A 144,179-nucleotide genomic window follows, 5' to 3' on the forward strand; every position below is an offset into this window, starting at 1 on the left:
GTCATTTTAGCAGCAAAGGAAAAATACTAGCATGACATGTGATGACAAATGATAGAACCATAAATTGAAATTGGAAGGGACCTTGGAGATTATTTACTCCAACTCCCTCATGTTACAGATGAGGAACCAGAACCTCCAGAAGTTGACACTTGTCCAGGTTTCCTGAGGAAGTCAGTGCAGGTTCTTTCCCTTCTTTTTATCCTTTAAATCTGAGTATAAAGATTCTAGTGATTATAGGTGTCTAAGGATAAGAAACTGTAAAATGCATCTTTGGGACCCTAAGTCATGTAAAATCCTCAAAATCAAAAGTTTACAGAATTATAGATTGAGGGTTCACAAGGATTTTAGAGATTATCTACTTCAAATCCTTCATTTTTACACATGAGGAAACCAAGGTCAAGAAAAGTAAAGCAGGTTGTCCAAGGCAAACTTTTTTATTACACCATTTTGATATTAGAAATATGGCCAGTTCCAGAGAATCAAACTGGTTTTATTTTCTTTTATTTTTTTACATTTAATTTATGGGATAAAACAAACATTTCTGTAACATATTTTGATAAAAAATGATTTCGCATGAAACTGAAAATCTATCATGTACAGCTTACTATTTCATTTACAGCTATAATAAATTTATATTTAATAATTTAAAAAAGGCTTTTTTCTCTTTTTCTCTTCTCCCCTCACTCCAGAAGGGCTACCATTTAGATACTAATAGGAGTGTGTATTTGTGTGTATATATATGTATGTAGATGTCTGTATATGTGTATATATGAAAAATTATTCTATACTTCTTTCTCTGGATACAGATATTGTCTTTCTTCATAAGTCCTTTGTAATTAATTGTAATATAAATGTCATATTATTATATATATAAATATATATTTGACTCCTATAGACAAATAGAAGTCAAAATGACTTTTTCACTCAAAATTTTTCCTAAAACAATATTGTTGTTACTATATACAAAGTTCTCTTGGATCTTCTCATTTCTCACTTCGTTATTTCATGCAAATCTTTCCATGTTTGTCTAAACTCATTAAGCTCTTCATTTCTTATAGCATAGTGGTATTCCATCACAATCATTTACCACTACTTGTTCAGCCATGATCTTTTTGTTTGTTTTAGTCTACTGTTGTGATTTATTTAGCAAAGAGAAGTCCAGGTGTGGAAACTCCTTCCAAAGATTGTGTGTGTGTGTGTGTGTGTGTGTGTGTGTGTGTGTGTGTGTGTGTGTGTGATTCGTCCAATTTTTTTAATCTTAAGAGAATTGCCTCATCCTTGACAGGTTATGTGACCAAACAAATATTTGTCAGAAGCAAGTCTTAATTTGTTGATTTTCCTGATTCTTAGACTAACTCTATGACACCATATTGACTTGGAACATGGTCTTAAGTATTCAGTATCTTGAGTGTTCCTATAAATAGTCATTGATAAAGAGAGAAACAGACCGAGTGTTGATACAGTGAATAATTAATATCTTATCGCTTAGTTTAGCTGTATCTTCAGACAGCTGTTTGTGGACATTTACAAATGAGTGAAACTTTTCTGTTAGGAGTAACCTAACTGTATTGTTTAATGATTAAACCAGCCTGTACCCCATTCTGCAGCTGCAACCCCAGCAGTTTAATAATTAGGTCAAAAGAAAAAAGTCATAGTTAAAAACTGACCAATTAGCTCCTCAATACCGGTAATTAAGGAATAGAGAAGCGAACTGACTCCTGTTGGAGACAAAGCCAATTTTACCTGCCAGGCAAAAATCCTTAGCAATACTCAACAGGAAGAAATAAGGTGCATGAAATGTAAATGAATTTTTATTCTTTCTTTGAATAAAGTAACTCAGCAAACTGAGAAAGTCAGACTCATTCCACTGTAAGGACCAAGCTAAAGGTTAGTAGGTAAGCATAGTTCAGACAGAGAGCATTTGGTCATTAGGACTTTCTGCACCCTCCCCACTAGCATTTGTGTTCTGAGAACTCTCATCCACAAGAACTGTCATTTTTAAGAGGCAGCAAGTAGATGGAGAGCTGACCTTGCAACCAGGAAGACCTGGTTCAAATCCAGTCTCTCAAACATACTTGGGCAACTCATTGGTATTTTAGGTTTAAAGATGCTGACCTACATTGAAAGAAGTTACCTTTCTTGTGAGCTCTATCAATGAAATCATAGGTCTAGTGTTTATTTTCTAACCCTTCTCAAAGAGGAGTGAAACTTGGTTTATTAGCAAGAGACATTTACTCATAACTGTGTGAACATGGGTTAGTGGCAAACAGAAAGTTATCTAAATGAATTAAAATAATTGAAATGGGGGAGGACTAAGAAACCCCCTTTGAAATAGCCAAGTAATTGGTGGAAAATATTGTTATAATAGTATATTATTTGGATATTTTTTTCAGATACAAATGGATAGTCTCTTTTTAAAATGGAAACAAATTCAAGTGCTAAGAGACCTATCCTAGGTTAGAAGGAAGCTTTAAGACAAAGGACACTACGACTCGGCCCTACCCTCATGGACCTTATAGTCTGGAAGTTGGGGAGAAAAGACAATAACTGTTGTACGTGTTACAAAGAGGAATTTGGAAAGGTGGTAAAGAATGGATAGGAAAGTCATGATGGAGGGATCTCTGGCAGCATGGATGATAGGGTCTTTGGGTTGGGCAGAGGGACATTCCAGACATAGAGGACAAGAAGAGCAAGGACATTGAGTCGGGAAAGAGCGTTGGCGTGTTTAGAAGAGGAGAGGAGTGGAGGGTAGCGTCATATGCAGGAGAAGGCTGGAGAAGGCATCAGCAGGAAAGCTTGAGGGCTAAGTAAAGAAGGTTTGAGTTTACTCCATAAACAATGGGGAACCACAGAAGATTTCTGAACAAAGGATTAACAAAAAGAAGATAAATCTAAGCAGCGGAATGAAGAAAGCTTGGAGAAGGGAAGGGAGGGAGCAAGACCTGAAGGAGGCAGAAGCCGGGTGAATGGGACCCCTATTGGGGTGAGGGCAATGAGAATAGAAAGGAAAGACGCACCAAGGTGCGTGTGATGACTGATGGGATATATAAAAAAAAAAAGGAGAGAAGAATTAGATAATATCTTTACCAAGCCTCTTGGGACACGGGATTTATTAGCCTTGAGAAATCACCTGGTCTTCCCGGTGCTCCATCCTTCCTCTAAAGACGGAGTGAGGACTTTCTCGGGGAGGGCTACAGGTTTGGGAGCTTTTGGCTCTCGGAGGGTTTTCTTTTCTTTTCTTTCATTTTTTGTAAGTGACTCAGCTCTCACAAATGTAAATGGCTGAGCCCCGTGGCGGGTCTTCCCTTCTCCCCCCCCCACCCCAATCCTAGGACCCAGCTCCTAGACCAGACCCCCTTGGGCATCCCCAGGGGCGCTCAAGCTGGATCCGAAGCCGGGTGCTCCCGGTGGGGGGGGGGGGCAGTGGTTGCTAAGCGTTGTGCCCCCTCCCTCCGGAGCGGGAGCCCCAGCCCCACCAAAGGGGGGACAGACAGGCTGCTACCACCCCTCCCGCCTCTCCAGAGCCCTCAGCTGGCCGCCAGCCCGCCCCCCAGCCCCCAGCTCCCCCGTGTGCGCATGAGCAGAGGCGCCTCCCTCCCTTCCTCCCTGGGCTAAACTTTCTAATTCCCGTCTTTGGGCTCCGGGGCTGGAGGGAGCTGGGGCTGGGGCTGGGGCTGGGGCTGGGGCTGGGGCTGGGGCTGCGGCGGCCCGAGAGCCGGCAGGAAAGTTTCCGCGCCCCCCTCTCTCTTCCCCCCATCCCTGGGGCCGGGAGGCAGGGGAGCCCCCGCTCGAATCTCTGCATCTGCCCCGCGCCCCGCACGCAGAGCCCCGCGGCTGGTGCCCTTCTGCGGCCGGAGGGAGGCGGCGGCGATGGGCTGGCCCCGGGCGCACCTCTTCGGGTTCTTAGGTAATGGGGGGCTGCGGGCGGGGGAGGGGGCGAAGCGCGGCTTCTGAAATGCCCGCGGGGCCGGGGCGCGCGTGCCCCAGCTGCGGCCCGGCCCCGGCTCCCCGGGAGCTGCCCTCCGAGGGCACAGCCCGGCCCGGGGCGCTGGAGCCCGCGGCTGAGGTGCCCGAGGCAGCCCGAGCGCCCCGACCCGCCCGGGAGTTGCGGGTCACCTCCCGGGGCTGCGGGGAGGGAGGGTGCCAGGGGGCCCCCCCGAGTCCCTGGGAAACACGCGCGCGCACACACACACAGACACAATCATTCACACATTCACACACGGACTCACAATCATTCACACATTCACACATTCACACACGGACTCACAATCATTCACACATTCACACACAGACTCACAATCATTCACACATTCACACACGGACTCACAATCATTCACACACGGACTCACAATCATTCACACATGGACTCACAATCATTCACACACGGACTCACAATCATTCACACAGACTCACAATCATTCACACATTCACACACAGACTCACAATCATTCACACATTCACACACAGACTCACGATCATTCACACACAGACTCACAATCATTCGCACATTCACACACGGACTCACAATCATTCACACAGACTCACAATCATTCACACAGACTCACAGTCATTCACACATTCACACACGGACTCACAATCATTCACACATTCACACACGGACTCACAATCATTCACACATTCACACACGGACTCACAATCATTCACACATTCACACACGGACTCACAATCATTCACACATTCACACAACCTCACACACGCATAGACTCGTTCACATACATTTACACACCCTCACAGTCATTCACACATTCACACACAGACTCGGTCATTCACACATTTAACGCCACACACACACAGACTCACGGCCATTCCCACACCCCCTCACACACAGCTGAGCAGATGCGCAGCCTCCCGGGCCCCGCAAGTCTCAGTAAGGACTCTGCAGTCCACTCCCTCAGCCCCCGGGACCGGGTTTCCCCGTGGGAGTCCGCGGGTGCGTGGATGGCAGCTGCCTCTCTCCCCCTCACCCGCGGGTCCCTCTCTCCCGCCTCCCGCGCGGCGCCCCCTCGCCTCACCCGGGCGCCCCTCTGCCCTCTCCCCAGTGCTGTGGGGGGCCGGCGTGCGTGCCCAGGAGCCCGAGTACAGCTACGGCTGCGCCGAGGGCAGCTGCTACCCGGCCACGGGAGACCTGCTGATCGGCCGAGCGCAGAAGCTCCGGGTGAGCTCCACCTGCGGACTGCACAGACCCGAGCCCTACTGCATCGTCAGCCACCTCCAGGTGAGGCCGGGCCGGCCCGGGGGTCCCATCGCCCTGTGTTGGCACAGGGGCGCCCGCTCCACGTGTCCTGGCCCGCTGGAAACTCTGAGAAACTTGACTCGGGAAAATGCGGATTGGGGCGCGGATACAGCACGGGCCCTGGAGCCAGGAGGATCTGAGTTCAAATCCGACACTTAATAATGACCTAGCTGTGTGGCCCTGGGCAAGCCACTTAACCCCATCACCTTGCCAAAACCTAAAAAAAATGTGTATTCAAGCGGTCTCTTCCTCGCTCCTTACATCTGACTTGGGAGGGAAGCCCCGGTAGCTTCATTGGCGCCACATCTAGAAACTTTGTTTAACCCACACTAGGGTTCAGCTTCTAGTGGGAGGCCGACAAGGTGGTGCTGACGGGGGCATTTGATGCTTCCTTTTTTTCTTCACATTCCCTCTATCCAAGTGAAAGATTTCATCTGGGCACCCCCCATGCCTTTTGCTTCTCCAAAAAAAATATCCCAGATAGTATAGGGGACAGAAGACAAAAAAGACTAACAAGGAGAACAAAAATGCAGCTTCCAAGCTGGAATCTGCTTCTGAAGGAACTCTCAAACTTTTATTAATTTATAAAATTCATTTCAAATTTTTGAATTAAAATATTTTCTCTCTCTCTGTTCTTCCAGCCCCATTGGAAAAGAAAATAAGTTCTTGTAACAAATAGCCATAATCAAGCAAAATAAATTCCTTCTTCAGTGGTGTCCAAAAAATACATCTCTTTTCTTTACCATGAGTCCATCTTTTTGATGAATTTTCTATGAAGGAGATGAGGAAAATGCTTCTTCATCAGTAGAGGTCACATTTTTAGGTAGAGATTTTTAAAAGTTTAAAACTTTCAAAGAATAAAATATGTTATTTTCATCATTTTTAAGGAAAGAGTAAAAGATAGCAGTAAATGATGCTTGTTCAAATGTAAATTAAATCTGATCCTGAACCATCACTATTAATTTTAGAAATCCACTTCTTTATTACCTGCATATTATATCAGCTGTTCAGCAGGACAAACAGATGTAACAGCTTTGGACTAAAGTCCACTCTTTAAAAGGAAGAAAAACCCATTCCAAAGACCTGAAAGAATGTGGTAAACTGGACTCCATTCATTGGCTTCCAGGTTTATACAGAGATGTCTAGACCACTTCCTGATTAGAAGTGAAGCTATAATTAACCCCTCCTTTTTTTAAAGTTCTGGTAATTGTTCTCTATTACTAATTTCCTTGACTACATAGTAATGACTGTAACTGATGTTGAATTTTTTTGTTATTCGTATTCAAATTTGAGGTAAAATGTTTCCATGGGAGGTATCTCTTTTTACTCTGGTAAATAAATTAGTCTCTCTTAGGCTTGGGTGGCCTCTATGAACAAATCTTCTTCCCATTCTAAAACAAAAAAGTGACCTTCTCCCTAAAGTTCTGGCACAGTCATTAGAGTTTGTATTAAATGAATCAGACTCTACTTTTGACACAGTAAACCTTGAACTTGTGAAGATTTAAAAAAATATTCAAAAACCATTTCCACCAATATGATTGCCAAAAGGCAGTTACTCTCAAGGATATTGCATTTGCTCAAGGAAGAAATACAAAACATTTTCCCAGCCCTCACTTCTTCATTCATTCCCTTGATAGTCTTGCATCAGTTGCCATGTTGACTAAAGATCAAAGGGACCAATGGCACCCCACTCTAGAAGATGGAGCTAATTTCCCTTCCAGGTCCATGTCTGAACCTTCCATTAATGAATCCATTGGTAATAGTAAACAGTTGATGGCAGACCCTTTCCAAGGCTACCATTTCAGATATCTTTTGAGTTTTAATTTGTCCCCCCCCATTCTCATAACTCTTTGAACAGAGCAGAATCTCATTTCTGTGTTTCAGAAGTTCCCAGGCCTTATCAAAGTAGAACAATCTAGAGTTCAAAATATCTCAGAAGTCTTATGTTCCAATCCCCCTTATTTTTTACTTCTGAGGAAACCCTGAAAAATGAACTGATTTGGAGTTAGGTCACTAAACATTTACTAGCTATGTGACCTTGGGTAAGTCACTCAACCCTAATTGCCTCTTATCCAGGGTGATTTCCAGTACTGATTTACAGATTCATATCCGGTCACTGGAACAAAATGGCTCTGGAGGAGAAAGTGAGACTGGTGTCTTAATACAGCACCCCCTCATTCAAATCCCCTTCCCGTGGCATCACCCCCCCCACACACGTGTCATGGTCTTCTTTGAGAACAGACAAAAATAATCATCTCTGCTTCCGAATGGACTTTAGCTCAAGGAACACAATAAGTTACTCCTGTTATAGTTTGTCTAAAAAAAAAGTCTAGTTATTTTAGTATTTTTGTCTACATTGTTATTGTTCAGTTGTATCCCATTCTCTGTGGCCCCACTTGGAGTGTTTTCTTGGCGGAGATACTAGAATGATTTGCCCTTTTCTTCTACAGCCTTGAGGCAAACAGGGTCCCCAGGGTCACACAGCTGGTAAGTATCTGAGGCCAGATTTGAACTCAGGAAGATGAGTCATTGTTACTTCAAGGCCAGTACTCTATTTACTCAGCCACCTAGCTACCCCCTTTATTTGCATACATATATATATGTATATAGACACATTTTTTTAATTTAATTGTTTATTAGTATTATAACATCACCATTACTAACAAATATCCAATATGTATATAAAATCTATTTGTGAATTATACCACTGAACAAGCCTCAGGCTATTTATTAGAATTAAAATTTAAGCCAAGAAATTTATTTCTAATTAAAATAATAATTTGTGAAAATCATGTCCTATTCTACTTTTTGAACTTTTATTTGCAAAGGAGAGGAGGCATTTTCAGCTGATATTTAGATTTTAAAATGCACCAGCTATAAAGATATGACTTTAGGTGCAAAAATAATCATTTTTGTCACTAATGTTTTTGCTTTTTTTTTTTTTGAAGACTATTGAATTCTAATCAACTGCTGTTCCCACTGAACTGTTTTTCAGGAGGACAAGAAATGTTTCATATGCAATTCACAGGATCCTTACCATGATACACTCAACCCTGATAGTCATCTCATTGAAAATGTGGTTACAACGTTTGCTCCAAACCGCCTTAAGATTTGGTGGCAATCTGAGAATGGTATGTGGTTGGTGTGAGAATAAGTTCCCCAGAGAGAAATTGGTAACCTTTGGTTGGATTTAAGGGCTCCTGTGTATTCGTAATTATTTGTTGGTTTGTCTGTCCTATAATTATGGCCTTTGGCAGATTTATTGCTTTGAGTGCTAACATGTCTTAGTCAAATCAGATTCCTCCGCCCTGGAGCCTACATTTTCTTCAAGAAAGCCTTCTTTCATGATAGAGCAAATGAGTTCTTCAGAGGCTGAGGGGGAAACAAGTTCCATACTATCTACTGTGCTTAGTCTCACACAGAGCATTGCAATCTAAAATGAATAGAGTGACTGGGGGTGGAGTGGGGGGGAGGGGATAGGAAATAGGACACGAGGGAGATTTACTAGGACAACTTTTTTTTTGTCTTTTCATTTGGAATTATTCATAATGAGAAAATACTAGATAATTTTAAGGATCTGTCTTTGGTGATAAGAAAACTTACTTCAGGCACCTTTGGGGCATTTTAATTTTTTATTTAAAAGCTAAATTTATTTTTGTTTTTGCTTTTTGCCAGGCAACGGGATTAAGTGACTTGCCCAAGGTCACACAGCTAGGTAATTATTAAGTGTTTGAGGTCGGATTTGAACTCAGGTCCTCCTGACTCGAGAGTCAGTGTTATATCCACTTCGCCACCTAGCTTCCCCACTAAATTTATTTTTTAGTCATCATAATAATAACAATAAAAATAATTTTCATTTAAATTAACAAAGAGTTTTTACCTAGTACTTTATACACATCTCATTAGAGAAGATCTTAACTCTTTTGTGTGTCCTAGATAAAATGAATGAACTTCTCAGAGAAGTGTTTTTAAATGTATGAAATGAAATTTTTAGGATTCCAAGAAAACAATTATATTGAAAGTATTACATTAAAAAAAAAAACAAGTTCACAGATTTCAGGTTAGAAACCCTTACTCTGTGAGGTTAGATGTTCCCCATTTTACAGACAAGGAAAGTGACAAGGACAAAGAGCTAGCAAGCCTCTGAAGGATTAGAACACAGCTCTTTTTGTGGTGCTCTAAATACTATATTTTCTTCACCACACTGAAGAATTGTTATTATTAAAGAGAAGTGCACATTAAGAAAATGTACTTTAATTAAAAACATGATGAAAAGGGTTATAGCAGTAAATGAGAGGATTGGGATCCTTTTTGGTTTCAGAAAGGAATTTATTTCTTGAATTAAATCACATTAAATTATAATAAAGTATATAAGAAAGCTGTTTCAAAGGTAGGACTTCCTGTGATCCAAAATACTTCTGGACTCTGCCTTGTTTAACTGAGTCCCTGCATTACAGCCCCCATACCTCAGAAACTTTGAGATCTAAATAGCCATTTATCATTATGTGAGAGAAAATACTCCCTAGGAAAAGAGCTCGTAATTGAGTGTTATGTGACCCCTGTTTGCCAGAAGTCCAAGTTCCCAGGGCAAGAAGCAGTGGAGTATGGTTGAAACTTTATGGGTTCCACTCCATCAATAATGTAGCAGTTATGTATGACTTTAGTCACCTGTATCCCCTTAGGACCCCAGTTTCCTCCCCTTGAAAAATGCAAGGAACTGGAGGATCCCTTCTACTTCTTAAATTTTTCTTTCTGTGAGTGTAATTCTATCTGGAAAAGGAGATCTATTTCATCATCTATTGTCTTGAACTGAATTTGGTCAATAGAGTTAATCTGCATTCCAGAGGTTAATTGCTTGTCATGTTGTTTTCATTTACTTCATTGTCATCCTGCCTATTGTTCTCTGATTCTCCTTATCCGGATTCTCTCTGTATCAGTTCATTATTGCCAGCATCCCGTGTTTCTTTGAATTCCTCCTATTCCTTTGCTGTCTTATACTCAATTATTTTCCTTATTCTGGGTCTGGGTCTGTGATAAGAGAAAGGTCCTGTCTTTTTAGGAGCTCACTATCTAATGGAAAAGACAACTAGATAGAGATAGGATATGTTGAAGATAAGAAGGACTACCCCAAATATTTTGGAGTATATGGAATTTTTTCTGTTTTTGACTTACACAGGATATATTCCCAGTCTTATGGTCCCCTTGATATTTGTTCATGAAATAAGCAGTGAACTAGTTTGCCATTCTCTGTAGTCCTCTCCCAGAGAAAGTCTTGTATGTTTTCAGCTCCTTGGAGAGATAGTCAATGCATGGTGGTTTTTGCAAGTTATTAGGGCAAAGGGAAGCCCTTATATTAGGAGTAAAGGAGTATAGAATTGGTAGGGTTGGGTCACTATCACAAGAGATTAGATAAGAATAACAAACAGCATTTGTTACTCCTACAGAAATGTTTAATTTTTTTTTTTTACTAGTACCTAATTTTCTCTCCTGTAAATTGAGAGTTCACATTTAAGGATCTTATTCATTAGCTTGATTTTTATTTCTTTTCTGTTGCCTTGAGCAAGCATTTTTCTAGTGCATGTTAAACTTAAGCCTTGTTGGGGCCAGATTCTAAAAGTAGCTTAGGTACACAAGGAGATTTGGAGTTATCCTGTGGAGTGGGCTATTTGCAGTTCTGAAGGATGTTTTGAGAGCTGTCTTTGTTTCTTGGATGTTTCTCTGACTCCCCCCCCCCCGCCCCCCCAAAAAGTTCTTTAGACTTTTCTCATGGGAGGTGAAGGGGGGAGGGGAGAATGGGAAGAAGAATATCACAGCATATATATACCTTACTGGTGGTGTTTTGATATTTCATGACTTTGAACTAATGATGATTTGGGGAAGCTAGCTGCTCCTCAGATATTTGATGTCTTAATGTTTTAACTCATACCTTGACCAAAAAAGTGAGTGTTGGGAGTGAGTTTATATTAAGACACTTTTGAATAAGTTAGATAAGGCTAGTTAGAGACAATTATAATGTTTTTCTTTGGCATTCCAACCAACTCATATCCGTTTCAATGACCCCTTTTTTCCCTTCTTCTTCTTCTTTCAGTAGACTTGGCAATTCCCCAATGCAGAAAGTTTATTCTAAAAAGCTCCCAGTGATTTCCTGAAAACCAGCCATGCTGTGACTTGATTGATTCTGACATGTTGAGATCTTCCTGGCTTTTGAGACTCCTCAGAAGTATTGAGGAGCCCTCCAGGAGCACCAGTCAGTTACAGGGTTTGAGTACTAGGCTTTGGGCAGACGTAATTCTAGGGAGATTCTCTATCTCTGGAATTTAATGACCTTTCTAATGTGTTAAAGCTGGAACTTGTTGACCTTCAGAGCATAGGACAAAGGTCAATTTGTTTGTTCAGGCTGGGACCTGAATAGAGATATATTAATATTTATGGGTTTATTTATTTGGGTCTGTTTGATCCTTTGTCTAATTTGAGTTTGGTTTTTAATTGTGGAAATGCACCCGTAGCTTTTTCCAGTTTTGTAAACTGGAAGATAACTAACATATGTGTTAGATTTTATTTATTTTCCTTGCTCTTGTCTACTAAAAGAAGGAACTATCTGTGCTTCTTTCTTGTTGAAGGAGAATGATATTGTCTTGGTGCTTCAGCATGCAAGCTGACCACCTACAGTGGGCAGGAAAGAATTTTTCCCCTCTGTGAATATCTTGGCACAGATATTTGGGAAGATGTTTCACTTTTCCTGCTAAGCAAACCATAGTGGTCCTGGCAATAGCTAGAGCCTGGATGCCAGACTTCCGTCAAACAGTGATCTGATTCAGTAAAACTAACTATAGAGACAAAATCAGAATGATAAACCAGAAGAAACAAAAGATTTGGGTTTTCCCACTTTGCAATACTGGGTGATTGCTAGGTTTATTCTTCTGTTATTCTTGCCAAGAGCAAGAAAACAGAAAATAAATTGCTCTCAGACCTTCCTGCTTACCTTAAGAATTTCCTTTCTTATTTTCTTTTATAGGTGTGGAGAATGTTACTATCCAACTGGATTTGGAAGCCGAATTCCATTTCACTCATCTCATCATGACTTTCAAGGTAAGGAATCCATGAATTTCTCCCAGGTAAGGAGAGGTTATGATGTAATCCCCCTTTCCCAATTGATGGCTACTCTGTGAATTATATATTATTAACCCTACCTTGAAATGCCATTTTAGCTTTTAAAACAAAGGATGTTAATAAGGAGATTTAAACAAATAATTTTGTAGTAAGCAGAGTGAGCTACATTTTGAAGGTAATTCGGTTGAAAACTTATAATTAACTATCTCTTTTTGCACATGGATAGAATCATCTTTGACTCTGTCCCAAACCACAATAAAACATCTGGAGATTAAATCCCTGTTCCTGCTCTGTTTATATTTTATTGTGGGGTTTTCTAACAGAAAATAATTTGTTGCTTTCTTTAATTCTTAAGATTCTGAAAGGTTTTGAAAAAATTTAAAAAATTTTAAGCAGATATTTGTGTGTGTGTGGGTTTAAAAATATAAATTTTCTCTTTACTTTCAGTTTGGAAATGTAGAATGACTACAAATAGAGAATGTCTGTATACAAAGTACCTTTGTTTCTCCTTGACTTTGGTAATGAAAGATTTCAGCATACATTTTCATGTACATGAAATCTATAATTTAATTATATCATAGATTGAAATCACTTTTGAGTTGTTTTCCACTGGAATTGGGAGCCTTCTCCGTACCTTCTCAGGTGTATTGATTTTCTTCATGGTCCAGCAACTGTCAGCATCAGATCAATCCCCATGACCTCTGTCATTGCCTGGTGGCTGAGGGACTAAGGACTAGTAAGGAAAGCAGTGCCAGCCAGCTTAGAAGACTGTGGAAATTTTTTTTTAATCATCAGCTGTTATCATAGGTAGCCCCTCCTCTGACCCTTCCCCTTCCCTTACTCCCACCCTGATAAACTTCTGCTGTTACTGACAAATCAGGAATGGGTTGGATCATGGCAAAGCTCACCAGTGTTTGTGACAGACTAAAGGGGTTTCACAGGACAGACTCTCAATGAAACACCTTCACCTCCATCCCACCCCCATGTCTGCTACCCTTCTCCCAGAAGCACCTGGCTGTTCTCCCCAGCCCCCAACCTGCAAACACATGGCTGCACTGGATGACTAGAAGTTAAATTTAAACTTATGCCCCTGAATATTGATCTTTATGGCAAGTGAAGCATAGAAGGTGCTTTCATTTGTTCTGTTCTACAAAGACTAGAAATGTTTTTACTACCATGGTGACCTTTTGATTTGTCTTTTGGGGAGGGAACAGGAAAAAAAAAGGTTCCTGATTATACATGTTTCTCAGTCTGAATTCATTTTTATTTAAAAGTCATCTGGATGGATACTCATTCAGTTGTTCAAATGTTATACTTAGGTATGGATATACTTAAGAATAGTTGTTTTGGGAATGTCATGATCCATCAAGGAGAATGGTATTGGGCCAGGCTAACAGCAGTAATAGCTGATAGACCTTAAAGTTCACAAAGCTCCCTCTATGGCTATTAACCTCGTTTAACAGAGGAAGAAAAGTTTATAGGATCCTAGATTTAAGATCTGGAAAGGACTCTAGAGGTCACTGAAACTGAGACCTAGGAAAAAAACTATAGGACCCTAGACTTAAGATTTGAAAAGGGCTCTTGAGGTCACTGAAACTGAGACCTAGGAAAAAAACTATAGGACCCTAGACTTAAGATTTGAAAAGGGCTCTTGAGGTCACTGAAACTGAGACCTAGGAAAAAACTAGGATCCTAGATTTAAGATCTGGAAAGGACTCATTGAAGCCAATGTCTTCATCTTATAGGTGAGATTAAGTAATTTACCCATGGTTATATAGCTATTAAATTTTACAGGAAGGATTCAAACATAAGTCCCTTCCTTATTGAAAGTCCAGGACCCTAGCCTCAGTAATATGAGACAACAATCCTCTGTGGGAAATGACCTATGTCTGGTTGGTTCCCTGACCTTGGAATCTGAGAATTGTTTTTTTTTTTCAAATAGGATGCATATATAGAACTAGGCAACAAGTCATATATGTATATAAAACTTCACAATTGAAAGTAACACAAGATGTCATATTTTAAAAGAAACCATTTAAGACAAAAAACAACAAAAGAAATTAGGGAAAGAAGTGGTCTGTATTTTTTTTCCCTTTAAAAAATGACACCCAACAACTTAATTCAGTAAAACTCATTTTTGAGGTAGCAGTAGCTTCTCTAGTCCTTTGGAAAATTTCTAAGTTCCTAAACATTGCTTGTGATTTTGAAGTCAAGGCAAATTGAATAATATTAATGGCACCTACTACTTATTCACAAAAGTTTCTTAATATTTTCCTTTGTTTTACACTTTAGAGAAATTAGTGATTTATTTGTTCACATATAATTCTCAATAAAAAGGATAAGGGAGAAAAAGATAAGGGAGGGTTGTTTTGCTTTTTTTCTGATAGATTTGAGATTTTAATACATTCAAAAATTGGTTCCCAATCAATCATTCTATTCTAGATTAAATTAAGATCTTATGTTTTGCTTCTTATGAGAAACTGGGTTAATTTTTGAAAGGATTTAACCGTTCGATTTAAAGAAACACAAGAAATGGGTTGTTGAAATGCTTTTTTGCTCTACTGTTCTTGGAACATCCTCATAGCACATCTGGTCATGATTATGTAATATTTGTTGTCAGAAAGTTGAGTAAAAAGGGGAAATCTTATGAAAACCAAGCCATTTTCCAGAAAAAAATTACCCAGGGATTTGGTTAGTTCTGGGTTATTCAAAGCTTTTGTTTCTTTCCTTTTTTTCTCCTCACTGCTTATGTTTCAGTTTATTTCAGTGAGGAGGTCAAAACTAGTGAGTAAAATGAGATTTTCATTTTATTGTATTGTACCCAGGCCTTAATTAGCATGGGAAAATCAAAAATGAAATGTCTGTCTATTACTATTACTATATAATTACTATTTATCATTTACAATAGGTTCTTTTGGTTTATTTTCTGTTTGCAGTACTGGAAATGGGAATATATAGGGTTTGCTACTTAGATATGTGTGTTTATATACACACACATATTATGCACACAGGGAAGGGGAATATGGTTAGAAGGATTCACACCCCATAGGATTTCAGACAATGGTAGAGGGAGCAATGATTGATATCCTACCAGAGTTGGTATTTCATTAGTTTAACATTTAATAAGACTAAAATTAATTATACAAGCCAGCACTTAGATGGTGCTTTTAGATTTGTGAGATGTTTTACGTTTATTATTTCATTTGAGCCTCAAAAACTTCTTACAATGTACAGGATTATTATCTTACTCAATGTTATATAGATGAAGAAACTGAATCTCAGAAAGGTTTCTTACCTGGCAAACCCAAATCTTTCTTGACATTCAGGCCAGCTCCTTGACAACAGTATACAACAAAAGCACTGGGCCTGGAGGCACAGAAAGTGGATTCAGATCCTACCTGTGTGATTATGGACAAGTCTCTTCACTTGATTAGGTCTCAGTTTCTTCATTTGTCCAGCAAAGGGATTAGATTCAAGTCTCTGAGGTTTGGATCTAAAATTTTCTGAACTAGATAGATCAAACCACTTCTTAGAGAATCCAGGGTCACCTTTGAGACAGGATGAGGATTGAGATTTAATGAAACTTTCAAATCTTACTGCCCAATTATTCAGGATAAATGTTTTAAGATGGGGGGGGTCCCTGTTTACATATACTTAATCATCTTAAAGAAGGTATTTGTCATTTTTCGTCACAGTTAATTCTTGACCCAGTTTGAGGTTTTCTTTGGAGATACTTTAGTGGTTTGCTCTTTCCTTCTCTATATGATTTTATGAGAAACCTGAGGGTTAAGTGACTTGTCCAGGGTCACACAGCTAGGAACTGAGACTGGATTATTATTGCACCTATCTGCCTTAATGACTTTACAGAAATTTTTTTGTGGTAGACACATGGAGATGGTTTGATCTTCCAGCACTATATTAGTTAGGCAAGATAACTGTCAACAAAAACTAGAAAAGTTATAATTATTTGCAAAATTCTTCATTCCCTTCTCTCCAGTGATAGAAGTCTCTCTGATTCCTTCCCCAAGAGATATAATGGAGAATCTTTGCTTACTAAGCAAATCAGATCCTCCTTTTCAGTTTTGTTTCTTGTTTTAATTACCTGGCTACTTCTCTTGCCAAAACAATCTAATATTTAACTTGATAAAAAAAAAGCTATGGTCAAGTAACCATATCATACCTGAAATACTCAACAGGTGAGTTTAAAAAAAAAAAGATGCTGCTTTTAACATGTCTGAGAAACCTGAGCCTAAAGTTTGTTTTTTTAAGTATGTAAAAATAGTAGATAAAAATGGAATAATGTGTAAGAAACAAAATAAGTCAGGGAGATAGGATAATATTCTCTTATTAAAGAAAAGATTAAAATTGAAAGAACATATAAGGAAAGCAAAGAAATAATTACATGAGTCCCCTTAGTTCTTATATCTTGTTAACTTTCTGCCAAATTTGTTTTAATTAAGAAGTGAATTTAATTGAGAAGTGAATTACTCAAATTTTATTTACTGTATTTTCCTGTGCCTTTGTGTAAAATTGGAATTAGGGACTAGATTTAGGATTTTATTAGTATAAGGTCCTCTGGATGAGGAACCTCCCCCGACCAATACAGGTCAACCCCTTCTCCAAAATTGGATCCTAGAATACCAGAGGTCAGTGATGTAGGTGTCAGAGATGAGACTTCAATCCTGGTTCAAGTCAACACTTTGGTGCCTCAGTTTAACCCATCTATATACTATACTCTCTATATGCCTTGGCAATTATTCTTTAATGTAAAAGACTGGCTGTAATTGTAGCTTCTTTAAAGAGTTCTAGTCACTAAAGAGAAGCAGGTGGTTTATCTGATAGGGCTTGAAACTATTTCCTTTCCCTCCTTTGAAGAGGAGATGATTGTTTAAATTCTAGCCAGACAGTCTAGATAAGTCATAACCATATTCAGTATATGGAGGCAGGGAGGATGGAGAAGGGACTGTTGTGAAGCAACTGAATTTGGGATCATTTCAATTCAATATTTGACAGAGTGACATTTTCAATTTTTAATAGGACTTTTTTTAAAAATTTTTTTAGACATTTCGTCCAGCTGCAATGTTGATTGAAAGATCATCTGACTTTGGAAAAACCTGGGGCGTTTATAGATACTTTGCATATGACTGTGAGAGTTCTTTCCCAGGTGTTTCAACTGGACCAATGAAAAAAGTAGATGATATAATCTGTGACTCCCGCTATTCTGACATCGAACCTTCAACGGAAGGAGAGGTTGGCTCATTGATTTTGATTCCACTTTGGAACGGGAAATTTGGGGAGTGGGGTGGTTGTCTAATTGAAAAGTGACCTTCAGAAATTTATTATACTAAACTTATGGACAAGTCTTATATTTCACTCCCCTTCTTTGCTTTTTCTAGGTGATATTCCGTGCTTTAGATCCTGCTTTCAAAATAGAAGATCCTTATAGTCCAAGGATCCAGAGTAAGTTTATCTCAAAACAAAATGGTTAGTTAGATTGGGAACACTGGGGGTGTAGAGAAAGAAATGAACCATCAAGGCATTTGCTTCTTAGTCTAACCAAATCACTTCCTTTCCTCCTCCTTGAGCCACCATGACCAAGCCTTCCATTATCATTAATGGAATGAGACGTTCCATTCTCATAAATGAAATGAGAAGGTCCACTCTCATTAGTGGAATGAGAAGGTCCACTCTCTTTAGTGGAATGAAGTCTACTCTCATTAATGGAATGGAATAAAAAGTTCAACTCTTATTAATGGAATGAGAAGGTTGAGTTTTCCTGTAGAGCTGGAGTGACTTGGTCCAGTATTAGGAAAGACTTCAGGCCATTGTGTTATTACAGGAAGTGAAAGAAGCTGGACTTGGGTAACTGGAAATCTTGACTCCTCACCAGCTGCAATGTGGGTCTTAAAACATCTGTGTTTATCCACAGAGCTGAGTTTACTCCAAAAACAAAGAGCAATGATGGCAGAAGAGGGTGGAGCAGATATGCTCATTTATACATAGATCTTTTCTAAACCATAAGTCTTCCTATGACAATTTGGAGTATAGAAGGGGAAAGATGGACTGCAATTCCAAAGATAATGTGAGAAGTGCAATTTGGCCATTTCTAACATATATCCATAAAAGTGTCTCTGACTTCCCTTCATTCACTCATTTATTTTTTTGGATGAGTGTTTACTGAATGTCTTCTGTGTATCTGGCACTGCAATATAAGCTACCCTAACAATTTGAAGCTTATATAATCTACTCCTTTTAATTCCCTCCCCTCAAAAAAACAAAACAAAAAAACATGCTGTTCTACCTGTTGAACCGAGTCAACCCTGGTCTTTGGAATGGCTATACATAAGACAACCTTATGTTCATGACTGCTCTAGAGTTTTATTATTATTTGTTGATCTGTCTAAAAAAGATTGTTCTGTGTTAATCACAATTTTGAATGAAAGAACTATTGACTTACTTGATAATCAGTGGCCTGCAGCTTAACATTTTATCTCTCATTCTCATTGTGCTCCTTCTAATCAGTTTTAGAAGCTCTTTGTTACAAGAGTCCACTCTGAGTGGTCCAGGAAAGTCTGTGTTTGAATCCTAGCTATTTGACTCTGGACAAGTCTCTTAACCTCCCTTAGCATCAGTTTTCTCGTCTGTAAAACGAGGATGATGATAATAATAGCACCTATCTCACAGGGTTGTTGTTTGAGTCAAATGAGATAAATTTACATCACTCCCTCTACAGATCTTAAAGAGCTATATAAAATACTAGCTATTATTAAGTATCTACCATATGTGTCAAATATCTGGCCAGGGATTGGACATACAAAGATAGAAATGAAAGTCACTGCCATCCTAGAGCTTGCATTCTGTGGGCAGGAGGTGATTAGCTGGGGGGGGGAAGTGAGGACCCCAAAAGTCTGAGTACATAAAGAAAAGTACTGTTTAATAAGGCTGGAAAGCTAGTTTAGGGTGGATCCAAGTGGTGAAGGGCTTTCCATGTAGAAGACAAGTTAGTTCTTCTGCCTCTCCAATTTTTGAGGGCTTGGTCAGATTTTCCTTGTCTTTTAGACATATCCTTTTGGTAGCTGTGTTGTGGGGGGGATAGACTGGTTGGGGGAGAGCCTCGGGGCAAGGCAACCAATTAGGTTATTGCAATAGTTAGGGTGAGGGGTGATGAGAACTTGAATTGGGTGGTCGCTTTGTGAATGGATTGAGGGGGGACCATTCTTTGTTGTGAACATAGAATTCTCTGGACCACACAATTTTTTCAAGCTTAAAAAAAGCCACGTTTCCATTAATATTAAAGTCAAATGCAAAAACCTAATTGTTCAAAACTTTGTTAAATGCAGAGTGGGGAAGGGGGCAGGGGAGGAACTTTTGGTCTCCTTAAATGTTTCCATAAGAGTTAACTCTAGGGCCTCTTGAATACTTAACTACCCTTCAGGTTTTTAATCCCATTGTCTGACATTTCCTCAATTGAAACTTGTGTTTGCTGAGTTTTGTTCAGGGCTGTTTCTCAAGGTTGGTTTTCAGAAATTCCATTCAATTACTCCACTGTACCAATGTTTCTTTGTTTAGTTTCTGGATTTGCCTTGCCCTGTTCATACAAAGAGCTTTATTTTATTGTATGGACTTTCTCCCTGAACCAGCAGCCAACTCCTACAATCCATGTGGCAAACCACACATGACTGTGTGTTTGGAAAACACCTTTTGTACTCACCCAAGAGCAAAAGTGACTCTTGTGTTCATAACTATTACCGGAGGACTCTAGCAATATCCAAATTGAAGCGTGGAACCAATTAGGCCACAAAGCTTAGGGATAATGACAGGGAAGGTGGGCTAATCAGTCCTTTGGAATCCAGCTGGAGGACCAGAGAATTATTAATTTCAGAAAACGTTGATAGGGATGACTGAGCAGTAGTGTAGTGGTCATTGCTTTTAAAAGTTATTCTAAAAAAGTAGTTAGTACCATTGTTCATTTAAGCCATAGAACTGGGTTTGTGTATTGGGTCAATGTGTGGAAAATTAAGATAAAAGAAATAGGAGTAAAAGCAAGTAAAATTTAATAAAAATCAAAAATTGGCCTCCTCATTCTAATTTAGCATACTAATATGATGACTCTTAAGCAATATGCTACATTAAACTCCTTGTGAATAAGAAATATACATAGAGGATAAGGGCAGTGGACTTCTAGGTCGTATTTCAGACACTAGCTGCATTATATTGGGCAAGTCATCTAACCTCTTGGGCCTCAGTTTCCTCATTTATAAAATGAAGAGATTAGACTTGGTGACCTGAAAAGTTACTTCCAGTTCTCAATCAGTGATCTTATGATTCTTTTTTTTATTCTTTACCCACAGTGTCAATGTTTAATAAATACCCTTTGGTTGACTGATTGTATTGATAAATGTGGTAAAAGCTAATAAAACTGTTAAAAATCCAGTACAGAATATTTTAGGCTGAATACATTTTAAAAATCTTAATATGCCAGCCTGGAATAATTTCTAAATTGTTTGTCCTACTATTTTGTGAATCCATTTTAAAATGTCCAAGTACTTCCAAAGAGCTAGGATTTTACTGATATAAGCACTCTCTCTACCCATTGTAACCTTCCACTATTCCAGTGCATGCTGTAATGAGGGTCTATGGTCAAAAATTTATCATCCAGTAATCAACTTCTGGTAACTGGCTGCCCCAAACTTGGGCTAGTTCTAGATGATCAAGTTCATTGTCAGACCTGTGCTCAAAGACATCAGCTTTATGAATGACCTTGCCCCACTGGGTTGAAGGAGTAAAATTTGTGGAGAATTTTCATGACCCCTTGAATTTGAAAAATTCTAGAAAATTTGCAAATTCTAGATATAGGACTTTCTTTTACAAAAGTAGCCTTAGGATTGTTTATTTTTATAAAGCTCTGATAGCAGACCTGAATATGGTTATCTCACTACATACACCAGAATGAAGTTTTCTCTGAGAATGGACTTTATTTGCTTTGGGATGCCCATACATAGTTAAATCTTTTGTGTGCTATTCAGTGATGTGCATGTTAAGGTATTTGGGGCCTCATGTTACATTCCTATGTATTTTGACCTCCACCACCTTTTTCTTTACACATCTTTTTTCGTATATTTATATGTCCTTGGAGAGACATTTGGAATTAGTTGATAAAATGAGAATCCCTCTTTTTGCCAGCAAATGAGAATTTGTACTCTGCTTTTCTCACAGTAGCCATATGAATTATTACTTAGTCTTTTAAAAAAACATAAAACAAGTTTTAAAAAATGAAAATAGTATGCTATGGTCTGCATTCATACTCTATAGACTTTTCCTCTGGATGCAGATAGCATTTTCTGTTATAAGTCTTTTAGAATCACAGCTGGACATTACACAGAACAGCCTTAACAATAGTTTTACCTTGCTTGTCTTTCTTTGTAGGGACAGGAAACTAGTAACCAAAAATGTAGCTCCCTGAGGGACTTTCTGTGTTCTCTCTCTCTCTCTCTCTCTCTCTCTCTCTCTCTCTCTCTCTCTCTCTCTCTCTCTCCCTCCCTCCCTCCCTCCCTCCCTCTCTCCCCTCTTCTTAACTAAATGAGAGAATGTGTAAGATAACTTTGTAAACCATAACATAAATATAATCACCATCAACCAAGTCTTCTATGTTCTTGTTTATGTCACAGATCTCTTAAAAATCACCAACTTAAGGATCAAGTTTGTCAAATTGCACACTCTGGGAGACAACCTGTTGGATTCCAGAATGGAAATCAGAGAAAAGTACTATTATGCTGTTTATGACATGGTAGTACGTGGAAATTGCTTCTGTTATGGACATGCCAGTGAATGTGCCCCTGTGGATGGTCACAATGAAGATGTTGAAGGAATGGTAAGTACGTGTCTGCTGTTTTAAGGGAAAAAAAATTAGTTTTAAATAGAAAATGACAACGCTCTGGTATTTAAACTTTTCTACAGATGGGTTTTATATGCATCCTTTAACTAGCTTAAACTTTTTTACAGTATTTTTTTTCTTTGCAGGTTTTAAGTTTTATTATTGGTCCCCTACTGCCAGGTTTTTGTTTGTTTATTTTTTTTACCAGGTAGGGCTGGTGGAAGATACTGTCTTATTTCTTAGTATTAGATTTTTATTAGTGGATAAAAGCAAATTAACTTTTAAGATTTGTTGCTTCAGGCTTATAGAAAAAGTAGACATTTTTAGTCAATAAAGATCAGAAAGATATTGAAGTTACAATAGTGTCTGCATTTATGTTAGAGAAGATTAAAAACCACAAGCATTCTGGTCTTAATGCTAGAGGTTATTAACTGATTATCCTTCAAAAGAGAAAGAACATTTAAATGATGTGATATTTGGGATATCTTTCCCTCATCTTTCTTTTATCTTCTCATTTTACTTTTTTTTCCTCCTTCCATGATGTTTTAACATTATTTTCTGAATTGGCAATTACTGATGTTTTCCAAATGGTGGGTACAAAGTGTGATAAGGAGATTTTACAAATTTGATGATGTATACATAGGATTGTATTGCTGTATGGTGATGTTAGGGTTTTTGCCACTTTTTTTAAAGAGAACCAAATGAAGTGTCAAATATTAACTTTTTTTACATGCCTTTATTTCTATCATAGCTATTTTTTTTCAGAAATAAAGGTGTAAAATATTTTTTTAGAAATTCTGAATTTATCACAAAAAAACCAGGAGAATAGAATGATAATCCCAATAGAACACAAAATGAAGATTTATATGAACTGGAATCCCTATTCTATACCTCTTGAATTTTTTAAAAGCATATAGTAAATTCAACCTGTTTCTTTCAAAAATACGTTATATGTCTATGCTTTCTTGTACATATAAAAAATTGTTTCAGTGGTCCTCCTTTTTTCTTATCTTTTTTTCTTGGCATTATCTTTGCTACCTTCCTTCCCTCACCCCAATAAAAAACAGAAAAAGAAAAAAACTTGTAACAAATAAGCACAGTCAAGAAAAGTACATCTCAACAGAGTCCATTTCCAAGAGTTCTTGTCTTATACATTGGGTCCATCACCACTTCTTGGTCGGCTTCATCATAGGTCCTCTAGAATTGTGGTTGGTCATTTCTTTGATCAGAATTCTCATATTTTACAAGGTCATTGTTTAAAGTTCTGATTCTGCTTACTTTAATCTTTGTTGATTACTACTTCCCTGAATTTTCAGAAATCATCCCAATTTCCTTTGAAAGAATAATATTCCATTACATATTTACCCCAGTTTGTTAGCTATTTCCCAATTGATCTGCTGCCTGTTCCCCACCCCAATTCCTTTGGCATCAGGAAGTTTATAGACATTCCCTTCCTAATATTATTTTCTTTTTTTAACCTGTTCCCCTTCCCTTAACCTGTTCCCAGCTATTGACCTGTTGAGTTTGATGTATTTCTACCCCAGACCCTGTATGTTCTACCCATTTTTGTTTCATGTAAGAGAGAACTTAATCTGATGCTCACCCTCCCCTACCCCTTTCTCCATCTTTGTATGCATTTCTTTTCACATACTCTAGTTATATCTCATACTCTACCCTTTTCTACTTCCTTTCTCTACTACTGTATTCCTATTATTCTCTCTTTAATTTATCATCTTAAAATCCTCAAAACAGAATCAGTCCATCCATAGATGCTCTCTTTTTCTTATTTAACACCTTAAGTACCATTTGAAAACATTAAAGTTCTAAATAGACACTTGTTTTTCTCTCTTATTCATATTTTACCTTTCTAAGTTTTTCTGCATCCTTATATTTCAAAGTTCCTACGCAGTGCTGGTCCTTTTGTTAGGAATGCTAGAAGATCCTCTATTCCATTAAAGGTCCATTTTTCTTCCCTGAAGAAGGAATACTCAGTTTTACAGGATAAGTTATTCTTGGTTATAAGATTTTTTAAAATATATTCCTAGATCTCTTTTTCATAGTTGAAACTGCCAGAGTTTGTCTGTGATCTTGACTATGATTTCTTGGTACTTGAACTCTTTTTGCTTGCTGCTTGAAGTCTTTTTTTTTTTTCAAATTTGATGTGAAGGATTTGGATTTTGGTTATGACATGCCTGGAAATTTTACTTTTGGCATTTCTTTTAAGAAGTGATTTGTTAATTCTTTTGCTCTGTTTCTAAATAGGTCTGGGAAATGTACATTTATGAGTTCTTTAAAAAGAGTATCTAGGTTTTTTAATTATTATTTTCAGAAAGTCTGATGATTATCTCTCTTTGACTTTTTTTCCAGGTTATGTTTGTTAAAAGAAGTCTTCTCTTTTTCCTTTTTTTAAATTTTTTTTTTGTTCTAATATGTCTTGTTATCTCATGGAGTCATTATGTCTGATCTGTTCTTGTTCTCATGTAGTTTGTTGCTGGGGTAAGATTTACCACTTACTATTCTAAACTATTCTCCTTCCAGTTCTCTTTTAGTGCTTTTAAAAAAATTATTGCTTCAATTCTTCTAAGTATTCATGTAGTCCTTGCAGAAAATCCACTTTTTCCCTTTGAATTTATGAATAAAGTTAAGTTACTTTCTTTTAAGTTAGATTTTAGAGTCCTTCTGTATAGGTTTTTTAAAACAGTAAGCCATATCTTGTTGTGTTTACTTAACAATTTCTGCATTGGGATGCTCTGTTCCAGTGTCACCTAGACTTTGCCCCCAGCTGTTTTGAACGGGGTGATTGGTTCTGTTTTTTCTCAATCTTTATCATTTTTATACTTTCCAAATGACTTATATTTAGAGATTTTTGGAGTCTCCTCACTATACTTAAGTTAAATTTTTTTTCAACACATAAACATGAAAATGACAAGTGTATCATTTTAATTACACGAGTTTAAGAGAGTTATTTGCTTTTTTCTAAAGTAGTCTACCTAATTCATCAAAATTTCCATACTACTATGTGAGACATAATGAGCCTAGAAGAACAAGAGCTAGACAAAGAGTTAGGGGTGTTTCTCCTCCAGTATTTATATGTTTGATACCTTTGGATTTTCTTATTTTCTGTTGATTTCTTCATAAAAGCCCAATTATTTTGTAAATGGAAGAGGATAACAATTTAAAAAAAAACAAACCTAATTCATTTTTGCCTACATTTACTTGTGTTAGAATGAAGAATAATTTGAGAAAGTTTCTACTACTATTGTGAGTCTCCATAGAAACTATTCTATGGGGGAAATTTCATTGTAATGTTTTGTATTTTTTCTCTCATTTTATTCAAGGTACATGGACACTGCATGTGTAGGCATAATACCAAAGGTTTGAACTGTGAATTGTGCATGGACTTCTACCATGATTTACCATGGAGGCCAGCTGAAGGTCGTAACAGTAATGCATGCAAAAGTAAGTTCTGAAAAGAGGAAGGAAGAAAGAACAGGATTCAGTTTTTTGTTTTGCTTTTTAAGTGAATTTTTTTATTATAAACTTTAAATTAACATAAAAAAGTCAAAAGATCCACATGGAAACTTTGAGATAATAATATAATCAGGACAATGCCAATATAATTAGAATTTAATAAAAAAAACTTTCATCTAACTTAACATCCTCTTTATGTTTCCTCTTGACCTTTGTCTTTTTAAGCTTATACATATTTTGCTTTATATAATAATTATAACAATAGCTAACATTTATACAGTACCTATTATGTGTTAAGCACTATACTAAGTGCTTTATAATTATTATCTCTCTCAACAGTAGGAAGTAGGTGTTGTTATTATCACCATTCTACAGAAACTGAAATGGAAAGAGATTATGTGACTTGCCAGGGTCAGACAGCTAGAGAACAGATTTGAATTTGTGACTTTCTGATACCAAGGCCATCACTCTATCTACTATGCCACACAGTTGATGGTTCTTTCATTTAAATCTTTTCCAGTTCATATATATCATTTTTATAATATATTCTGTGGTATTAATATACTAATAGAAAGGCAAGTAACTAGAGAACTGATTTAATAGAAAGGCAAGGTGTATAGTGACTAGAGAATTGATTTGGAATTAGCCTTAGATTCCAGCTCTACCTTTGAATAATGGATGTGACTTCATTTAACCTCCCCTGTACTGTAGACCAAAGGGATCAAATGAGAACAATTCCTGCTGAACCAGATTATGTTGTGATTGAGAAATTTTCAAAAATAAATGACACTACAATACAATATAGATGTTACTCTGTGGTTTTCTAAGCTAAAATATAGCCCAGTCAGTTTAGTAGCATCATTTCTATTTGAGTTTGACCTCATTGCTTTAAGCAACTGTCTTAAGGCTATAAGTTGCTCCTTTGGGAACATTAAAATCAGAGATTCAGTTTTTATCCCTCATTGAGAATACAAAGTACTGTGTTAGATGCTAAAGGAGAAATGTAATTACAGATTATCACTCCAAAGCCATGCCTCCCAATGGAGTGGACACCCTGAAATCCACATGATTCTCTTTGTGTAATTCTGCAATGTATCTTTCTGATGGTTCTCAGCCTTCTCTCCCACCCAGGAAAGAAAATGGAACTTCTTGAGTACTTTGGGTGAGAGCCAGTCTGATATTGTAGATGGAGCCCTGGTCTCAAAGTAAGGAAGACCTGGGTTCAAGATACTTCTCTAATCATACTGGATCACTCAGCCTGTTGATGTCCCAAAGACTGTAAGCTGCAGAACTTCCAAGCCTTTCTTGGTCATCCACCAATGGTTGAGAAAGTTTCCTTTCTAGAGAACTTCCAACACCAATCAAACCACAGGTCCTGAACAAAGCAAAGATTTTTAGTGTGTTTGAAAGAGAGAAACATAGCTTTTAGAAGCTAAGTTTAACCATTAGAATTTTAATAAACACTTAAGTGGGTGCTTTTTTTTTCTTTTGCATCTGTCTAATCGCATATTTCAAAAACAGCCCCTCTTGGTTCACAGGTAGGGAATTTGATTTCAAGCATGTTTCTTTGGAAGTGAAATCTTATCTTGTTATTGGTCTTGTTCTTTAGAGTGTAATTGCAATGAACACTCTGGCTCGTGTCATTTTGACATGGCTGTTTACTTGGCAACTGGAAACATCAGTGGAGGAGTGTGTGATGATTGCCAACATAACACAATGGGAAGGAACTGCGAACAATGCAAGCCTTTTTACTATCAGCATCCAGAGAGAGATATTCGGGATCCTAACATCTGTGAAGGTAAGCAGGGGAGTGTGAGTTCTGTGTTTATCTTTCAGGTATTCTTTCCTTCATCAGTAGCTTTAGCCTGAGGGATAAGTGTCTTTCTCTAAGAGCCCTAAGCCATTTCCAAATACTGCTTTACTCCCTCTTTTTAATCATTTTGAACCTTAGGGGTGAAATTCACCCTTCAGACAAGCCCTATTTTTAGTCCTTTCATTTAGAAAATTTGAAAAGGCAAAGAGAAGTTGATGCACACTGATCATGGTGTTTCTTACAATTAATATCACAGTACCAATATTTTGGGTTTTGTTTTTTTTTTTTTTAGCATGTACCTGTGATCCTGCTGGTTCACAGAATGGTGGAATTTGTGACCGCTACACTGACTTCTCTGCTGGTCTCATCGCCGGTCAGTGCCGGTGTAAATTGTACACGGAAGGAGAGATGTGTGATATTTGCAAAGAAGGATTCTATGGATTAAGTGCTGATGATCCCTATGGTTGTCAGTGTAAGTACAACATGAAAAGGAAGCAGAAGTTTGGGATTCATAGTAACATTTTCTTTAAATATCCTTTTTCTCGGGTTACTATAGTTGTTTAATTCTAATTCATTTAGTTTATTGGTTTTATTTCTGTTTTATAAAGCCTGTGCTTGCAATCCCTTGGGAACCATCCCTGGAGGGAATCCTTGTGACTCCGAGACAGGACATTGCTACTGTAAACGTCTTGTGACAGGACAGCATTGTGACCAGTGTCTGGTAGGTTTCTTTAAATGTAGCAATTTGTGCAATTTATGGATTTTAACTTGGAACATTTTCCCCCTGAAGAATCCACTGGGGGCAGCTAGGTGGTGCAGTGGATAGAGCACCAGTCAGGAGTACCTGAGTTCAAATCTGGCCTCAGACACTTAATAATTACCTAGCTGTGTGGCCTTGGGCAAGCCACTTAACCCCATTGCCTTGCAAAAAAAAAAAAAATCCACTGGCATCAAATGGTATATACATATGATCATAAGATTTAGAGCCAAACGGGACTTTAGAAATCATGTCTATTCACTTCATCTTACAGAAGAGGAAACTGAGGCACAGGTTTACTTGGCCGTGGTGGTGGTGGTGGTGGTGGTGGTAGTAGTAGTAATAATAATAGCTAGTGTTTATATAGCACTTTTTAGGTTTGAAAAGTACTTTACAAATATCTCATTTTATTCTCACAAAAACCATACTAGGATATGAATGCTATTATTATTGTCCCCATTTTATGATGAAGGGATAGAGGCAGTTGGTAAGTAAGTGACAGGGTCATATAGCTAGCAAGTTTTTGAGGCCAGATTTAAACCCAGATCTTCCAAACTCCAAATCCTATTCTCTTTCCACTGCATCTCCTATATGTTATAGTTGATGGAATTATTTCATCAGAAAGGTAGCAAAGTAGGTAAAGAGAGAAGAGCATTAGAACAGATATCAGAAAACTTGGTTTCTCTGTCCCTCATCATGGGACCTAAAAAAGGAACTTGGCTTCTCTTATTCTCAATTATTAACTCTTCTGCTCATTAAAGGAGGTGAACTAGATGACCTCAAAAGTCCCTTTCATCTCTATAATTCAGCATTAACCATATACCAAATGTGGTCTAGATGTCTAGAATTTGACTAAGCCTTTCTTTAGAATCTGAAAGAAACTGAGAAACTATTCATGAACTCATTTGTCCTATTCACTAGAAAGGGAATTATTTTTTCCACCCTAAACTCAACGCTACCCCTTTTCATTCTGGCTTTTGTTGAGTGATGCCCTGTCTCTAAGAGGTGATGAACAAAATGCTTTGTTTTAAAGCATGCCTCTTAAAAGACTAAAAAGAAATTTTAACTCTGGGCCTTTGAAACAATGACTTTGTACTTGGGATGAAACTCAAGGTCATGAACAGTCCTCCCCTGAACTTGAAATTAGGAGAACAAAGCAACTACCTGCTGTGGTTTAGGAAGAATTCTCTTCTAGCCTGAATTTATGCTCCAAGTGAACCAATAGAACGATTCTTACTGGTCCTCATTTACCACATGTCAGCCTACCATCTGATATGCAAGTCAGTTGAGATTAATGAACATTTAAAAATTTAATTAGTTTATCAAATTCTTACCAACTTTTCCTTCTCCCTAAAAGGAAAACAGAAGTATAAATAAATGGAATTCACATCTTTATTGCTTCTTCAGATTAATTATTAGCTCATATCAGTCAAATAAATTACTTGATATAATCAAACAATTATGCATAATTTAGAATTCATTGGTTGTTTTTCCCTTTAATTTTAGCAAGTCATTGAGTTCAAATCTGGCCTCAGACACTTGATGATTACCTAGCTGTGTGATCTTGGGCAAATCACTTAACCCTATTGCCTTGCAAATACTAAAAAAAAAAAATTAACAAGTCATTATTTTTGTTGGCTTGCTACTTTCACAATGAAAATGAACTGGGAGGATGATCAGAGCATATCATAACCTGTCTCTTACTGAGTCATGTGATTACAGAAATCTACCTTTAAATCATATGATCCTTTTGTTCCACAGCAAGAACACTGGGGTTTAAGCAATGACATGGATGGATGTCGACCTTGTGACTGTGATGTAGGGGGAGCATTAAACAACAAGTAAGTAAAATTTCATCTCTATTCATGTCATCTCCTGTAGAGAATTATTGTATAATAATTTGGAACTTGGTCATACCAGGGGACCCATTTATGATTGGAAAATATTTTACAATTTTGAATCTATTAATCAACTATTAGCTCCCATAGACTACCAAATAGTTCTTTGAAATCTTAAATAATGAGTTTTCTATAATTCCACTATTTCTAAGAATTATTTAGGACTAGAACCATAGCTTGTACAAAGTGAACAGGACTCATCTGAGGATATTGATATGGGGTAGAGGACATCCACATGGAGAAGAAACATATCCTCTCCATGAAGGTATGCTTCTGTGCTTCATGCCCACGCCTATGGCCTTCACAGTATCACAGAATTTTAACATGGAAGTGACCTCATTAGTCTTACCCTTACCTGAAAAAGAACCCCCAGTCTACCATCCCTGATAAGTGTTCATTTAGCCTTTGCTTAAGAACACAGTGAGAAAAGTCTCTATTAGCCTACTTCCCAAGGCAACTCATTCTATTTTGTACAGTTGTAGTTTTTAAGAAGTGTTTTTTCCTATATATCAAACCTAAATTTGCCTCCTTTTTTGTAAAGTCGGTGTCCTGAGGTCAAACAGGAAAAAAATCTAAACTCTTCCATTTAACAGCCTTTGAAATACTTGAAAACAGTTCTCACCCCCTCCACTAGATCTTACTGCCTCTGTACTATGCTGTCTTCTCTAAGATAAACACCCCCAAATCTTTTACCCACATCTTCATATAATTTGGACCTTTGCCATCCTGTGCCTCTAAAAGTCTAAGAAATAATGGGCAGCTATCCTCACAGTGAAACTGCCCTTTTTATGACTACTGAACTTCACCCCACCTCTGTACACACTCAGTCACTTCCTCAACTTAATTTAAACTTAACCTTAAATATTTTTCTCCTAATTCACCTTTGATAGCCATAATTCCAGTGGTGAAAATTGTATCTGGAATGAATTGGTATTCTTTAAATTTACAACAGCCCGAATATTGATAGGTCGAATGTGAAAATTTATTTTAAATGATTCCAGGACAACATTTGGTAAATTTGTTAGCTTTGTAGAAGTGGTATTAATTATTTCTGGGTCAATCATCAACAGAAATTTTAGGAAGCAGTTCCTAAATTTGCCTCCCTTTTGCAAAATTTTGTCAGGATATAAAGATAAAAAGTGAAATAGCCCTTCTTCTTAAGGAACTTAAATATTTACTAGAAGAAAATATGTACAGATCTAAGTATATATAGAGATTGTGTATAAGATTAAGTACAAGGAAAGTTTAAAAGAGAGATTTTTATCTTGGAAAGATCTGGAAAGGTGTCATGGGGAAGTGGTGTCTGAACTGAGTTTTTATTTTATTTTATTTCATTTTTAAAGATTTTATTTAAGTTTTACAATTTTTCCCCCTAATCTTACTTCCTTCCCTCAACCCCCCACAGAAGGCAATTTGTCAGTCTTTACATTGTTTCCATGGTATCCGCTGATCCAAATTGAATGTGATGAGAGAGAAATCATAACCTTAAGGAGGAAACATAAAGTATAAGAGATAGCAAGATCAGACAGTAAGATATCTGTTTTTTTTCTAAATTAAAGGTAATAGTCCTTGGTCTTTGTTCAAACTCCACAGTTCTTTATCTGGATACAAATGGTATTCTCCATTGCAGACAGCCCCAAATTGTCCCTGATTGTTGCACTGATGGAATGAGCAAGTCCATCAAGGTCTATCATCGCCCCCATGTTGCTGTTAGAGTGTACAGTGTTTTTCTGGTTCTGCTCATCTCAGCATCACTGAACTGAGTTTTGAAAAAAAAAAGGGGGGGGGAGGTTTTAAGAGTAAAAGGGAGTTTCTGTCTAGTCTCTGTCTTGCTGGAAAACCCAGTAGAAGCATCTGGTAAAGATAGTGTAAGTGATTGATGAGAGAATAAACAGATGTGAATTCCCTCTTGCTCTGGAATCATCTCCCAAGACAATTCTCTATTCAGATTGAGCAGGCTTGATTTAGCCACACAATCTGACTTTCCTTTGCAAGTTTATTTTTCGGCCTCAGGGTAGTCTAGTGGAAAAGGATGAGCTTGTTCTATTTGGCTTCTTAATTAGGACTGTTCTTTTATAGATTGTGGAATATTCTTGGGTACGGCATGTGTAGCCTCTGAAAGTCCAGTATGAACTTCTGTTCCTAGAAAACCACAGAGGGAGAGAAAGAACGGAATAATCTTGTCCAAACAAAGGGAGACCACAGACTTCTTAGTTCATTCAAAGGAATGTAGAAGCATAGATTATAGAACTGAAAGGGATCTTAGAGGTCATCTAGTTGAGTTTCCTTTTTTTTTACAAATTTGGAAACTGAGATCCAGAAGGGCAAGTTCCTTGTCCAAGGTCATTTAAGGTAGCAAATTATCAAACTGAGATTTAAACTTAGATAGCCTCTGACTCCAAAGCCAGTACTCTGCCCACTACTCTCCTCCACATTGGAAGCTTTCTCTGACTCTTTCCTTTGAGACTCCCAGAACACATGTTCATTAATTTAGCAATTGATTGCCCAATATGAAATGGCTGTCTCTTATAAAGATCTTCCTACTTAAATTAAAGCTATATATATATATATATATATATATATATATATATATATATATATACATATACACACACATATACAGATCTTTCAGAGTCTTCCATAATAATTTCTGGTATCATTTTATTCTACAAAGTTATTTTTTCTTTTTTTCTTTACTGTCTTTCCTCTCCTCTACCTTCTTGCCTCTTTCTCTCCAACCCCTCTCCTCTGTACTTTTCATACCCCAATTCTGTATCCATCCCCTAATCTATTCTCTCCAATGAAGAGGAGGAGCACTTGGATAACACTGAAATTTGTTGACCAAGAAAAATTTTCCAGAAAATCTTCCTGTAAAGATTCTGTAAAGGAAGGAAGATTTTTTAACACTTGAATATGATTAAAATGAAACTCTACCTTTTAAGTTAGATAGAAGACAGTTGTTGAATCCTTTCAGATTTTTTCCAGCTCTGTGATTATGAAGTTTATCTTTATTGGTGTTATTTGTTCCAGAATGCCACTGACTCTTTTGGAATGAGGATTCTTTATTTGGTTTAGGAGCCAGTTGCATCAATCTAAAAAAGATTCTTCCCAGACAGTTGACATTTGAATCTATAGAGTATCCTGATAATATCAAGCTTTTTACCTAGACTCTTTGAGAGGAAAATGGTATTGAGGAAGAGAAATGGTTAGAAGGATACTTTGTACACCTCATATATAAAATGAAAACTCTAAATAGAATCCCTGCTTTGGATTTGGGAGGGAAAAGTTTTTAAATATATCTCAATATATTGATCCCATTGTGATTTTTCTAATAGACTGCAGGGAAAGCTTACTGGTTATGGAGTTGTAAGTCTCAATTATGGAACATTTCTATAGGAGTGCAAAATAATTGGATCTATATTGTACCTAAACTAGACGCACAAAATTTTTTCTGATTCAACTTTTGTGAATAAGCAAGAATTATTGGAAATTAGGCTATTGATAGTTAGCATAATAATATTTCTTAAAATACTTGACAGTTATTTAAACAGTATAGATACCTTCCTTCTAAATTAGATTTAACGAGGTATTTCCTGGACTTTGTAACTTTAGCAAGCACTAACAGTATAATCAATTACTGTTTATTGAATGCTTACTATATATGTCTTTTGATAATACCACACTGTGGAGTAAAGAAAGGTGTATTAAGACCTGGTCTTTTCCTCCAAGGAATTTTCCTCCCAAAGGTCATAGATGGATCAAAATTCAAAGTTACAAAACAATAGAAACTGTGTGGCACTGACTCCAAGTCCAAAGAGGGAGAGATTTATGTTAGAGAAATTGTAAGATGCTTTTTGGGATGAAGTGGACATTGATTTAGGCTTTGAAAAACAAGCAACCTTTGGATAAAGAGAAGAAATGTGGATTTATATATATATTTAATAAAATGAGTATGATGAGCAGCGGGACCTAAAATAGGACCAGGTCATCTAAGACCTTCACTCTAGCCAGTAAGCTTAGACTGGATGCATAGAAAAGAAGAAAACGATGAAGATTCTTAGGCAAGATCCTAACTTAATGAAAGTGATGTTTTAGGATAAGTATTCTGGCAGTCATCTATAGGAAGGATTTGCAAATAATGATAAGCTGGGTTGGAAAGTAACTGGATGTGTGATTTCATTGGACATAGGGAACTATCAATGAGGAAACTCAGCAAGACAGAGGAGCATCTTTCTAATTGATAGTCTTAGAAATTTTTCCCAATACACTGAAAGGTTAAGTGACTTGTTCAGGGACACACAACCAACATGTGTCAGAGACAGAACTTGAACCCAGGTCTTCCTGATTACAAGGTTGGCTTTCTCTGCATTCTATCAGGCTGCCTCTCTAAAAATAATAACTCATGTTTGTATATTACTTTATAGTTGACAGAGAACTTTTCCTCAAAATAGCCCTGTTTAATACATAGTATAATTGTTATTATCCTTATTTTGCTGGTAATGAAGACGAGGTTTCCAGAGATGACAATACAGTCATTGTCAGAGTCAAGACTCAAACTCAGATAGTCTACCTTTTAAATTTAGTACTTTTTTCCCACTTAGGAAGGACTAGAATAATCTAGGCATAAAATGAAAACAGTTATAGGAGTGACAATGGAAAGGAAAGGATAAATCCAAGAGAAAGTTTGAAGGGACAAATGATAGAACTTGGGGTTAAAAAGGTAGAGGCAGTTATAGAACTTGGGGTTAAAAAGGTAGAGGCAGTTAGGTGATACATTATATGCAGTGCTGGCATTGGAATCAGAAAAATTTGAAGTCCAATCTTGTCGATGAGACCCTGGACTGGTCTTGTAGTCTCTCTGAGACTCAGTTTCCTCATCTGTGAAATGAGAGGAGTTGTCTCAGTGGCCCTTCCACCTTCAAATCTACAGTCTTATGACCATACTGATGTTATTCTTGCCAGAAAATGGTGCTGTTGAGAAAGAAGTCCATTTGGGATCGGTAGAAATAAATTCAGAACTAATTGAGCTTGAGGTGATGGTAGGAAATCCAAGTGAGGATACTGAAATAAGAGAACTAGCATTTACTTGAAAAATCATCCAGGAGTCGTCCACGTGGAGCTTTAGCTTGAGTCTGTATTTATTGACTGGAAAGTATGCCCCAATGGACAATTATTTAAGACTATTGATCCTTAAGAAATGGGTGACCACTAAGAAGCATTCAGTTGATTTATTCAGGGAAAATTCCTTAGTTCTATAATTGACCAGCCATCCTTGTCCATATAATCAAGTTCTCTTGGCTTAGGCCAGCAGTGAATTGTTAGGGGAAAAAAAAACAACCTGAAATTTAGTGGTGGTAGAGTGGATAGAATATAATCAGGATCATCTGAGTTCAAATCCTGCCTAGGCAAGTCACTTAACCTCTTTAGCCTCGATTTCCTTATCTATAAAATGGGAGTAATAACAGGACCTCCCTCCCAGGGTTGTTGCAAAAATAAAATTAGATAATATTTGTAAAGTATTTTTCTGGCTAATTGTTACATAATGCTAGCTAATTATTACTGTCAGACCTTTATTTGAATCATTTCTTTTCCTTTTGCTAGTTGCTTATAGAGAATTTAATTGCTCTTTTTTTTCCTCTTTAATCCTTTCTTTTTCATTTGCTCCATAAGTACACATCTGTTGGGAAGGGAAATAGGATTCTATCTTGTACTTATGATGTAATGTCTATTGCCTGAACAGCTCACAATGTCTTTTGTTGGGATATTGTGCCAAAAGAGGCCTAGGTTCTAATTGGAACAAGTCTCCCTTTCCTGGGAATTGGTTAAGGGATGTTAAGAACTTGTATTCCTTTAGGAAAACAGCCACCTACATGGAGCCCAGCAGGAATGTGGCAATTATATTTTGGATGATCTTGTGGAACCACAGTTATAAGCCACCGCATGAGAAGGAACTTGTTCTAACTACTTAGTCTGAAACCTATCTTAAGAAAGGATCTTGAGATTTTGTACCTAGAGGTTGACCTAAACTTTTAGATGATATTTCCAAATTATAGCTTTAATGGTAGTTTGAGAGAGAGAGAGAGAGAGAGAGAGAGAGAGAGAGAGAGAGAGAGAGGTTGGTCACTATGTAAATCCATATATTGACCAACTTCTTGATGTGATATAGGTCCCTGGAGATCAAACACGATCTGTTACCAAAGACTGGAGTCAAAGCTTGTTGAAACGTGCCAGATCTTGCCCTCCATTGGCATAGACTTCAAAAAAATCAGGGTCTTCTCAGCTCTGTGGCAAGACATCAGAGTAGAACTTGGGGGTGGGAGGGTGGGGAGGAATGAACAAGTTTTACACAAAGGGAAGGGGAGGAGATACAGGGCAAATTAATTTTACTTTGTTCCTGGGATAATAGGAATAAAACAAATAATTGAACACAGGCATAGGCAAAAACTGGTAGAGGACCACTCACTCAAAAGCCTTACAAAATAAATCCTTTAAAAAAAAAGGAAAATCAGCAAAAAAAACCCCAATATTTTCAAATGTGCCTTTTCTAAGCCATTTTAGGTTGGGGTATCTAGATGGGGACTAGAACAGTAGACCTAATTAAACCTAATTGGAATCACAGAAACCTTTGTTTGAATCCTATCCCAGATGCTTAATATCTCTGTGACTCTGAGCAAGCCATTCAGTTGCTTCTTGCCTCAGTTTTCTCATCTCTGAAATGGGAACAATAATCCTCTCTACCTCCCAGGGAAGATGAGAAGATCAAATGAGAGAATGACTATAAAATTATTTAGCATAATGCCTGTCCTATATAATAGTAAATATTATTAACCTCTTTCTGCTTCCATGTCATCACCTGTAAAACAAAAATAATAGCACCTGCTTCATGGGATATTGTGGCCCAAATACATGCAAAATATTTTGCAGACTTTAAAGCACTGCTGTTATCATTATCAACATCATCATCATTGGCATTATTATCATTAATAAAAAATTAAATATCATTTATAAGAAATAAAAAAGAACTTTTAATGAATACATTTCAGTGTCTGAAGATCTGTAGGAAGTAGAACCTTTGTTTTCTTCTTTCAGCTGCTCAGCAGAATCAGGTCAGTGTCTATGCAGGCCCCATATGATTGGTCGACAGTGCAGCGAAGTTGAATCTGGTTATTACTTCACAACCTTGGATCATTACATTTATGAGGCAGAGGAAGCCCACTTTGGTCCTGTAAGTAAGAATGTGTCCGCACTTGGGGGAGAAGTCCATGGAACCTCAGACCTCAGGGACAATCTACTGTAACCCATAGGGAATAGATATGTGATTTCTTTGTTGTAAAAAACTCCCTGTATCAATGAAGGTCCTCTTAGTGACTCAGAGAACTCCTTGATGTTGAGACTTGCTCCTAAAGTCTGAAGGCACATTGAGTCCCTGAGTCCCCCAGCGAAGCTATAAGTGTCAGAGGTGAGACTTACCTTAGGTTTGTTTTGTCTTACTCTAGATTAGTCTTCTTAGACGTGAGACTGGCTCTACCCACTGCCCTCTCTACTTGTGTCGCAGAGCCCTTGGGAGCAGCCCCCCAGATTCTGGCTCAGGGGAGTTATAGGCATGTACAGTTGTGCAAACTGAGAATCACATTCATGTCCATGGATTATCCATAAGTGTTGCAAGTCACTCTCGTTGACCAACGACCAAACTTCTGGAACGGAGCTTAAGAACTTAAATTGTTGGGGCAGCTAGGTGGCTCAATGGGTAGACATCAGCCCTAGGGTCAGGAGGACCTGAGTTCAAATCCTGCCTCAGACACCTGATACTTACTGGGCAAATCACTTAAATTTGCAATGTTCTAAGCTGGTGGTAGCAAACTTAAATAAAAATGGGGCCACTGGATTATATGTGTAAGATTTCTTGTGAGTCACATATCAACTTAAAAAACCACTCACTTCCTTTTTTCCTTTTTTTTCCTTTCCTTTCTTTTTCTCCCTCTCTTTCTTTCTTTTTTCTCTCTTTCTTTCTCTTGGACAAGTCACTAACCCCATTACTCCACCAAAAATATAAAAGAACTTAAATTGTCAATGGGTTGAATAGCTGTGCAGAGCCCTGTTCCCATGCTGTCCTTGGAAAATTAAAGATGCCAGTCAAGGAAGATATAGACTGATTCAGCATCAGACAAATGTCTCATGGAGTAGCTTATAGGGTAGGAATAAAGATATTTTAATTAAAAAAAAACTCTTAGAGACTTAATAAAGTTGCCTAAAGCAGAGATGCTAAATATAAGGCCACATGTATGGCCCATGGCACTTTTAAGTTCAACCTCAATCAAATTAAAATGTAGTTCCTACCTAATTTTAAGATGTTGATATATTAATAGGTGGGGGGGGGGAGGTGCAGGTGATTTTCTAAGTCAATATGTGGCCCTCAGAGAAACTTACATACAGTCTAGTGGCTCCCATTTTTACTTGAGTTTGATGCCACTACTCTAGGACAATGAGAATTTAAGTGATTTGTCCAGGATCACATAGCCAATAGGTGTCAGAAGCTTGCATTTTTCCCAAGTAGTTATTAGAGGAGGCATATTGACCTCCTGAGTCTTCCTGGCAGCTGAGTTCTCCTGTCCTTCCTTTAATTATCCTATCCTATTTTGGGGAGATGTTCCCAACCTTCCCCAAGTCCCCTAAGATCATTGTAACTACAGTTTTAAGGACAGAATTTTTTTTCATTACGTGGGCTGTCCCAAAAGTCTTTGTGTTGATGCTTAAATTGCACAAAAACTTTTGGGACAGCCTGCATATACAAAGGGTTGTTCCCATCAGCAGAAATAATAGAAGACAGTGCCCAATTGTGAAGGGACATTTATAGAGAAACCTGTTTTAGCGACCTTGAATTTCTCTATCTTCCTTGAATGTGTTAAATGATACCGTTTCTAATAGAATAATTCTAATATTCCACCCTCTCCTAATTTTTAGGGAGTCAGTATAGTGGAAAGGCAGTATATTCAGGACCGCATACCCTCCTGGACTGGAGCCGGGTTCGTCAGAGTACCCGAGGGAGCTTATTTGGAATTTTTCATCGACAACATTCCATATTCCATGGAGTATGACATCCTTATCCGCTATGAACCACAGGTAAAAGATAATTCTAAGACTGTAAATGAAAGGGAGGAATATTGTTAGTTCTATGAATTGTCCTTCTTGGGGACCTTCTGTTCACGAAATCATGTTGTTCCATTGGAATAAATGAAGCTTACCTACACCCCCCCCCATAAGTGTCTAAAAGTGTTTACCTCTCTTGATTAGGCAAATGATTTGTTCAGAATATCCTATAAATAGCAGCGGGCTAAAAATGAGTGTTAAAAATTATTCTAGTTGCCAGATCACTGGGAAAAAGCTGTCATCACTGTACAGCGTCCTGGAAGGATTCCCACAAGTAGCCGATGTGGTAACACTGTTCCTGATGATGACAACCAGGTTGTCTCCTTGTCGCCAGGATCCAGGTCAGTTTGACACCGGTACCATTCTCCCCCCCACACACACACAGAATTGTAATATGCTCGTTCATTTTCTCGTCCTCATTCTTTTGTGGTGGAGTTGTTTGATTATTATTTTCACTACTAGTTAGCAATCTTAGAGGTTAACCATTGTTTAAAACTCTTAAAAGCTAATGTTCATTTTATTCTTATATAGATATGTCGTCCTTCCACGACCTGTGTGCTTTGAGAAAGGGGTGAACTACACGGTGCGATTGGAGTTACCTCAGTATACCTCCTCTGACAGCGGAGTAGAGAGCCCATATACTCTCATTGATTCAGTAAGTGAAAGTTATGATTGTTTTTGTTGTTTAATCATTTAATTATGTCCAACTCTTAGTGGACATAATTTGGAATTTTCCTGGCAAAAATACTGGAATGGTTTGCCATTTTCCTTCTTCAGTTTCTTTTACAGATGAGAAAACTGAGGCCAGTGGGGTTAAGTGACTTTCCTGGAGTTACGCAGCTAGGAAGTATCTAAGGCCAGATTTGAACTCAAGTTCCCCAACTTCAGGACTGGTTCTCTATCCCCTGCATCATCTGACTTACCTAACTGAAAGATATTTAGGCTACCTGTGTTGTTTACTTCAATTACAGTCAAGTCATTAAACTGAGAATATTCTATGGAATGGTTATTTTATTTTTCCCTTTGTTTGCTTATTCATTCTAAAAATTTTTCTATCTTATGGAAAGAAGTAGAATTTCCTTTTTGGCCCACTCACTGTACTTTTTAACTTTCTGGACCAAAATATTGGCTCTGGACCCCCCCCCCCCTTCCCTTAATTGTGTTGCTTCCCTCTTAGAATTTAAGCTCCTTGAGGACAGGGAGACTCTATTTGTATTCCTGGAACTTCCTTCTGATGGTATTCCCAGGTCTTAAAGCAGTATGTGGCTTATCATAAATCAGGGGTGGGGGAACCTTTTTTTTTTCCAAGGGCCATTTGGATACTTATAACATTATTTGAGGATATATTTAGTTAACCATTTAATTAATTCACCCTTTAAAAAACTCCTAGATTTATTGAATTTTAATCTCACTTGCTATTGCTGTGGCTATGCCTGACTATATGGCCTGTGGGCCAGAGGCTCCCTGCCCTGTCATAAATGCTTACCTAATAAATAATAATACTAAGTAACATAGAACACATTTTATGTGCTAGACATTGTATGAAGTACTTTACAATTATTATCTTATTTGATTATCACAATGACCCTGGGAGAGAAGTGCTATTATCATTTTACAAATGAGGAAATTGAGGCAGAGATTCAGTGACTTGCCCAAGGTCACATGGCTAGCAAGTGTCTGAGGATGGATTTGAACTCAAATCTTTCTGATTCCAGGTGTAGCATTCTAACCATTGTACAGCGCTAGCTTTCAGTCATTCTGATGCCCTAAAGTATATTATAGCTAATTTCTGTAAAAAGCTGGGGCCCATGAAGAAGGAAAGAGAAAGGAAAGAAGGAAGAATGGTGGGGAGGGGGGAGAAGTAAAGAGAAAGAATTTAAGAAAGAATTAGAGAAAAAATTTAAAAAGAAAGAATGAGAGAGAGAGAGAGAGAGAGAGAGAGAAGGCAGAAGGAAGTGGCTGAGTTCCAATAAGTGACCCACAGAGATTCTTATAGACAATCTAGTGGTACCCGCTTTTACTTGAGTTTGATATCACTGGCCTAGGACATTGAGAATTTAAATGATTTCTCAGGGTCACATAGCCAGGAGATGTCAGAAATGAGGAATTTACATTTTTCATAATTACCTGTTTTGTCGAGTCAACTAGGATTTCAGTAATACAACATAGAAAACTTTACTTTGCAATGGTCTTTTTATTGCCTTTATATAATATTACATACTGCAGTTCTGGAGGGCAGGAGTAAATCTCTTATCGAATGTACCATCTCTCCTAGTATCTAGCATAGTCCTTTGCATACAATAGGAGCATAATAAATGTGGCATTGCCTTGGTAAAAGATTTAAAATGAAATGGGATGATTTTGTTAAAGCAACTTTTCTGGTTTTTTTTTTTTTCTGCTGGAAAAGCAAATTCTTAGAAACCAGTCATAGTATAGTGAGATAAGAAAGGTTCTCAAGCATTATTTCCCCCCCATAGCTGGTTCTCATGCCCTACTGTAAATCCTTGGATATATTCACTGTTGGAGGCTCAGGAGATGGCGTGATCACTAACAGTGCTTGGGAGACCTTTCAAAGATATCGGTGCTTGGAGAATAGCAGAAGTGTTGTGAAAACTCCCATGACGGACGTCTGCAGGAACATCATCTTTAGCATTTCTGCCCTGCTGCACCAGACGGGACTGGGTAGGTACAAGTTGTTTCATCTGCTGAGCTAGCAGACGCATTACCTTTGGCTGAAAGAAGTAGCTACCGACTATGCAGCTCTCAACATGGCAGGTGTAATGCTGCGACCCTCACTTGTTTATGCAGGAGCCGGACATAGAGCTGGTGGATTCTAAGGATGCCTGGGTGTTTCTTTTAATACATTTTTTCCCTTCTTTTTCTCCTTCCTTTATTCTTCATGTCTTTCAGTGGTTTACTATTTTTGAAGGTCTTTTCAGAAGTGAATTTTAATGATGAATTCTTAAAGATTTAACTTAGGATAACTAGAAAATCAGAGAAAAGATAGTGAGTGCTTGGTTAGGGTCAGAAGAATGCCAAAGAGACTTGTTTTTTTATATATACATAAATATATATGTATGATTCACACAGGATTTTATATATATATATATATATATATATATGCATATATGAACACCCTCAGGATTAGATGTATATGTATATGTGAACATACAGGATTAGATAGATACACACATGTCTAGACATACAAGATTAGATGTATATGTATATGTGAACATACAGGATTAGATAGATACACACATGTCTAGACACACAAGATTAGATGTATATGTATATGTGAATGTACATACAGCGTTAGATAGATACACACATGTCTACAGACACATAAGATTAGATGTATATGTATATGTGAACGTACATACAGGATTAGATAAATGCACGCATGTCTATATAGACATACACGATTAGATGTATTTATGAACATATATACATGATTAGATAGATACACATGTCTATATAAACATATGATTAGATGTATGTGTATATTGAACGTACATGCAGGATTAGATGCACACATGTCTATATAGATGCATAAGATTAGATGTATATGTAAGCATACATACAGGATTAGATAGGTACACATGTCTATATGCACACAAAGAGGATTATATATGTATATACACACAAACATATGCATACACACATACACACATACATTCATTCACACACAGACAGGATTAGAGTTAAGCCCAGTTAAACTTTGCCCTATGATCTAGCCGATGATATGTGAGTTTTAAGTGGGATAATATGGAAGAAGCAGCCAAGGACCTGGGAATGCCACCGGACTCCTATTTCTCCATCCTCTTCATCGGGTCATCAAGTGAAATATTCTAATAATATTAAAAAGGCAAAAGAAAATTGGGGCAACCTGAGGAAGGGGGATGGAGTAGTAAGAAGGAATTTGCAACAGAATGAGCTTTCTTTTAGTGGTGATTCATGTGTTTCAGAGATTTCTTCCCTCCCTCTGCTCCTCAGCTTGTGAGTGCGATCCTCAAGGTTCCTTGAGTTCTGTCTGTGACCCTAATGGAGGCCAGTGCCAGTGTCGCCCCAACGTTGTTGGAAGAACCTGTGACAAATGTGCCCCGGGAACTTTTGGATTTGGCCCGGGTGGATGCAAACGTAGGTTACAGTTTATTTATTTATTTTTCCAACCCACGTGTAAAGATTTTTTTAGTAAGGTTTTGAATTCTATGTTTTTCTCCCTCCTTCCCTTCCCCCTTCTTTCCCCCCTCCCTAGACAGAAAGTAATCTAATACAGATTATATAACTCTGTTAAACATTTCTATATTAAAAACTAAATTTTTAAAAATTCAATAAGACTGACTTATGCCAGATACTTTTATTGATAGAGTTCTAATATTTTCACTCCCAAACCAGCCACTTGTTTCCATGTCCATTCAAAGCCATATTCAGTTATATCCCCCAGCTTCTGGTAGAATCATTGGGAAGGCCTCAGAGGTTACCCCCTGCCCCAATCATGAATCTTCTCCACAGCATACTCAGGAGTGATCATTCATTGATATACTTCCAGGGCCAATAATTTCCTAACCCACTAGATGGCTTGTTCCAATTTTGAACAGCTCTAATTGTTAAAAACTTTTTTACCTTATATAAAGTGCAAATCTCCCCAATTGTAATTTCTAGTCATGGGGTGTAGTTTTATGTCCACATTTAGTTGAACAGGTCTTACAACTACTATATGATGACCTTTAAAATATTTGAAAATTGCTCTTAAATTCAGTACTCTCTCCAACTCCCCCCAAGTTTTCTGTTGTCCTCAGTAAAAATACTCCCCTCCCAATTACTTTGAGGCAGCTTGCAGATGGCGAGCTGGGCCTGGAATCAGAAAGACCTGAGTTCAAATCCAGCCCCCCCCCCCACACACACACATTAGTCTTCTCCGTGTGTACCCTAGCACTTAGTGCAGAGGTTATTGTGAGGATCGCAAGAGGTAGCATTGGTAAAAATAATTTGTAGGGCCTTATTCTTTCCCTTCCTTTAATGCATCCTAATATATGTCTTGTCAAGGACAATGGTGAGTGGTTGCTTTTCTGTCTACTGGATTCTTTCTGAATGGACTCCTCTCTTTTCTTAGCTTGCGACTGCCACGGGCAAGGCTCCGTCAACTCCTTCTGTGACCCAAATACTGGCCAGTGTCACTGTTTCCCTGGGGTCTACACCCGGCAGTGTGACCAATGCCTGCCTGGTTACTGGGGCTTTCCGAGCTGCCAGCCTTGCCAGTGTAATGGGCACGCGGATGACTGTGATCCCGTTTCGGGAGAATGCTTTGGCTGTCAGGACTACACTTTGGGTCATAACTGTGAAAGGTAAGGGGCAGATGGCTTCAGAAGCAATGAAACATTCCAGATTAGATCCAACCTTCTGCAAATGGTCCCTCCCTACAGATCGCAGAATCCCCATTCGCTGTTTTCTGTGTTTCATGAATTTCTGTTCTTTGTACTCTAACAAACTTTGGGAGAAATAGTCCATTTGATTTGGGTTTTTTTTTTTTGTTGTTGTTGTTGCAAGACAGTGGGGTTAAGTGATTTGCTAAGTTAGTATTAAGTGTCTGAGACTGAATTTGAACTCAGGTCCTCCTGATTCCAGGACCAGTGCTCTATCCACTGTGCCTCCTACCTGCCCCAGAAATAGTCCTTTTGAAAAAAAAATTATTTCCAAGAGTTGGGCCCCAGAAAGAAAGAATAGTAGGGATAGCTGTGGCTAGCAGTTAATACAGCCCTTTAATGATTGCAAAATGATTTACAAATAATCTTAGTTTTAATTCTACAACAGCCTTTGGAGATAGATGATATTAGTATACTCATTTTACAAACAAGGAAACTAAGGCACACAGAGCTTAAGCCACTTGTGCAGGGTCACATATCTAGGAGGTAACTGAAACAGTTCTTCCTAAGTCCAGTTGGAAGCAACCTGGAGCTAGGGACGACCACTTTCTGGACCAGCTGTTTGACAAGCTAGGTGAAAGAAGATGGAAGACTTGGTATAACTCATTATCACAGTGAACTAGGAGTAGGAAAGCCTTTTTTTTTGGTCTGTGCTGTCAGCTTTATATAGAAAAAAAGCATCACAGATATTTGGCAGGACTCCTTGCTTAGGAAAGATTATAGTAAAAACAAAGGTGATTCTAGTAAAAAATAGTAAATAGAACAATAGAACATCAGTCCTAGAATCAGGAGGACTTGAATTCAGGTGCAGCCTCAGACACTAGAATTGGAGGATTCTGGCTATGTGACCCTGGGTGAGTCACTTAACTCTCTCGCCCAAAAATAATGATAATGATGATGATGATGACGATGATGATGATAGAAAATAAAGACCAGAGACTTAGACTCATATAAACTAGAATAGCACTTCACTTCTGCTTGCCTCAGTTTCCTCATATGAAAAATGTGATAATGATAACACCTCCCTTCCAGTGTTAATTGTGAGGATAAAATGAGATACCGTAAAATGCTTTGCAACTTTAAATTACTATATAAATTATCATCATTATTGTTCCCTCAAAAACACATACAATGGCACATGGACACCTAGAGCTAATTATTTCTCCATGTCCATAGAGGACCAAATGAGGAAGACTGCTGTTTTTTGATCATTTCCTACATGTGTTTCTTCCATTGTTCCTATTTTATTGAGAAATGGATGAGAGTGCAGATGGGAGAGGGGGAAACAGCAATGACTTTTCCAATTCCAGTTCAGGGCCAGTCACATTGTGAGCAGCATATGAAAGGATATCCTGTGTGAATATTTGTGATACTGCTATTCAGGCTTGCCATTTTGTGTTTAAATAATGAAGGGTTTTCTTTTGCCTTGGGGAGAATGGGAGTGGGTGTGTGAGAAGAGAGAAGAGCTTAATCTGGGCTTGGATAAAATATAATTTTAATAAATGTTTGGAATTCTGAGATCTAGTTTAAGCCAATTTCTCTCATCCCCATAGTTAATCAGAGTTCAAATCCTGTCAAGTTGACAGGACAGCTCTGATCTCAGATTTCCCTCTGGGGAGTCAGGAAATCTATGTTCTGTTTCTCCCAAACTCTATTTGAATGGATTTCACTTAGGAAATCTCAGGAAACCCTTAAAAAATAATTGCAGCATCTGTACAGTTTTTCTTACCTTATAAATCTGAATACCAAGGAAAATACTTTTACAACGGCACAGTTTGTGATCTTTTGAACAACACTTAATTTTAGAGAATTTTTATTCTTTGAACCAGCCTCCCATTCTTTTCTCCTTCTTGGGTAGTTTGGGTACAAAATGCCTCTCTTTCAGAAAATAAAATGAGTGAAAACTGTTCTGAGTTTTGGCTAGTCCTTAACTAGTTGTGTTGTCTATGATGATGTTTCTGTTTGTGTTTGGTCTAGATGTTTACCTGGCTATTATGGAGATCCTATCATTGGGTCAGGAGATCACTGCCGACCCTGCCCTTGCCCAGATGGTCCAGAAAGTGGACGACAATTTGCCAATACCTGTTATCAAGATCCTATTACTTTGCAGCTTGTGTGTGTCTGTAGTCCTGGATACATAGGTAATTGGTGGATGTGTTACTTTGGTAGTTTCAGGGAAGGCAAAGAGTGAACAAAATATTTGAATGGTGAATTTTCTGTGAAATACTCCTAAAAAAGCCATTTTTCTGGATGTCCAGAGAGTTTCATTTTTATAGTCAGTAATTAAAAGTTAAGAGCATCTGAAGTTGTTAACAGTATTCTCCTATATTTACATGTGGAAATACATCTAATTCTTGATTGTACATAGTAGTAATGGATAACAGAAAACGTGAGTGGCATGGAGATTATGGATAGTTCCCAAATCCATCAGATATTTTGCCATGATTCCTAAACAGTAGGAAGAATGGATTTTATATTCCTTTTTTTTAATTTCTATCCAACTTCTGATAGAGGGTAACAAGCAATGAAATGGCCAAAGGTATATAAAAGAAGACAAGAAAAGGGAAAGCAAGAGATTGGGACCATCCACACTCATTCAGTCACAGAAGGTCATACATATTGCCTTTTCTCATTGGACCTTTATTTAAGGTTGTTTGATGAAAAGAATCCAACTGGAGTTCAACATTTGTATTCAAATCTCACTTGGGATAATGACTGCCTGTATGACCTTTGACAGATCATTTAACATCCCTGGGCCTAGATTTCATCTCTAAAATAAGAGAATTGAGCTCTGTGGTGTCAGAGGTCCTTTCCTGTTCCATATTGATGATCCTTTGATTCCTACCCAATTCATCTACCTTTCTTAGAATAAAACCTCTGTTTAGCCCACTCACTCTGAAAATGAATTCTCCATTCTCCCCTTTCCTCTATTTTTAATTCTTACAGCTATTTTCACCCAATACTTTTGTGCCCACGTAGCTCTTGGCAAATATTTATACTTAAAACTTTGAGATACCTATGGGAAAACACAGCATCAATGTTACTTTTTCTTGTTAAAAATCCTGAAGTTTTTAACAGAAATAGGTTTTCCCAGATACTTGGCAAGTCCTCGAATTAGAAGATTGTAACATCTGATCCTACATCTTCTAATCTTTACCTAGGTGTCCCCCCCCCATACCATATTTGTTGAAATAAACACAATATTCCAGTGTTAGGCAAAGCTTCCCATAGAACTGAACAGTAAGGTGAGACCATTTTCCCCCCTTCACAATAAGAATATGATTTGATTCAATTTGAAGGTCTTTTAGGATATAGTATCAAATTTAAAATATTAATCGAATAAATGATTCAACTCAGCAGTCATTTGTTAGGAGGTTATAGAAACAAAGATGATACCAGTCTTGCCTCAAAAATGTTAATTGAATAAATGATCCAGTTCAGCAGTCATTTATTATGAGTTTATAAAAACAAAGATGACACTTAATCCTGCCCTCAAAGAGCTTATACTCTTTCCAAGTTACAAGGTCCTTTTTGATCCAACTTCAGTCCTCACAACAGCCCTATTATAAGTAACAATGTATTAAAAATCAAAATTTTAAAAAATAAAAATTAAGTTGTTTTATGTGTAATTAAGGGGAAAAATAAAATATTATTTAAAATGACAAGTATTAGGCAGTTAGATGGTACAGTAGATAAAGTATTGGACCTGGAATTGGAATGTAGCATGTGTAAGACTGAGCAAATTCTTTAATCTCTCTCTGCCACAGTTTCCCAATTTATAAATGGGGATACTGGTCACATTCACCTCTTAGGGTGACTATGGTGAGGATAAAACAAAATAATATTTATTTTATTTATTTATTGCAGTTGAGAAAACTGAGGTTCTAAGAAATAACCCAGTATTAACCTAGTTCTTCTGACCCTACATTTTTCCATTAGACCACACTCCTGCCATTTCTTTACTCCATTGCCTCACTGTGGTATGTGGAATGATTGAATTCTCAAAGACCAAAGGAGTAGAATGTATAGTATGGCAGTCTGAGTGTGGTTCCCACACCAGACCTGTTGGTCCAAGGACCAGCTTTGCCCATCTGTCCAGGTGGGTCTTAAACCAACAATGTTTTCAAACATAATAGGTCTCACAAATCATCTAATTTGTAGAGAAGTTGACCAAAATGAGGCTATAATAATAGATTTAGAGCTGGCTTTGTGAAGTGAATGGGTCCACATCCCCTTCACTCACTGTAGAGATCCAACCCCCAAGTTGTTAATTGATTTTCCCAAGGTCACATAGATATTATGTAGTAGGAACTAGGATTCAAATTCAGGACTTCAGACTTCTTATTAAAAACAATGCTCTTAAACTGCCTCTTGCCTCAGTGGAAGGAAATAATCATAGTGAAAAACATGGAAGTGGAAATATGCCCCTCCACCTTTGTTCACATTTTATCATTACACAATCCTTGATTTTTTTGCCCTCAGGAGCCAGATGTGATGAATGTGCCTCGGGCTACTTTGGGAACCCTGGAGATGTTGGTGGGACATGTCAGCAGTGCCAGTGTCACAACAACATTGACACAACTGACCCCGAAGCCTGTGATAAAGGAACGGGAAGGTGCCTCAAGTGTCTGTATCACACCGAGGGGGAAAACTGCCAACTTTGCAAATTTGGATATTATGGAGATGCTCTTCGGCAGGATTGTAGAAGTAAGACACCAGAGTTCTGTTTTAATATCTGCTTTTATTAAAACAGTCACCAATTTGACCTTGGGTATCAAGGATGTTTAGTACTGATTTCATTTAAGGAATGTTTGCTCACATGTGGATGTATTCCCCTAGGAGTACCTCTTTTAAATGTGAAGAATCATAGGGTTCATACTGCCCCTCTCTTTTTTTAATCCTAATATTTTAGCTTTTCTCAAAAACTCTAGAATCAATCAACCCATTGGTTGAGCTAGACAGCTCAAAGGAAGGCATCACTTATTTATTTAATGTGATGATAACCATATTCCTCCAGGGCTTTAATTATGTTATCTTTGAGGTAATAGCTACTGATAGATGTTTTCTGGATTATAGATATAGGAATAGTCATGGACTGTCCATGAGACAAAAATGAGAGTTATTGATGGATAACTTGAGTGATCTATTTGATGATATGAGCAGAAGGCTTAGAGGCCACCCATCCTATTGAGTGGCTTCTCTTTATGTTAAATGTGCATGGCTGTAAATTATTACAGAATTCTGATCCTTTAGGGAACCAGTTGAAATAACTAGTTATTTTCACCCACCGATGAAAATGTATTAAGTACTTAACTATGTATGAGTTAAGTGTCAAGCTTATAAAGACATAGGTAAAGATTGCAAAGAATAGGCAGGAAGGAATTGAAAAGGAATAGTCATATCAGTGAGAACCCAGATCACCTTGACAGACAGAACCATTGTTGATTGTCAGTCAGTGCCTCCCATATGGTTAGGAGTAGGACCAATTAAACATCCAAGTCGCAAAACTTTTAAGTTTTCTTAAATCTCATAATTTGGAATCTTCCAATTGAAGAGGCAAAATCAGACTGACATCCATGAAGAGGATCAGGCTTTGTGCCTGTTCCATTTCTTGTAAAACATTGTTTTCCTCTTATCTAGAGATTATCCATGGTCATTTCCTGTTGCTATCAAACTCAAGCCCCCGAGGCCCTAGCTTTTAGACAAACATCTCTGGTATGTTAAGGAACAGCAGGACTAAATTTCTTGAAAATGTAGAACAAAAGTACACTTAAAAATAAAGGAACTTGAGAGGATTCTACCTACCTCAATAAACATTTGAATATCTGTTCTTCCCTTTGGTACTTCTAGCCAAGAATTCATAATTATTTCATGTTTGAATAGCCATTTGCTTGTCTTTGATGGGTATCCCCCATTCTTTCTCTCCTCCACCGCAATGCCTAAAACAATAAATGTTTATTGACTTTCTGATGATGGTGAAAAAAACCACCTTTTCAAAATTGCTATTTTATGCATAAAAAGTGAATGAGTAAATGCAAAAGCATTTATTGTTTTCTGTTTGCCAGGCATTCTAATGGCTATAAATCTTTCATGACAATATCTTCAGGCATGGGATATCCTTAGGCACAGTTTTTTAATACCCTAGTCCTTATTTTATTTCTAGGCATCTTTTATTTATTCCTTCTTGTCTTTTGAAGGTTTTGTTACAAGAAGTTAGGGAGAGAAAGACTTGTCTCTTCAGACTTTTGAAGCTCAGCCCACTTCCCCATTGAATTTCTGCTATCTTATTTTGCAGAATGTGTCTGTAATTATCTCGGCACAGTCCAGGAGCACTGTGATGGCTCGGATTGTCAGTGTGACAAGATAACTGGGCAATGCCTGTGCCTCCCCAATGTGATAGGGCAGAACTGTGATCACTGTGCTCCCAACACCTGGAACCTGGCCAATGGTACGGGGTGTGAACCCTGCAGCTGCGATGCTGCCCATTCTTTCGGCCCATCCTGCAATGAGGTAAGAGAGGTGTTGACCCTTGGAGCCATCCCCGGGGTCTGAACCACAATACTATTGCTAGCTGATGTGTATTAAACAGCCTCTGCAGAAGCTTCTCATCATTTTGAATGGAATTGAGTTGCTTTTTGATTCTGGGCAGGTGAATTGAATTTCCAGAACAGCTGGAAGGGGAACCAAACATCTGTATCCTTGTTATGCCAAATGGCATCATGTTTCCTGGAGACACACTGAAAATAAACTCTCCCAATCAAATATAGGCAAGTGGTGACCTTGAGTTCCAACTTTGATTTATGAGGACAGAAGCATGACAGAGAAAAGATGTTAACACAAGTGATAGGCTGGCTTGGCCATTGAGATCCCATTTGGATTCCTCAATATTTTTTAGGAAAATAACCTTTCTTTCTAATAAGAGCAGAGCTCTTCTCAGAAGAAGAAAAGCATTCGTGCCTTTGTACTTAGTAAATTAATAAATATTTATTAAGCAACTAGTACGCATCTAATGGACAAGGAAATGGCAAACCACTCCAGTATCTTTACCAAGAAAACCCTAAATGGGGTCATGAAGATTTGGACACAACTAAAAAAACTAAGTAACAAAAATTGCATTTAATACTCTGCTAGTCATTGGGTATACAAAGACAAACAAAGGAAAATAATCTCTACTTAGGGAACTTAACTTGGGAGATAAAATATACATATATATAAATATATTAGAGTAAGTATAGTAAATATAAAATGACAAATAGAATGAAAAGTATAAATAAAAATACAAGATAGAATGGGAGCAGAGTATGAGTAGGTGGAAAGTTGAAGAAATGCTTCATTAGAAGATCATGGTGCTTGAACTGTATCTTGAAGGAAATGAGGGATTCTGTGAGACAGAGGTGAGGAGGAGACCCTTGGATTTGATGAAAGGGCCCCTGAGCAAATCCAGAGATAGAAATGAAGTGCTGCATGTAATGGACAGAGAAAATGGCAGTTTGACCCGACAGTGAGTATAGGAACAAGAGAAATACATAAGGGACTTAAAAGACAGGTTGTGGACAGGGGTATTTACATGGTATCCTAGAATCGATAAAGAGCCAATGAGTAGAGATAGAGAAGTGATGTAATCACTTTTGTTGTTTATCAGTCATGTCCAACCCTTTGTGGCCCTGTTTGGGATTTTCTTGTAAAAAAAAAATACTGGAGTAATTTGCCATTCTCTGGCCCATTTTACAGATGAGAAAACTGAGGCAAACGATGACTTCTAGGGTTATGCAGCTAGTGAGACTGGATTTGAATTCACGACTTTTAAAAAATATTGTTTTTGCAACTGTATGGAGCAATGGGTAGAAGCTGTGAAGAGCCAAATCTAGAATATAGAACACAAAAACTAACAATTAAACCATCCAAGAGACTGGATGACCTCTTATTGGGGAGGCTAGAGTGGAGTATCCTGTGTAATGGGGTTGTACTAGATAACTAGAGAAATACTGTCAAATGCTCAAATTCTTTGATTATAAGGAAGACAGATTGTAGTGGAAAGATACTTAAGGAAAGCCAATTAGATTGTTCAGTGCTATAGTTTAGGCAAGTGGTGATGAGGACTTCTAGGAATGGGTGGCTATGTGAGGCTGGTAGAAGAGATGTGGAAGTAGGAATGGCAAGATTTGGTAACTGGCAGGGTTTAATAGAGTGAGAGTGAAGAGTCAAAAGATAAAAATAGAATTACATACCTAGGAGTCTGGAAGTTGGTGATGTCTTTGATAAAAAAAAAAAAAGAAAGTTTGTTGGATGGGTGGGTTTGGGGAAATAGGAGCTCTCCTTTGTCTTTGATAAGTTTTAGATGTCTTTGGGATTTCTAGTTTGAGATGTCCAGTAGTAGGGTATGTGGGACTGAAACTCTGAAAAGAGACTAGACTCACCATTTATTCACCAAGAAATTAACATGCTTTATTAAGCATTGCTATGCATTTGTGAGTCATCTGGATAAAGATAAATTCAGGGGAATTGATAAGGTCACCAAGAGAACATGGAGAAATGTCAAAGAAGAGGGTCCAGAACTGGGCACTGAGTACTACACCCATAGTTAGTGAGCAAAATGTGATTGAATTGGCAAAAAAAAAAAAAAATGAGAAGGAGCAGATAGGAAGAAAACCAGGAGAAGGGATAGCAAGGGAAAATGGGGGGGGCAGAAAAGAGAAAAATAGTCAGAAAAGGAAGTTAGTCAGCAGAGTCAAAAGTAGGGAGGGAAATTAAGAAGGATGAAAATTGAAAATAAATTTTCAGATTTAACGTTGAAGAGATTATTGATCATTTTAAAGAGAGCAGCTTCAGTTGAATGATGAGTCAGAAGACACTTTGTACTATATTAATTAAATGAGAGGAAAGGAGGTAAAGACAACCAGCTTTGTGAACAGCTTTTCCTAAGACTTTGGTTGAGAAAGATAGGACAGTTAGGTAGAGGACAATTAAAAATTTGTGGGGGTAGACTTGGGAAAATTTAAAGGCAGTAGGGAAGAGATCAGGAAATAAAACGAGGTGGGATGATTGAGGAAACCCTCTTAAGGAGAAAAGGGATTGACCTTGACAAGGAGGGTGACCTCATTGAACTAAGATTGAAGGAAAGATGGAAAGAATGGAGGAAGGGGAGATTTCAAGGGGGTTTAAGATGAGAAATGGGAGATGGGGCAGCTTACAATGAAGGGCTTCAATTTTCATAGTAAAGTCAGAGGAAATGTGCTCAGGTGAGAAAATAGGGGCAGGTTAAGATTTGAAGAGATTTGAAAGTGATATATGCAGTCAAGGGAAAAGGCATCTAGGTGGTGAAGTGAATGTATCCTGGGCTTGGAGATAGGAAAACTCATCTTCCTGAGATCAAATCTGTCCCTACTTATTAACTTGGTGACCCTAGACAAATCACTTATAACCCTGTTTGCCTCAGTTTCCTCCTATAAAACAAACTGAAGAAGAAAATGGCAAACCATTTCAATATTGTTGCCAAGAAAATCCCAAATGGAGTCACACAGAATTAAAAATAAGACTGAAACAGCTGAAGAAGAAAAAAATGAGAGACAAGTTGAAGTTAGATTCATAGTGAATCCAGTTGGCACTGTTTTGTATGTCTGTGTGTGTGTGAATCTGTGTGTGGATAGATTAGTCCCTTTTCTCTCTTCACATACCTAACTCACAAAACTCAAAGTTTAAAATATCCTTTTATGATAAAGTCTAAATAAATCTTGTGTTTGTTTGTTTGTGATAACAGTTCACTGGGCAGTGTCAATGCATGCCTGGGTTTGGAGGTCGAACTTGTAATGAATGCCAAGAGCTTTTCTGGGGAGATCCAAATGTGGAATGCCAAGGTAAGTCCTTTCTTCTCTTCTTTGTGTTCCTTAGGTTCACTGCTCAGTATTTGCAGTATTTTGCTTTCAGTGTTTGTTGATTGATATAAGATACCATATTTTATGGCTTTCATATTATGTCTGCTCATCAAGACATAAGAGTTAGGATAGGGCATTCTCATCTGCAAAATGGTGGTCATAATAGTAGGATTGTGTAGGATCATCCCAGGATGATTGTGAGGATCAAATGAAATAATAATTGTCCTAGGTCATATGCCTTTTAACACATAAGGGCTATATAAATATTAGCTGTTGTTATTAATCCAGATTTCATCACTTTCTTGTATTATGTGTAGCTTGCATTATTACCTGTTTCACTTTGCTATTGTTATTTTGACTTTTCCTAATTATAAATGTCACATTTCCCTACCAATTCATGGAAGAAAGGATCACCTCTCATATTTCTTTGGGTCCTCCATAGTGCCAGACACTTTTAGTCACTCAGTGAATTTAGATATTTGTTGAATGAATTAGTTAATGAACTTCTCATCACTGGCATTCAGTGCTTGGGTTGGAAAGAGAAGGATTGATGAAAATGAGTTAGGTACCATCCTAGATTTCTTGTTTGAAGGCAAGAATTGTTTGGCTTAAAGTGTAATGAGGAATAACATTTAATTTATCTCTCTCCTTTATTCTTTTAGCCTCCTCAATGCTTTCCTTGTCACTGAAATAAAGACTTGGTTTATTGTTTAGGGCAGCTACTGAGGGCAAAAAAGGAAATTAGTTAAGATAGGGAAAAACCAGGAAGAGAGGAAAGGCTCAAACCAAGTTTTATTTGTTTTTTGTTTTTTTTACCCCTTGGTAACTTGTATTTCTCATACAAGAAGAATTTTTCTCAATGTCTTATGAGAGAGTGAATTTTCCTGGAATTGTATTGCAACCATGCAGTTTCTCCTCAGTTAGTTAATAGGGTTTTCAGAGAGTGGAGATCCACCTACGTGTATCTCTGCAGAGCCAGATTACAGTATATATAAAAAAAAATCTGTTATTTTTTACTGCACTTTCCTGAATGGAAATTAGGAGTACTAGGGGCTAGTCTTAACTTCTCCCTCAGCTAGCTCTATGATCTTGGTCCTCAGTTCCTTCTTTAATCCAACTTTCTCAGTTCATAAGATAATCATCAATTGTGACATGCTTTCATTCTTTGGTTCAAATATTGCATGCTTTGAAATAAAAGGCCTTTTTGTTTTAGCTTGTGACTTTTGACAACTGGAGTGTAGAGTAGATTGTAAATTCCAATCTTCTGATCTGAAGTGGTTATCTCACCCTCCCTAATTCCACCAATCTTTGCCTACTATATAAGAACTGTATGATTGGGAATTTTATGCACCAAAAAGAAATATATGATAGAAACCCTAAATCTGTCAAATGGAGATAAATTCCAGGATATTCTTTTGAAATTTCACTTCTGGTTCTGTAAAGCCGGGTGGGGTGTGGGGAGAATGTGTGTGTGTGTGTGTGTGTGTGTGTGTGTGTGTGTGTGTGTGTGAGAGAGAGAGAGAGAGAGAGAGAGAGAGGAAGAGAAGAGAAGGGCAGAAAGATGAAAAAAAAGAGAGAACAATCTATTCCATAACCAGAATGGCATTTTCTCAGAGGGTAAAACTTTATTAAAGCCAAATGAATCACAATGGTTGCAACAGCATTAAGGATTAAGCAATTTTTTGTTACTATATTAATTTTCTGGGAAAATAGCTTTAAGAAGAAAACTTTATCAGTAGAATTAAATAAAGTATTTGTTGAATTTATTCTTAAATAAAAAGTGTAAATCAAAACTAGATAGAGATTTTTTTTTTTAGTTTCTCATACCTAACATGTTGCATTTTCTTCTGCTTATCTTTATTGGGAAAATGAGCTTTTTTTTTTTTTGTTATAAGTGAAGAAAGAAATAACACAGACTCAGACTAGCAAGACATTGTACACCCTTACATAATGCCAAACTGTGATTAAGATGTGGTGTTTAAAAGTTTGGATACTCTGTGTTCCTTTGTTTTAAACCAAACTCCTCATTAACAGCAGGAACTCTTCAAATAGTGAACAAGACCAGAATTTAACATCTGATATGTTTTAAAAATTGAGGCTTAGCCAAGAGTGTTTGTAGCAAAATCTTAGATTAGATTGAGGCTCCTTTTTTTTAAAGAAGGAAATGTGTTTTCTATAACTTTAAACAAACAAATCCCTTTTCATAAACCTCTCTCTCCTGTGGAAATGTTAGTGTGTTACTAGATAGAATCTCTCAAGTTCTCTTCCAGTTATTACTTTTAGTGGAAGGTTGGTTCCAAATGGTACTGCTTCTCCAATAGGAGAGAAAATCCTGCTGGCAATCTAGTTTTAAATTTTTGAAACTTGCAGGGCCCCCAGGGGTGTAATTTTCCTTCTGGCCCTGTCTCCATCACAACTTATTTCTAGATTCTATCAGCATGTGTCATTGGCAAAATTGGGTTCGCTGCCAGAGTTTTCTGACCTTTTTTGCTTCAGGTCGACTTTTGTTGGAAAGCATGAAAACCCTGTTACCCCAAGTCAGATTCAATCAAAGAATTGTTCATTTATTTCTCAGAATTCTTTTCCTCTTTTATCTCTGCTTTAAACTTTCTGCTCTAAATTCATCAGAAGGGTGACATTGTAAAGGAACACTGCCAACTTGTTTAGGTCAAAAATTATAGACTTTCTTTTAGGAACTTTGACTTAGGGGCAGATCTTTCTTTTACTTCTCTTAGTCATTCATTCTTTCCATTTGGGAGAAAGGTCATTCCATTATGTAGAAACTGAAAATAAGGCTAAAAAATCTGGAATCGTAGGAGATTAAAACCAAAAGGGAATTTTGAGATCATGAAGTTCAACTTCTTCATGTTGCAGATGCAGAAACATCAAACTGACAGTTGATAAAGGAGCTGGGACTAGAATACAGGTCTCCTGAAGGCCCCAGTGGTGGGATCTTTTTATTATAGTGAGTTGTTTCTTGATTAATAAAGCAATTAAGACAATAAACCAAAGAGAGAGAGGAAAAACAAATCCCTTCCAGTTGATTTCCAGTCTTTTAAGCTGAATTTTGTGCATAGCAATCACTTGGGGTGGTTCGTGGTGTTGAAAGTCCAGTCTGAATGCATTGCAAGGCCATAAAGTGGGGGGTGGCATGGGGTGGGCAGCATTCCCAGGAAGGAAGTTTACCAACCTGATAATAAAGACCTGAGATTGTTGTGTATAAAACCAATTAGTAAGCAAGAAGTAAGTACCTGCCATATGTCTTGCACTCTGGTTAGTGTTGGACCAACAAATACAAAAAGCCAAATGATCTCGACCCCCAAGGAATTTATATTCTATTGGGGGAGATGATTAAACATGTTGAAAGATGGAGAAGTCTATGGAATGTAAAATTAAATTAATCACTGGGGGGTTAGATGGATGACTAACAGCGTAGGAATTCAAGAAAGACTTCTGGAATGAGGTGGTCTTTGGGTGGGCAGGAAATGGCAGTTCAGAGGTGGGAACAGTGTTTAAAGGTACTGACTGGAGATGGAAAGACTTACGTAAGGAACAGGTTCAGCTGGAATGTGGAAGAGTAATGTGTAATCAATCACCTGACTAGAGTTGGGTTTTAAGGGCTTTAATGGCCCAAACAGGAGTTTGGGAATTGTGCTTTAGGAGTATCATTTTTGGCAACTAAGTGGAAAATAGATTTGAGAAAGGCAAACCCATGACTAAAGCAAGGAGACTGGTTAAAAAGTAAGCTTAGTCAGAAGATGATGCAGGTCTGAATTAAGTTGGTGGTAGTATGAGAGGAAAGAAGAAGATGCATCTAAAGAAGAGATGGAGTAGACAAGACTTGGTAACTGCTTCGATATCAAGGGGAAGGGAGAGTAAAGAATAGAAGGCAACTCAGATTTGGAATCTGGGTGACTCAAAGAATGATGCCACTCTCAACAGAAATAGAGATGTCTATGGGGAAAAGATAAGTTCTGTTTGGATATATTGAGTTTAAAATGTCTATGGGACATCCATGTGTCAGTGATCCATAGAGAGTTGGAGGTCTGTATTGACTATAGATTTGGGAGTCATATACCTAGAGGGGATAGATGTGTTTGTGAGAGTTAATGAACTCACTAAGAAAAATGATATATAGAGAGGAGAGGGCCCAGGATACATCCACTAAGGATAGAGACATCTTAATAGATAAGAGGAGAGTGATGATCCAGTAAGGGACACTAAGGAATAATCAAATAGAAGAACCAAGAAAGCAGTCACAAAAACCCAAGATGGAAAGGGTTTCTAGAAGATGGTTGTAGCCAACATTATCAAAGACTGGGGAGAGATCAAGAAATGTGATACTTGAAATATGAGGTCATGGGGTATATCAATAAAGAAATCATTGGTGATCTTAGTGAAAGCAAGGTCATTTAAGTTTTAGGGATAGAAACAAGATTGCAAGAGGTTGAGGAGTGAAATGGGGTAGTAAGAAAATGGAGGCAAAGAATGTAAGTAACTTTTAACGGGAGATAAGATACAGGATGATAACTTGAACTATGCTATGGTAGTGTTAAATAAAGGGAGCTCTGAGTCTGTCTGAAGGCAACAGGGATGGAGTCAGTGCTTAAGGAAAGGTTGAAGATGAGGAAAAAAGAAGAGATGATTTCTGGATCTTGGGCAAGTTTCTGGGGAAGATCAGTGCTTTTTTGGGCGAGTATAAAAATAGGATAGGATGGGAGATAATTTTGAAGTAATGTGACATGTGGAATCACAGAGGAAAGGGAAATCCTGAAAGATGGCTTCAAATTTTTCTGTGAAATATAACTGGAGATGGGGGCAGCTACGTTGCACAGTGGATGGAGCACTAGCCCTGGAGTCAGGAGTACCTGAGTTCAAATCCGGCCTCAGACACTTAATAATTACCTAGCTGTGTGGACTTGGGCAAGCCACTTAACCCCATTGCCTTGCAAAAAAACTAAAAAAAATATAACTGGAGATGGTGATGTAGGTGGCTTCAGGAAGAAAAAAATTGTAACAGCTACTTGAGGAAGTATAGTCAATCAGGGAAGGGTAAAAGAATTTTTTTTGCAAGGCAATGGGGTTAAGTGACTTCCCCAAGGTCACACGGCTAGATGATTATTAAGTGTCTGAGGTCACATTTGAACTCAGGTCCTCCTGACTTCAGGACCGGGTTCTCTATTCACTGTACCACTTAGCAGCCCCTGAGAGGCCAAATCCAGTGGTGACTTTCCCAATGGTGAGACAATTCATAGACCCTAACTAACGCAGAATTTTATTTTTTCCCCAAGATATACCTGAAGATGAACAGAAGTGAATACTCGTATGTTCTGATTTAGCTTAATGATTGAATAATTAGTTTTTTTCTAAAAAGAGAGACAGAAGAGATATTTTAAGTCCTTTCACAGTTAGGAACCCAAAACCTAATTTTTGAAATTGTGAGACTTGCTAGTGAATGGTATCTATCATATGAAGCAAATGAGAAACAATTGTTGGCTGTTCTATTCTCAAAATAGAATTGGAAATTAATAGAGCTTTTTTTTTCCCTACTAGACTACAGTGAGATTTGTCTCAAGATGCTGTACATTGTTGAAAGGGGATTTAGTGAAGCTTTACACCAAATTAACAGGTTTTGCTACTTAGATTATATTTTGTATGCTTTTTGGATGTCTAAAACAAATGTAGATGACAACAATCTACCCAGGTTGATTTAATTACCAACACAGGCCTGATGATCCAAGAAAAATCTATATATTTCTTTTTCTTGGCCCATGCGTATATGAATTGATGTGTCAGAGGGAACCCAGGGAAGTCTTAAGATTTCCCATTCCAAGAAGATGACATTAAAAATTTGGCCTTGACCCCCCTCTTAGCCCAGTACTCTTGATCCTCATAATCCTCATTGCACTCCTGGTTCCAAGACCAGTGAGGCACTATGGACCTCTTCAATATTTGTTTAGGCTACAGAATATTTAGAGGCACTATGGACCTCTTCATTATTAGCTTAGGCTACAGAATATTTAGAGTTTGTCTTCTACTCTAAGAATGCTGCCAGAGAGTGTCAGATTCTCAATGGGTTATGAATTCAGAAGTCAGAAAAACCATTTCCCTTGTGTAAAGCATGAGAGGGAAGGATGTACATACCTAGACCATTTAGGAGGTGCTGTGCTATAATCGTAATAGTAGTACTAATTAGTGCTTATAAATATCTTTGCATCTTATTCTCAAAACATCACAGAGGAATTATTCTTCCCATTTCACCTATGAGAAAACTGGAGCAGACAGAGGAACCTCCACTACCGTGGGCCATATTGGTCTGGCGTTATCATAGCAATCTCTGGCAGGACTCAAAACTCAATAAACTGAGATGGTTTTTAGGGGTGAATTAATTAAATGTTAAATAAAATATCCAAATGGCCCTTGGCAGGAAAAAAGATTCCAAGCCCCTGGGTTAAGGAATTTGCCCAGGGTTACACAACTAATAAGTGTGTGAGGCAACATTTGAGCTCAAGTCTTCATGACTCCAGGTCCAACTTTGATTGTTCCGCTGAAATGATTCCGCCACTCTTTCTAACACCCACTCCACCATTTGGTGTCTGAATTTAAACAATATGGTAACCTACCAATCACTCAGGCAAGAAAGTCAGCCATGAGTCAACCATTAATGGCAACTATAAATACACTTTTTCCTTGTAGTTAGATGCCCAAAGGAGAAAGATGAGTCCTAACTGGCAGAGGAAAAATGCAGAAGGTCTGAGCGTTTGGGGCTTACAAGTCTCTGCTGGTACTTGGAATATGGCAATAGGAGAAAAGGAAAGATAAGAACCCTTTAGGGAATAGGGAAGAAAGAGAAGGGATTGGAAAAAAATGTTAAAGGTCACAGATTGTCTGCCTAAGGAATGATAGAGACTAACTTACCTGTCATAGATAAATTAGATAACAGTTTGAGGCAAGAGAGTACAAGGGATGAAAACCTAGGAACAACACTTGTTCTTGAATTGTTGAATTCTGTGATTAATTATAAAATTAAGTGCAACAGGCATTTTATTAATGGCTACCAGTATCAAGGCATTCTCATACGCAATCCTCTGTTCTTAAATCTCATCCCCTAATCTTTATTTCACTTTAAGTATTTAATGTTCAAACCTAAAATTTCTGATGCCAGAGTTAACTTTATGTTTGTAGAAGAATTTAAATCAATAGTTGATTATTCTCTTTTGGAGATGGGGAAGAGAGCATAGTTATTCAAAAGGCAAATATGTTAGACCTCAAATATTAAAATTGTTGAATGGGTATTATTGTATAAATGGTTTAGGATTTTCAGAAAATCATGCCAAATCTGAACAAAACCTATCTTGTACTTCAGAAGAGAGAAAGTTTTACCCACCCACCACTGAATATGCTAAAGAAAGACTTTAGCTTAAGGCCTTTTACTTATTCTGCCTTCTTAGGAGTCAAGTGATTAGAGAAAAATAATCCTTCCATGTGGATTAAAAGGGGGGGGGAAGGAGTTTAAAGCTCACCACCTAAAGTTCCTTTTCACCCATTCGTTTGGGGTGGTACAGAATGACTCTCTCCATGTGAATAAGTTGATATCATTTCATTATCTCCTCACTTCTCCTACTGTTGAAGGCACCATTATGCTTGTCATTCCCCCAGCTTCACATGTTTGGTGCCATAATTTTCTCACCCTTACATATTCAATCAGTTATTGAAACTTGTCCTTTCTGCCTCCACATTTCTCTTATCCATCCTCCTCTCTGTTCATACACTCATCACCCTAAGGCAGACCTTCATTGGTTTGTAACCAGAGTTTTGCTTAGTCATCTGTTTCTCTGTCCCAGTCTTCTCCCCTTTCCAAGCCATCTCCCACACAACTGTACAAATGACTTTGCTAAATTGCAATTCTGTCCTTTACTCGGTAAACTTATGGTGACTTCCTATTTCTATTTGTGTTAAAATTTTAGAATGAACATAGTTGCTATGGCCAGGATGGGGTGGCTAGGTGGCGCAATGAGAGTACTAGCCCTGGAATCAGGAGTACCTGAGTTCAAATGTGACAAGGAAAGACAATGATTAATGTAGGAAAAATGCATTAACATTGACCAAAAAAAGAAATTTGAACTTGTTGGATTTTTTTTGTCCCCTTGACCAGTAGGAGGTTTTCAAAATGGCAAACATGGCTTGATCTGGATGTGATAGTAGGGGAAGAGTGGCAAATACAATTTATAATATATTAATTATTGATTAAGTGCCTAAAAGTAAGCTTTTTGACATCTTTTAGCATTCCTACCACCACATCTCTTGGGCCTTGAATTCGTTATGTATTTCTTTTTTTTAAAGGCACACAGGAATAACTTTATTGTAATTATATTCGAATACTAAGAATTAACTAATAAAAACTTTTGAGAAATTTGAAAATATGTGATGTCTAAAGTATACAAATGAAATTAATGTTGTGTATCATGTATTATAAATTTATATCGTCTGAATAATTTATGTTTATTGCTACTATGATTATGTTGTAGGAATACATAAACCAGACTACATCCGACCTCAAATACCCTGACTGAATTTCAAAATGTTAGATTCTTAGACTAATATTTCCATGTCCTTTAAATATGATGATACACTGACTCCCCATGGTTTAGTATTTCTGCCCAGCTATCTTGGCCTGTGTGATGCAGGGCAAGCTGGGTAACCTCTATCTGCCTCAGTTTCCTCAACTGTAAAATGGGAATCATAATAACACCCACCTCCCAGGGTTGTTGTGGGAATCAAATGAAAGGCATTTATCACAGTGGTTGGTATATAATAGATTTTTTTTTTGAGGGGAGGTGGGGTTTGCAAGGCAATGGCGTTAAGTGACTTGCCCAAGGTCTTCCAGCTAGTAAGTCACATATTATATTCTTTAAAAATTTTTCCCTTCTTCTTCCTCCATCTTTCCCTCCCTTCTTCTCTCTCTATTTTCTTCCCTCCATCCTTTCCTTCTTTTCTCCCTGCATCCCTTTCTTCTTTCCTCCCTCCATCCCTTTCTTCTTTCCTTCCTCCATCCTCCTTTTCATTTTTTCTTCCTTCTCAGAAATACTTTAAAGAAATTCACCTTAGTTTTTTCTTGTCCAATCATTTTATCACTATACCTATCATATCTCTTTTCTTTCCCTTTATAATACTTTTGTAGCATGAATTTTTTTAGGTTTTTTTTTGCAAGGCAATGGGGTTAAGTGACTTGCCCAAGGCCACACAGCTAGGTAATTATTAAATGTCTGAGGCTGGATTTGAACAGAAGTACTCCTGACTCCAGGGCCAGTGCTCTATCCACTGTTCCACCTAGCCGTCCTTGTAGCATGAATTTAATGATAATAAGCAAACCCAGAACCCCTCAGTCCAAAAAGAACAAAAAGGAGGTTTGTATATGAAACTCCTCCCCATTAGCTTCCACTTAAACCCCTGTCCATTCCATTTTATAGTAACCCTTAATGAGGCAACCTAGGAGCTCTGCTCATAGTATCCCCACATTTCCTTTTTTTCAAAGTGAACAGATTTAATCCTGTCCCACTCTTTTAAAACAAGCCCCTGCTGTGTATTAACTTACATTAATCCCATCTTTACCCTTTTTGCAAACTCGAGAAACAGAAGAAAATCACTTATATCAATTATTCTACTTAACGCAGCTCATTTACACCATGGCAGGAAGATTTTCTGTATAATTTTAGCATCTGTGGGGTATTTGAGAACCAGCTGTAAACCCAACGTTGTACTTTAGCCGCATGAATATGTGATTTCCATTGAAAAGATCTTTGGAGTTCATTACTCTTACAAAAACGACTCACTCTCCCAAGTGACCTGATTGGAAAGACATTTGTAGAAATGGGGTAAGTGAAGAAACAGCTGTTCATAGTTTGAGTGACTCTCCCGTCCTTCATGATGTTAAAAAGGATGATACTTTTTAGGATGGTCATTGGGTCACCTTTCAAAATAAGCCCGAGACTGGCTGTTCACGAGAGCTGAACTCTGACCCAGCCATCTGCAAGTTTTGACTCTTGCTTTCCAAGTAGGAGGTCCCGGGGAATTCAGCCGCCTTGAGAGGGCTGGAGCTCCAGCTTCCCTTTGGGTACTTGCCTCAACCCGTTTTCTCTAGCACAGATGCTGCAATAGATCCTGGGTGCTGGCGCAGGAGCATATTTCTCAATAACAGTTCATGGGAGAAACTGTTCTTGGCCAGGAACCCTCCTCATCTTTAAGTCCCATAACGTTGAACTGATATTCTTCCACCAAAGATAGAATTACAGCTTCTAGAGAAGTTGTCAGCATGGAAACATGAAGCGGCATAGCAAAAAAGAGTTTTTCCATGGGAAAATTCAAAAATAAAATCCACCCAATCCTATAACTCAGAGACAAGGACTGGATCTGTGATTTCACTGGTGTAGGGAACAAAAGTTCCTCTACCCTTCCTGATGAGGGAGTTTTCATCACCAAGGCATGTGGGTACCATGTCTGCCACTTGGAATCAGAGGGATGCCCATGTATGTCCCTGAGCATGGTCACAGAGCTGGCATTCAGAACCCCAGGCTCCCTCACTTAGCATCTATAATCTGTTCTGTCATAAACTCATTGAAGTCATAGAATTGTAGATTTATACCTCTGGCCCGAAAGATCCAAATGGATGTACCTGAGGTTCACACAGCTCTTAATTATTTGAAGTGGGATTCAAATACAGGCCTGACTCTCCAGATTCAGGCTCCATCTGTTGTACTGCTCTGCCTTCTATCAGACAAATCACGTGAATTTGGAATTTGTGACAGTGATCAAGGAATGAGCAGAAACTTAACTTTGCATTATCTATGGAAAGAAATGGGGGGAGTGAGAAAGAAAGAGAATGGACAGAAAAAGATGACAGTGAGAGAGAGGCGAAAGAAGGTAGAGAAGGAAAAAGAAAAGGTAGAGAAAGAGAGAAGGGAAGAGAAAGAAAGAAGGTAGAGAGGGAGGAAGACAGAAGATAAAGAGAGATAGAAATAGAGCACCAATCCTGGAGTCAGGAGGACCTGAGTTCAAATCCAGTCTCAGACACTTAAAATTACCTAGCTGTGTGATCTTGGACAAGTCACTTAAGCCCATTGCCCTGCCAAAAAAAAAAGATAGAAAGAAGATGATAAAGAGAGAAGGTAGAGAAAGAGAGAAAGAAGATAAAGAGAAAAGGTAGAGAAAGAGACAGAAGATAGAAAAAAGAGAGAAACAGAAAGATAGAGAAAGGGGGACAAAGGAGAAAGAAGACAAGACAGAAAGAAGATAAAGGGACAAAAAGAATGTAAAAATGCAAAAGAAAAAGAAAAGGTAGAAAATGTGAACTAGAGAAAGAAAGAATGTAGGAAGCTTTTGGGTAAATTAATGGTATAAATTTATAAATGGAATAAATAGTTTAAATTACTTGAAATCAGATTTCATAAGCACTTTAAGAATCTTGATTCTGTTGCTATTTAGATATATGATGTTTGGAAAACCCTTTAACTTGATCTGTAGAATTAGAGTTTGGATTCAGTAATCAATAAAATCCCTTCCAGCTCTAATATTCTATGAGATGCCCATCTATTTTTATATATGTCTTTTAAATTATAATTAATGTATAAATTTTCATATATCCATAAAGCTGATACCCTAAACATTTCTACGAAACCAGACTTTGTTAGTCTAATTTTTGGTTTCTATATATGTCTTGAAAGTAATGAAACTTGTTCAGTGACTAGAATGTTGGATCTGGAGTCAGGAAGACCTTAGCTCAAATTCAGCCTCCAAAACTTTCTAGCTGTGTGACTGCTGGGCAAGTCATTTTGCCTCATTTTGCTTTAATTCACTTTATAAGAAAAGGGCAAACCATGCCAGTATCTTTACCAAGGAAACTTATTGGACAGTTTTGATGTGCTCTGGTCTTTGGAATCACACAGAGAGTCAGACGTGACTGAACAACAGAAAAAAACTATTTAATATCATATTCCAGAGATTTTTTTATTGGTCAATAATGCTATTCCTTGAAGCTGAGTTCAACTTCAGGCTTGGATACTTAACAAAGCAGTACAATTTTAGACAAATCACTCAGCTTTACTTTTGTCACCTGTAAATTGATACTAGCAGTTATTACACAAAATAAGATATTAAGCATTTGTAAATCTTGAAGTATCACAAATGCTAGCTGTCATTGTTATATTCTCAGTGAGACTTTATTATGGCAGAAATTAGAAAAGCAACACAGTTCAGGGGATAATGTTGTAATTGGAGTTAGATCCCATCAAATAAATTATTTGTAAAGTACTTGTCAGCTTATAGTAGATGTTTAATACATCTTGTTGCATTCTTCCCTCTCATCTCTGTCACTAATTTTCTATTTAGCTTTTATTCTTTCTGAACCTCAGTTTCCTCATCTTTAAAATGAGGAATAACAGTATCTATGGTAGTTATCTTACAGGGTTATTGTAGAAAGCTCAAAGGAGATACTGACCACAAACTATAAAGGCTAGATCTAGAAGGGATCTTTGAGATCATCTAGTCCAGTCCATTCCTACCCATTGTCCAGATCAGGAAATTGAGACCCAGGGAGGTCAAGGGACCTGCTTAAGTAAATACAATTCATGTCAGAAATAGGATTTGAAGCCTAGTTCTTTGCCTGGACTGGTTATTTTCAGATAATACTCTCCACTGTGCCATGAAGTCTGCTAATAATGTTTGTAAAACAGTTTGCAAATTTTAAAGTACTATGTAAAAATGAGTGGTTGTTTCATTTTAGTATGATGATTATAAGAGATTATTTTATTCTTTAAACATTACCATAAAAATAAAGAAATGTGTCTTTTGCCTCTCCAGTCCTCCAGGTACCAGTATGTCATTTTCATTATTCAGGTGTTTTTAATCAATCGCCAAGCCCTTTGCACATTTCATTGCCTTTTCAATTTTCATATTTTAAAAAATTCCATTTAAGTATTGTCACACTTGAGAGGATGATTTCTTTCAGACTGCCACGGTGATGTATTGGGTCATTCTTTCAGAGATGGGTTTCCTTTGGCAAGGGTGCTCCAGCACCTCAATTCCTGCTTAATCACCAAAAGACTATCTGTCCCATGACTGAATTCTGTGAACCATGACCAGGCTTTTCCCCATCTTCTCAACTGATTAACATGATCTTCCACTCATTTTTTTCAACTTGTCCAGAAGAACAAGGGCATTTTTAGGGGTTTTTTTTCCTTCAACCAAATTGAGTAATCTTTGTATTTGTTACATTATCTGCTGTAGTTAGGTTTGACCATCTGTTCTTTAATCCACATTGGAAATAACCCTGCCAAAAGTGCACGCAAACACACACACACACACACACACAAACATATAGACATTGCTTTATTTTTTTGGAGAGGGAAATAAGCAATCTGAGAAAGCAAATGGGGAAAGTTAATCCTAGAGAAACCAGAAAAGTGGGAGGAGAAGAGAGTTTTAGTTAAAATCCTGTCAGTTTAGAAGTGATTTTTCAAACCTCAAGGCTGAGTGATGATATCCACCAAGATGGAAGTCTCATCTTGTGTTTTGTTCTTCAACAGAAGACTGGCTTTGCAAGGTTGGACATTTGTTTGCAATCATGGGTGCTTGCTGGAAACATAGAAGATAACATAGGAAACATAGTGACCTTGTTTCCTATATATTAAGGCAAAACAAACCAAAAGAAACCTTTTCACTTGTGTTGAAACTGACTTTTGACGTGATACTGGTCTTGATAGGCAAGCATGTTTAAATGGAAAGATGTATGAATGCAAAGATTTTTGTCTCCTGAAACCTGGCTACTTGCTATAGAAAAAGTTCTGTAGTTCAGTGACTGGTAATATCATCCCTGATGTGTGTAGAAAGACCTTTGACTCACCCTGAATAATTTGATTCTTTGCAAGACAGCCACAATATTTGTCAGATGATCATATTAGATTAAATGGTCCCTAATGTCTCTTCTACCTCTTAAGGCTATAGTTGTTCAGTACTAAGGTTGGTTGCAAATTTAGAGACAAGTTAGACAGTGAACCTTATCATGAACCAGTAAATCTAAAATCCTACTTCATTTGTCTCCTCTGTTCCTATTAAATCAATCAGTAATTGCTTGTCTAGGGTCATAGGAAAGTAGACAGAGCTAGGGGTGGAACTTAGAGGTTATATAGTCCTGTTGCTTCATTTTACAGATACGGAAACTGAGACACAGAGAAGTCTTGCCCAGGATCACATTGGTATTACTAATTTTCACAGGACTGCAATGCATACTGTAGCCCTCCTATCATCAACCCTATTTCTATTCCATAATTTAGAGCAGCACATATAGAAATAAACTGAGAGATTTGTTTTTTGGGTTTTTAGGGGTTTTTTTTTAACCTAAAAAGGATAGTAATTGATGATTTTGTGAAGTATGGTTCAATTGCTCTGGGACCTTTTTATGAATAGAATTTTATTTTTCCAATTGCGTAAAAATAGTTTTCCTTGTTTTGTTTTGGATTTTTTGGGAGTCAGTAGGTTAAGTGACTTGCCCAAGGTCTGACTGCCAATTAATATCAAGTGTCTGAGGCCAGATTTGAACTCTGTCCACTGTGCTATCTAGCTCTGGGACTCTGATCCAAATTCTCTGTCTCTTCTGACAAGGAATCTTTTACATGATGTCCTTGACTATTGACCAGGATTTTAATGGTGCCTACTCATTTTCTCTGGAGGAAAAGATGGGTTAAAGTTAGTTGTCCTGCTCCTTACTTTTTGTTAAGCTTAACATTTTTTTTAGATTTTTTTTTTTTTGCAAGGAAAATAGGGTTAAGTGGCTTGCCCAAGGCCACACAGCTAGGTAATTATTAAGTGTCTGAGGCTGGATATGAACCCAGGTACTCCTGACTCCAAGGCCAGTGCTTTATCCACTATGCCACCTAGCCACCCCAAGCTTAACATTTCTTAACAGCAAAGTATCTGGAAGAAATCCATCTAGATTATTGGACTGACTTTCTAGTTGGTTTTTAATGCAGCAGATAACCTACCCATCAAGTAGTCCATAATCTTTTAAAGTAACATATCTGTTCCTAATTATTTGCTGTTAAAATCTCCCTTCTGAATCAGTAACTAAAAACAAAGAGCTTACATTTATATAGAGCTTATTATATGACAGACACTGTGCTAAGCCTTTCTAATTATTATCTCATTTGAAGCTCAGCTCTGAGAGGATACTTATCCCCATTTTACAGGAAAGGAAATTGAGACAAAGGGAAGTTAAGGGACTTGCCCAGGGTCACATAGCTTGTAAGAAGAATCTGAAGTGTCTGATTTGAACCCAGGTCTTCCTGCTGCCAGGTCAGATGTTCCATCCCTTGGGCCCAGCTGTCCTTGAATTTTATGTTCTTTCCAACCTTAATTCCACTGTTTAAAGAAATATCCAAAAAAACACTTTGCAAATGAGTACAGCAATTTGAAGACTACTTAAATTGGCAGTACAGGTGTTCAGCTCTGTTTTACTAATTAAAGAATGAGAAAGGTGAGAAGTTATATTGAGCCTTGAACAAGTTATGGCTTCAAAAAAATTTTTTAAAAGGGGGCAGCTTAATAATTACCTAGTTGTGTGACCTTGGTTAAGTCATTTAACCTCATTGACTTGCCAAAAAAAAGATACAGTTTCAGACTTACCTGATTTTATTTTTGTTTGAGGAGATCAAAGGGAAGAGAGGTATTTTTTTGACATGTCTGTCTAGGCAGGATTCATTTTCCCAAACCAATTTAAACTCATTTTTTCCTGTATTTCCTGGTCCAATTCTCAAAAGAAAAGCAAAAGTAAAATCAGACTTATTTACACAAGAGGATTCAGAGGCTTTTGAGGTAAAATTTGTGAATGGTTTACCTAAGGAAAACTTATGAATAATTGTTGACAGATTTGATAAACAGAAAATTTTCACTGGCAGCAAAGCCATCTTGTTAAATAATCTTTAAAGGTTACAGGTGTTCTGTCTTATGCTTGCTAGGTTAGGTCACCTGCCTTTTATTCTTTTTTTATTTTATTTTTTTTATTAAAGATTTTATTTGAGTTTTATAATTCCCCCCCATCTTACTTCCCCCCCCCCACGGAAAGCAATCTGTCAGTCTTTACTTTGTTTCCATGTTGTGTACATTGATCCAAATTGAGTGTGATGAGAGAGAAATCATATCCTTATGGAGGAAACAAAAAGTCTTAGAGATAACAAGATCAGATAATAAGATCTGGTTTTTTTTTCTAAATTAAAGGGAATAGTCAGGCCTTTTATTCTTAATGAACATCCTCTTAAGTAAATGATTTCCCTTTAGACATTTTGTCTTTGCCTTCCATCTTTTCTTCTTAAAGAATGACCTGTATAGAGGAATAGAAGTATCATTCTTGTGAGAATTATTTTTTTTCTTTTGAATAAGAGAGAGCAATTGCAAAATAAGAGAAAAGATGTATTGAAAAAAACCAGAAATAAATAAAGAAGGGGAGGAGTGCATTTTCCTCTTCTGCAAAAAGTTATCTGAGGGGTGGCTAGGTGGCGCAGTGGATAGAGCACGGGCCTTGGAGTCAGGAGTACCTGGGTTCAAGTCTGACCTCAGACACATAATAATTACCTAGCTGTGTAGCCTTGGGCAAGCCACTTAATCCCATTGCCTTGAAAAAAAATATAAAAAACAAAAAGTTATTTGATAGTCTTTTACTAACCAAAAGACTACTTAGGAGAATCTGGAAAAAACTTCCCTGGACTCCACCAGAGATCAGAGTAATACTCTTAGAATATTATTAATGAATTGTTTTTCAATTGTGTCCAACTTGTTGTGACCCCATTTGGGGTTTTCTTGGCTCCTATTTCCCTCTCTAGTTCATTTTACAGATGAAGAAACTGAGGCAAACAGGGATAAGTGATTTTGTCAAGGGGTCATACAAATAGTAAGTTGAATGACTGAGGATGGATTTGCACTCAGGTCTTCCCGACTCCAGGCCCAGAGCTCTATACATGGAGCCATCTAACTGCCTCTTCATATGCTAACATATATTCATATGAAGCAACTTATTTGACTCAATTTCCTCATCTGTTGAAGGAAATGGCAAACCACTGTAGTATCTTTACCAAGAAAGCCTCAGGTGGAGTTACAAAGAGTGGAACATGCCTGGAAAATGACAACTAATAATCATAATATTAATGTAATAGCCTCTTTAATACTATAAGATTTTGCAAAGCACTTTACAAATATTATCATCCTTTTTTTATCTTCACAACAACCCTAGAAGGTAGGTGTTGGTATTATTCCTGTTTTCTAGATGAGGATAATGAAGGCAAAAGGGAAGAGGCAGGAAGGAAGATGCTTCACCCAGGTGTGATGAGAACTGAGGTGTCTGATCGGCCTCCTCCTCTCAGTGGAGGTTTGGACTTATTGACTGCAGCCTCAAGTCCTGGGGCTGATGGCATCTTGCAGGATGATGAGTTTTTCCCATGGAGAAGTCCTTGTGGCTGAAACTCTAGCCACAAGGGCTAAGGGAGGGGGTAGTCCAGCCCCTTGGTGGCTGGTTGGATCCAACTGTCCTGTAAAACTTGGTTCTGCCATTATAACCTTGAGCAAGTCTCTTTTCCTCACTTGTAAAGTGGTTGGACTCAGTGGCCTCCTGGAGTCCCTCCCATCTCTAAATCTTTATGATTCTCTGAGCATAGAATGCACTTGGTAATTTTAAAAACAAAGTCCCTATGGAAGGAATTCAACTTTATCTCATGTCTCTAAAAAGTTGTGCCAATGAACTTGTAGTGTGCCAATTCTTCCAGGAATCCTGTATTTATTTATATGCTCATTGTTCTTTATCTGGTCCTGCATCCATCCTTCTTTCCTATGATGCCTTCCACTGTTGTGTGTACCTAATTTTTGATGCCTTTTTTTTCCCTTTCTAGCTTGTGACTGTGACCCCAGGGGGATTGAGACACCGCAGTGTGACCAGTCCACTGGCCAGTGTATCTGCATTGAAGGTGTGGAAGGAGCACGCTGCGACAAGTGCACCCGGGGGTATTCGGGCATCTTCCCTGATTGCACCCCTTGCCACCAGTGTTTTGCATTGTGGGATGTCATCATCTCTGAGCTGACCAACAGGACCCACAAATTCCTGGAGAAAGCCAAGGCCTTGAAGATCAGTGGTGTGATTGGACCTTACCGAGAGACGGTTGACTCTGTAGAAAAGAAAGTCAATGAGATAAAGAGTATACTTGCCCAAAGCCCAGCTGCAGAGCCCCTGAAGAACATTGGAAACCTCTTTGAGGAAGCCGAGTGAGTAGCTTATTAGTGGTAGGAACAGTCCATATTGCTTCAGTCTTAAACTAAGATCAAAAATTTGCTGCTTCCTCTTTCTCCTCCTCTTTTCTTCCTCCCCCTCCTCTTCCTTCTTCCCTTCCTTTTCTTCTTCCTCTTCCTCCTCCTTCCTCCTCCCTCTTCTTTCTCCTCCCCATCTTCTTCCTCCTCCTCCCCTCCCCTTTCTCTTCCATCTCCTCCTTCCCTTTTTTCTCTTTCCCTCCTCCTCTTTCTTCTCTTCCTCTTCCTCCTTCTCCTCTTCTTCCTCTTCCTCCCTCTCCTCTTCTTTCTCCTCTCCTTTCTTTTCTCTCCTCTTTGTCTTCTTCATCCTCCTCTTCACTACGTTTTTATCATTCTGCCAAATACATATCACCTCCCAAGTACAGGAGTAAAAAGTTTTCAAAAAAGGAAGACATAATAGAAGTACCTCCTGTAGGAATAGGATAAAGTATATTTTTTCTGTTAACCTAAGTTATTTTCATTGAGCCCGTATATGAGATGGCATCCTAAGATTTTTGTTCAAATATTTAATATTTATTTTTAAATCTACCTTCTGCTCAAAAGTCTACTGACAATTAAGTAAAAAGGACAAGGATGAGTACTTTATCCTAGGTCTATTTATTGCTGTACTCTCAAATAAGCATAATAAGCATCAATCAATGAACAAGCATTTAAGAGTTTAATCTCTGTCAGATAATGCACAGTTTACATTTAACTAGAGCCTTTAAGATTTGTAAAGTCCTTTTTATGGATCTCATTTAAGCCTCATAATAATCCAATTAACTTTTCTGTAAAATGAGTAGATTGGATTCAGTGGCCTTCTCAGGTCCCTCCCATCTCTAAATCTTCATGGTTCCCTGATCATAGAAGGATGTGTTTATGAATTTTAAAAACCAAATACCCATATCCCTGGGGTAAGGATTCAATTTCATCTCATGTCTGTAAAAACGGTGCCAATTAATTTTTGGTGTTTAAATTAATACAGGATGGATGCTATCATTATCTCCATTTTATATGGGAGAAAACTGAGATTCACCAAGATTGTGACTGACCAAGAACACATATTATCTGGGGCAGTCTTCCTGATTAAAGGTCCTATATTTCATCCATCTTAGCAATATGCCTCTTATGTGATTAACCTTATTGTGAGTAACCAAGAATATATGTTTTATATATAGCTAGATTGTGACTGACTAAGATCACCTATCTGGGGCAGTCTTCCCCATTAAAGGTCCTATATTCCTTTCATCATAGCAATATGCCTCTTATGTGATTATCCTTATCGTCCAGCCAAGAGATACAATGCTAGTTAAATAAAATATCTTTCATTACTCATATATGGTCACAGTCTTTACTCTAGACTACAGGCAAAGGACATTTGGTAAAACTTTATAAAGCTAGAGTTCATTATAAAATTCCATCACCACGAAAGTAAAACCAACTTAGTATGGCCAATTAAATCCTTCTGGGATGATGTCCAAAGTAGACCCATATTATATATAATTCTTCCTTGTAATAAATAGTGTTAAAGTTTAAGTATTTATATTTGCTGGTTTATTATTATTTCATTTCACATTCTTTTCATGAACCAGTGAATGAGTGTTCCAAAGGAACAATGCTTTTTGTTAATGAGGATTTAACAAATTTCATGCAAAAAATATTCATATGCAATATACTTTCTGCTTGGATAGTTGACTCTCTGATCATGTTGAATATTTCCATAAATTGAATTATGTTAAGTGTTGGTGATGACATTTTTCTTTCCATTAATCAGAAATTCCTTTTCACTTTTCCATAAACATCTCAACCACTGTCCCAGGGAAATTTTGCCTAAAATCTGCCTCCATCAATTATAAAATACTTTAAAAGCAAAGGAAACAAACAAGTCTTTTGAGCAGAAAGAATATTGGGGGAGAGATATGGAGGAAATATGATCCATTCTTTTCTTTCCATTTGGAGTTAAAAGGTCTACTTTCATTGGCAAATTCACTCCCAAGAGGTCAGTTTTTGGAACCATCCTGCCAGATCCTTTGTACTGGGAATGTGGTTTCTAGTCAATTATGACAAAATAATACCTCAGCAAAACCAAGTTGAATTCCTAGGAAGTATATTAAAATGGGATCTTATACTGTCAGTCTACAGGAAACTCAATGGGGATTTTTGCTTCCTATTTGAATTCACTAAAATAGTCTCTAAAAGTTCCTTCCAGCTCTGATAGGCTTTGATTCTGTAACCTTTCATTCATCCTTAATACAACAAAGGAAAAAGGGAGTAAATATCTATTTAATAAGAGAAGAAACTGAGGCACAAAACTTATCAAATAGCTTCTTAAAAAAAAAACCCAGGATTGGAGTCTTGGTCTCTGAATTTATCTCCAGTCTAGAATTGTGTCTTGAAACCAAATTCTCAGTCAAGGGAATCTTCAGATGTTCTGGGTGAATTATTAATGCGTTTAATAGAGAAATTTACTTCAATGTGGCTCCTCAAGTGGTTTTATCCTTTGGAACATGATGGCAACAAGTTTTTTGAAAAGCAGCATTACCATTGCCAGCCCATGAACTCAAAGATTCTTCAGTGATTTCTAATTTTCCTCTGGGGAAAGAACAAAATCTGTTGTACTTGGAGAGGATGCCAGGTCTGTTATAAGACTACATTTTTCTTATAGCTATAATTCTACATGCATTTGTATAACTAGCTGTAGTCTGATCTTCTCAAGGAAAAAAAAACTGGTATGCTTCAACTCTAGGCCACCAAAGATGTATCTTTTGAGCACCAAGACCAATTCTTTATTTAAAATAATTAATTCTCACAAAAACATGCTGCAAAACCCCAAAAGGACTATATATAGGCAGGCTCTTTGGTCAAAGATAGCTTGATGAATATATGCATACACAAAGAGCCATACCTACCCTAAGCCTGGTAATTCCACTTCAAAGGAAAATAAGATATAAGATAAAATTGCCTGGTTGTTTTTTGGTGTTTTTTTTTAAGGAAGTATCTCGGTATTGCAATCTTTTTATATTTTTTGCCATACGTCTCTCAATATCTGAGAATACTACATTCTTTTCTATGTAAAATCTTAGAGCATTCTTCTTCTCTAAAAGGGCTGTTTGTTTGGGGAGGAACAAAGAAAGTTATATGGGGTCTTGTTTGAAGGGAGGGGAAAAAAAGATTGGTCCTCCTGGAGGTGGGATGTGTGGCTTCCTCCCCGCATGCTCCATCTTGAAAAGTACTGTTGGCAGAAAGATCTCTGAGAGTAGATTTTTGGGGTGGGGGTCAGATTCAACAATGAAGACTATTATGTCCCTTGTGTTTGTTGCAATAAAAAGGCATTTGTAGTTATGTGAAATATGAAACAAATTATGTATGGTATTGGGTAGTCTTCACTCTGACATATGCTGTGGCTGTGGTTTGAGAGTATGATGGCAGTATTTTGGAATTTGTCTTAAATGGATAATCTTTCACAGGGCAGCTGCATGGAACTTTTTGCTTTGTGTTGTTTTTATTCAAAGCAGTGGCTTTTTTTTTCCCTTGGAAGAAAATAAAACCATTTGAAAGATATAAGAAATAATCTTATATGATAGCAAGGCAAGGTGGCATAGGGAAAGAGCCAGCCTCAGAATCTGATTGCTTCTTAATAGATTGAGAGCTAGAAGGGAACCTGTACACATCAAATCCGCATTTCTCATTTTACAGATGAAGAAACTGAGGCACAGAAAAGTTAAGTGACTTGCCTAAGGTCATACCAGTGGTAAGGATCAGATGAAGGATTTTAACTCAAGTTTAGCTCTCAACCAATTGTTCCATCTTGCTTTCTGACCCACCCTGGTTGGACCACTCAAGGCAAGTCCTTTAACCCATTATTGCGCCCCTCCCAGGCAATTGTCTAAAATTATAAATAGCAAAACAAGTTTGATCTGTGTGTGTAAAGAAGCTTCCTCACCAGGAATTCCTTGGATCAGAGGTGTCAATAAACACCAGTCACAATATTCCTGAAGGGAAATTAAAATGTAATTGGGAAATATTTAAAATAAAAATGCAATAAAATATAGAAAGAATTAATGTGATTTTCTAAGACAGAATGTGACATGAGAATACCTATGTATGGTTTTGTAGTCCCTATTTCTACTTGATTTTGACATAATGACCTTGGGGAAATGAAATTATAGAGCTAGACCAAAACTGAGAGAGACTAGAAAATTAGTATTAATTAGTCAGTTTTAAATCTTTTCAAGTTGAAAGAGTTTCACCAGTAGGGAAAGACTAACATGGTCATCAGAATTTTGGCAGGACCAGGATTCCTCATCCGCGTATGCCCCCTCTCATAATGCAGACCACAGTCCCCTGCTCATCCTGCACGTCTTTCTCTCATACAACCATCAAAGAGAGAAACTACCACAAAAGAAATCACATTGCATTTATCTTGCTTGAGCAGATTTATTCTTCCGTCCACAGGAAGCTAACCAAAGATGTTACAGAAAAAATGTCAGAGGTTGAAGCGAAATTATCTGACACAGCCTCAAAAAGTAACAGTACAGTGGAAGATCTGGATTCCCTACAGATGGATGCACAGAGCTTGGACAAAACTGTAAAAGAACTTGGTGAACAACTGGAATTCATCAAAAATTCAGATATTCGGGGTAAGCTTATGTTTGGGGAATGTTGGGGAATTTGATAGAAGGAAAAAAAAAAAGAAGGATCTGACTCAAAGAATTTATTTAAATACCAAACTAATCTTTCTTTTGGTGACTCACCTGCCTCACCCCCCACCAGAAAGAACTCTCTATTTTCTTAGCTCTTCTCATTACGCTTATGATTTTGATGAGAATGACAAATTCCATATGCCAAGTGAGATAAATGGAGCCTAGCAAGTCTAAATGATTTCTCAGAGGTCCCACAAAGACTAAGGAGTGTCATAACTTTTAAGTAAAACTTGAGTTTCCTGTTTTTCCAGTTAGTGGTGTTAGCTTGCCCCAATTACCCTTAGCTTTTCTTTGGTAGGCATCTTCTTAGATAACTTTGGAATTACGGTGATACTTGTACAAATAAATCACTTTAAGTTTAAGATGTTGCTTAGCAGGATTTTTTTTTTTTTTTTTTTTTTTTTTTTTTTTGCAAATCCTTAGCTTATTGACTTTGTGGGCCACTTGGATGAGCCAAAAACAGCAAAAGAGATCCCAGACTATATGCTATATCACATTACCCATCAATGTTGAATATACAATCCGACTACAAAAATATTAACTTTGGCCCAGTCTACCCGACGGGCTAACATCTGGATGAAAAGTGAAATGTTAAGTCAACCACCCGGATGTTTGTTTTTTTTTACAAGATGCCAGCTCTCCAGATGTTTCCAAATATTCAGTGTCTGGCATCATATAATAAAACTATTCCAGATAACTGACTTAATTTTTTACTTTTCATTCAGATGCTCATCATGATATGAACCTGTTTGAATATTGTTTGGGTGCAGGAATGGGATGGACAAAAGAATAAATTATGTTTATGAAAGGAAAATCACATGGTCCATTTTACTTCTTGGGATTTTTTTCTTTTATCAAACAATTTCATTTCTTTATAAGAAGTATAGGGCATGAAGATACAGCAGGAAGAGCTAGAAAGAGAAATCCAATTCAAAGTAACCTCAAGCAATATAAAATACCTGGGAGTCTATTTGCCAAGGCAGACTCAGAAACTTTTTGAAAACAATTACAAAACACTTCTCACACAAATTAAATCAGATTTAAATAACTGGGCAAACATCAACTGCTCATGGATAGATTGAGCTAATATAATAAAAACGACAATTCTACCAAAACTAAACTACCTGTTTAGTGTCCTACCAATCAAAATTCCAAAAAATTAGTGAGTTAGAAAAAGTTGTAATTAAATTCATATGGAGAAATAAAAATTCAGGAATTTCTAGGGATTTAATAAAAAAAAGTGCAAAAGAAGGTGGCTTAGCCCTACCTGATCTAAAATTATATTATAAAGCATCAGTCATCAAACCTGTCTGGTATTGGCTAAGAAATAGAGTGGTGGACCAGTGGAATAGACTAGGTGCAATAGCAGGAAATGATTATAGTAATCTGCTGCTTGATAAACCCAAAGAGTCCAGCTATTGGGATAAAAACTCTATTCAATAAAAACTGCTGGGAAAATTGGAAGTTAGTATGGAAGAAACTTAGATTAGACCAACACCTCACACCCTATACCAAGAAAAGATCCAAATAAAAACATAGACATAAAAGACAATACTATAAGCAAACTATAAGATCAAGGACTAGTTTACCTGTCAGATTTATGGAAAGGGAAGCAGTTTATGACCAAGGAAGAAATGGAGAACACCATTAAAAATAAACTAGATAATTTTGTTAAGTTAAAAAGCTTTTGCACAGACAAAACTACTGTAACCAAGATCAAAAGAAAAGTAGTAAATTGGGAAACAATTTTATGAATAGTGTTTCTGATGTTTCTGATTCGTCTCTAAAATATACAGAGAACGGAGTCAAATTTAAAAAAAAAAAAGACAAGCCATTCCCCAATTGACAAATGGTCAAAGGATGTGCAAAGGCAATTTACAGATGAGGAGGTCAAAGCGATCCATAGTCATGAAAAATTGCTCTAAATTATTACTTATTAGAAAAATGCAAATTAAAGCTTGTTGGAAGGGTTGTGGGAAACCTGGGTCACTATTACATTGTTGGTGGAGCTGTGAACTCATCCAACCTTTCTGGAGAGAAATTTAGAACTATGCCCAAAGGGCCACAAAAATGTGTATACCCTTTGATCCATCAATACCACTACTGGTTCTATACCCTGAAGAGATGATGAAAAAGGGTAAAAATGTCACTTGTACAAAAATATTCATAGCAGTCCTGTTTGTGGTGGCAAAGAATTAGAAATCAAATAAATGTCCTTTAATTGGGGAATAGCTTAGCAAACTGTGGTATATGTATGTCATGGAAGGAACACTATTGTTCTATTAGCAACCAGGAGGGATGGGAATTCAGGGAAGCCTGGAGGGATTTGCATGAACTGATGCTGATTGAGATGAGCAGAACCAGAAAAAACACTGTATACCCTAACAGCAACATGGGGGTGATGATTAACCTTGATGGACTTGCTCATTCCATCAGTGCAACAATCAGAGACAATTTGGGGCTCTCTGCAATGGAAAATACCAGAGAAAGAACTGTGGAGTTTGAACAAAGACCAAGGACTATTACCTTTAATTTAGGGGAACAAAACTGATATCCTATTGTCTGATCTTGCCATCTCTTATACTTTATGTTTCTTCCTTAAGGATATGATATCTCTCTCATCGCATTCAATTTGGATCAATATATACCATGGAAACAATGTAAAGACTGATAAATTGCCTTCTGTGGGGATGGGGGGAGGGAAGTAAGATTGGGGGAAAATTGTAAAACTCAAAATAAAATCTTTTAAAAAATAAATATGCAGTCACATTAAAAAAAAGTATAGTGCATGGAGCAGCTAGGTGGTGCAGTGGAGTCAGAAGGACCTGAGTTCAAATGTGGCCTTAGACATATTTATTTAGCTGTGTGACCTTAGGCAAGTCACTTAACTCCATTGCCTTGCCAAAAACAAAGTGTAGGACAAGATAATACAAAAATTATCTGTAAGTAGAAGGGGGAGTAGAAATTAGCTTTAACTCTGAGTATTTTCATCTCATCTTGTAGGAGCCTTGGATAGTATTACCAAATACTTTCAGATGTCTCTTGAGGCAGAGCAAAGAGTGAATGCCTCCACCACAGATCTCAATAGCACTATAGAACAATCTGCCCTTACTCGAAACAAAGTTGAAGACATAATGATGGAAAGAGAAGCCCAGTTCAGAGAAAAACAGGAGGAACAATCTCGCCTTCTGGATGAGCTTGCAGGCAAATTGCAGAGTTTGGATCTTTCTGCTACAGTGGAACAGGTAAGCTTTGGAGGTTTGGCTTTTGTGGCCGTGATGGTTTTAAAGAAAAATTCATTTCAATTCCTTCTTTGTGCCAATGCATTGAAGAAGTTCTATTCAAAATGGCACCTTTCATGGATGACTTACAAAGAGGCCTTGAATAAATTAACTCCTTAATCCTTATTGCATCCATAAGGTTAAGAGAGTAAAATTCTCCTTTGCATTTTCCCCACCCCAGCATGGGGTGCCTTTCCCAGCATGGGGTACCTTGTAGATAAAGGGACAACAGTCTCTTATTTTTAACTTACTTTCTCTTCTAAATTAACCCAAATCACCCTCCTGCTTCTCTAGGTTGTAATTCACATTCCCTTGTTCTTACTAATGACTGACTTTCAATTTAGATTAGATTCATTTTATTAGCTTCTTCCACAGGCATTGTTCACCAAAATAGTACAAATCATCCAAATAGGTGAAGTCCTATCATTGCCATTACCAAAAGATGATTCCTAAGAGAAACTATGAAGGGATCCTTTTCCACCAGGGGGTCATTATTAACATGTTCTTTTTGACCAATAATTTTACCTGTGTGACAATCTTATTTTAAATCTAAAAGCAGCTTGGAAAATTAGCACATTCTGAGAAGCTAAAAAATATAAATCAGCATGTGCCTGAGGACAATTGAAGACTGAGATTCTTGAAAATTAAGCAACCAGGCCTAAGAAATCATACTCAACTTACTTTAGTTAATAGCACAAGGTACTGAAAGGGAACTGGGACCAAGTGAAAAAAAGAATGGTTTTGCCTTAGATTTAGACATATGAGTAAAAGATGAGATGGAGAAATCTCTGGTTTGTGATAGCCGAGACAAAGAAAAATGAAACAAGTTCTTTATATTCTGTTGTAAGAGGGGAATGTGCATGTATAGATATATTAGTTTTTTTGGTTTTTTTGCAAGGCAAATGGGGTTAAGTGGCCTGCCCAAGGCCACACAGCTAGGTAATTATTAAGGATCTGACACCAGATTTGAACCCAGGTACTCCTGACTCCAAGGCCGGTGCTTTATCCACTATGCCACCTAGCCACCCCTGTATAGATATATTGAAAAAATCTTTGGAATTTTGATGAGGAAGGTCTTCGAATCTGGAGAGTCTGAAGAGGATTCCTGTGGATGTTGGAGCTGAGTTCTGAGGGAATCTGGGAGTGTTAAGACTTGGTGGAGGGGCGGCTAGGTGGCATAGTGGATAAAGCACCGGCCTTGGAGTCAGGAGTACCTGGGTTCAAATCTGGTCTCAGACAGTTAATAATTACCTAGCTGTGTGGCCTTGGGCAGGCCACTTAACCCCATTTGCCTTGCAAAAACCTAAAAAAAAAAGACTTGGTGGAGATGAGGTGGGAATTCATTCTGTCCTTATGTGAGAAACAGCAAGAATGCCTTATTGGACTGGGCCCCTGTGTAAATATAGGGGGCTAATGCACAGTCAGCTTGGAGAAAGGTCAGCTGAGGGAAGATAGATTGGAGAGACTTAAAAGGCCAGCAGAAGAGTTTGTATTGGATCTTAGAGGTAATTAACAGGGAGTCTTTAGAGTCTATTGATTAGGACAATGACATGCTTTAGGAAGAAGGAGGAATGGGACTGGGGAGAGAGTTGAGACCAACTAGAGAGCCACTGCAGTAATCCATAAGTGATGAGAGCTTCAACTAGGGTAATTTGGTAGGAATAAGGAGAATTGGGATTGATGTAAAAGATATGGAAGTGGAATTGACAAGATCTGGCAAGTGACTGGAAAAATGAGGTTGGGAGTAACATGTATGGTTAGATTTGAAGTCAGGAAAACTTGGATTCAGTTCTACCACATTCACTTATTACTTGAATGATCTTGAGGTCCTATCTAGATCTCAGTTTGCTTTTCAGCGAAATGGGGCTGGACTGGCCAGCCCCTGAGATATCTATTAGCTCTAGCCCTATGATCACATGAAGTTCCTACCAATTTTTAATCTATGGCTTTGTGATCCAAAAAAAAGAGGAAATAGTCAAGGTTGACTCCTACTTTGAGAACATGGATGACTGAAATAATGATAATGCCCTGGATAGAAATAGAGAAGTTACTAAGAAGGATGAGTTCAGGAGGAAAGGTAATGAGTTCTGGGAATGTTCTTGGTAAAGATGAAAACAAAAGCTCTTATTCTGGTTTTTTCTCCTCAAGATATTTACAGACATTTCGTACAACATCCAAGTGAAACAGACATCCTCATTTCATAGACAGGAAAACTAAAACCTAGAGTATTTCTGAGAAAATCAGCAAAGCCAATAGTAGACTGCTAAGTTATTCTGTATTGCAATTGAATATCAATTCCTGTTTTCCATCATCTTTGTTGAAATTTTAATATTTGCTCCTTGCTTCTCTAGATTATGTTAAGGACAGGGCCTAGACCTGTAATTTCTCCTTTGTGAGGAATTCCCAGGTGGAAACTGCTTCTAGCAATATAGATTGGTACCTTCTCTGCATTATTGAACCTTAGAGAATTGTCTTGGAGTATTGTGAGATGAGTCGCATTGTGCCCAGATTCACAGTTTATGTGTCACAGGCAAAGTCTTTCAGTCTTTGAGGCTGGCTCTCTACTGACTGTGTTATATGATACATGTTAAAGATAAAAACAACATTCTGCTGACCAAAGTAATGAAAGACTACAAAATCTTTGGGTAAATTTTATTTTGACATGTGTCCAGACTATAATAGTATTTCCTATTCCCTTTCCAATCCAGAAACTGGCAATAGGAACTCCAGGGAGTGTTATTCCTTCTCTTATGGGGTACCCACTTAGAAATCTGGATTCTTAGGGCCTCTCATGGAGTACAGATATGCACCTCTTGGTTTGCTAGGTACACCCTGTTCTTTATCTCTGCATACATTTGGCTACAGCAGAGCTGTTCTGTTTTGGTCCCCCCCCCCACTCTTGTCTCCCAGGGTCTCTTGAAACAAAACAGACCTTCTGGGTGAGCCCTTCCACTGTCAAGCTGTTTCCCAATAAAGTATCCCCGGTGCCCCTTTGCTTCTCCTGAATAAAGCAGATTTTTTGTGTAGTGTTCAGGTTTGTACTTCTCAAGTGTTTCATGTGAAATAAACCAAATGCATTTTAAGGCCACGGGTTCAGCTTGAATGCAAAAAATGAAATATGGTTAGAAATTCCTCAAATTTAAATCATTGAAATAAAGAATAGTTCAAAGGAGAAAGAGTTCTGCAAGCTTTTTTTTTGAGAAAATGGAATCTTCTTTTACCCTGCTTTCCATTAACTTCTTTTCAGTGTTTCTCATCCATCATCACTTTCTCTTTTCCTACTACTTATCCCCTCTATTCACAATCCCCAAAAGAATGAGCCCATATTAGCTTTCAAAATCACACTTATATTAATAAAGTGGATTAAGAAAGATGATAGTCCTAGAGTGTTTTCTCAATACATTCATTCCAAGGTACCCCTACCATTGCTGAATAGGAATGGCAAGCCAGTGAGTCTCGGGTTCACTGCCCTTGATGGGGGTGAGGGGAAGGAGCAGGAATGAAAGCAGCCCTTTGAAAATAAAGTATTTGACTATATGGTAGAGTGGAATTCCAATTCTGTCACTATTTCTGTGACAATGGGTAATTTGTCTAGGTCTTAGTTTCCTCCTCTGAAACAATAAAGATTGAACTAAATGACCTCTGTTCTTACAACTCTAAATCTATGAGCCTTCACTAATTCTACTTGCCACAAGCCCCCCCCCCCCACTCCCACTTGACCCTTGCAGAGTTGTACCCACACCTTGGAATGACTTTTTCCATATCTCTTCACCTAATCAGGTCTTCCTAGGCTCAAGGTAAATCTCACACCTTCTTTCTGTTAAACCTCCCCCAAACCACAAGAGCCTAAACATTCTCTCATTTCTCCAGCCTCCATTGCATTTCAAAGTGTGTACCAAAAAATGATTACTTTTACTGGTTGACAGATTTACAGGGACTAGTCCTTTTTTCACTTAGCCATCACAGTGGGGGGACCCTCAGCCACAGACTATAGATTGCATCTGAGATAGGCATTTATTTGGATCCAAAATAATTTCTTTCCCTCCTCCCTCAGATTTTGTGAAAGTACTTTGCTTTTCTCCCATCAGTAGTATACTTGTTTATGAATTATATACCCCTACTAGATTTTAAGTTCTTTGAAGGGACTGTCATTTTTCATTTCTGTATTCCCAAGCTATTGTTCAAGTGCTAGCCATCTAGTCGTTGTGTACTATTATTAATTAAATTATTGAATTTGGTTACGGTGGTAGAAGATGGAATATGAATTGACACTGGGGCTAGAATGTGGGAATTTTATTAACCTTCTCTGGTTTGCTTCTAGAACCTTTGAGCACTTTCCTTCTTTCTTATCCTGTTACCTGTTTTTCTGTATACGTATTGTACATCACTGGTGTGCTCTGAGGGAATACCCACGACTTGGCAGCAGAATCATTGTCTCGGGTATTCTACCCAACCTTGACTCATTGCAGACTTGTGGAACACCTCCGGGGGCCTCCTGTGCTGATTCGCCATGTGGGGGGCCAAACTGCAGGACTGACGATGGGGAGAAGAAGTGTGGTGGGCCTGGCTGCGACGGCCTGGTCACTGTGGCTCATAACGCCTGGCAGAAAGCCATGGACTTTGACAGAGACGTCCTCAGTGCCCTGGCTGAGGTAGAACAACTCTCCAAGACGGTGAGTAATTTAGCTTGAGCAGCCTCTTGTTATTTTGGGGTGGAAACATGGGAGAAGATGGAAGCAAGGGAGAAATGCTATCTAAAACAGGAGCAGGGAATGTCATTTAGACTGGCACTGCCAGGGCAACACTCGAAATTCAGTAAATCTAGGAACCTTTTAGGGGTGGATTAAATGTTTGACCAGATATAACAGGCTAATTTTTAAGTCGATAATTCTGTGTAGTCTGCAAATGATGTTATAAATATTCAATTGGCCCTTGGTGGAAAAAAGGTTCCTCACCCCCATCTAATTGATGACTAAAATTGACGTTGAATTTTCAGCCAGTGTGCCTAGCTCAAACTGAGTGGGTGATGGTGGGACCTTTATGCAGACAGCTGAATAAGTTGTGTTTCTGGGCCCAAATATCATTCCTAAGTGAACAGTGTTGATTCCAGGACAGGTCATATCTCAGTGCTAATAATTTGAGGCAACCCATGTAATTTGGCTTAGACTTAGCATCCACCAAGATGATCAGCTAGGCCAAAAAGAAACTCAGTTTTTGCCAGTTAATAATTTTTATGAAAGGGAAGATAATAGCTATATTTCAAGCCAGATAATATGGTACAGTGGGAATACTCAGTAAGGAATTGGGGTCATAGGGGTCACAGCCCTCATGAGCAAGTTTTTCTTCTGCTCCTACTTTTACAACCTTCTTTTTCTTCATGTCTTCCATGTTCCTATGACTAAAGGTCTCTGTGTGGTGCCTTCTAGCTCTAAACTGAAAAATGACTAGATCATTTTTGAAATTCTAATAAGTTACTCCTAATAATGCCTATCACTTGAAACCATTTTGTAAAACTGATATTTATAAGTTAAGTACCAAGATCTTCTGTTGGTAACTTAAAAGTTGTTATTGTTATTGTTTTTAATAACTTAAAAAAACTTGAAAAAATAAGGGCATAGAGTTCAAATGACATAGATTCCAGATACTGATATTGTAAGCATTATGTTTTGACCTTACTTTCCAAACCCTGCTGTAAATTTCAAGGAGTAGTAATTTTAGAAAATATTTGTTGAATGACTGAATGAAAAGAACAGTGAAAAAGTGAATTTTTAAAAATTTTCTGTATATTTAGGTCTCTGAAGCTAAACTAAGGGCAGATGAAGCAAAACAAAGTGCCCAGGCAGTTCTGTTGAAGACTAATGCCACCAAAGAAAAAGTGGACAAGAGCAATGAGGATCTGAGAAATCTGATCAAGCAAATTAGAAACTTTCTGACTCGTAAGAAAAATATTTTTATAATTCCCTTGTTTCAGTGTTGATGTTGAATATCCCAATCCTAAAATGATCAGTCACAAAGAAATAGGGCCTTATGGTTGAGATTTAAGACAAACCTAAACCTGCATTTTAAAAGAAATGAATTTCTGACAAGAGATGAAAATCACATTTCTTGTTAAAGAGAATATTTTCCTTTTCTTTAAAATGTGTGATAAGCTTCTGAAAGTTATTTAACAGTGATGTATATTTGAGAAAACAACTTCAAGAGCTAGGAGACCCATGTAACTGCAAGTCTTCCCTCTTATTGGTATGTGGGGTTAAGCCACTTAATGTCTCAAGGATCTAGCTAATTCTCTAAGTCTCCACAGATTGCAGAAATGGTAGCAAATGTGCATTGATAAAAGGTATATCTTCATGGGGCATTGAAATCCATCCCAGTTGATAAAAACAAACAGATGTACAAAGGCAAACTTACTAGACAAGATAGTAAGCAGACTTTCTGCCCTAAAGTATAACTCGGTATGTTGTCCCAAAAAAAAAGGAAGGTTCTACTAGATGAAAACTTGAAGTCAAAATAAGATCCTGCAGATTCACTGTTAGAACAAGAACTCTTCTGTCAAGGTTTTTGTTCTTTGAGTCATTATAGCCTATCTGACAGAAAAGAGGCTAGTTCCAGGACTTAGCAGAGTTCCTGTCACATTGTGGTTGCTTACTGTTTATTGACTGAAACCGTTTCCTTATTATAGAGGCTCACTTCTTGCTTCAGGGTCCATTTTCTTAAAGTCTTTGTTCTTAGATTAGTGCTAGAACTAGAACCTGGGCCTCATCACTCCCAGGTTAATGTCCTGCCCTTGATCTTCAAGGTCCTCCCCTATTTGGCTCCATCCTGATTTTCCATCATCCTGTGGAGTTGGAAGGACAGAGACAGAGAGAGAGAGACACTCTAGGGATGACAGTTAATAATTCTCCCAGACAACTTTTTGAAGTCTTTCATTTGCAGACTGCTTGCTTATCTATGTAGCTACAGGAAATCAGGTGTGGGGGTATAGATAAAATGTTCACTCCAAGTCCAATGCTGGTTATATGTTGTATAGTAAAAATAGATTTAAAGGTGGAAGGGTAGCTCAAAAGTTTGAGGCCCAAAGTTTGAGAAAATTGAGGCCCAAAGCCCAGTCACTGGACAATATGAAGCAGAATTTGAAGCTGGATTTCAAGACTAATTCTCTATATACTATGCTTGTCTTGTAAGGCAGGAATTCTTAACCTAGAGGCCATAGATCCCTAAGAGTTCTGTTTCGACTTCAAGGATAGGAAAAAAATTTGGGGATCATTTTCAGACCTTTGAAATTGAATATTTCCTTGAGTTATATAAAAACATTTTGAGAAGATTCATCGCACCCACAGAAAAATTAACAACAACCTGTATATTTAGAGTTGGCATTATGGGATTAAATAATCAGTTTGTGTCAGAGGTTGAATTTGAACCCATGTTTTCCTTCCTTTTGAGGCTATACCTTTATATACAAGGTCTCTTAATTGTCATACAGTGCCATAAATTCATATATGTGCATAGACTCATATATACAGACATATTGAACTGAATGGTCACCATCCATTGCTGGCCCATCTTTCCTTTTCACAGAGGACAGTGCTGACCTGGATAGCATTGAGGCTGTTGCTAATGAAGTACTGAAAATGGAGATGCCAAGCACTCCCCAGCAGTTGCAGAACCTAACCGAAGATATTCGGGAACGAGTAGAAAGCCTTTCCCAAGTGGAAGTTATTCTACAGCAAAGTGCTGGGGACATTGCCAGGGCAGAGATGCTGTTAGATGAAGCAAAAAGAGCCAGGTAACCTGGGCTGTTTATGGCATCTGGTGGGGTCAGTTTGAATCTCTGATAGAAGTACCATGGTGTAGCAGTTTACCTGATCTGTTGAAACCTTTTCATTTTTTCTGAGATGAAATACATAGAGATCTGATGTAGTGTTAACTCTTTATTGTTTCAGCAAAAGTGCAACAGACATTAAAGTCACTGCAGATATGGTAAAGGAAGCCCTGGAAGAAGCAGAAAAGGCTCAGATTGCAGCAGAAAAGGCCATTAAGCAAGCAGATGAAGACATTCAGGGAACTCAAAATCTACTGACTTCAGTAAGAGAATGCGATTGTCCAGGGGGTTTTTGTTGAGAAAGCATTCATTCGATGAAGCATGAGTTTTGGGTAGTGGGCATGGAGATCCAAGAAGTCATTTTTAATGCCTAAACAGAAAGATGCTGTTTAACTTTGATGTTGTCAGGGCCAGCAGGTGAAGTTCACAGTCTTTGATGATGCTGGCAATAATCCAACTTTTCAAAAGAAAATCTGAGTGACTGGTTGACTCAGCCCCTTTTCTCTTGGGAAATTTGAGATAAGTTCAGATATATCATACTTTCTAAGAGCCGAATTTATAAAAGAAGGCTTTGCAGTGGCAGTGACACTAAAAGTACAACTCACAGGTAAAAAAAAAATCCTTAGGTCCTTTGTGAATGATTCGTAAGACAAAGTCTTAAGGAAAGAAGAGTAGAGAACAAAACATCTCTCCACTGGTTTTCCAGCTCCCATCTTTAATGAATAAAATGTCCAGTTCATCAGATGTTTCTCTAGAAAAAGAAATAGCACCTGTTCCACTCATAAAAAAAATGGATTTCTTTAAGCATGATTTTTAAAATACTTGTCTTGTGATGTAAGAAATTACTAGTTTATATCACTTTGATGGAATAATTTGATGTTTTAAGCTATGAGAGGAACCAGAGTGGAGAACATAGAAACAAGCTTGCAAGGCATTACCAGTCATCTCTGCCAGATAGCTTTCTACTTAGCTTCATTAAAAATTTCCAGAAACTTTTAAACTGGATTTTCATAACTTATCCTGTGATTTGGTAGTCATAAAAAATCTTCCTTATAACTATAGATTCTGCTCTCAATGGAAATGAATAGTTCTCATTATTGTACTGTATTCTTCACATACTTGTTTCTGCCAACAGAAAAAGAATTGTCTTTTCTTGTTTTGGTCAGAGCAGGGCAATTAAAATGTTTAGAAAGTAAACTCATCTTAGTTGAACTCTGCTTAGAGATGGATAGAATCTTCGATTTTTGAGCAATTTTTTGAGAGGAAGGTATTGTTCTATTAGCTACAAGGGTCAGGGTGGTTTTGTAATAATGCTCTAGACTGAGCATCTAAAAACTTGAATTCAGGAATTACAACTGCCATGATTTTCTTATTTTAATTTCAAATGATTACCAGGCACAACATGGTTTGAAAAGGATAAAGCACTCTGACAGGATAAATACCATCTGCAGTGATAATATACTAATGATAGTTAGAATTCAATAGAAAGGAGGCAACTAGGTGGCACAGTGGATAGAGCACTGGACCTGGAGTCAGGAGGACCTGAATTCAAATGCAACTTCAGACACTTAATAATTACCTAGCTGTGTGGACCTTGGGCAAATCACTTAACACCATTGCTTTAACTTAAAAAAGAATTCAGTAGAAAGGAAACTCTTAGTAGAGCTTATGTCTAGAAGAAATTTGCCTTACATATGTCAAGAAATGAGTCATAGAGAAGATCTGATTTTAATGTGCATAGGAATGGATAGTCTCAAAGTAAGGAAATCCTATGTTCAAATCCTCTGCTATTAACCTGTAACCTCCCTGCCCCCCATTGGTCCCTAAACTTCTTAATGCCTAGTCAATTTTAGAAGCCCTCAGATGCTGTCTCACTGTTGGCTCTTCTATACCAACCATACCAACGAAAATATAGCTCTAACTTTTTTCAAAAAGGTGTCTGTAACAAGATTCATAGTTAGTGTATTTATGATATCAACAGAATGTGGCTATTGAAAGGGAATATGCTGTGCCTGTTCTTGTGTGCTTTGTAATATATAGTAGCAATAACTATGTGAATTTATCATATCCATTACTTGTCAAAATGCTCTTACATTTAAAGATTTAGTGCATATGAATAATGCTGGAAGAGTATTTATTCTCTTTAGTTTTACTGATTGGGAATCTCAAAAATAACCCTTTACCCTCTACTTAAATGAACAATGAAACTTGATCATTTACAAGATAATCCAAATCAGCTCCCTCTCAAACTGGAATATAGTTCTTTTACTGCAAATCTATATGTTGGCTAAAGAATATTCTATTTGTGATTTCAGACTGAATCATCAGAAGTCCTAAATAAAGAAGAGTCCTTTAAAAATAAGGCACATCAAAAGTATTTTTGAATATGGAATATTTTAGTACCACTTTAGAGTACTTTACTCAACAAAGATTACAAATAACATTTGAAATCCAAAGCATGAATTACTGATGCCATTGACACCTAGAATCACAACTAGATAAACTCTGAAACTATTTAGTCTAGGTACCTCATTTTGCAGATAAGGAAACTGAGACCTTGGAAAATTAAATGACTTGCCCAAGATCACATAGATGAGAGCTTAGGACTTACTGCAAATTTAGCCTTCTTTGTGGGCATTGAGATGTTATATAAGCTTAATAATTCCCTTATTCTAATGAATTATGAATCTTAAACTGTTATACTTTATTATTAGATTGAGTCTGAAACTGCGGCATCTGAGGAAACCTTATACAATGCCTCTCAGCGCATAAGTGAACTAGAAAGGAATGTGGAAGAACTGAAACAGAAGACTGCTCAGAACACTGGGGAGGCAGACTACATTGAACAAGTGGTGACTACTATAAAACAAAATGCAGATGATGTTAAGAAGGTAAGTGAGATTTAGCCATCACCTAGCAAATCCATAATAAATAGAATCTTTCTGAAAGTCCTTTCTGAATCTCTTTCCTGCTGTATTTACAAACATTAACATGATCAATTAAAGATTACAATAGAAAGCAGAAGCTGCCTTAGTTTTATATTTAGTAATAATATTTGAGGACATGGTTAACATCAATAATTAATATTGAAGGGAATTAATTAAGGAGGAAATTAGATGAATCATAAAGCACAATGTCATGCTGGAAAACAAATGTCTTTTCAGTTTGCTTTGTGCTTTTTCCATTAAAAACAAACATCTTCTCTTATTGTACTTTGTTTCCTGCCGGGTGCTGTCATGTTAAATATCTCTTAAAGGTCTGCTCAAACAGCATTTACATAAGAGATGGTGAGGAACCAAAAACCCTTAAAATTAAATTTCCATATACCTACTTATTGTTTAAATTTTATTTCTCAATGGAGTAATTTGTAATTGAGGCCCTTCCATTGATGCCCAAATCATATGTCCTCCTCCTGCCTCTTTCGAATATTGCATTTCAATCTTCAAGGTTAATACTAATTTGATATTTGAATTAAAGATCCATCATTGGTAGTAAATAAAGGCTGGCTGTTATCAAAGCCCCAAACAACCTGTCCTGTAGGGTTTAAGTTTGGTGTTTCCTGATCTTCAAGGTAACTGAAATTGAGATTGATTATGTAACTTAACTAATGTCTGAGACAAAAAACTGATGACTTCTCTGCTGGTGCTGACCCACAAATTCTCTGGTTAAAATCATGAATATATAGGGCAGGACCAAATCCAACCATAAAATAGGACTAGGCCCCAACTTAACTTTTCTAAAAAATTTATTATTACTATTAGTACAATAATTTTTTATAAGAGTAAACATTAAACCTCCCTCCCCCCCAAGAAGATGAGAAACCTCAAGAATAGTGAGAGGGAAAAAAAATGCACTTAAGTCTGTGTTCAGATTCCAGTGGCTCTGTCTCTGGAGTTGCTTTATCATAAGTCCACCAGAGAAGTTGCTTCAATTATTTTTCCCACAGTTGGTATTACTAGCTGTACCTCCACTCTCTTCCTCCCCACTATCATTTATTCTATCTATTCTCTCTCCTTTCATCCTGGCCCTGTCCAAAGTGTGTTGTATCTGAGTACCCTCTCCCTCAATCTTCCCTCTCTTCTATCACCTATTCCCTCCTTCCCTCCCCCATTCCCCCTTATCCCATCCATTTCTTCTCATTTTTCTCTAGAGTAAGATACATTTCTATACCCTATTAAGTATGTATGTTATTTCCTCTCTGAGCCATTTCTGATGAGAATGAAGGCTCACTCATTCCCCCTTGCCTCCCCTTTTTCCACTCCATTGGAAAAGCTTTTTCTTGACTCTTATGTGAAATTTCTTAGCTTCTTCATCTCCTTTCCCTTCCTCCCAGTACTTCCCTTTATCACCCATTGACTCCCATCTTTTTACTATATACCATTAATTCCACTCCTTCCTATGTCCTGTCTCTAAATGCTCCTTCTAACAGCTCTTATAAATGAGAAAGTTCATATGAGTTATCAGTATCTTCTTCCCATGCAGGAATACAAACAGTTCAACATCATCAAGTTCCTCATAATCAGTCCTTCTCATTCACTCCCTCTATGATTCACCAGAGTCCTGTACTTGGAGATCCAACTTTCAGTTCAGCTCTGGTTGTTTCATTAGGAAAGTTTGAAAGTCCCGTTTCCATCTTTTCCCCTGAAAGATGATGTTCAGTTTTGCTGGGTAGTTGATTCTCAGTTATAAACCAAGATCTTTTGCCTTCCGGAATATCAGTCCAATCCCTACAAGCCCTTAATGTAGATGCTGCCAGGTCCTGTGTAATCCTGACTATGGAGCCTTGGTAGTTGAATTGTCTGTTTCTGGTACCTTTTAGAATTTTCTTTTTGATTTGGGAGTTTTAGAATTTGGCTACAATATTCCTGGAAGTTTTTCTTTTGGGATCTCTTTCAGGGGGTGACTGGTGAATTCTCTCAATTTCTATTTTACCCTCTGCTTCTAGGATCTCAGGGCAATTTTGCTGTATTATTTCTTGAAAAAATGAAGTCTAGTCTCTTTTTCCTGATCGTGGCTTTCAGATAGCCCAATAATTTTTAAATTATTTCTTCTGGATCTGTTTGGTCAGTTGTTTTTGCAGTGAGATATTTCACATTTTCTTCTAACTTTTGGCTTTTTTGGAAGTTTTATTTCTTCCTGATTTCTTGCAAAGTCATCAGCTTCCTTTAATTCCATTCTGCATTCGAAGGAGTTATTTTCTTCAAGGAGCTTTTTTATCTCCTTTTTCAGCTGGCCAATTCTGCTTTTTATGGCATTCTTCTCATTTGCCTTTTGCTTTTTCCATTAGACCTAAACTGGTTTTTAACATATTTTTGTCAGTATTTTTTTGTATTTCTTTCACCAAACTGTTGATTTGGTTTTCATGATTTTTCTGCATCACTCACGTTTCTCCTCCCAATTTTTCCTCCACCTTAATTGCTTTTCAGATGTCTTTTTTGAGCTCATCCTTAGTCTGAACCCATTTTCTATTTCTCTTGGAGGTTTTAGATATGGAAGCTTCAATTTTGTCATCATCTGATTATGTGCTTTGATCTTTTCTTGGGACTAAAGTAATTCTCTATGGTCAGAATCTTCTTTTTTCTGTTGTTTACTCATTTCCTCAGCCCTTCCAAGGCTCTAGGTTTTTTTTTTGGGGGGGGGGTAAGGGACAACCCGCTGGGACCTTTATTCCTCCAAGATATTATGCTCTCTTGTCTGTGATTTGATGTGTAGATGACCACAGGCATTTCCTTCTGCCCTGGAGAGGAGGGGTGCTGCTTGGAAGCCCAAACTGCAACCTGGATCTGAGTGTGGGCAAACAGCAGGGTCCTACCCCAAGAGAGAGCAGAAAAATTTCTGTAGTCTTCCCTGACACCCTTACCATCTGTGGGCTGTGTTCTGGGGGTGTAGGCTGCTTTCTCCAGATTCTCCAGCTGGTGCGCCCTCACTCTACACTCATTCTGGTGTAGCAGAATTCTCTCCCCACCCCTTCAAGCTGTTCTGGGGCTGTGCTGTGACTGGAGCTTTTTCCAAATTCCAGTCCTGGTGAGACACACCTTTCCCACAGAACTTCTAAGTTATCTTGGAGTGGGAAAAATATATCACTCAGTCTTTCTGTGGATTCTGCCCCTCTAAATTTTGGCTAGAGCCATAAATTGTTGGCTTTTGGAGTTTTGGGGGGAAGGAGTTCCTGGGAAATTCTGCCTCCACACAGCCATCTTGGCTCTGCCCCCACCAACTTAATTTTTAATAGCTGACAAAACTCAAGGCCAGAGAGACTAAGTCATAGGAGGCCATGAATAATTTTTCTGACTTCCAGTGGATGCAAAATTCCATATAATCCAAAACTTTCATACTGTTACTGTTCATTTCATAGTATTATCACCTTATATAATATACAGCAAGCCATTTGATTCAAGTTAGTTATTTGTTTGATTCAGTCAGTTATGATTCTTACAAAAGAGGAAAGAAGTTTCCCCTGATCACTCCTACATAGTTTTCACTGTAGATCCTTTTCTGATCCTTTCAGGATCTGGCACTTGTGTTTGTTGCGACTAACTCTGCCATCTTGTGTCTAAACTTGGTACTGCAGGTTCTCGACAGTGAACTTAGTGAAAAGTATAAAAGAGTGGAAAACTTAATTGCCAAGAAATCTGAAGAGTCAGCTGATGCCAGAAAGAAAGCAGAAATGCTACAAAATGAAGCTAAAATGCTGCTTGCCCAAGCAAACAGTAAGCTGCAACTGCTGAAGGGTAAGACTTGTGCCTATAAAAAAGGGTTATGAGACTATGGGAAGGATAAAAATATAAAATACTGTATAGTTAAACTCAAAACCATTTCAAAAAAGTGATTTTCTTAAAATTTCTACAGATTTGGAGCAAAAATATGAAGACAATCAAAAATATCTAGAAGAAAAAGCTCAAGAATTGGTGAAACTTGAAGAAGAAGTCCGTTCACTTCTACATGATATAAGCCAAAAAGTTACTGTTTATAGCACTTGTTTGTAACAAAGCCAGAAGGGACAGAAATGGCTGAGACCAAAGTATCAAATCAATTGTATTTTTAAAAATGTAGCTAACAACACATTGATGTAAAATGAAACAAAATTCACCTTTACTTATTTAATTTTTTTTTAAATTACCAAATGTTTTTTAATGAAGTTACAAATAAAGTACAAATGCACTTTTTGTATAGGGGTGCATCTAGTTAGATTTGTTATTTTTACCAACATGGAGTTTCATTTTATAAACATACTACCACCATGAACACTTCAATAATGGGGCTATATGGTTCCTTAACTCATTTCCACTTTGTTACGTCCAATTTCAAAGAAAAATAGCACTAAGAATTTGTTTGTTACAAAAAGCAACAGTTATGCTGAACTTTCTTTTGACTCTACTAAGGGGGAAAGATTGAAGAGCAGGTAAAAGACTAGTGATGTAGTGGGCTACATATATCAATGGATCTCAAGTATCAAATCTACCTCCTCATACCAGATACCTCAAATAAGACAATGGCATTGAGACATGAAAGTCCAAAAGAGAAGTCTTCCTATCCCTTGCAAATGAACAAAACCACTAAGACAAGAAAAAGTGTGCTGGAGAGCCAAAGAATCTGGATTCAAATGCAGATTTTTTTCATTTTCTGTCTGAACTGCATATTGACACAGAAAACCACATAACATTATCTGGGCTACAGTTTTATTTAGTTAAACATTTCCCACTATCATTTTAACCTAGTCTGGACTAAGTTTGACACCCGATTTCCCTTAATCATGCCAGCTCTCTTATGAGTAATCACCTTTTCTTCCCTAGGGGTACATCAATTTAGGGTTCAGATTTGATTTAGTGGAATTAGTCATAGATAATAAATTTAATCTGAAATAAGGTTAAGTAACCTTAGTACATCTAAAAGGAAAAGAAGTAAATCCTTAATTTTGACATCTCAACCTTCCCATATTACTAAATATAAATCAAGCTAAATAAGCTAAGCTATTAAAATTTAAGAGTTAGACCCACCCTGAGTACTTATATTCGAGTGGTATATATGCAAATAATCTCATATCTTAGCATTTATATTTCTTCCAAAAATATCTATGGTATATTCATTGTGATTGCATTTAATAAGAATTTTTGAACCACTACTACAAATTTTTTCCCTGTAGGAATTACTAGGTTTTGCTTGACTGAATATACCCCTAGTTAACAATAATTTATATTGTTACATGAGGTATAGACCTGTTTCTCTTTTAGTACTCAATAAGTAACTGGTATCATTTAACAATGCATAATTTTAAGAGCAACCATTACAAGAGGAAAATGGTCATTCTATTTTCATTAACAAATATAATTTTTCAGCATTTTTAAAAACAATCCACAAAGTATTAGAAAAACTTTCTCTCCTATTTCCTGAATATAATGGAGAATAAAATAAACTAAATATAAAAGAAAATAGGCAAGTTCAGAGTTTAGCTAATGTCATGGCTTTCTCTAGTGCATATTATACTTTCAGATCTGTTCATAGAACATATATGCATTTATCTAAAATGGTCATTTTCCCAAAACATAGAAGACTGAAGATATGACACTTAGCATAAACATTTTGATTTGAAAATTGTTGTTTTTCCAAGACTGAACTGGAAAGTCTAAGAACTTGCAAAAGTTACATTCCAGAGATAGTCATAACTCATTTTAGTGAATAGCAAATGAACATTTAAAACTCATTTTATTATCATTTTATCTCCATTTTCTACCCTGATATATTGTCTTTAATTATTTAATTACTCCTAAGCACCAAAAGCATTAGATTGAATGAACTTAACAGCTCTCATTCATTTACATTGATGTGAACTTAAAAATTTCATTTTTTAAAAATAGTTCTATCTCTGGATTGTAAAATTTCAATGGTAAAATAAAAATTAAATGATTAACATTTATTTTCTATATTTACACTATTCTGTTCTATTATACATATTTGAACTTCAATTCATTTTAATAACTTGTTTCCAATATGAAAACCAAGTATTAACAACTAGATCCGTCTATCTTTAAATGCAGTAACTTCACATACTGTAGTCCAGCTACACCAATGCAAGTACATTCAACTTTACTGAACCAGGGGAAGAAATGAGTGCTTTTCAGTGTAAAGTAGTAAAGTATAACAGTTAAGCAGTTCTTGTAATTCTACAGAAAACCTATGTAACTCTTACCAAATTCGTAGTTACCTGCTATCCTTTAAGTTTTACTTCTGCAGTATTCAATGCACAGAAAATGAATGATTATTAAATTTATTTAACATAGAGCTGCTGGATCATTCAACTTCATCCAAACCCGTTTATTAAATATTTGCCATCTGAACAAAAACATTACTTAATTCAGTCTTAAAGAGTCTCAGAACTGTGAGCTTTCCACATTAAGACACCTTCCATAAAAATCTCAGGTATTTCAGAAAAGTACACTTCATTTCATTTTAAAAGTTGATTGCTCTGCCAAAAGATGCAGCTAGGTTTGCTTCCCTGAAAGCTTCTGATACAGTCTGTAAAGGGGAAAAAAAAAATCAAAAGTAAAATGAACATTAATACATCTTAATGGCAGGAAGCATTAAGTAAATTCTACATTGAAAATAGTTACCGGATGGGCATGACAGACTCTTGCAACATCTTCACAGGATGCTCCATATTCCAAGGCAAGGGCAGCTTCATTTACCATTTCTCCAGCACCCTTTAAAGTAGTAAAGCCATTGCTGTCATTCTACTTCTATGGCAGTAGTACATACATATATACACACACATATACGTGTCTATTAGTATATTTTACTTTGCCCCATTAAATCCACTACCAACTTATTTTTATTTGCTCTTTTTTACCAATACCCTCTGAGGTCACAGAGATTTAGTTTCCCAAGTCTTTGTACCTAACTTTTTACCTAACTCTAACTAGATTTTAAGCATTTTTGAGGACAGGGAAGAGATAATATTTTAAACCACATGATCCAAAAGTGATATAGTGGGTGCTTATTATGTTCACAGAATCATAGATTTAAAGCTGGAAGTTTATTAAATCCAACTCCCCTTTTGATAGATGAGGAAACAAGCACAGGGCACCTGACTCAGCTAAGGTCAAAAGGGAATGAAGAGGAAGAACGAATTCAGGACCCAGGTGCTCTGATTTCAACCCATGCTGTTGAATGAATCCTGTTACAAATAAGATAACATCCTATAATCAGTGTTTATGAAGTCTATATTTTAATATTTGGAAAAAAAATTTCCTGAGGGGAATAACATTAAGCACAAATTTTTTTCCAATCATGCAAACTTTATAATTTGCCAACTCACTTCATTCATACTATAAAAACTATTAACTGAAATGACTGTTGAAGAAAAATGTTTAAATCTATAGTTTTGTTAAATCAAAATACTGCATCACATTATTTAAACTGAATCATCTTTCTTAAAACTGACTCCATTTGAATCATGGAATTTGAGAAGAAATCTAACAAGTACATACAAAAGGAATTTGTTTCCCTTTAGAGTTTATACAGCAATAAAATTGAGACAAAGAAATTAATACTATTCTGAGAAAGAGAATATTCACTAGGAATATTGGCCTAGAAGTCTACCTCTAGGACTTGAGGGCACATTACCGAGGTGAGCTTCAGTTTTCCTATCTGTAAAAATGAACAAGATGAACCAGAGAACTTCCAAAGTTTCCAGATTTAAAGCTATGACCCCATGAAGTATATCCTGGTGTTCAGTTTTTGCAAGGAGGGAGTGAGAAGGGAAGTGCAATCGAAATCAAGACCCACATGCTTACTCCCAGCTCTGCTCACTTTCACTAGTAGTTTACAACAATTACACTAAGTTTCTCAAAGCCATAGAATAGTTTTTCTATCTAAAAACCTATACATTATCTCTGACTTTTACTAATATATAAATAAAACTGAACATAAAAGGAATAACTTCCAAAATCTTGGGGTTTAGTTAGCTCAGCTAAGCAAAGTGGAAAAAAAGGAAATGGAATGTTTTCTCTATAATTTTATAACTTTTCTTTCCACCAGACCCTAAGTTCTTATGAATTTCCCTATGGCTACTAGGTATACCAAAACCCTCCCAGGCCCAGGCTTACAACTTGCTGTCATCTTCAACTTGTTCAAGTTTACCATTTTTTTAAGCTCACGCTTCCATGAAGTCAATTCATTGTCAAGTCTTGCTGTTCTTACCTTCATGACAACTCATGTGCATCCTCCTGTTCCCTCTAACACTACTGCCAGCCTCACCACTTCATATGCACACTATTGCCAATAGTCATCTGGATGGCTTCCCTGCCTCAAACTTTGTGCCATCTTCCATGCAACTGCCAAAATATCTTCCTAAAGCATATGTTTGGCCATATTACCTTCTAAATAAACTCCACTCGGGTACAGGAACACTGATCTTACTGCTGCACACACACACACACACTGCCCCCCCCACCTACAATGTTCTCACTTCTCCCTGGCTTTCCTTCAAGACATAGCTGAAATCTACTTTATTCAAGAGACCATTCCTAGTAGCCTTCCACTGCTAGTAAAATTTCTTCTGCAATTACCATTTACATGGGTGCCCCATTAAACTGCCATCTCTTTTAGGCAAGGACCCATATTTTTGCTTATTTTGGGTTCCCTGTGCTTAGCACAGTGCTCCTAATAAATGACTTTATCCACAAAGCCTAGTAATATGAAATATTTATTAAGTACTCAGTAAGTATTTGGGTTGAATTAGTAATAATAAATATTATTACTCATTAAATCCTACTCACATCTACACAGTGATTTCCTCATGATGTCTCTGTAAGGTAGAGAATTCAAGTATCCTGGTATCCATTTTTACAGATGAAGAAATCAAGGGCCAGAGACCATGGGTCCCATCACATAAGTCAATATTCAAAGTCAAGTCTACTGAATCCATGCCCAATCCTCTTTACTCTATACCATGCTGCCTACTATGACTCAATATTCTTCCTTGATTTTTCCGATCCTGTGCTTACACTGTCTGCTCAATCTATCCTGACCTTAACTCTCTCAAATGATATGTTTAAAAATGGACTTAGATTAATTTATTATATAGAGTATTATGATTCATTTGTATAGGTAAAACCTTGCCCAGATTTCAGTGTTGACTAAGTTAATTTAGAAACGAACTTCCTTGTGAGAATTAAGTTGGATAGAGGAAAAAATGAGCAAAAAGGTTTTATATTCAGTATATGCATCACCTACACCTTTTGTTGAGACACTTGACAATCAAAAATGATTCCTCTATCTATCTATCTATCTATCTATCTATCTATCTATCTATCTATCTATCTATCTATCGCCCTCATCTCTCTTTTGTGCTCCAAAACTTCATTTCTAATTGCATACAAATTAGTTCCATTTGGCAGTAGATTCCTTAGGCAATTCAAAGTCAAAATGTCCAAAACAGGTCTTTCTATTTACTCTTAAACACATACCTATTCCTAACTTCCTTAGTTTGATTTAAGAGCACCTTTACTTTTCACTCTCCCTCAGGTCCCATATCCAATCAGCTACCAAATCTTGTCCTTAATATTAGTTATCTCTCATATTTATCTCCTTCCTACTGACACCACAACCATCCTAGTTAAGCCTCTCAAAATCTCTTTTCTAGACTACTGAAAAACTATTAAAACTATTGAAATTTATTCAAACTCTTTCCCACCAATCTGCCAAATTTTTATTCCAAAACTCTGAAGTTCCCCCTTAGTCATACTTCAGCAGTTCCCTTGTATAACTACAAATCTAGATCCAGTCTATGATTTAAGATAATTTCTCATCTTTTCCTTCCAGGTACTCTATGGCTGAATCAAACTGTCTTCCTGGTCCCTGAATATAACATTTCATTTCTCACCTCTATGTCTTTGTAAAGGCTGCCCCCTATTTTCTTCACTGCTAACCCTAGAATCTCTACCTCCCCATTCAAGTCAATCTGAATGCCACTTTCTTCAAAATCTTTCCCAATCTTCTCTATTATTAGTTCAACTTCCCAAAATTATACATATATACACCATATATAAATGTTAATATGTTCTACATTTGTATTTCCCTAACAGAATATAACTTGAAACTAGAGAATGTCTCAAATTTTTTTAAACTTTTACTTATACTACCTAGTACAATGCCTGATACACTGTAGACTTCAAAATGTTTCTACAATGATTGATAAAATAAACTGCAATGGGGCTACACTTTGCAGACTGATATAATTTTCCTCGTTTTATAATACTCACTGCTCCCAGAATATGTGCTCCCAGTATTCTGTCTGTTGATTTCTGACCAAGGATCTTCACCATGCCATCTGTGTCAGCATTAGTCTTAGCTCTGCTATTAGCAGCAAAAGGAAACTTTCCAATTTTATACTCAATACCCTGTGAAAAACAGATCATTGATAATGTATTGATAAACATTATAAAAACTCATTCTCTTTGTTGGAACTGTACTGGTTGGTTCAGTATCCTGCTCACACACAGAACATTTATTCATAAATGATTTAAAAGGATTTTAAATGTACAAACTATGGGCAGAAAAAGCAGACGAGTATGATTATGTCTATAATCACAAAACATTAGACCTGGAATGAATCTTCTAAACATCTGCCTAAACTAATATTTTAGAGAATGAGAAACCGAAGCCCAGAAAGATCAAATGACCAAGTCATGGTCATACATCAAGTAAAGAGCTTGAACCACAAATTCCTCCCCACCTGACACCTCCCCCTCTCCTCCTCAGCCCCTCCCACACCTAAAGGGTCTTTCCACTCCTGCTCTATACTATATTCTAGTACTCACTAGGTAAACAAGAATGAATAACATTTGGATAATCCAGTGTTCTATGCTATATGAAGTAAGTAAATTATAAATCTACGAAGAATAGCTCTTAAAATGCTAAGATACGATTACAGAGAAAACTTTAACAATTTTAATAAAATTACTCAAAAGTGTTATAGAACAGATACCTATAAATAAGACAGATAATCAAAAGCTGCTTCTGCGAATCCAAGCACTGCGTGATTTTAATTAGGTTCTCTGGACCAACATGGATAAACTAAGTTAAATTCTCATTACCTCTTCTTTCAATTGCTCTTCTGATTTACCAACCCATGCAACTTCAGGATGTGTATAGATCACTGAAGGCACACAATTGTAGTCTATGTGTACAGCGCCCCCGGCCATCCCTTCAACACAGATAATGCCTTCATCTTCTGCTTTGTGAGCTAACATGGGGCCAGCAACTACATCTCCGATAGCAAAGATACTGTATCACAAAATGACAAAAAAATAGTGCCCAGTGAAATCTTAGGCATTAAATGCCTGCACAATAATCTAAAAAGCAAATCAAACCAATTAAAAAACAAACTACATGTTAGGTTTCTAATTCCCAAATTCCATAAAATCTGATTTTAGTCTTTTGATGAACTCACATTCCAGAATTTTAAAGTTTCTTATATTCACCATGATTGACTCCCCCCCCCACATATATCATTTAAAAATTTTATATGCTACAAATCAATTTTTAAAATAGGAATATCTGAAATAGAATCTTAAAAGTTTATTGAAAATATTTACAACTATCTGACTTACTTTGGAATTTTGGTTTGGAATCTGGTATTGACTGGGATTCTACCTTTGGGATCCAGTTCAATTCCAAGTTCTTCCAGGCCCAAATTTTTGGTGAAGGGTCGTCGGCCAACACAAACCAAGAGTACATCACAAGTGAGAACTTCAGATTTTCCACCAGAAGCAGCTTCAATTCTAGGTGAAAGACAATACAAAGTCCTGGTAAATATAAGCCAAAACATACTTGAAAGTAAGACCATTAACTGAAATATTACTATGCCCAGAGATTCGCTTAAGTTCTGTGACAACAAAAATCTGTACAAGAGTAAGAAAATTAAGCAATACTGGAATGATTTCACTACTTTAGGATATAGTTCACAAGCTGCTTATGACTCATTGAAAGCTGACAGATTCAGAAACCAGTGAATCATCAAAATTTGAACCCAAGTCTTCTACCTAATTCCAAATTCAGCACTTCATCCATTATCTCTCCACATATGGCAATTAATGTGAGATGGTCCAAGATGAAATTCCTGCTCAAAGTTAACTACTACAGATCTACGACTAAAATCTTCTGTGTATACACATGGAAAAATAGGCTTATTTTCCCTTCCACTAAGTAATACCTTCCTAACCTTAACTCATATAAAGATTTTGAGGCTTTAGTATTCTAAAACTGAACTATTTAAAATAAATTTATTTTTAAAAGTTTTCTATGGATCCTACATAAGCTACAATTTATTAGTTCCTTAAAATTTCATTATCTTCTAATTCCATTTAATTTCTCTTTAACAATCTAAAGCCTTAATTGCACATCAACATTTAAAAATATAAAGAAATCCTGTTTTGTTATTAAAACACTAAGATTTGGGCATCTAGGTGATGCAGTGAATAGAGCACTGGCCTTGGAGTCAGGACGACCTGAGTTTAAATCCAGTATCAGGGACTTAATTACCTAACTGTGTGGCCTTGGGCAAGTCACTTAACCCCACTGCCTTACCAAAAAAACGAAACACTAAGATTCTTTTAGGATAAAAAATAATCTTTAGTTGGGGTTCAAATCAGTATCTACTAAAACACCTGTAAAATCTCAATGTTTGACCTATACACAAATAAGTTTATAAAAGGATAATACATAGTAAAAATAAATGCATCACACTTACGCTACATCAATTTTTCCATCTGATCTCTTGGTAGCCCCAGTTACTTTGGTATTTAGTTTAAACTTAAATCCCTGTTTTTGAAGGATTCGCTGAAAATTTTTGGATATCTCCATGTCAATTCCCATACCACCAACATGACCTAAGAACTCAACTGCTGTTACATCTGCACCAAGTCGCTGCCATACAGAACCCTGAAAGTAACAAATGAACAACAAATATGACATTAAAAACTATATATTTCAATGATAAATTAAATGTAACATGTTTAAAATAAAGAAGCCCATGTGATCTTAATTTTAATCTTATTTTCTGAGCCCATCAAATATTTCAGTTGATAAAGCAGTACACCAAAGTGAAGTTGTATCTGACAAACTGGCATATAATATAGCATAATCATTGTTTAATGAAGATTGTTTCAAAAAATATAAACTGTCCTCCGAAAATAAGTTTCCAAGGCTAATCATTTAAGTTCAATTTAACTTATGAATTCTATACATTTTTTAAAATTATGCTCACATTTTTTAGAAAGGAAGATTTATTTCACACTTTTAATGAGAACTTATAATAGATAGAAATCATATTTAAAACAATTTCACCCAAGAATCCTGAATAAATATGCAAGAAGGGGCAGCAAGGTGTTGCAGTGGATAGGGCACTGGCCCTGGAGTCAGAAGGACCGGAGTTCAAATCCAGCCTCAGACACTTAATACTTATTTAGTTTATGGGACCTTGGGCAAGTCACTTAATCCCACTGCCTTTCAAAAAACAAAACAAAAACAAAACAACCCCAAAACAAAACTAAACAAAAGTGCAAAAAATTATGCATCAGAAATAAACTGAATATAATTCATTTTAGCATCAGTAAACATTTAGAAAAATATTTTGTAGGAATTCAGTATTATCCTTTAATAATTCAAAAGTAAATTGTAAAATGAAAAACTTCATTTTTCAACTAAATTAAAGAAAAATGTTTGCTTAAATATTCAACTCATGGAAATATTTATAAGTCTTATAATGTGATCAAAGGTTTTAACATGGAACAGTAAATGAAAATCTCACTTTGTGCAGATTTCTCTGCAACTTTAAACAAAAAACAAGTGGTAGAGACTTCAGATCTTTGTAATCTCTGTAATACATGAAAACAAACCCTAAAACTCTTTTTATCCTGATAGTGAAAACACCCAACTCAGCTATAAATAAGTCACCAGATCTTGTTATCTTAATGATCCTTATATTCTTTTACTTCAAACTTGATAAACATAATTTTATTTACCACCATTTGCTAATAATTAAGATTTATATAAATCATATATCAAATTATTAAATCCAAATTCCTAAGAATACTGATTATTTATGTACATATAAAAACTTTAACATTCATATAAAATTTCCATGAGAAAAAGATTCTAAATGATACTTATGCGAACTCATTATAAAATTGGTTTAGCATCAGGCAGTCAAAAAAGGACTTCAATTATCTTCTATTTTATCTTTAAGTTTCATTCTACTAAAGTCAGAGTCATCAGAAAAACTTGTTATGCCCTGTTTTAGTAACTTCATTACTCAGAAGGAAATTGAAACAAGGGAGTCAATTATTCCTTCAGTCAGACTTAGTTCTCTACAACAAGAAAGTACTGGCTGGGGATGTGAAAGTGAAGGGAAACTTGAAATAAAGTGACCAAATCATATTAGAATTCAAAAGAGCTAGGGGCAGCTAGGTGATGCAGTGGATAGACCACTAGCTCTGGAGTCAGGAGGATCTGAGTTCAAATCCAGACTCTGACATGTAATAATTACGGTGCTATGTGATCTTGGGCAAGTCACTTAATCCCACTGCCTTAAATAAATTAAAAAAAAAAAAAGAATTCAAAAGAGCTAGGTGAAACACTCAGTCAAATAAGTCTAAATTAAAATTAACAACAAAGTATATATTTTCATAAACATTATAATACCTACTAAAAATTGATTTATGAAGGTGAAAATGAATATTGCTAGGCAGAGATAACACTGTACTAATTACACACATCTAGCCTTAGAAAACCACACTATACATACTGCTATCTGGAAGTATTCAACCCATACCCTAACTCTGCATACCTGAATGAAAACCAAAATCCATGAAAAAAATCATGAATACCCAGCTACTACATGCAGTTCAATTGGTGGGTCCTGAGAGGGGTGTGGATGTGGGTATGGCTGTATACAAAGGTGTCCTCAGGTGCTTAAGAGGAAAAAAGTAATAAGTATTTTTTTCAAAGATCCCAAACTTCTCCCAGTCACAAAGATCAAATTTTTAACAGTAACCAAATATTTTTCCTGTGACAATATATAGCTATCAAACAGAAATACAACATTCTATGAAAACATGAAAGCATAGATGACCTAAATGGAACTTAAAAAAGATATGGCTGAGTGTAAATAAGATATATTAACAATAATGTCATGTGTATACAACCACATAGACATAAATACATGATTAATGTTTACATATAATAAAAATTGGAAGAAATAACAAGCGTCATTCAGTTTGATCCCCAGGCCAGATCAAGAATCTTCCTTTCTTTACCACTTTACCATGTAATATAGATATGAAGTATATGCTTATGGATACATGCACACACACACACACACACACACACACACACACACACAGAGACACATATGTCCCACTTACCAATTCCACACCTATTACTCCTGCACCAATGACAACCATCTTTTCAGGAACTTTTTTTAAGCATAAAGCACCTGTAGATGATACAATTGTATCTTCATCAATCTATAAAATCAAGTGAAAAAGATACTGAATTAAAAACTTATGAAAAATTAGTGGGGTTCTGTAAACTGTACACTTGATGTCATTAAATGTCTTTTTTGTAAAACTTTCTACTGAAACCTCTACCCACATTTAATTTTACTGAATATATTAGAAAAGGTTCATTTGAAAATCTGTATTAGCTATCATGTTTAGAAACAAAATGATAAAGGTAAAGCTTAAAATTATTTTCATACTCTTCAATAGCAGCCCAAATCTGTTTAAAATTAAAGAGAAAGAGCAATTTAGGAAAACATTTCTTAAAAAAAAATGACCAGTAATAGTTGTAAAATTTACCGTGATTCCAGGGAAAGGAGAAACTTCTGAACCCGTGGCTATGAGAATGTTCTTTGTATTGATAACCTGAGAGCTACCATCAGCTTTTGCTGCTGTGACTTGATTTTTGCCAGTTATCTTTCCAAATCCATCCACCCGGGTGACCTTTGAAAAAGAATAACATTTAAGTAAGAATAAGCAAACAACATATAGGTTTGTGTTGGTCAATAGAAAAAACAATGAAATAACAACACTTTAAGATTTGCAAAGTACTTTACAAAGTTATCTCATTTTATCCTCAGAATATCCTAGAATGTTGGTGATTTATGGTCTTGATTTACAGATGAGAAAACAATAGCTTAGAAAATGTAAGTGACTTGCCCAAGGATATGAGGAATGACTGGATGCTGGTCTTCCTGTTATCAAGCCCAGCACTCTCTGTATGACACTATGTACTTATCAAGGATGAAATTCTGAAAGTAGTTTTTCACTAAAGTAGCTTTACTAATTTTGATAAAAGATTTCAGAGGAATCACTCTGAAGCCAGAATAAAGCAGAAAATTGTATCATATATCCTTTATTCCAAATAAACCATACCAGTCTTTATTCCTAATATATAAATCCTAGGCCTTCCCACCCATGTCTGGAACGTTTATTCCTTGACACAACAGCTAGTCAAGATCCAGTTCAAATGATATAATTCCCTTCATCTGTTAGTGATTTCCCCCTCAGATGACATAACACATTAACTTATTCACATTCAGTTCTGTAACTCCTACTAGATTGTAAACTCACATGCTAATGCCTAATACATAGTGGACTAAACACACTAGGCATTTAAAAACTTTTGAATCGACAAGTTAGAACTCCAACATACTATTTGATACCATTTTTTTATGAAAACTAAACTAAAATCAGCAAAAATATTTTATGTAAAAAATAACCAAGAAACTGTAATATAAAACAAACCTTATTTTGCTTAAATAAATGAGCAATTCCACCAGTTAGAGCCTTTACCGCATTACTTTTTTGTTCCATCATCTTCTCTAAGTTCAACTGAATTCCTGTAACTGTAATTTGTTAAATGGATATTTAGATCATGAATCTTTGGTCAGATTTACAAACAAATATTATTTAAAGATTAAAAATGAAATATTAAAACAAAAGATTTTCTAAAACCATGTTCCCACTTATGAGACTTCTAAAATAAATTAGACTACAAAACAATATTTTTCAGTAATGTACTGTCTTACAACTATCTAGGGAACATATGCATCAAGAAAAGACTTTCTCAAAAGTTATGTCCCTCTAGCAATCTCCTAATATCTTTACCCACTTGATGGGTAAGTAACAAAATAAATATTTGAAATCCCCCCCCCCAAAAAGTTCACTGAAGTAAAAAAAATTTAAAAAGGCAAGTATGACCAACTATGTTTTAATCATGAGATCAATATATGAAAAGGCATAAAACAGAATTGCTTAAAACTAGAAGAAAATTTCACTTGGCATAGAAAAGGAAAGAGCCCTGGAAAAGGGCTTTGATTGTCATTTACAAGCAGCGTGACTTTTTCAGCAACTTAGTTCACTTCTTGGCACTAAGTACCTTCAACTATAAAATGAGAAATATAGAATAGTCCCCTTCATTTCTTTTTTCTTTTTGCAAGGCAAATGAGGTTAAGCGACTTGCCCAAGGCCACACAGCTAGGTAATTATTAAGTGTCTGAGACCGGATTTGAACCCAGGTACTCCTGACTCCAAGGCTGGTGCTTTATCCACTACGCCACCTAGCTGTCCCCATTTCTAAACTCCTGTTATCACCAGTGACTTGACCAGGGTCACATGCTAAGGCACTGTGGTAGAGTTGGATAGAGCACTGGACTTAAAAGTCAGGAAGACAAAGGTTAGCATCCTTCCTCAGATATTTGCTGTGTTACAAATTACTTAATCTTTGTTGCTGTTACTCAGTCCTATCAGTCATATCTGACTCTTTGTGACCCTATTTGGGTTTTCTTGGCAAAGAAACAAAGATACTTTGCCATTTCCTTTTGCAGTTCATTTTACAGATGAGAAGACTGAGGCAAACATGGTTAAGTAACCTGCCCAGAGGCACTCAGCTAGTGATATGAGGTCATATTTGAACTCAGGTCTTCCTGACTCCAGGTCCAGCATTCAATCCACTGTATCACAGAGCTTCTGAATCATTTAACCTACTGGGTCTCAAATCTCTCAACTATAAAACAAGAGTTGGACTCAATGATCTAAAGACCCTTCCAGCTCTAAAACCTCGATGTTACCATGATAGTTACTATGTAATCATGGGCAACTTACTGAAACTCTCTAAGTCTGTTTCTTCTATATTCATAGGTTTTATTCTGTAAACTCTACAGTACCATATAAAAGTTAAATTATATTTAGTGTACCTGGGAGTTAGGACCTAATCTGAAGTCTCCTGACTCCAAACTAAATGTTTTGCTATTCTATGTTCACATGTTCTGCTAATTCTATGCTCATATTTGATCATGTTTTAGGTGAAATTTGCCTCAATACTTATAGGAATCCATCTCTATGGCTTGCTAGATTTCAGCCTCTTCTGTTACCAACACACAGGCAGTCCTAGGCAACCTACCAACACAAGATAGTCCTAGGCAATTTGCTTTTTCTCTGTGTGACATACTTTCCCTATGTATGTCTTATGAGCAATACTAGCTGGAGAGAAAGAATGGTGATGACAAATGTGAAGAAATAAAACTTGTTGAATAAGTCATTCCTCTGTATAGAAAAACTACCTACTATTCCTCTTCACAGTCAGTGCCTTAACTGAGATTCCTTGTTTGTTTATAATGTATCTTCTAGTCTTTAAGGTCTAATCTGCTCTGGTTGATGCTTTATGGGAAGCGGCACTGCCTATACTATGTCTCTTGATATATCTCAAAACTAATCTAGTAGCTTCCACATTATCTTCCTACAATACATCTCTCTAATATTTATCTAATTCCCAGATATTGGTGCTCCCTCCCCATCCTGCCTGGTGACTTTATTGTTAAGATCCCTTTTAAATCTCTAAAGATTAAAACTTGGGGAAATAAAAAATAGTTTCTCCTCAAAAAAAAAGAAAGTTGACCCTGGACTAAAGTTTCTAAATTCCTATACTTTCCCTTTCCTAATTCAATACTTCCTCTCACAAGGATCCTGATAATATCCAGACAGTCTCTCACCATTGCTAGTGCTATAGTCAAGACAGGAAAGACAATACTTTGCAAAGACAAGAAGGGTGGCAATTCAAGAGCTTGAAGGTCAATGATCTTTCCAAATCAAACTGTGTATCCTTAACTTTTTAACAATGAATAGTGTACTTACTTTCTATTCCTCTAGAAGGGAATTCTTTATGAGCCATATGATAAAAATGTGAGTTATTCAATAAAGCCTGAAAAAAAGGAAAAAACCCTCAAAAATCATTGAATTAACTTATTCTGTAATACTCTGGAATTATGAGCAAAGTTATTAAAATTTTCATGGCCAATGATTGAGATTTCATCACTGGAACCAGGAGCCTATCACTGGAACCCAAGCAGACTTAAAGCAAGAAGTCTCAGACAGACAGACACACACACACACATACCCAATAATATTGATAGCAGCATTATTTGTGATTAAAAATTAACAATCTTGAAATGGAGCATGTACCCAACAATTGGAAAATGGTTGAAAAAATAGCATTTGAATACAACAGAGTATCACTGCATATTAAGAAATGAGAACCATAAAGAATTCAGATGTACTAAGGAAGATATGCATGAAGTGAAAAAAAATAGAATATATACAATGTTATATAACAATGTAAATCAATTCAATGCTGTTGGGAAAAATCTACTTTATAAAAAAAAAATCACTCTTCAGTTTTCCCAGCAGTTTTTCTTAAATAGTGTTACTTGTGTTTCTCAACCCCTAGACTTCTGTTTCTATTTGCTTCTATATGCTGGTTATCTAGCCCATTCCACAGATTTCCTTTTAAGTTTTTATCTTAGTACCACATGATTTAAACAATTCTTCCTCTGAATATAGTTTGTAAACTGGTAATGCTAAGCTCTTCCTCTGTCCTACTTCTTTTCATACATACCTTAACAGTTCTAATCCTTATGAAATTAGAAAGTTATACATTACCTCAATGAACGTTTTGGTACTCATTCCATCAACAGCGATCTCTAATTTGTTCACTCATTCAATTAGTAAAAAATTTTAAAGCATACACTGCTAAAATGTATGTTTAAATTATAAGAACTATACTAATATATACATAAGAACATACAAAAACAAATTTCAAGTGATAAAATAAAGATTAAAGACATTTTAAATCTATTTCCCTTTATTAATGAAGTCTTATTACTATCAATACTTTCATAAGAACATAATATGCTTTTTTTTCTAAATCTTGGTTTAATACTTTATGCTATACTGATTTATAGATCTTTTTCTTTAAATACTCTTAATGGTTTTCATAGTTGAAAAACTATCTCACAACTATTCTCAGTTCCAAGAGAAAGAAGTATAGATAGAAGTACCTAGTGTAGATACTAAATCTTATTTTTTTTCAATTCCATCTGAAAATTATGCAAAATTTTGTCATTAAAATTCAGAAATTACTCTTCATCTTTCTGGCTAATAACTGTTCTTAAAAACTTGACAGGTTCTTCATTTTTCCATTTTTTAAAACAAACAGGCTTAAATTCCAGTGAAATGCTGAAAGATTTTAGAGCAGGTTAGATAATTAAAGTTTCCTCATTTGTAAACTAAAATAGACTAGAAAAATTCTAAGGATCCTTCTAACTGTATAACATTTATTTTATGATTATAGATGAAAAGAAGAAAAGAAAAAGCTAACTAAAAAATAGCTTCAAAATAATTATTTCTGCCTCTTCTTAATTGCACTAATTCAAATCAAGTTTTTGAACTTAAGCTAAGGATTCAATGAAAACTAAGCAGTATGGAACCAAAGTAATAAATTAATATTCCAAAGCAGACTAGTAAATTTGGTAGAGTAGAATACAAAAGCAGATTCAATGGGGGGGGGGGGGGGGGGTGTTTTACTTCCCAAGTGGATTACTCCCTTCAATGAAAATTATTAATAGAAACAAATTTTAAATGAAAAACAATATGAACTATTTAACTATTAATATTTAATATTCACTATTTAATAAATCAATGCAAACTCACATAAATATGTGTATTTATATGCATATATATTTATATACATATGAATATAAAGTACACACACACACACACACACACACACACACACAAATATTCTTCTTGATAGCAATTTACCATTAGGTATCTACAGCTTCCTTATAACAATTTAACTATGAGGTAATTCTGACTGCTTATTCTTCTCAAGATTCAGAGGTATTACCCCAAACTGCAGGCCCTGCAATTTCCCTTTTCTCTAAAGAAAATATATCCCATCCCCTCAAAAGGGGTATCCAAGCTTCACTAAACACCAAGATGAGAGAGCATCCTAGCCTCTATTCTCATCACTCTGAATCAACCTGTTTGTTTAGTGGGTGGTTTTACTTAATATATGGCTTTTGAAAGCAGAGCTTTAAAAGCACAGCAATCATATTAAAACTTAGTTTCAATATATTTTAGGAAAAAAGAAAAATATTTAAACAATATTTTCATTTCCTTCAAATAATTAGAAATTTTAATGAGGTCATATAAGAATTTTTTAAATTAGTCCAATCATTTTGTCTCAGTAACACTAGTTCAGAGATTAAGGAACTTAATTATATTGTACAAAATTTACACTCACCTTAGAAGGGATACAGCCAACATTCAGACAGGTTCCACCAAGTGTTTCATTTTTTTCAATACAGACAGTCTATAATGAAAGAAAACAAACTATAAAATACTAATGATAATTGCATAAACTATTCTGAAATATCAGCTTTTCATTCTCTATGTCATATATATAAATATTGGAATATAACCTTAAATATGTAATTTCAGTTCTTTTACATAAAGAACTAATCATTAAATTTTAAATGATCATCTTTAATAACAATTTACCACTTCTGAAACAAAAGAATTTAAGAAAGTAGTAAAGAGGACCCTTTCCTCTTCAGAGGAAATAGAGTGGGTACTCATCCATAATTTTTACTTGGGCAATGAAAAGTAAAAATGACAGAACTATTAAGTGTCAAAGGCAGGACCTGAAAAAACTCAGATCTTCAAAGCTATTTATCAACTATGACATAGTCTTAAAACTATTTTGACAAATTAGCCCTTGCTCTTTTGTAGGTTATTCTGTGAACTCTATGTTCTCATGATCTAGTCTTTAAAGTTTTATATTATCCATCAACACTTGTTATAAGCCCATATGAAAAGTTGTCAAGTGTATGAAAAATGCATGATATTAACATAGAAAGGGCAGAATGAAGAATATCCTTACTCTATCATTCCCTTAGTATATGAATATTTTTAAGTGTTTTGAGACTGCTCCCCCAAAATAAACTATTTTCAGAAGCCTAACCTCAAAACCTCGAATCTGCTTCATAAGAAAGAAGAGGTTATTTATCACATTTTTACCTTCAAAGTTTATTTTAATCACTCTACCTTAAAACCCAGTTGAGCAGCTTTAATAGCAGCAACATATCCTCCAGGACCAGAACCTATGACTGTTACATCAGCATCAACTACAATAAAACCAAATGGATACAAAAAATTAACAACTATGTTTTCTTTATTCACTCCCATAAGTAAAGTCACCTAGTTTTTTTTTTTTTTAACTAGCCAAGTGCTTTCATGGATGTAAGAAGCTCCTGCTAAGGAGTTTGCAAGTTAGCATCTGCTCAAAAACTTCTATCCTTTTGAGAGTTGCCTGGAATACAAACTGAAAAGGTGACTAACCCTGGATCACATAACCCACAGGTTGCAGTGGCAGGACTTTCTGTTTATCTAGGATTACTAGTTGAACCTCTCCTGACTCCTATACTCAGCTCTTTGAAGTCTGCAGTACTGCAGATCACCATAGTTGTACGGTTTACTTGTTGACTTTGGATAGACTTTATTTTGTGTTTTATGAAGTTTTTTAAAAAGAAAAGATTCCCATTGCAGAAATATTGCAGAAGGTGTTCCAAAAGAAACTGAAGACAAATAAGAAGTCTTTAGACAACCAACCTATCAACTCTAAAGGTCAACAGAAGACTCTGCCCAGTTTCCGTCCTTCTTGAAAGACATGTCTAGCCTATCTTTATCTAAAATTATATGTAAGTTCTGAACTCTCCTAGATTTTAACATTTCCCACTTAAAAGTCAGACATTAGAAAGGAAGAGGTTAGAATGAAAACCATTTTATTTTATCAATGTCTGAAAAATTCATCACCTTAGAACCAGCCTCAACTTTCCAGACTAGATCTAAGAATGAAAAAAGAAAAAAATATATATATACCAACTATTAATAGCATGAGAATGATAATGTTCAAAGTACCAAACATTACAGGATAAAATAAGGTAATGCATTCTTGGTGCCTTGCACTGAATGAATGACATTATTTCATCTGGAGATGTAGATAATCTCTTCACCAGTAAAAAAAAAAATTAACCTACCACAAGTTCTATCATATAAGACTCTTAAGCTATACATAAAACCTCCATAAAGGATCTAGCCAACATTCCAAGGCTTTTTTTTCTTGTTCTTTTGATAATCTGGGAGCATAGTTTATCACTTGAGTTGTCCATCTATTAATTTTCTCTCCTCAATACATGACCATGTCTTATATGCATGTCTCTTTGGTGTCATGCTTATAGTCTGAGATTCTAACCATCAGGTGTCTTTGCACTGTCCTTTTAAGCTGTGAATGATTTTAATTACATCAGAAGAACATTCATCTTAAAAACTTCAGCACTAAGCAGTTTGGGAGCACTTCATATTCTCCCAAAATGCAATCCTTTATCACAATCTGTGACGTGCATGTTTTTCATTTGCTTTTTTTCCCCAGTATAGATAAAATGAATTTTTTTCATCAATATGACCTTCACAGAGATTTTGGAATGTTTGAGTCAAATGAATATAATGTTAGAGCATTTAGGGAAACTGATGTAAGTTTAAACTTAAAACAACAAGACAGCAGCAAAATCAATTTAAATATCAGAAGGCAATGGATCAGAAGAAGCTAATGAATAAAATATGCAATAAAAAAAAGATGAAGGAAGCAGGACTATTTGAAATCTTGAGGGTAAAATTGAGAATGATCCCCTTACATGAGGCAGTTACAACCAGGAAAACAAATAGAATCAATAAGAAATTATAAAATGTTTTCAGTAATTGTTGCAACTGAAACAAGTTATTTCACTAACATTACAAATAAACTGAGAACTTAAAAAAGTATACTGCTAGAGATGCCAATATTATACATGTATATTCAATTTTATGGCATAAAAGAATCTCAATTAAGGGGACAGGAAGTTGTTTTAGCAACTAAAGCAAATTCAACTATTAGCTGAACATCTTGGAAACAAGAATTCAAAAAAGGAAAGAAAAAGACAGACCTAAAGAAGTTTACAATTTGACAAAGGGTTTGTAGAAAATGCATGAAAAGTTAAATAACAAATTAAAACTCTTTAAATTTGTAAATTTATATTCTTTCTCTGATGAATCTCTCAAAACTCAGGAGAATCTTTGACAATAGGCATAGTTCATTGTTGTGTAAATACAATACAAAATGTAAATAATATTGCGCAACAGCAATAGATGTCATAAAACAATATGGGAGTTTGCTGTCAAATAAATAGGACAGTAAGTGCTATTGAAGCTTGGAGAAGAAAGTTTTCCAATTCCAAAGGTAAATAAAAACAAAACAATGAGGTTTAATCTGAGAACTAAATAAATTTAAATCTAGTATGCATTTTAATTTATATTTTTAAAAAATTAACCTAGTACATTCAATTTCTACTAAGCCCAGAATATTTAGCATGATATAATTCAGAAATAATTACATACACTGTTGTTTCTCAGCTATTTGACCAGTTCTAACATTCTAAGTTCTAAGATTCAGTAAATGCCCAGTTTTTTTTCCCTTCAACTCATACAATTTCTTTAAATTACACTGAGATTAAATGTGATCCAAGGCTACAAACCTATAGGAGCAGCTGAATACACACACACACCCCTAGATTTCCCTATGAAATCACATATCTGGTCCTATCTATAAATATGCAAAATTTCTTTATCTAAAATAATGCATTCATCTAATTTTTAGAATTTAAGCTCTAATTTATCACTTAACTATATAATTCTATTATATGCTCTTAACCCTTTTGTGTTTGTGACTTTTCTCCCCAAATATTATCTACAAATATTTGCAAATGTATAAATGTACATACATTTGTTTATAGACATACATCTGCAGAAGTCTATTAACCTTAATGTATTAGGTAACTATCAGTTACTTTTATTACCATATATTTCCACTATACATTATTCAAGGTACATTGGGAAAGAATCAATGATAATCTACCTTAAAGTCAACAAAACACTGTCCTCTATAAACCCAGGAGGTCTCAAAATTATTCTAATGGATATACAACTATGTTTTATCTTCCTTAACATTCACTTCTATATCACCTGCAGTATTACATTCAGTATGAATTTATTACTTAATTTTGATATCTGACTCTATGCTATTGTATAGCAAAGATTGATTCCTTTCTTAATAATTATATATTGCTTCTTAATTTTTTTATTAGAACATAAGGAAAACTATCAATTAATCTGACTTGAAATGAGTTTACCAGAAAAAGAACTTACTTGGTTGATCTGCATAAGTCCTCAAAGGAACTGCAGAAATCCCCTGCAGGCCATGAGGCATTCGACTGAAATGGCCTCTCTTGAAGACAGAAAAAGCAAAAATAAATTTCATGGTAGGTAAATATTTATCTTAAACACAGTTCAAAGTTGGTAAGATTACTTACACAACAAACTTATCAATCACTAGTTGGTAAGATATCTTCAACTGCACTGTAATATAATTTCCATTGAAATAAAAAGACAAGTAGGGCTATCAAAAATTTTTAAAAAGAAATAAGGGTCATTTAAGTATTTCTTTTAAATGTTCAGAAAAGAACAGCAAGAAAGTTTGATAGGAAACAAAAGCAGAATAACTTTGAAAATAACATGGTGAATTTATTATACTCTGAAATATATAATGCATATTCATGCATCAAAACACATCAGATGTGTTCAGTGATGTATTCAAAAGTTGAAGTATTCCATTTTAAATAGTAAATCATTACAAATTGTAAAAACATAAGTACATTTTCCTTTCTGCCATTTTTCACCTTCTAAAGTTAAAAGACTATCACAGGAGTGGCTAGGTGGCACGGTGGATAGAGCACCGGCCCTGGAGTCAGAAGGACCTGAGTTCAAATCCGGCCTCAGACACTTAATAATGACCTAGCTGTGTGGCCTTGGGCAAGTTGCTTCACCCCACTGCCTTGCAAAAACCTTAAAAAAAAAGACTATCACAGAAACAATTAGCATTAAATCTGACTTCAAAGTTTCTGAAAGTCTGTCATCAGTTTGACAGTTTTATCTTTTATTATGAAGAATTGCCAGACTACATATAATGCTTTCAAAGAAATACATATTGAATTTCTCAAATGAGTTTTAATTGTATTATATATATATATATATATATATATATATATATATATATATATATATATATATATATATATATAATCTGTGCACATTGTCTTCCTCAAAAGAAGGAGTGATTGCATCCCTATTACCTTGCACAATTCCTTGGCAACTAAATGCCCTTATAATGCAGTCAAAATCCCTCTTTAAGAATCCATTTATCTAATTTTTAATGTTCAAGCTCTAATTTATCATTTAACTGAGTAATTCTATAATTTTTCCCCATCTTTCTGTGTTTATGTTTTTTCTCCATAAATATACATCCTTCATAACTAATTTGGCAAATATTTGTTGAGAATATCTAGTTTAGTTTAAGACCCACAAGTATACTACACTATTACTTTTTTGTTTTTTGGGTTTTTGCAAGGCAGTGGGGTGAAGCGGCTTGCCCAAGGCCACAAGCTAGGGAATTATTAAGTGTCTGAGGCCGGATTTGGACTCAGGTCCTCCTGAGTCCAGGGCCGGTTGCTCTATCTACTGCGCCTATACTGTTACTTTTTAAAACACATTAAAAAGATGCAAAACAAAGCTATGCGAATTAGGAGGGAAGATTCGGGGTTTATGATAAATCAGTCAGTCAATGTTGACAATTACGCAGTCGCCGCCCCACAGCCTGCGGGAATTAAGGGCTCAGTCCCATCCGAGGGCTGGCGGGGGAAGCGGGAGGGTCTGGGGCCGAAGGCGTGTGAGGGGAGGAAGCCGAGGCCCACGGCCGCGCCACCAATGGCTCCGCGCTGCACTTCTCGCCGCGGCCCTCGGGGAGCCGTCGCAGCGCGGACGCATGGCGGCCACAACGCTGCCAACCCGCCGGGGCGCTGGCACGGGGTGGGCCCGGGCCCCTGCCCTCGGCTTCTCCTGCCCGTCGCCCCGGAAGCCCCGACCACCGCCGAGGCTCGGGGCGGAAGGTCGGGCCCTCGGCCCAGCTTCCCTCCGCGTAGCCCCGCCCGCCCCGCGCCCCCTCACCCTGGCCAGGGCGCAGGACACGCGGCTCCAGCTCTGCATCTTCCTCCGCGGTGACCCCTCAGCCTCGAGCGTTCACCTCCGCCGAAGGCCGCTTCCCCCCGCACCAAGGACTGCGGCCGCTGCGCCTGCGCACCCGGCGACGCTCCCGGCGGCCCCGCTGGGCGCCCTCGGATTGGCTGGGCCGCCCGAGACGCCCGGGCCGGCGGCCCTCCGAGATTGGGCGCGTCCGGGGAGGGGGCGGGACCCAGGCGCCTTAAAGGAGCCGCTCACTAGTGCCGAGGAGCTGGGGGCCTTAAAGGCGTAGCTGCAAGTTTAATTCCTCCTTTCCTCTATCTAATGGTCAGATTTATTTGCCTGAGCTCAAAAATGACCGCGTACGCTAAGTAGCGGGTGACCCTGGGTGAATCTTTTAACTTTTTTTTTTCAGAAAAGTTCAAAAAATAAAAAAAATTAAAAGAAAAATAAAGAAAAGGTCAAATAGGATCACCAAGAGTCGGACTGGAATGAAATCCGTAAGAAAACTGACATCTGGGGGTGATGTCACGGCGACCATTAGGGATTGAACTTGAATGAGAAAAAGGAGTCTTTGTCCTAAGTCACCTGCCTCACTTTTCCCAATCGAAGTCTGGCAATGGCCCTGGGGGCATTGGGAGACCTTGGTCTTTTAGGTGATGGTCACCTAAATCAATCCATCAGTCTTGGAGGGAGGGGAAGACCTTTTAGGGTTCTGGCCCTAACAGAAACACTTGCTATTTACTTATTTACTTTCACTCTCAACCTCTCCGGCCCAAGCTGTGACCAAGGAGGGGGGGCTTGACTTGGGACTCCCGAGATCAAAATGCATATATTTACATATCATTTACAATATTTGCATATAAAACTGTACATTTCCCTTTGATCCTGCTATACACCACTACTAGGTTTGTTTCCCAAAGAGATCATAAAAAAGGGAGCAATACCACCATGTACAAAAATATTTATAGTTATTTTAGTGGTAGCAAAGAATTGGAAGTTGAGAAATAACCATCAATTGGTGAATCACTGAACAAATTGTGGTGTATGAATGTCATGGAATGCTTTTGTTCTATAAAAAATAATGAAGAGGAAGATTTCATAAAAAGCTGGAAAGATTTACATGAACTGATACCGTGTAAAGTGAGCAGAACCAGGAGCACAATTGTGTGATGATCAACTATGCAAACTTAGGCCAAGGACAGTTCTAAAGGACCCGTGATGGAAATGGCATTCAGAGACAGAGAAGGAACTATGGAGTCTGAATGTGAATCAAAGCATCTATTTTCATTTTTTAAATCTTTTTCTTTCTCAAAGTTTTTATCTTCTGTTCTGATACTTCTTTCATAGCATGACTAACGTGGAAATGTTTAACATGTGTAAGTATAGCCTATATTAGACTAGAGGGATGGAAAAATTTTACAGGAATGAGTGTTTAAAAACTGTTTCTCCATATCTATTAGAAAAACCAACAATGACTTAAAATTTTTATATTATATTATATATTTATATATTATATTAATATATATTAATATGATATATATTAATATATATTATATTATATATTTATATATTATATTTATATATTATATAGCACAAGCTGTTAAGAGAAGGGAAAAGGGAGGACGGAAAGGAGGGAGGAAGGGAAGAAGGGAGGGGAGAAAGGAAGGGAGGAAGTGAATTGGATTTAAGAAGAGTCATGAAAAGTCACCAGCCTCCTCCAGAGGCTTTTGGGTCCAGTGGCTAGATAAAGATCAAGAGGACTGGAGATGACCCTGCATGCATTGAGAGATATTGGCTTTTTTATGTTAAGCTAAGCTTCTGCCTAACTGGTTAACTTTATATTGCCATTTCTATAATTCATTTTTTCCACATGTAATCAGAAGGTGGCAGTGTTTAGTCATCTCATTAGTCCTAATGTCCTTGTAACTAGGGGAATGCTGACCAGGAGAAAGGCAAAATTCTCTTACAAGTTGTAGTGTATTTAGAATATTGGTAGTTAAGGTACAAGCTTTTCATTTCCTTATTATGATATATCAATCAATAAGTATTTATTGAGGCACATGATATTGGACTATACTCTTTCTCCTTATCAGATTGTAGTCAGGGCAGTGACTTTTGTTTTGAATGTATTGTACCCCATACCCCATACTAACAATATTTAGGGGAGCAAATCAGTATAATTATAGTCTAGTACCCATCTCAGAGATTAGAAAACAGAGTAGCAGCCAGCTTGTGGCTTCTCATGCTCTCCTCAAGACTGGAATCAAAGTGTTTCTAGGAGAGGGAAAGGTAAGATTCCAAAGATACTCATTCACTCCTCTCATGTCACGTTTACACAAACTTTGGGGACATATATTTTACATGAGCAGCACATACTTTATAATATAAAAATATTATTATATGTGGTATTATTTCAATATGAATTAACAATATATGATGCAATAATATTGCATTAATAATAAAATTCATATTAAATTTGTATATTTTTGTATTGACTTATCTTTGTTTCTCCCAAAATAATACAGAGACTACATCCTTTACTTCATCTTTGACTTCATGGATGCAGGACAGAGACCGTTTTGTTTTTGCGTCTTTAGCATTAGAACAGTGCCTGACCATTGTAGAATGAATGAATGAATGAATAGCAACATATATAATCATAAGAGCTCAAATGAAAAAGTATGGGAAATAGGAATTTATAAAATCTATAAACCTAACATTATACCCCATTCTGGAATGCATATACAAATCACACAAAAGGGAAATAAACTTTTACAAAGCTATTTCATTGTTATATTACCAGGTAACTTAACTACAACAGATGTGCTGTCCAGAAAAGTACTATTTCCTTCACCTGGTGGTTCTGGTAAATCAAAACACATCTCCCCTGCCCCAGCTCCCACCACCAATCATTTCCAGATTGTTCTAGAGAGGATTTGTCTGAATGATGGTGCCATTGAAAAACTGATGAATTCTCTAAGAGTTATCTTCTGCATGGTGATATCTTATAGACTTCTTTGTACTCTAGACTTTCTACAACCTAGCCCCCAAGACCGCTTGTCATATATGCAACTCAAGTTTCTAGGGGAAAAGGAATAGATATATACATTTTAATGAATATGTAGCATACTATGTGCTAAGCAATTTACAATTATTTTATTTGATCCTGAAGGGTGGGTGCTCTTATTATTCACATTTACATTTGGAAACTGAGGCAAACAATGGTTAAATGATTTGCTGAGGATCAGACACATAGTGTCTGAGGCCACATTTGAATTCTGGTTTTTCCGACTCTGTGTCCCTTGCTCTATCCACATACCACCAAGCAAAGACTAAGCTAATATATTAATATGTAAATATTCCTTCCAAAATAATACAGAAATTGCATCCTTTACTTCATCTTTGACTTCAGGGATGCAGAACAGAGACTGTTTTGTTTTTGTATTGGTTTGAGTTTGGGGGCATTTTTTACCCCCTTAGTTCAGAGGGAGCATCTTTATTAGAGGCAGTTAAGACTTTTATCATGGGGGAAGAAAAGTTAGTTTCTACCTCTACAATAGGACTGGATTATCCAATAACTCTAAGTCAATAGCAGAGGTTAAACTAAGAAGAAAAACTTCAAAAGGAGCAACATCTATTGTTTAGACCCTTCTTTGGTGGGCAGGGGGAAACTGCTACCTGAGGTTTTCTGGAATAAAAGTCAGGGCTGACTGAATTATAGGATTGAATATATTCCTAATCTCTTACACTAAACACAAGCTCTTCTCCCCATCACAGTCTGGAAGATCCATCACAGAAAACAAGTTTATTTTCATTTTTTAAAAATTTTGTGTTTTCTAAAAAAGAAGGTTATTTGCAACTACAAAATTTAACTGGGCAAGGCTTCAGAGACAAGGTGAGGGAATTAACCTTAACTCCTTGTCATCTCCTAAGCAGGTGAAGAGTCACATTCAGTATCAAACTAAATTTGGAGTCAGAAAATTTGGGTTCCAGACCCAGTTCTGCTACCAGTTACTTGTATGTGGCTAAGAAATTTATATCAGTAACAATGGCATCCTTAACTTGATCTAACCCTTTGCCTGTTCTCCTGGGTGTATTCTGGCTTGGAGCCTCATGAGATGTTACCATTCAGTAATTTTGGTAGGCAATATGGCCACTAGCTATAACTTCTACTTGTGGATGAAAAATCTAAGTTTTAGCTAAAGATAATTTATTAACATCGGAGTTGTTCTTGCTTAAAGAAGAGATCCAAATGAATAAAATTTCCCTCACCCAATTGGAATTTTCTAGCAATGCTCACTTATATTTTATAGTAATCTTGAAACAAATGGCAAAATTCCACAGCAAGATTTTTTTAAAAAGGTACAAAATTTAAGATTAGGATTTGTTCAGATTTTCTTTAACAGAACAATATTAATGTCAATGCTAATGTACCCTTGAATAATTATACCTAATACTATTGAATCTGATTAGAGATGAACAAAGAAATTACAACTCTTTATTAGACTATTCAAAAGACCACTTTTTTTTCTTGCTAGGCAATGGGGTTAAGTGCTTTGCCCAAGGTCACACAGCTAGACAATTATTAAGTATATGAGGCTGGATTTGAACCCAGGTACTCCTGACTCCAGGTCCAGTGCTCTATCCACTGCGCCACCAAGCTACCCCACAAAAGATCACTCATAATTGAAGCAATTAAAAGACATCCCTATTCTTAATTTGGTTACCACATACTAAACTCTATCTTATTTTAAGAAATTGGAATCCCTCTCTGAACTTGATCGTTTCAATAAATAAATGAGTATATCTGACTTCAGACAAAGACAAGGTGATGATAGTATTTCTTCATATCTATAACATAACTGAGACATCTTTAGTAGATATACTTCCACACACTTGGGGTCTCAATTGTCTTCTGTAAAATGAAGTAGTCTTCTGATAAAAAAGTTATCTCAATGATTCCTTAGATCCCTTTCCAATCCTCCACCTTCATTAACACAGGGAACTCCTAGTGTGGGAACACATTATACCAGGCATAGAGTAATTAATTCTTTGTCTTAGTAGATAAGTCTTAGACATAGCCTCAGACATATAGAAAACAAGGGACTTGCCAGTGATCATATAGCTAGTGAACATTAGAGGCAGGGATTTGAATTCAGTCTGATTCCATGTGTAGCATTTGATTCCCTTCTCCAGCATGCCTGAACAACAAAAGACTAAATCTTGTAAAAATGAGCAGAGAATAATACTTAACATGGAACAATGTGTTGAACAAAGAAATCAGAGAAGTCTTTTTATTCACTCTCCTCTAAACATCAACTCCAAGGCATCACTAGTAATTTGTATAATCCTTTCAGCTTCGACTATTGGTTTAATGTGATGAAGTGGCAAACTATTCAGCTACAGTTCCAAACCACAAATTGCTTGAATTCAAATCAGATGAAAACAAGTGTATTTGGCAACCTGCACATTGCAAATACTTGGCAAAGAACTGTGTCTGTTGCTTCAGAGGTTCCAGGTAAAATTAGAAGCACCTCCAGTCATTCTGAGGCAGCTACAGCTAACAAGAAGTTTTTCCATAGAATGCTACTGCAAAACCAATGTAGATTGGATGTAAGATCATAGACCTAGATCTGGAAGAGATCTCAAAAGCCTTTAGTTTTAACTTCCTTATTTCATATCCAATAAGGGTACTGGACAACTAGGACCCAGTCCTTTGAGCATCCCAAAACTGCTCTGCTCAGAACTAAACCATGGGGATGTGAAGGAGCTTGCTTCTGGTAATTTATGGTTATTATTTAGAATATCTATGTTTTTAAACTCTTTTCTGTTCACTTAAGTGCAAGGTGAAGAAAAATGTTTTAATTGGCTGAACCAAAACTGAATATTCATACAAAGGGCTTCAACAGAATGGGAGAGATAATTCATTTGAACTGGACTCTATTCTAATCAGTATCAATCAATCTGATGATTCCAAAAAGGGTAGTGATTATAAGCTCTCTTGTTAGGTCCCAGAGCTGAGATCACTTGCATAATCATAGAAGCTATTAGAGGCCCTCCACCTTTTTTTTTCCCTTATCTTGGAGCTCAAACCCAGTGTGGCAGAGGTGACTTATATATGTGGAAAGTCCTCCAGTTTATTTTTATATTTCTAGATCATTCTCTCTTGTTCAGCATAAGCAAATGGCCATCTTATGACTGCCTAGTCAGTATGTGTAGCCCATCTCCTGCCTAACCTGAAGGAGACCATCCATCTTATGACCACTCATTTAGTGAAGATACTTTTGCCTTGCCCACACATGTGACCCTACTGACATTGTTTTGCTTATTCTAACCTATTCTTCATATGTCAGCCAATGGAATTACTCTGTCTAGATACCAACCCCTGTGAAAGTAGGGTCCTGGAAGGAGAGGGCATCTCAGATAGTGATGAAGATCTAAGATCCACTTCATTAGAGGGCACCATGAATCCTTTAATAAAGAGTTATGGCTCAGAGCTCTTATACACCACAAAACTCAATCTTTCTCTTTTCCCTAGTAATAAGTAAGGAAGAATTATAAGTTCACAGGTGAGGAGAAGGAATACATGATCTACTGTCATGTAGTTCATGAATTTGTGATGGTGCTATTTCTTCTGTCTTTGTTGTGTTTATTTTTTCCCTCATCTTAAATAAAGAAGTAATGGAGACAGTATGAACTTGTGAGCTTTGCGTGAGGCAATTATGAGGGAAGGGCTGAGAAAGAATATAAGTGCTCAAAGGATCACAAGTCAAGAAGATTATTAACTACAGTCATACAAGCATGCATTTCCCTAGACCTTCACTCCCTCAGGCAAGCACAAAGTCATAGTTGTATGGTGGGATGCATGCCCCCAACTGAGAACCTAGATATTGGGTCTTTGTACTTATTTCTAAAAGTTGTTGCTGGGCAAATTCACAAGGATGAATAACAACAACAACAATAATAATAATAGCATTTACTATTGTAAATACCTATTATTTGCTGAGTGTTTTACAATTATTATCTCATTTGTTTTACAATTTTTATCTCATTTGGTCTTCACAAAAATCCTGGAAGGTACTCTTATTAGCTCCATTTTAAAGATGAGGAAACTAAGTCAGAGAGAAGTTAAGTGATTTTCCCAAGGTCATACATACAAAGATCTGAGGCTGGATTTGAACTCAGGTCTTTCTAACCCCAGGTTTAGCATTCTATCCACTATCTCACCAAGCTTCTCAAGTGCAAATATGAGAGTGACCTGGGGTGGGGGTGGGGGGCTGGGGTCAATCAGGGATCCATTGTTTTATTGATAGTGGCTTGTCTAATGTTTAGAGGCAGGAATTTACAGAGTCTTTGTACTTCACTAAAAGTTCATAGATCTCATCTCTGATAACTGGACAATGGAATAGGCCTTAGTATTAATGTAAGGTGAGAAGTTAGCTATTTGACATGGTTAGTGCAGTGGAAACAGATTCCTTTATTACAATTGCTTTCCCTTCCTTCTACTTACACAACCCTAGTTCAAGATCTCAATCACATTTTGCCTGGACTACTGCCCTGGTCTCCTTATTGGTCTCCTTTTCTCAATTCTCTCCCCACTTCAATCTACCCTTTACATAACAGTCAAAGTAATTGTCTTGGGGGTGGAGCCAAGATGGCTGCGTGAAGGCAGCATTTCCCAGAAACTCCTTCCCCCCAAAACTCCAAAAGTCAATAAATTATAACTCTAGTCAAAGTTTAGAGGGGCAGAACCCACAGAAAGACTGAGTGATACATTTTCCCAGTCCAAGATAACTCAGAAGTTCCACAGGAAAGGTGTGTTTCACCAGGATCAGGGGTTGGAAAAAAGCCACGGCCACAGAACAGCCCAGCCCAGCCCAGGGATCATCTGGAACATCTTGAAGGGGCCATGAGAGAACTCTGCTACACCAGAATGAGTGTGGAGTGAGGAGCATTGTCCACAGAACTTGCGGTCAGAATCAGGGGAAACCAGCCTGCACCTCTAGAAAACATCCCACAGATGGTAAGGGGGGTCAGGGGAGACTACAGAAATCTCTCTGCTCTCTAGGGCAGGACTCTGCTATTTGCCCACACTCAGATCCAGGTTTCAGTTTGGCCTTCCATACTAAGATAGCAGGGATCCTCCTCAAAGCTCCAGGGCAGAGGGAGTGCCTGTGGTCATCTACATATCAAAGCACAAGCAAGAAAACATAAGACCTTGGAGAAATAAAGGTCCCAGTGGGGTGTCCCCAAAAAAAAACCCAAAGCAGGTGTCCCAATAATACTCAAAGGCTCAGGAAGTACCCCCAAACTAGGCACAGGCTGGAGAAATGAGTAAACAGAGAAAAAAGAGGAACACCATTGAGAAATACATTGTCTATGATCCTAAGAATCCTCCTCAATTTGAAGATGAGGAAGTACAAGCTCCTGCATCTAGAGACTCCATGAAAAATGGAAGTTGCACTCAGGCTATGACAGAGCTCAAAAAAAGATTTTTGAAAATCAAGTAAGGGAGATAGAGGAAAAATTGGGAAAAGAAATAAGAGATATGCAGGAAAAAAAAGTCAGTGGTTTAGTCAAGGAGCTCTCAAAAAATGCTGAAGAAAATAACATTTTAAAAACCAGCATAGGTCAAATGGATAAAACAGTTCAAAAAGTTATTGAGGAGAAGAATGCTTTAAAAAGCAGAATTGGACAGATGGAAAAGGAGATAATAGAGCTCTCTGAAGAAAACAAATCCTTCACGTGGAGAATGGAGCTAAATGAAGCTGATGACTTTATGAGAAGTCAAGACACAATACTTCAACATCAAAAAAATGAAAAATTAGAAGAAAATGTGAAACATCTCATTGAAAAAACAACTGATCTGACAACAGATTCAGGAAAGATAATTTAAGAATTGTTGGGATACCTGAAAGTCATAATCAGGAAAAGAACCTTGACCTCATTTTTAAAGAAATCCTACAGGAAAATTGCCCTTTTATCCTAGAAGCAGAGGGCAAAATAGAAATCAAGAAAAACCACTAATCTCTCCTGGAAAGAGATAAAAAAAAAAACAAACCCCAATACCCAGGAATATTATAGCAAAGTTCTAGAACTTCCAAGTCAAAGAGAAAATATTACAAGCAGCCAGAAGGACACAATTCAAATATCATGCATGGAGCTGCAGTCAGAATCACACAGGATTTAGCAGCAACTATATTAAGGGCTCATAGGGCTTGGAATATAATATTCCAGAAGGCAAAAGAACTTGGAATGCAATCAAGAATCAACTACCCAGCAAAACTGAACATCCTCTTCCAGGGGAAAAGATGGACTTTCAATTAATTTCAATTGTTCCTGTTGAAATGACCAGAGCTGAACAGAAAGCTTGACCTTCAAATACAGGACTCATAGAGAGCAGAGGAGAAGGGTAAAATATAAGAGTCTTAATGATGATGAACTGCATGTATTCTTACATAGAAAAATGATACTGATAATACTCATATGAAATTTCTCATTTAATAGAACAGGTAGAAGGTGCTTTTATAGATGAAGCATAGGAGAGAGTTGAATTTGAAGATATATTGTAAAAATGAAGTCAATGGCTAAAATGCGAATGCACTGGGAATAAAAGAAAAGAGAGGTGGAATAGGCTAAGATATTTTGTATAAAAGATATTTTTTTTTCTTCTTTTTACAATGAGCTTTTGCAATGATATGGGAGGGGGAAGGCAAGGGGGAATGAGGGAACCTTCACTCTCATCAGAAATGGCTCAGACAGGAAATAGCATGCACACTCAACAGGGTATAGACATCTAGAGTAAAAAGGAGAAAGGGGGGAAAGGGGGAAGGAGGGATGTGGATGATAGAGAAGTGGGTAGATCATAGGAGAGAATAGTCAGATATAACACATTTTCTTTTTTACTACTTGCAAGGGGCTGGGATTGGGTGGTCTGTCCAGGACCACTGGGCCAGGTGGCTGCTGGGTCTAGTGGTATGTGGGCTCAGGGCCTCTTGGCCCCAAGGCCGGTGATCAGTTCCCTGAGCCACTCAGCTACCCTACAGCACATTTTAGAAGAGGGACAGAGTGAAAGGAGAGAGAAAATATAATATATGATAGTGGGGAGGAATAGATGGAGGGATTTACAGTCAGTAACAGCAACAGTAGAAAAATATGGAAGTAACTTTTATGATGAACTTATCATAAAGAACATGATCCAAGGGGTGGCTAGGTGGCGCAGTGCATAAAGCACCAGCCCTGGAGTCAGGAGTACCTGGGTTCAAATCCAGTCCCAGACACTTAATAATTACCTAGCCGTGTGACCTTGGGCAAGCCACTTAACCCCATTGCCTTGCAAAAAAAAAACCAAACAAACCTAAAAAAAAAAAAAGAATGTGATCCACCTGAGACAGAGCTGTTGGTATCAGAACACAGACTGTTTTTTTTCTCTTTACTTTATTTCTCATGAGGGTCTATATTTTGGGGGGTATTATATTTATTCTTAAACAAGACTATTTTAGTATTGTATATTAAAAAAACATCACTTGTACAAAAATATTCATAGCAGCTCTGTTCACAGTGGCAGAGAAATGGAAATTAACATAAATGTCCTTCAATTGGGGAATGGGTTAACAAACTGTGGTATATGTATGTCATGGAACACTATTGTTCTATTAGAAACCAGGAGGGATAGGAATTCAAGGAAGTCTGGAAAGATTTGCATGGACTGATGATGAACAAGATGAGCAGAACCAGAGGAAAATTGTGCACCCTAGTAGCAACATGGGGGTGATGACTGACCTTGATGGACTTGCTCATTCCATTAGTGCAAGAATCAAGCACAATAATTTATTTTTCTTCCTTAGGGATATTATTTCTCTCTCATCACATTCAACTTGGATCAATGTATACCATGGAAACAATGTAAAGACTAATACACTGCTTTTTGTGGCGGGTGCGGGGAGGGAAGCAAGATTTGGGGGAAATTGTAAAAAATTCTAAATAAAATTTTAAAAAAGTAATTGTCTTAATGTATGGACCTGAATATGTCACTTTTCCCCTACCTATTCAACAAACCCCAGTGTCTCCCTATTACCTCTAGGATCAAACATAAATTCCCCTGTCTAGCAATTAGATCTTTTCACACTTTGGTCCCTTACTATTTCCATTCTTCTTTTACATCACTCCCTTCCCACCATTTTATCGCCTAACCATTCTGCTCTTCTGGCTGTTCTGCCCACTTGATATTCCATCTCCTTTCTCTTCAACCTTGAGCTGACTGTTCCCATGCCTGCAATATTCTCTTACCTTACCTCTGACTTTTAGATACCCAGACTTCCTTCAGGGCTCAGTTAGGAGGCAGCATTTCTCAATGTTCCAGTTACTAGGGACTACTCCTCTAAGGTACTACCCCTTACTTCTCTTTTGCGTGTCTAGTTGTGTGTCTGATTTTCTCTCATTGGAGTATAAACTCCTGAAGGTCAAGGGCTACTTTTACCCTTGATATCTCTAGCACTTATCACAATGCTTGGCCTAGACTAAGCACTTAATCAATAAATGCATATTAATTGGTTGATTGACATGAGTAGAGAAAGTAAAAACTCAATGCCAAGTAAAGCAAGAATTTGTCAGAATACTAAATTCACAAACCAAGGTGAAAATCAGTGATGGGTCCTTCCATGATGTAATCTGATCCTTTTTCTATTCTCTTGGTATGCCAGTCCAGGGAAGTAGGCATGGAATTAAGAAAAACCTGAGTTTGAATATAAAATCTGGGCATATCAACTAACCTCTCTGCCTCAGTTTTCTCATCTGTAAAACATATAATAATAGTACCTACCTCCCAGGGTTGTTGTGAGGATCAAATAAAATGTTAATTATAAAGCACTTAAACATAGTATTATATAAATTTTAGTTATTTTTTAAAAAATTACCATTATCTTTAAATGGTTAGTAGCTTTGGAAGTGATATGACCTGATATATGTTAACCTTATTTAGATCTTTTCAATATCAGAATCAATTATATGCCACTAGACATAGTTTATACTCAAATTTTTTCATCCATATGATGTCTTACAGGTAGCATATCAAAGATGTAACAAATGTCTTCTAAAATATAATGCAATTTTTTCTATAAAAAAGCATAGTATAACTAATATTGATGAATTATAAATAATTTGAAATCCTTACATCATTTGTCTGCTGTAAAGGTCCTTAATCTTGAATAATGAACTGTAAGCAGTTCTATAGAATAGAAGTCTATGGAATAATAAAATAATCAGAATAAAAATACATAAAATGAAATACATAGAATTACAAAGGAAACCAATTATATTGAAATATAGTTTTAAATATAGTTTTTAATATATTTAAATACAGTTTTAAAAATTTTTAAACAAGTCCAAAGATTTCAGAGTAAGAGCCCCTAGTACTGTATATTCTCTCCACATCCAATTTAAGATTGAGTCATTCTGAAATTCCAAAATAAGATAATGTATATCAAGTGCTTTGAGAGCATTGGAACACTTTATAAATATTGTTAGCTATAAAAGAAACAAATCTGCTGAAGTGAGAAGAATTGAACACTTCATTCATGCATCTTGCAAGACACAGGTGCCCCCCTAGCATGAGACACAACATGGTACAATACTGTCTGTTATTATATAGTTTTAAAAACCCTTTCCTCTCTCACCTGGATTTTCATAAGTTCTCAGAATTTGAGTTACAGTCCAAGAGATCCGCCCATCCCATGATATGTCCCTAATATTATTCCCCCCTCATCATACGATGCATGTTATGTTGATGAACCTCAATAATCACGGGGGGGGGCTGTGAGATAATATTCAAGCACCTAATTGAACAAACTTAGATGCATTAGATCAAAATCTCTAGGTCACCCCTGACTAGTTAGGCTGGTTTCTTCTAACTTGGGTTTGTCATCTTTGGAATGGAATTAGGAGAACACTCCCAGGTTTGTGATTGGCTGGGACCATTTCCCCTTTGTAATGGATTTCATATGGAGCCTCCAATGAGACCCAAAATTCTTGACAAATATTAAATTTAACTATTTACTTCCATGAGTAGTAGAATTAAATATTTAATTTTATCAGTTTAAAAAGATATCAGAGTTCTTTTACTGAAGCATTTTAAACAAAATTAAAAATCAATAAAATGACTAGTCTGTCTTTGCAACAATTTCCATATAATTAAATTAATGTCAATATATGAAATGCCCTAACAACTTGTCAATCATTTTCTTTAAGGCTCCGTCATATTCTTTGTTCATTTATTTCTATCTATCTTTCTTATTTTAAAATTAAATTTTTCAGTGGACAAGGATTTGTTTTTTTGCCTTCCCCCTCATTAGAAAAGGGAAAAACCAAATCAAAACATTTGCAGTCAATAAACATAGTTAAGTAAAACAAATTCCCACATTGGTCATGTCCAAAAATGTGCATCTTTTTCTAAGAAAATATTTGTTTCTTTTTCCCCATTAAGATGTAAGCAATTCATCCTTATCTGTTCCTTTTCAATCATATGAGTACATACCTTTTTATGTTTCTCTTGGCATTTGTTAGGAATTATTATTAGGAATACTTGAAAATCTTCTAATAAAGATTTGTGTTTTTTCACTTCAGGATTATATTTTATTTCACCATAAAGGTTATACTGGACTGTAAACTTTTATTCCTTGCCTTTTGGGATATCATAGCAAACATTTTTTAAATTATGGTAACTACTAAGTATGAGGTAATATTTAGTGAGATTCCTTCATTTTTTGAACTCTTTCTTTTTTTTTTTTTTGTTATTTGCAAGTATTTTTTTTCCTTGACTAGGAAGCTCTGGAGTTTAACTTTGATGTTACTGAGAGTTTTAATTTTGGAGTTTCCTTCAGAAAGTGGTGAATTCTTTCTGTGTTCATATTACTTTCTGGTTCAAATAAGTTTGAGAAATTTCATTCATACTATCCTGACATATGGCATCCAGACATTTTTTCCCTGATTCTAATGTTCAGATGGTTTGATAATTCTTAAATTGTTTCTCCTTGACCTGTTTTCCAGGTCATTTTGGGGGGTTTGATTTTCTATTTTTTAGATTTTCTTCTATTTTTTTTCAACTTGGGTATTTTGTTTTGATATTTCTTTTTATTTTGAGTCTTTGTTTTCTGTCTGGATCACTCTAATTTTTAGGGCATTCAACTTCTTCCTTAGCTATTCCCTTTTTTTTTTAAGGTTTTTGCCTGGCAAATGGGGTTAAGTGGCTTGCCCAAGGCCACACAGCTAGGTAATTATTAAGTGTCTGAGACCGGATTTGAACCCAGGTACTCCTGACTCCAGGGCTGGTGCTTTTATCCACTATGCCACCTAGCCGCCCCGCTATTCCCTTTTAAATCTATTTTCCTTTCTCTAAGCACTCTTGCAGTCCCACTAGTTGAAGCACTTTTTTTCCCCTCTGAAACTCTATCTGAATTTATCTGTTACCTTTGAAGGGTCACTATCCCTTTCTGGAGTTTATCACTTGGATAAATTAAATCAAGATCTTTCCTCATTCATACAAGTTTTCCTTGATTATTCGTGGAGTAGGGGTTAAGCTTTAGTCAAACTCTGCAACTGAATGGTATGGACAAACCTAAGTAATGGACCAGACTAAGTCCTTCCCTTCGAGGGACTCTGAGGCTGGAAAGACATACTTTTCATGGGTATCTTCTTTCTGCTGTAGGTTTCACCTGTGGTCCTTCCCTCCTGCTTTTGGGCTCAGAGATTATTCCCCTGCTGGGTTCCTACAGGTTTCAAGAACTGCTAGGGGTGAATTTTAAGGTCATTCTCATGGGTCCATGGATGGCTCTCTGGATTCTTCCCAAAAAGCTAGAGGTTGCTCTCTGATGGATTTTGAGAACTGCCAGCACTGGGTTAGCATCAGGCTGTTTTCCAGTGTTTCTATAAATCCACCTTTAGGTAGGATGGTCCCATAATGCCTGAAAATCATTTCCCAACAGTCACAGGGCTTAGAGAAGGCTTAAACTTCACTGAGCTCAGGGACAGCATACTGGAATTACACTCTGAGGCTCCAAGAATGCCTGCTCTAGATTTTGAGATGACCCAACCTGTCCATCCCAGGTCTCTGTAGGATTCCAGAGTCCCCTCTATGGATTTCTTTTGTTAAGTTGGGGTGATTCTTTCTATTGCTTAATGGAGTGGTTTATCTCTATCCTGTGCTTTGTAAGGGATCTGGATCTGCTGTATCTTAGAATGAAGCTAGTTGCCCATGTCATTTTGCTTATCAGTTCATCACTTCTCTCTCCAAAGGTGAGTAGCCTTTGGTTCTCTGGATTCATGGTAGAATATGGGGTTGACCTAAATATTTAAGTTTCAAGAATATTCATTTTTACATTGTTGATGTTTTACAAACTGTTCTATTTCTGTTCACTTCATTGTGCATCAGTTTTTACCAGTCTTTTTTACTTTTGTATGTTCAATTAGTATGTACAATAATAATAATAACTAATCTTTATATAGCACTCAATTAGGTATCAAGCACTGTCCTAAAAATTTTACAATTATCATCTCACTTAATCTGTTCTGATTCTATTTTTTGTTATCATTTGTATTACTCCATAAAAGTCTCTGATATTTTTTCTCATTTATCAATCTTAAATCTTTAAATTTATCCTGTTATTTTCTGCTTCCATTGGTATTTTTAGTCTGAGGATTTTACTTTTAGGAATGTTAATTTGGTAGCAGTGTGGAAGAAGGATTAGAAATGAAATATTAGAATACTGGAAGTAATAAGGAGGTTGTTATTCAATTGAATTATTTCTTTACTATTACTTTCATCCTGTCCTTTGATATTTGAACTTGGTTTCTAGAGAAATTTTATTCCCTGGACCATTTATGTTTCTGTATTGTGTCCCAATTTTTATCATCCTTCAGAATGAGAATGATAGAAGTGGCAGACGTTTCATAAGCTGGTAATGCTATAGGATTGAGATGGATGAATCAGCAGGTGTATGCAAGACTAAGGAGGTGGAAGCAAGTGCCTTATTTAAAAGGAAAGAAGTAAACTCATGGCTATTATTTGGTCATTGTAACCAATCAATAAATATTTATTAAGTACCTGCTATGTGCCTATGCTGGGATACAAATCCAAAAAAAGAAAAGAAAATCTCTTCTATTAAGGAACTAATATTCTATCAAAGTAGACAATACAGACATATATCAATACAGACAGAATAAATAGCAAATAAATATAAGGTAATAATATAAGCAAAAAATATAGGTAAGGCAAGAGGGTACTAAGAGCTGGAGGGATCTGGAAAGATTTGGTGTAGAAGGTAGTGTCTATGGGGAAGGGAAAGGAAGGAAGTAGAAAAATATGGAACTCAAAATCTTGCAAAAAAATGTTGAAAGCTATCATTGCATGTAATTGGAAAAGAATAAAATACTTTGGGGCGGCTAGGTGGCCTAGTGGATAAAGCACCGGCCTTGGAGTCAGGAGTACCTGGATTCAAATCCAGTCTCAGACACTTAATAATTACCTAGCTGTGTGGCCTTGGGCAAGCCACTTAACCCCATTTGCCTTGCAAAAACCTAAAAAAAAAAGAAAATACTTTTCTGAAGTAGAAGTGAGGAGGGAATACATTTCAGGTATAAGAATGGCCTTTAGAAAATGTCCAGGGAGAGCAAGGAGCAAGAGATAATTTACTATGATTGAGTTCTGATTGGAATGAGGGAAGGTAGAGAGATGTTTGGCTTAAGGGAATGCAGACCAAAGGTTGACTGAGAGAAGCTGGCATGAGTAAGAGTACATCGGTTGCCTAACAAGTTTGAGAGCAGTTTGGAGTGGGGCTCATGGAAAATTGATGGTGCATATCTACTTAGACTCTTGAAAGCTTCATTCAAGGGTTGTATGGGAGAAAATATCTAACTTGGTAAGCCTGGGAGAGCCAGAGCAAATAAAGAACCCAAACAGGGGAGCTTTCAGAGTAAACCCAAGTCTAAGGACAGTACTGGGGACAAGGCAGTTATGAGTCCTGGTATTTCTCCTCCCTCCAATTAGTATAAATACTGATATAACCAGCAGGTGTTTTGGGGGAAAAGGAGTCTCACTTTTTGCTACATTGAAATTTTGATGTTTGGATGGTTAGCTTTGCACATGGAAATTCTGTTCCATGGTCATAAACCAATTTGCTAGTCCCAGGAAGGGAAAAAGGAAAGAGGGATGAGGAAAAATTATATGGCCTTGGAAGTCCCTTCCAGCTTAGTCTCCATCTATGATTGATGCTACAATTCTAATATATATATATATATATATATATATATATATATATATATATATGTATATATATGTATATATATATATATATATGTATCATTTCAATGGCCTGAAATTTTAATAAAATTGGGGAATTATTGCTTTTCAACTCAATGTTGAGTCAACCATATTAATATTACCTACTTAATTATGATATCTCTATTGAAAGTTTATTATTATAAAGTCTTTCTTTCTGGAATCTCTGAACATGGAATTTAAACTTCATCATGTAAACATGGTAGTTAAGATTTTTTTAAGTATGTGGGAGGCAGAGGGAAACACAGACCTTTACAGATTTCATTTAATGTTCATCAGTCTGAAGGAATTCATCCTACTCATTTTGAATTAGACAAAAGATAAAAATATCTCAAACATATCTAAAACATGGATATATTATTACCATTATGGAAATTTTCACTGTGATATTTACTGATTATTCTTTTATTTGTTCTGGCTTAGAGTGGAAAGTATGCTGCTGGTTTTAAAGGGGAATGAATAAGAGGCAGCAAAATGCCACAGAGGAAAGTAGTCTGAATTTGGAAATCAGGAAGTATGAGTTCAAATCCTGCCTCAGACACTTACTAGTTATATGAATATGGACAAGTCATTAAACTTCTCTGAACCTCAGTTTCCTCCTCTGTAAAATGGAACCTTCCAAAGTCCCATCTATCTGCTATAATAACATGAGTCAAAGAAATGGATCTGAATGACTAACTCTGAGCAGAGAAAGTAGGCATAGAATAATAAATAGGTTTCTCAATGAATTAGAATAGAAGAAAAAGATTCAGTGGAAGATAGTGTTTATGACTTGGGCAAGATAATAGAAATATTCATTAGCATTAAGCTGAGTTGTAATGTAAGCAGAAGCATAATCACAATCTTCAGGATGCATTGAAAAGAGAAGAGACCCTTGAATCAGTGGTCCTGGATTCAAACCAAGTAAATTCAAATCCTATGTATCCACGCTATTTGTATGCCTTCAGTCAATTCACTTAAACTCCCTGGTCTTCAATTTCCTCATCTGTATAATGAAAAGGTCCGTAGGCTCTTCCGGTTTCATATCTACGATCCTTTGAATACAAATGAATAATATTTTTGTTCTTTTTCCTAGGTGACTAATAGAAATGTATAAAGAGATAATCCATCCCTTACTTCTTTCCCTGAAGTCTTTTATCTTTATGTGGCTATTATTATAGGATCATAGATTTTCAATCTAGTGTTATAAGGGACTATTGAGTCCAACTCCTTTATTTTGCTGATGAGAAAACACAGTGACTGTGAAATCACTTGCCTAGGGTCATATAACTCATAAATGAGGAAGTATTTGAACCCAAGTCTTCCTGATTGTGGGGGACTTAGTGATATAATGGATAGAACATTGGACTTGGAATCAGGAAGACATTTCCATGAGTTTGAATCTGGTCTCAGATACCAATTGTATGACACTAAGTCACTTAACCCTCTTCACCTGTTTCTACATCTGTAAAATAAGTTAAAGTAGGAACTGGCAAACCTCTCCAGTAGCTTTACCACCCCCCCAAAAAAAACCACCCAAATGGGGTCATAGTCAAACACTGACTCAACAAAGATGACTCAACAACAATTTCCTGTGCAAGTCCTATGCTCTATCATTGTACCATCATCTGTATCCTTACAAGCTATTGTTCCCTTGTCATAATAATTCTTTGCTTGTTCATCTAAAACATGTACCCTTCTATGAGAATATCAATCAATCCATAAACATTTATTAAGCACTACTATGTGCCAGAAATTCTGCTAAGCAGTGGGGATGAAAAAAAGACAGCAAAAGATAAATCCCTGCCCTGAAGGACCTCATGGTCTAATGGAGGACACAAGTACCAAACAAATATATACAAAGCAAGCTAAATATAGCATTAAAATTAAGAAATTTTGGGCAAGGGTTCCAGAAAAAGATAGGATTTTAGTTAGAACTTAATGGAAATCAAATGGAAATCATATTAATAACTTTAAAAGAATTTATTAAGTGCCTACAATATACCAAAATGAAACAAACCCTGACCTTAATGAATTTATATTGCATCTGGGGAAATCAACATTTATTAATATGTTATAAATAAAAGCAAATATAAAATGTAAATAGTATAAACTAAATACATATTCGTTTTTAGGAAAGGGTAGAAGCGGAAAGACACAAAAAAGGACTAATGTTGGCAAGCACGTTTGAGCTTTAAAAGAAGGTAGGTATTGTAAGACAAAGATAGAGAGGAAGTACCTTCCAGTCAGTCATGGGGGCGGGGCACAAGACAGAAAATGGCACTGAGAAAGGAGAGGAAATGTTTAGTATAAGGGGCCACAAATTTACTAGTTTGTAGAGCATAAAAAGGGATGAAGAGGAATGGTGTATTACAAGCCTAACTGAGGGGAGAGGGAGAGAGAATGGGAAGAAGTCAAATTATGAAGGACTTGTAAAGGTAAGCCTATAATTTTATTTTATTCTAAAAGTAATAGAGAGGCCACTCGAGTTTTTTGAGCAGGGGAATGATATGAGCAGATCCCTATTTCAGCGATGTCACACTGATATCTGAAAATGAACTAGAGAGAGACATTTGAACAATTAATAGATTATTACAATAATTTAGATGTTGTGTTCCTGAACTAGGGAGTTCATATAGATGGGGAGAATTCACATGATACTATATAGAAAGAAAGTAAATATTATATACTATATAGAAAGTATATACTATATATACACTATATAGAAAGACAAACTATATATGCAGATACTATATACTATATAGGAAGAAAAACTATATATGTATATAGATAGATAGATACTATATATACATATATATACTATAACACATGACAAATAATTGGATTTGTTAAACAATCTTAAAAAGAATTTATATTTGTATGCATAGTATATATCTGTATATAGTATATACATATATAACACATATATCCTATGAATATAGCATCATGCATAGTGCATGTCCTGTGACAACAATCAATTAATAAGTCTATTACTAGTATAGTATCAGCTAGTCTGGTAAATTGAATAAATCTGAAGTCAGAAATGACAAATTCAAAAGCCATCTCTTCTACTTACTAGTTGCTTGACTATGGACATATCAACTAAAAAACCTCAGGCTTTTTTAATCTATTAAAGTATGAATCTGTGGACCCTTCTACAGAATAATGTTTTGAAAAAACTTAAATTTCAGATAGAGTACAGTGAAAATAAAGATGAGAGATTTTCCCATCCAAAATTACAGATCTTTTGAAATCTATCCCTAGTTGGGGACCATCGATGCCAAGTTAAGAATTCCTCTATTAAAGTTATAGTCTCAGGTTGCCATAGATTTAGGTGGAGGGAATTCCAGTACCAGGAATTTTCCATATGAAAAATTTATTTTTCTTCCTTTTCTTTTAATTTTTTCTTTGCTACATTTTAAGTTCTGAATTATCTTCCTCCCTTTCCCCACTAGAGGTCACCATTTAATACAGATATAGATTGGCATAAATATCTATATATCTATATATGTAAAATGATACTATGCATACTTTATTAGTTCTTTCTCTGGAAGCAGATGGCATCTTTCTTCATAGGTCCTTTGTAGTTGATTTTGAATATTTATAATACTCAAAATAGCCTGGTCATTCACAGTTGTTTTTGCAAACAATATTGCTGTTACTACATACAACATTCCCTTGGTTCTGCTCACTTCAGAATCTTCATTATTTCACGTCAGTCTTTCCATGTTTTTCTAAAATTGACCTGCTCATCATTTCTCATAGACCAATAGTATTTTCATCACAATCATATACCACAACTTAGCCATTCCCCAATTCATGGACATCTCCTCAATTTCTAGTTCTTTGTCACCATAAAAGAGAACCATTATAAATATTTTAGAACATATAAGTTATTTTCCTTTTTCCATGATCACCTTAGAAAACAAAATTAGTAGTGGTATTACCAGGTCAGAGGGTATACAAGGTTGTACAATTCTTTGGGCATAATTCCAAAATGGTTGGATCAGTTTGTAGTTCTATCAATAATGTATTAGAGTTACAATTTTTCCACACTTTCAGCATGTCATTTTCCTCCTTTTATGATTTTAGCCAAACTGATAGTTTGAGATAATATTTGAGATATTTTTAATTTTCATTCTCTAATTAATAATGATTTAGACCTTTTCAATATAAACTGAATAATTTTGATTTATTTTTTCCTTTTTTTGCTATTTTCCTTTTTTGTATCTTAATAGTATGTTTTCCCTCAATTACATGTAAAGCTATTTTTCAACATTCATTTTTGTAAAATTTTCTCCTTCCCGCCTCCCTTCTGAAGACAGCAAGTATTCTGATTATAGGTTATATATGCACAAACACATTTCCATATTAGTCAGGTTATGAAAGAAGAATCAGAACAGAAAGGGGAAAACCAAAAGAAAGAAAAAATTACAATAAAAAGGTGAAAATAGTATGCTTTGATCTACATTCAGAATTCTTAGTTCTTTCTCTGATTGTAAATGGCATTTTCCATCTTAAGTCTTTTAGAATTGTTTTTAATCTCTATATTGTTAAGAAGAGCTAAATCACATAGGTAATCATCAAAAAATGCTACTGTTATTATTGTATAATTTTCTCCTGGTTCTACTCACTTCACTCAGCATCAATAAGTTCATGTAAGTTTTTCTAGTTTTTCCTTAAATCCTCATTATAAAACATTTATAGAGCAATAGTATTCCATTATATTCATATATGACAAATTGTTCAATAATTCCCCAGTTGTTGGATATTCCCTCATTTTCAAATTCTTTACCACCACAAAACCAACTGCATTGAGCATTTTTGGGTCCTTTACCCCTTTTAATGTTGTCTTTGGGTTACCTAGTAATGGTATTTCTGGATCTATAGCCCTTTGACCAGAGTTCCAAATTGCACTCCAGAATGGTTGGATTAGTTCCCAACTCCACCAACAATGCATTAATGTTCCAATTTCTCCACATGGAAGAACATTTTATCCAACATTTATCATTTTCCTTTCGTCATATCCAATCTGTTAGGTCTGAGGTGGTATCTCAGAGTTGTTTTAATTTGAAGTTCTCTAATTAATGCATTTACTAATTAATATTGATTTAAAGCATTTTTGTCATATGATTATAGATAGCTTTGATTTCTTCATCAAAAAACTGCTGTTCATATCCTTTGACCATTTATTCATTGGAGAATGACTTATACCATTATAAATTTGATAAAATTCTCTCTATATGTTTGAGATATGAGAACTTTATCTCTATAAAATTTTTTCCCACTTTTATTGTTTTCCTTCTAATCCTGGTTACATTATTTTTATTTGTAGGAAATCTTTTTACTTTGATGTAACAAGTGAACAAAATTAGAGATCCTTTGTATATTTACATAGTTGCTCAGTACTGGATACTGTGGTATCTTTGATACTCTGGGATATAAGAAATTGAAAGATAAAGTCCCTGACACATGACAACATCAGCGAACCATTTGGGATAACCTAAGTGTTACTGAATTTAAATTCAGGGAGGGGAGAAATCAATGTTGGTTTCATTTCATGAATCCACAAGTCAGATTTTTTTTTAACTTGCATTGGGAAAGGATCTTCATTCTGACTGAAAATAAGATCAATACTATCATTCCCTTGCTCAAGAATCATCAGCAGTTCCTTATTTTCTGTAGTGTAAATATAAATTCCTACACTTTGGCCCTTAAAGGCTTTATAATCTAGTTCTAGACTTCTCTAGACTTATTTCACATTATGCCCTTTCATGTACTCTGGTTCAAGATTTCCTGAACTATTTCATTTCCTATCCCTATATATATAGGCTGTCCCTCATGCTTTAAATACACTCTGTCTACTTATGCTGATGTTACCTGCTATAGGAAATCTTTTCTCTTCCTCTTAATTGCAAATAGGAAGATTATCTTCTTTATTTATTTGTTCACATGTTGTATCCAATCCATTCAGGAGACCATAAATTCTTTGAGCATTTGGAATTTGTTTTTGAATTCCAAGTACTTTGTATGTAGTGAGTACTTAATAAATATTTATTAAATTCTATTGAATCCCAAAGAGCACTCCCAGGAAAAATTCCATGACTTATTAAATATTCATTTTATTATCTGCCAAATTAGGAGGTTGTACTGAATGATCACCAAATTTCCTTCGAGCTCTACAACTATAATCCTTGATCAGTTAGCTCTGAAAAGTAAAACTTATTTTTCTGCAATATATAATATAACCACTAGGTGGCGTTAATAGGCCAACAATGCCAAGTAATGAAACTTTCTATACATACCAAGCAAAATTTCCTTATTCTTATACTAATTCAAGACATTAATGGAGCTTTGCTCTCATTAACTTCCTGCATTCTCCAGGGATATAGATCCCAACCTATCATTTTCTTTCCAGTTCTATCACAAATTGTATTTAAATGTCTTCCTAATTGTACAACTTCAAGTTTCTCTCCATTCCAAATTATCCTTCACACATATGGTAGTGATTTTTCCTAAAACACAATTGTGACCATGTCACTCCTCCCCTCAACAAATTCTAATGGCTCCCTATTATTACCTCTAGGATCCAATATCATAAACACACACACACACAACTTGGAGGTGTTTATTGTTCTTTACATCTCTTTCTGGTCTTCTTATTCCATTCTATTCACTGTATAGTTCAGGTATGAACAGCTATGTGGTGTTATGGATAGAGTTCCAAACCTAGAGTCAGGAAGACCAGAGTTCAAATACAGCTTCAGATGTTTTCTAGCTCTATGACACTGAGCAAATCATTGATCCTTATTTATCTCAGTTTCCTCATCTGTAAAATGAGTTAGAGAGGGAAACTCTAATATCCCAAGAAAATCCCAATTATTCAGTTGGATATGACTGAGCAACATGGTCCAGTCATACTGATCTACTTGCTGTTCCTTATGTAAGACACCTTTTATTCTATTTCTATGCCTTTTCAATAGTTATTTCCCATTCCTAGAAGTCTTTCTCCCTATTTCTTCTTTTAGAATCCCTGTCTTCTAGACCCAGCTCAAAACCTATCCTCTATAGAAAGCTTTTCCCAGTCCTTGCAACTGCTATGCTTTTCCCTCCAAAAGTTACTTCATATCTACTTTCTATATAACTTGTTTATGCTATTTATATCATATTGTCTGTCCATCAGAATGTAAGCTGCTTGAAGGCATAAATTGTTCTTTTTTATTTGGTATCTTTATTGCTTATCAAAGTACTTGTTACATGGTAAGTATTTAATAAATGCATGTCAATTCATTAATATCCTTCTATAAATAATCTGTTAAGGATCTATGCAACCCAATAGGATTCTTCTTCCAGAGTTTTTCACTTTGTATGGATATATAGCACTCCAACTAATCATCCCTCACACTAGCTAAATGACCAGCCTACAACCTATTCCATATCTTCGACATTTTCTGTTTATGCTTAACCACTCATTTTCATGGTCCTTTGCAGTAATCTCAATTTTAATGTTTTACAAATTAGAGTGTTCTTTGATTCATTGTCATATAATGTCTCAAAAAAATATGAAGTAAGGACTGGATCTGGGAATGCATTGATAAAGGGAACTAACTCCTGGGTGAGGATGT

At 36.6% G+C, this 144,179-nt stretch overlaps 2 protein-coding genes across 2 annotated transcripts; one reads left to right on the top strand and one right to left on the bottom strand.

Moving 5' to 3' along the window:
* The first annotated feature begins 3,712 nt into the window (after window positions 1-3,712).
* On the top strand, window positions 3,713-97,604 carry LAMB1 (laminin subunit beta 1). The gene is made up of 33 exons (XM_074193925.1): window positions 3,713-3,907; window positions 5,061-5,236; window positions 8,250-8,385; window positions 12,270-12,343; window positions 17,426-17,614; window positions 17,761-17,824; window positions 22,033-22,235; window positions 25,577-25,697; window positions 27,319-27,507; window positions 27,815-27,994; window positions 28,131-28,243; window positions 30,041-30,120; window positions 37,267-37,402; window positions 39,139-39,297; window positions 39,538-39,665; window positions 39,856-39,979; window positions 41,802-42,006; window positions 43,318-43,461; window positions 44,438-44,669; window positions 46,725-46,888; window positions 49,230-49,454; window positions 51,043-51,257; window positions 54,505-54,601; window positions 72,547-72,916; window positions 77,393-77,577; window positions 80,644-80,885; window positions 85,391-85,594; window positions 86,713-86,857; window positions 88,497-88,704; window positions 88,862-89,003; window positions 91,455-91,631; window positions 95,312-95,471; window positions 95,590-97,604. Exons 1-33 carry the CDS (start codon window positions 3,871-3,873, stop codon window positions 95,724-95,726), a joined length of 5,361 nt encoding a protein of 1,786 aa, XP_074050026.1. The 5' UTR covers window positions 3,713-3,870; the 3' UTR covers window positions 95,727-97,604.
* Window positions 97,605-98,031: 427 nt separating this feature from the next.
* On the bottom strand, window positions 98,032-119,347 carry DLD (dihydrolipoamide dehydrogenase). The gene is made up of 14 exons (XM_074193926.1): window positions 119,232-119,347; window positions 117,378-117,456; window positions 114,186-114,265; window positions 113,383-113,451; window positions 110,934-111,000; window positions 108,546-108,646; window positions 107,598-107,741; window positions 107,163-107,264; window positions 104,489-104,679; window positions 103,350-103,520; window positions 102,834-103,023; window positions 102,000-102,137; window positions 98,349-98,438; window positions 98,032-98,253 (listed from the first exon to the last, which is right to left on the bottom strand). Exons 1-14 carry the CDS (start codon window positions 119,268-119,270, stop codon window positions 98,188-98,190), a joined length of 1,527 nt encoding a protein of 508 aa, XP_074050027.1. The 5' UTR covers window positions 119,271-119,347; the 3' UTR covers window positions 98,032-98,187.
* Window positions 119,348-144,179: the final 24,832 nt, after the last annotated feature.

The sequence above is a fragment of the Macrotis lagotis genome, chromosome 7 (assembly GCF_037893015.1).
Source record: "Macrotis lagotis isolate mMagLag1 chromosome 7, bilby.v1.9.chrom.fasta, whole genome shotgun sequence".
Taxonomy (NCBI): Eukaryota; Metazoa; Chordata; class Mammalia; order Peramelemorphia; family Peramelidae; genus Macrotis; species Macrotis lagotis.

Coding starts and splice junctions, on each gene's coding strand:
- DLD (XM_074193926.1), bottom strand. CDS start 119,270: ATGCAGAGCTGGAGCCGCGTGTCCTGCGCCCTGGCCAGG. Junction 104,680..107,162: donor GAGTAATAGGTGTGGAATTG/GTAAGTGGGACA, acceptor TGTTACTTTCAG/GGTTCTGTATGGCAGCGACT. Junction 103,024..103,349: donor TTCCAAACCAAAATTCCAAA/GTAAGTCAGATA, acceptor TTTGTGATACAG/TATCTTTGCTATCGGAGATG.
- LAMB1 (XM_074193925.1), top strand. CDS start 3,871: ATGGGCTGGCCCCGGGCGCACCTCTTCGGGTTCTTAG. Junction 25,698..27,318: donor TAACAGTAATGCATGCAAAA/GTAAGTTCTGAA, acceptor CTTGTTCTTTAG/AGTGTAATTGCAATGAACAC. Junction 42,007..43,317: donor GCTGCACCAGACGGGACTGG/GTAGGTACAAGT, acceptor TCTGCTCCTCAG/CTTGTGAGTGCGATCCTCAA.